The sequence below is a fragment of the Lygodium microphyllum genome, chromosome 14 (assembly GCF_053477565.2).
Source record: "Lygodium microphyllum isolate KBCC chromosome 14, Lygodium_microphyllum_v1.1.10, whole genome shotgun sequence".
In the NCBI taxonomy this organism is placed as follows: domain Eukaryota; kingdom Viridiplantae; phylum Streptophyta; class Polypodiopsida; order Schizaeales; family Lygodiaceae; genus Lygodium; species Lygodium microphyllum.
The window spans coordinates 77,470,364-77,614,542 of record NC_141148.1 but is presented as its reverse complement, the minus strand read 5'-3'; the positions used below and the strand labels follow the sequence as shown (position 1 = coordinate 77,614,542).

The 144,179-nt window shown below is 41.1% G+C and overlaps 2 protein-coding genes across 8 annotated transcripts; one reads left to right on the top strand and one right to left on the bottom strand.

Annotated features, from left to right (window-relative positions):
• Positions 1–34,748: 34,748 nt before the first annotated feature.
• Positions 34,749–92,148, top strand: LOC148025747 (uncharacterized). 7 transcript variants are annotated; one of them, XM_087692977.1, is made up of 20 exons: positions 34,755–35,633; positions 36,112–36,252; positions 36,477–36,551; positions 36,642–36,747; positions 36,857–36,927; positions 37,023–37,112; positions 37,747–37,812; positions 37,952–38,016; positions 38,108–38,195; positions 38,312–38,401; positions 38,494–38,578; positions 88,525–88,657; positions 88,775–88,847; positions 89,015–89,092; positions 89,209–89,342; positions 89,445–89,607; positions 89,773–89,831; positions 90,648–90,738; positions 90,818–90,926; positions 91,116–92,148. In XM_087692977.1, exons 1-20 carry the CDS (start codon positions 35,541–35,543, stop codon positions 91,355–91,357), a joined length of 2,052 nt encoding a protein of 683 aa, XP_087549103.1. In that variant the 5' UTR covers positions 34,755–35,540; the 3' UTR covers positions 91,358–92,148. The 7 variants fall into 7 exon arrangements, with proteins under 7 accessions (XP_087549108.1, XP_087549103.1, XP_087549102.1 ...); XM_087692976.1 differs by having other exon boundaries at positions 34,756–35,633; positions 36,471–36,551; XM_087692979.1 differs by having other exon boundaries at positions 34,758–35,633; positions 89,505–89,607; positions 91,116–92,145.
• A 24,171-nt stretch (positions 92,149–116,319) lies between these two features.
• Positions 116,320–119,050, bottom strand: LOC148025746 (RNA-binding (RRM/RBD/RNP motifs) family protein). The gene is made up of 4 exons (XM_087692974.1): positions 118,830–119,050; positions 117,977–118,188; positions 117,662–117,818; positions 116,320–117,562 (listed from the first exon to the last, which is right to left on the bottom strand). The coding sequence occupies exons 1-4, from the start codon at positions 118,861–118,863 to the stop codon at positions 117,408–117,410; spliced, it is 558 nt and encodes a 185-aa protein (XP_087549100.1). The 5' UTR covers positions 118,864–119,050; the 3' UTR covers positions 116,320–117,407.
• Between the last annotated feature and the right edge of the window lie 25,129 nt (positions 119,051–144,179).

Sequence of the window (144,179 nt, the reverse complement as noted above, 5' to 3'; positions counted from 1 at the left end):
ATTTGAAGATGTTCCAACATTCTTTCTAGATTTTGAATATGAAGCATTTCTAATACATATTGATTTAGAGAGATCTAGTACTTTCCTTTGTGTAAAAGACTGGAAAGATACTAATATTTTGTGAAAAATAATAATTGAAAAAAATATCAACTACACCGGCTTGATATAATATGAAAGAGAGACTCATTTTTTCATCATTGAGTAATGACAAGAAAGTCTATTTCATCTCACCTCTTCTTGTGGCTTGCATGGCTTCTCTCTCTCTCTCTCTCTCTCTCTCTCTCTCTCTCTCTCTCTCTCTCTCTCTCTCTCTCTCTCTCTCTCTCTCTCTCTCTCTCTCTCTCTCTCTCTCTCTCTCTCTCTCTCTCTCGTCTTTCTCTCTCATATTCTAGTCTTTCCCACTCATATGGACTCTCTTTCTCTCTCTTCTCTCCATTTCCTCTCTCCTCTCAATTCCTTCCCTGACAAGTGGTATCAAAGCCATAGGTCTTTGGTCCATTTTCAATCATATTTCAAATCTATTTAGTCTAGTTTTCACTCAGAAAATCCATGGCAACTCAAATACAACAGGTACAGACCTTACAGGGAGGATTGCAATGATCAATGAAACTTTGCACACTCCTTGTCTCAAAGCCCATGTAGGGAGCAAAGAATATTGTTTTATCCCTCACACAAGTACCACCACATGATGGAGGACTGAAGATTGAGTCATCATTGATGAATCAAGTGAATTATAGGTCCTATAGTGACCTACAAGGCATTTCTCCATTCACTACATATTTACACAGGTTATTACATGTGCTACAATAACAAAATATTAGTGAGTTTGGGAATCTCCCAATTCCCATTTTTTGAATACTAAAAATGTGGCACCCAAATAACATGCCCATAAGTTTCTCAAAACCATATGATGTGACCTATAATTGGAAAGCGCTTGAAAAATGGAATCTATTGAGCTACAGAGCACTCAATTTGGAGTTATAGTGTTCAAGTTATGACCAATCCAAAGATTTGATCACGCGTCCCAAACTTATGGGAAATTCCCATATTCCCCAATATGGTGTTCAATGGCATATACTAAGCTTCTTAGGGAGATAATCTTTGCCATAGGGTATGCCTTGCATATGAGTTGCATATTTTGCCTAGAGAGCCACAATTGCTCTAGGGCTTCTACAACCTTTAAGTGCTCCTGTTGCTATCTTTTAAGGTCAAACATCAAATTTGAAGTTGAGTTGAGCAACTAGGTTGAGAATCTTGCTAGGACCCTCCACTCTTCTTAGCCCTAGTCCTTTCTCTATGAAGTTCATCAATTTGAATAGCTTTATCTAGTACACTATTGATATTGAACCAATTCTACTCATCTCTAATTACCTTGATGAAAGCTTTGGTGATAGCTTTGGTAGTTAATGTTTCTATAGGTGGAATCCTTTTATAAAAACTTTTGACCTTGGAGACACAATCTCTCATGCTTTCCTCCTCCTATTGTTCTATGTTCATGAGCCAAACAATGAGATTTTCCTTGTACCCAACTTTTATGATGGTTAAATGAAGATATCATTGAGTGTGACGAGACATGACTTCTCAACTATATCAAGGCTTGCAAACTATATTCTTTCATTTTCACCCAAGCAAAGTCAAAAGGATTGTGCTTACCTCAATTCACCATTAAGGTTGTTGGCCTCACATATTGTTGAAATTGTTCTATGAAGCTATTAGGATGTCCCCTGCTCTATATTTGTCTATTTGTTTGGCAACAAGGGGGAAGGCTTGGTCTCTATTTCCCAAGTTGGCCCAGTGATTGCCAATCTAGGTCATTAGTTTCCTTTCAATCCATGGTACATCATATGCCAAAACATGGTCACCTCTCTCTCTCTCTCTCTCTCTCTCTCTCTCTCTCTCTCTCTCTCTCTCTCTCTCTCTCTCTCTCTCTCTCTCTCTCTCTCTCTCTCTCTCTCTCTCTCTCTCTCTCTCTCTCTCTCTCTCTCTCTCTCTCTCTCTCTCTCTCTCTCTCTCTCTCTCTCTCTCTCTCTCTCTCTCTCTCTCATGTGTGTATGTATGTACATACATATGTACATATGTAATATATGTAGATAAATAACCAAAAAGTAGTAGCCTTTGGTAAACCACGTTTTTATTTATAAATATTATTTGATAGCATTGACATCATAAGACCCATAATTTTATTGATAATTATTACTTGATAGCATTTTTGTAATGATTAGTAGGTTAAAATACAAATCCTAAAAGATCAACGGTTTCTATAGTGAAAATTAATTCCAATGCCTTAACTAAGGTTATATAGAATAATTACCTTTGGTAAACAATGGATAGCATAAAAGTGATGAAGTCAATTGATAAGTATTAAACCCATAGGGTTGTTTTGTAAGGATTGACATGTTAAAGTATTTTTCATAGTGAAAATCATTTACATGCCTTTAAAGCTCATTGTTTTTGACAATGAATCATAAGTTCAAAGCCTTAGAGACCTATTTTGATTATGCTTATACAAATGGTGACACTACTTCCTTAAGTACACTTTTGAATTCCATTTGACAAATTATAAGGCATGCTAACCCATTTTCTATAAACCCACAATATTTGGATTGTGCTAATGAGTTACATTTTGGCCGTTGAAAGTGTACCTTAACCTACCCAAATAAGTATAATAGATTAATAAGTATCTCAAACTCTCAACATTAATCTTAAGCCATCAGATGTACTTCACAATAGTGATGGATATGTCAATGTTTTAGGTGCACGGATTCATTATTACTTCTCAATGTAATTGGTAAGGTTGGATATATCATGAAAGTCTTATCTCAAATGTAATCCATAAATCATATATTTCCATGATAGAGAAGTGATAAAGACCTCTTACATAAAAATTCACTTCTAATTGGTAGACATTCTACACTTTTTAACTAGGTGCTTCTTATTAGCTCATTCTTTTCATTAAGGAGGTTACAAAAAAGCTAAGTAATAAATTATTACACCCTCTTGCTTGTAAATAAAGCTAACAGAAAGGCTTTTACATTCTTAATCATTCTTGGTGTCAAATGCATGACGTCTCTTGATGGTTGTTTCAAATAGATTAGTACTCTTTTGACCATTTCTATGATGACATTATAACAAATCTATAGACTGCCACTTGTTTATCTATGTGTGATCATGTGTCCATTGTGTTTATTTGTGCTCGAAACATGGAAAAAATATATATCAAGGCATTGACAAAGTAGTAGATCAATGTGGAAAGTGCATCAAGCTACAACATGTGTAGTATTAGTTTGAACTTGATACGGTTAGAGATAGCTCTATTGATTAATAATGACTTCTAAAAAGAAGAGTACCAAGTTGTTTTCATGCTCTACAAAACACTTGACGGTTGCTATGTGTCATGACATTTTGAACACAGTGGCTATTTAATGTCCTTTAAAAGAAGTGATATCGTACAAATATCAGTGCCCCTATCAATGCTTACCATTTCAAACTATTAAATTATCTTACATCATGCTGGATACATCTAAGCTTCCCTTGGTATAGTATGGCCTCATTCTTAGATTTAATAAGCTTGTCCAAGGAGAGAATGAGTGTCATTTTCCTTGTAGATTCAATGTTTCTTAAGGTAGTACTATTTTCTTCATATCTCTACCCAAGGCTCTCATTCAACTCAACAAGGTTTTTGTGTATAGCTCTAAACATTATATTAGCTAGGCATCACTTATGATAACTAGTTTCTTAGCTTTTAATCACTTGTCCAAAGTGAAAGGACATCACTTTCCATAGCTAGTTTCATAGCTTTTAATGACTTATCCAAAGTCAAATCCATGACGAATGTATTTCAAATCAACATTCAATTATCCAAAAACTAACTCAAAACGGGTAATATACTATGCCTTGGACTTTAGGGAACTTCCCACACCTTTATGTGACTCCTTATTTTTTCTTTTAGCTTGACTTAACAAGTCTAACTCAATCTTTTTTCTCGTAGCCTTTACTTTCTTACTCTATCCAAATGAAATTTATAGGCAACAACACTAGGTCTCAAATGGTGATGTGCAAAATACCTTAGAGCAGAATTTTTAGTAAGTTTCTAAATAGCAATTCTAAGAGGTAGCACTCAAAACCCACATGCCCTTTGCTTAGCCAAAGTCATTAAGGCTAATACAATTGTTGGGTTTGTTATGCTTAATTTTGTGAATTTGGATTCCATGTTACATGCGTTGATTGGCTATATTGAGAAATGTTAACTTGTGCTCCTCATGCTTTTTTGCATCTAATTCTAGATACCTAAATCTTTCCCATCACAACCTCATTAGTAAAGCATAAGATCTCATTCCACATGATTGTAAAGCATAAGATCTCATTCCCATCACAACCTCATTAGTAAAGCATAAGATCTCATTCGACATGATTGTAGATAGCTCAAATATCAACACTTAGTGAAATGAAAGTGTACTATCCAAGCATGGAGAACTGTTTAGCAACCAAATCAAGTAGCTTTTAGCTCCTACACATGACAGTGGCACATAATGTTACATCATTAACCTTGTGAAAGTAAATGCATCAAGCCAAATTATAAACCAAATTGAAAACTCGAATCACAATCGTTCTTGGCTCTAAAACACCAATGCACCATGAAGGCCAACCTTTACCTTGATATCATTAAGGATTACTTTGAATAAACCCTTGCCCAAATGGTGGATAGGTTGTGGAAACACTCCACAATAAGTGTTGCTAAAAATGAGTTCCTTGTTAGCCTTAATGACTATACCTATGGAACAAAGCAACACAAGAGCACAAAGGAAACATCTTTAGCTATGCATAGATGGGTTCTTTGAACTCAAAATCATATTGGGGTTCAATCATATTATTCATGGAGTTCTTTGAATGAGAGCCCACATTATAGGAAAATGTGCAATATTAAAGTAAAATGATAGAACTATCACACTCTACCCTACCACAACTATCACCTCTCCTCCTTGACTGTCTACTATCTTAATACAATCATCGTGAAAGTGCCCCCCACCCCCAAAACTACAACCATCACTTCTCCTCCATGACTCTCCAATTTGTTCATAATGCTATAGTGAAAGCCTACCTACCACAACCATCCTCTCATACTTAACTCTCCATTTTATTGCTATTAACATATTTCTCTTCACCTTTCTCTTTAATCATGCTTTTCAATATTTTACCCCCTTTATAAGTTATTTCTCACTTTATTCTTTTAAGTGAATGATAGCTCTTGCTCATTTGACACATCTCTCTCTCTCTCTCTCTCTCTCTCTCTCTCTCTCTCTCTCTCTCTCTCTCTCTCTCTCTCTCTCTCTCTCTCTCTCTCTCTCTCTCTCTCTCTCTCTCTCTCTCTCTCTCTCTCTCTCTCTCTCTCTCTCTCTCTCTCTCTCTCTCTCTCTCTCTCTCTCTCTCTCTCTGCCTTATAAACAAATATGTTGAACTTTCTTAATCAAATTTCCTTTATTGAGCTAAAGTCATTATTTGAGAAAATAAGATAAGGTGCAAGTTCTTTTGATAACTTTTGGCTAGATTAGGATAGAATGTTAAGAATTTCGAAATTATCTTACCCCTTCTTTTGGGCTTAATTTGAGGGAACTTTTTATTTTTCCTTTTACTAACAATCTAGTAAAATAGGCCAAATCATTGCTCTCCCACCATTTCATAGTATGGATTTAGTCATTTGTTTATGTGGTAGCTTTCATCCTCTTACATGTACATGTCTTAGCTTGTCTACTTATTCACCTCTTTGGTCATTCAATGCTTGTTTCTAGTTCTCTTTCTTTTACTTATACTTTGATATACAACTTCTTACTCTCCACATCCTTAAAGGTTCATCTCTTGTTCACATGACAACCTACTAATAGCATAAGCACTTTTTATTGAGTTAAATTGTGGCCTACTTTAGAGACCAACTTGGGAATTAGCATCCTTATTAAACAAGCCCAAAGCAAGTTTAAGACATCCACAACATAAATAGAAAAGAGAAGATAGGAGGTGTCTAAATAAAAGGACAATTTCCACTAACCATTTTCACATTTTTATGGGCATAGAATGGTTAGCAGAAGAATTTCCAAATTTTCAAGTTTGAGTCCACTAGTATTCAAGTCTTTAATATGTGGGATATGACTTTAAGGCATCTTGGGGTTGTTCCTACGTTAAAACTACTCGTTAAAAACCCTCCCCCTCCCCCCCCCCACCCCCTCTCTCTCTCTCTCTCTCTCTCTCTCTCTCTCTCTCTCTCTCTCTCTCTCTCTCTCTCTCTCTCTCTCTCTCTCTCTCTCTCTCTCTCTCTCTCTCTCTCTCTCTCTCTCTCTCTCTCTCTCTCTCTCTCTCTCTCTCCCCATAATTGAGCCTAAACACAATCTACCACATTGATAAGTCCATTGCATTCCTTGGAGATTCACTACCAAGAGATCCTCCATAACACATGTTTGCAAGAGGTATTTTAAAATCCCATTATCTTTACATATTGTCATGAATTGAACTAACCCTTTTCCTCACAAACTTACAGGTTTTTTGTAAATTGACATTCAATCCCCCCTCCTACAAATGTAATTCTAAACATTTTTCTCAAAATTATGGATTTAAAAACCATCCGAATGAAATCACTTTGAGATGGCTAAGGACCTCATGCATAACCAAGACTAGAACAATCCTCATGTAACTCACATTCTTGTCTATGCTCGAACACAACTCCTTGACTAGATGCAATACCAACTTCATCAAAGCTGGTCTAACTAGAATTTTTTCTATCAAACCAAAAACCTACTATGGTACTCTTAGTCATAGCTCTCGAATTCCTACAATATATCATGCAATTCCTTATACCCATCATTGATTATGAACAGAATGTTCCAAGCCACAAGTTTCTTTTTTTCATGGATTGAAACAAATACTCAAGTTCACTCATCTAAAAAGATTCAAATGTGATGATATTCAAGTAAAGCTTTTTTTTTCGAATTGAAGACTTCTTCATAGGGCTACCATAGTCAAAGAACTAGCAATAGACTTTACTAAATTCTCTTATCCTATTATGTCCTTAAAAAATTGAGCTTTCCATGGTTGCTCAACTCTAAAAAATGACACTCCAAATGCACTAAAAGAGCTCCGACACTTAATGAGATGACTATCATTCTATCAATGTGTCCACACATACATTTCACTGTTGATATCCTCCCTCATAGTAAGAATGATGGCTTCAAGTAAGCGGGATCCCTATCTTTAGAATTGTAATTATTTCGGTCTACAATCAACTTTAGCTTATGTAGAGCTCAACTCTAACATATTTCATGCACTCCTTGAAAGAAATAAGTGGTACACACATAACCAACAAAGAAATATCTATATAGCATGGATTGCAATAGAAAACTAGTAGAATTAACTGTCCAAGTCAATGCCTATAAATTTTGAGAATACCACAATTGATGTACCATATTCATCAAACCATAAAAAATGAATTTATCTAACTATGTACAAATATAACAATGATTTAGAGCACTTAGCCTTGCACACGTGATTCAAAGGTGAGAATCCTTTAGTTTAACTAGCAAAAGACAATTTACAAATCATATGGGTTGCAACTCTAGGAAATGATAATTGTATTTATCCTGGATCTCATGACAAAAGATTCCATCAAGCTAGGATTTTTGAAAGGAGAGAGAACTTTTGAGTTGTTTGAATAGGAGTTCATGTGTGAGAAGGGAGCTATCAATCAATATTGCCTTCAACATTAGTCCACTTTGCATAAGGTACTAGTGATCAAAGATGACTACATCCTCCAAGAGTCCAAAGATCTCAAACTAGAAATAAAAAACAATTCATAGAATTCTTACATTTCTAAGTTCTAAAAAGTTCAAGATCAAATATATGCTCTCAATGGATGAAATATAAATTCTTAGAAAATTACAAGACCCATAGCCATAAAGTCTCCCCCCGCCTACTGGAGCATATAAAAAACAATGCTCTCCCACAATCAAAACAAGATAGAGTCTCCTTCAACTGCAAATCCTCCTCATAGACAAAGATACCAAGTCTCGTCATAATTCAATATATGAAATCCATGCTACAAGTTTTCTCTCTTACACTTCTCAGGCAACCAGATCTTGTCCCTTATCATGCACAACTCTCCATCGCATGCATAGCTCCTATTCATTCCTTTAGTTTCTCGGTGCCATGCACCAAATATCTTCTTTGTTCTCTAGATACATAGCTTATATTGATTCTAATCTCCAAAAAAAATCCACATTGGCTAGAGTTTCTCTACCTACATACACTACTTGATATCCGATAGGGCTACCACCATTGAACATTTCAAGCTAGCCAACCCTTCAACCCCTTTATTCTCTTCCCTATCAACATTTTTGAATCTGATGGCTTCAAATTATGTGGTCAACTTCAAAATTCCATAATACCATCTCTTACATGCATCCTTCTTGACTTGCTAGATGCCTAAAAGCTACTAGACATCAGAGATGAACAATACACCCATAACCAACAAGGGATCCCTGTATAGCACTAATTACAATAAAATGATCAATGCAACTCCTTGACTTTTCACATTCCTAAATGAGACTAGGTCTCTTCTACTTATAGTAGTGGTTACATCAAAGGATCATATCTAGTAACCATGCTTATGACTAATGTTGTAAACACATTTAATGCTTGATCCCTAATGCTAAGCAATACAACTAATAAGAGAAAACTTGGTGATATTTATATGTATCCCTAAAGCAAGTGCAAAAAAGTCACATATCTCCATTACTTTATTAATATTATCTTTATTAGCTTCCTAGAGCATATACCATCAACCAAGGCTTGACCAATCAAATGTTGTGTTGAAGGAAGGGACAAGCCCACCACATCACCATTTGGAGCAAAACATGATAACATTGTCAAAACAAGATGTGTGGCAAGAGCAAAGAATAAAGGGCTCAAAGGGAAACCTTGTCTAACAAAACGGGACCCAAGAACCCATGCTAATAATGTAACTCAAATGAGACATTTGAGGGCCAAATCTCATCCTTTGCATAAGTTGGGAGAGAAGGGACCATTCTAGATAATTGAAGGCTTGTTTCTAAGTCTAGCTAAATCAAAACCATTTCTTGATTTGTGTATTATGCACAATCAATCCCCATTTGCACGTTCAAGTTATTATGCAAAATACTCCTCCCCTTAATAAACCCATATTGAGCACGTGGACAATATGAGGAAGGTCCTTATGTAATGTATTAGTCAACACCATTGTAAAGACTTTACACATTCTATTCATTAAAGAAATATGTTTGCAGTGCTTAAGAGAAAAAGGCAATGAGACCTTTGGAATCAATTTTAATACACCTCTTTCCAAGAAGTAGAAATACTCCCATTTGTGCAAACTTCTCAACACATAATGGTTATAGGTGTTGCCAACTAGGTTGCATATATTGCAAAACACTCCTTGGTAAGGCCATCCCAACTGGGGCTTTTATTCTTGGTTAAGTGTAGCAGAACTTCCATTATCTCATCCTTAGAAATGTCTACATCTAGACTCTCTACTGTATACCAAATCACAAAATGGAGAACTTTATGTTTGTCATTCTATTTGACAATTGTCATGTAAGCTCTTTGATTATGCATCAATTCGTAGCTCATTGATAATATTTTAGCTAAAACTCATTAATGAGTCTTGACAATTGCATAACTAGATAAACCAAGAGGTGATCATTTGGAAAATCCACTTAAAATGCTTCAATGCCAAAAGCTTTTCAACAACATCCAAACTCTATCTATGAAGTGTAGCATGATGGATATCATACTATCTAGCAACTCCTTGCATATTAGAGACCAACAAATCAAAGGAGGTAGCCCCCTTAATTGGACGATCAATTGAAAATTGATCTAACAATTATTGCATATAGCCATCAAATATTGCATGTCAAAGAAAAAAGAAAAACTAAAACACAATGATAGTTTGCTCAAATAATGCCTCAAAAGATTAATAAATTGTTAAGCATCTCAAACTGCATTTAAAAAAATGAAAAAACACATAATTGTGTAGCACATTTATTTCCAAAACCTTTGGTAGGAATGAATCAACATGCATGACATAGATGTGGTCTAAATGACTCCAAGTTCCCAAGTATTGTGTTGTGTAGAATGAAACATATAATCATAATCTAATGGAGACAACCAAGACTAAAGTTCCTGCTTCAAAATCATTGATGGAAAAGAATTCCAATCATGAATTTTGGGTGCATCCATCAAACCATATTGAGAGGTGGAGTGAGAGGGATCCATACACGTTAAAATCCCCCATTAGAAGGCCTAGCCTTCCAAGTGAAAGACATGCTTGTAGTTGTTGCCATAATTCACGATGATGTAAAGCATCATTTGGGGCATGGACACCAACTAGCCACAAAAATTCATAATCATATGCAATCTCAGCAATAAGAAATTGACATGACACATCTCATTCAATCACACAGGTTAAAATTACTCATGCACAATTAGCAATGCACATGAGAGCCAATAGGAAATCCCACATACAATAACTAAAAACCATGGTTGTGTACTATTTTGCTAGCTTATTTATAGCTTTTATGCTCAGTATCACATGCAACATCCCATCCATTAGAATGTGAAAATCTCCACACAACATGTTGTTTACTGTGGGAGCAAACACCATGGGCATTGTGTCCATTACTTTTTACATTTGAGGTAGATTTCTTTATGAATTCACATTCTTAATGCTCTAACTTTAATATATTCTATCCCAAGGAGTAATCACCTTGCCCTATTTATCAAAAGCAAGACATGTAGGTGTATCATGCAATCTCTCCCCTTGAGACCTCAAACTATAAGCTCCCTTAGAGATTGGCTGCACTTTATTGTTAAGGAATGATTGAGTGGGAGTTCTATCCTTACCACACACATAGGTACAAAAAGCATTAGCATCTTGAGTGCCAATCGAAGTCTCACCATGTAGCATGGTTTCATGTTTTTGCCCCTTTTACTGTGCATTGCTTTTATTGTGAACTTCTTCCCAACCATGGTCAATATCAGAAAATGACAAAGCTGATTGTTTTCTTTTATCCCTATCTCTTTCAATAGGCAATGCATCCATCTTGAAGCACAAAGTAGAACCATCTTGTAGTGCATACTTAATGCATCATTTAAATGAGCAATAACATCCTACTTGTCCAAACAATTAGCCATAATAAGACCCAATTTGCCACAAGAGAAACATTGGCCTACAAATTCTCCCCACTTCGATCTAAACCTCAATGGATGCATGCTAGGGGAATTGATGTGTAGCCAATTAAAATGCTTATTAAGAATTCCCAAAGTGTTAGAAAGCTATATACTATGGGTTGGCCTTCAATCTCCATCCAAATCACACATTCTTGCTTGAACAATTACTAAAAATTTTCCATGGGCCGCTAAGGAACAATATAGATCAATTTCCTATCGAAAAACAAGAGGAGCTTGCTCAAGAGTATAACTCATTGTCGTAGTGATTTAAGCATTACCTCACAGAACCCTCTAGGACTTGTAAGAATCTCATTGGCACATTCCTTGTACAAAATGGCAAAGTTATAGATGCACTCATAATTTGGGATTCGGAGGTTGCAAGAGAGATGGGACAACACAAAGTTTATGATTCTTTTTTGTGTCATATTGTTAAGCTAAAAGAGCAAGACTCTTTCGTTTGATCATGCTTTAGTCAATATACATGTGCATGTATTAAATAGAAAGAGAGAGAGAAAGTGTATTTCTCTCTTGAGTTCTCAACATAATTAACAATAGGCCTTCAATAAAAATGCAACAATAACCACATTAAGAATAATGATCTCAAATGCAACAGTTGTAGAGCAACAAACGATAAACATATCATCAATTGTACAATGGATGGTGTGTAGTGTTGAAATGCATGGATCTAGAGCATGGCTATGGCCGATGGAACACAAAGAGAATGTTCATGATGACATAGATTAGATAGACCAACTGTTAAGTGAATTAGGTTCCAAGATGGAAGCTTGGACTCATAAACACAATCTTGAATATGACACTGACTATGATTGAAAGGACAAAGTACAATTGTATTCCATCATTGAATGATAAGAAGGTACATCACTTTATAGGCTCATGATGGTTCCCTTTTTCTCCAGTGTACATATGTGAAGGGAGCTAGAAGCTCAACCCGAGACCTACGGACTGCTTATTGGTCAAGCATTTCAATCCGAGCGGCCATGGCTACCTCTCACATAGCCGACACACCCTCCCTACCTATGGGGTGTAGTGAGCTTACCTTGATGCCCGATCGAGTATCTTCCTCTCCCGTACACGCCAATAGCTCCATGATCCTTGAGGCAAGCTCAAGCAACCTCAATCCCTCTCCAACAAGCTCCATCCTCCATAGCCACGTGAGACAAGAGAAGAGTAGAGAAGAAAAGAAGATGAAGAGAGGAGATGGGGAGCTTCTTCTCCTCGATCCCTCACTCTCACACACTCACTCCCTCACACTCACTCACTCCCTCTCTCAAGCACAAGCAAGAAGGCAAGAAGAAGAGGAGAAGAAGAAGAAGCTTTTTGCCACACACAAGAATGAGCTTCTCATTCACTTTTCAAGTTTATATACATGCCCTACTTCCCAGGGCGGTCATCCTCAATTTTACATGGTCGGCCATGGCCTAGGCTCTTTTTCTCCATCCTTTCACTTCCTAGCTAGTCCTATCGCCCTTCTAAGTTTACAATTTACAATTTGCACAGGAGGGAGCTTGGCACTCTTTTACAAGGATTTGAGAGCCCCTTTGTATTTAAAGGTGTGCTTTCTTGCTTTTAACTCCTCCAGACTTCGGCGACTGTGCCTTGGACTTTTGGTGGTTGTTCCCATGCTTTTGGATTTTTTCGGACTTATTATTCTTCTGGGTGCCTTCTTTATACGTGCCCTATGCCTTTTCCTACTTCTTGGATTTTTCTATTTTCTCACTTTTTTCATGTTGCTAGTGTTGCAATAAGTTGCAGTAAACATTACCCCTCTCCTAGCCGAGTGAAAGTCCCATGTGACTGATGGGTGGTAGCTTGGAAGGTGGTAGTGTTGGTGGTCGAGTGGCCTTTTGAGTTTGTATACATGCCCTTTTCGAGGATGGTGTTGGAGGGATTCATCTTTGAAATTGAAAATGGTGTTGAATTGGGTCCCTTCGGAAAGGTATCTTGACAAAGATCTGCTTTGTCTTGACAAAGGTCTTCCCTTGAAATTGAAAATGGAGTTGGGGCGGATCCATTGGTTGATGTGCTTGTTCCTTGATATGGCCCGATCTTAACCTGCAAGGCAAAGTTGTGCACTTCCTAAGGGGTGTGTCTGCCTCTCCGTGGTGCGTGCAGTGCACGTGGCGGTGGAACTGGGAGCTGGGTCAGAACCTTGGGCAAGCCCAAGGTGTTGTCCCACGCTTGAGGACCTAGTTCATGCATCATCATGGGTGCAGTGCAGAGCTTAGGGTGACATGTTTGGTAGTCTTGCCCTTATGTGCCCTAAGGGTGAGATGGGGAAGGGGCTAGGTGGAAACCCTAGGTGCAATGAATGTGGCACTCAAGATGTTTCATGGGGAGCTCAAACCTTTGCTTTTCTCTTTCTTGCAGCTTTTTGTCCGCTAGTGCCCTCTTTCTTTTCATTCCTGGTACTGGCCTCTTTTCTTCTTCTTTTTCTCTTTCTTTCTCTCTCTCTCTCTCTCTTTCATTTTCTTTCTTTCTCTTTCTTTTTAAATGACTTATTGATCATGGCTACGACTAGAATACAAAAAGAGCTCTTATGCTATATTATTATCATCCTTGGATGGTCCACGAGTTGGCCTCAGGAACTTAGTCAAAAATGCGCGGCTTTGCAGATATTCTTTGATGCTAGCTCTTATTTTCAGAGGTGTTGATGACAAAAAGGGATGGTTACATCTCGTGAAGCAGGTATCACTCATGTCCTCGAGGATTTGCGTGCAGAAAGAGGGGAGTAAGGCCACCCTCATCATGAACCTAGCCATGGCACGACTATCGATGCCTAAGTTGATATAAAAAAAGAGTAGGGGAAGGTGGGCTTCCTCAGTTGCATGCTTTTGCTTAAGCAAGAACTTAATGAGCCTAAGATAATTATAGGTTACTACAAATGCGGTCTGGACATGAGGAGAAATCCTCGAGGAAGCAGTTGATGGATGGGAGGATATCCTCCAATCTAAAAACCAAGCATCCCTCGGGAGTTTGTGCTTTGACATTGTAGATTGTTGGAAAGTACAGGGGCCTATGCAGGTTCTGTCATGGTCGACTCCATGTTTGCGAGGGTAAGGCATGTAGATGGGGTCATTCCACTCTTTAGGCAATGAGCTGTAGAAAGCAATCCAGGCATTAGAGTTGGTATCCCAAATCCTCCTCCTCCACTTCGGCTGCGCCTCGTAGCCTTGATGGTCTTGGAAACCCGGTTCACCTTATCCTGCCAATAATCTATTGGTTCCTACCTCCTCTCCTCTATCCATTTATTGGCGAGGTCATTAGCCATTCTGTTGATTCTTGCCACCATCTCCAAGGGTAGAACACAATCCAAAGCTCATGGATAAGAAAAGGACAGCTCAAATGGTCGTGTCTGGAACTCTTGATGTCGCCATATAGTCAACTCCTGAGACTCGTTGATGGGATGGGGATCCTCGCGTATCGGCATGGGCTCTTCAGGGAGTTGCTATGGCCGTACTCTCGCTCTCTTTCGGGCTTGCTCCGCAAGCTCTTGCCTTCTCCTTTGGACTGCTACTAAGTGTTTAGGAATTTGTGCCCCTTCTGGCTCTTCCAGTGGCAATTCAGGCAAGGGCGGACTAGGCTCTCTGTGCTGTTCTTCCTCAAATTCTTGCTCAAAGTCCGACCCCTCTTCTATGGCTTGCTCTATAGCTGGCTGGTCTTCAGGTGGTGGCTATTGCACTTGTCCTTCAAACCCTAGTTCCCTAAGCTCGTCAAAGGAAAGGTCGGCTTGCCATAGGTAACTGTATTGTGGTGTCGCAGTAATACCTATGCCGGTTGGAAGGGTGTGTTCTTGAAGGCCATATCTCAAGGCACAAGATGTCAATTCTAACTTCCTCTTCATCCTTTCCATTGAGTCCTCACCTTCAACTTGGCTGACATTCAACACCGTGCTCAAGAAGGCTTGTCTCTGAGTGTCTAAGCACACTTCAGCAGCCTTTGCTCTTGATTCTGTGAACACTCTTTTGCATTCACTCGCCGCCAGGTGTTCTGTTAGTCCACACACTCTTTCGAAGTTGTGCTGCTCCCTTTCTTCCATCTTTTTCCTTCCCTCCTCCATTTCTCGAGATAATATCACTACCACCTATTGCTGCTCATTCACTAAGTCTAGCATCTACGTCTTCTCCTTATTGCGGCGGTTCAACTGCTCTTCTACTATTTTCCTTCCTTGTTTCATAATGATAAACTGCAATTGTGTCTTTGTGAATATGTCTAGCAATTCTTCTTGGATCTACTCACGACTTTCTAACTCTGCAAAATGCAGTCTTCTTTCTATTATTGCCATAGCCATGAGAGCTTCCACATCGATTTTTGTGTTTTCCAAGTCATCTTTTAGCTCATGTGTGCTTCTTCCTATGATGGCATCCTACCTTTCTTGCTCTAGGACTTGGATCTCTCTTTCTAGTCTTCCTTGCTCCTCTATTTCGTACCATAGCTGGAATGCTAGGGCTTCCTCTTGCTCTTGACGTTGCTCTTCCGACTCGTGGGTTCCTTCCTGCCAGTGCTTCTCCAAGCAAGTGGTCCATTCCATTAGCTCATCATATTGCTGAATTAACATTTTCTGACTCTTTAGAAGAGCTAGTGCATCCTGTTCATCCTCCTCCAATCTTCACCTCAAATGATCCTCACTCTCTTGAGCTTCCTTGGTCTTGGCATCCAACTACTCTTTTAGGGCCTTAAGCTCTTTTTGATGATCTGTAGCTTGCTTGGACACGTTGAGCCTCAAAGCTGCCAAGGTTTCCTTTTCAATGTCCAGCTCTGCCAAGGCCGCTTCTTTTCCTCTCTAGCCTTGCTCAACTGAGTGAGGAGTTCAACCACATATGCATCATAGTCTACTACTGATGACACTATGAGAGGGGCTGTAGTGGTTGATGCTTCCAGCTTCTGCCGCTTAGGGTCTCACCGTAATTCTGCATCTACTACGGCTGGCCTCTTTGTTCCTACTTCGGGGGCAATCTCTACCACTTTGTTAGCCAGGAGCTATATCATTGCCATTAATTGAGCCATGTCCACAGCTGGCATTGATTGTTGTGTTGTGGTGGGTGTGGTTTCAGTTGGGAGTGGCACAAAGGAACAGGGGAGGGGGTGCAGTGGGGCTTTGCCCTTTCCTACAACCACTGGGCATGTTTCTACACTGCCACTAACTCCAGCCTCATGACGCAGGCTCAATGGGCTCATCTCTCCCCCTTCATGGGTCTCTTCCACGGACTTGTGAGTTGCCTCTGCGAAATCCGCAGCTTCCTTCCTCCTCATTTCTTCAGCTTCATCTTCAGCTCTTCTCTTCCTCTCCTCCTCGGCTCTTCTTGACTCTTCTCTGATCCTTTCAAATTCTTCCTCTTCTTTTCTCCTTCGTTCCTCCTCCATTCTCTTGGACTCTTCTTGTGCTCTTTTCAACTCAGCTTTCTCTTCCTTGCTTTCCTTCTTCTGCTTTTGGATCTTGCCAGTCTTCGCCTTTCCTTGTGCCCTAGCTTTAGCTTGAGTGGATGGTGCTTCAAGCTCTTCTATGTCACTCATGGTGCATTCACTGGATCTGTCTTCCTCACGGTGCAGTAGCTGGGAGGGTGCTACTATCTCTTCAATTCCCCCTACTTTCTTGGTGGCCTCGTGAATAATGGCCATCAGTACACCACCGTATCTAATGGTAGAAGCCTTGGCAAAGGACTTCTTGCGGGCTGATCTCGCTATAGAGGATGGGGACTCTCCTCCAGTTGCTGCTGCACCCGTAGCAAGGGCCTTTGTTGTTGTCTTGATGGTCTTTATGACAAACCCATTCCAATCCACTTCCTCAGGGGACCCTGCCACTATGCTTTCCAACATCGGGACACTGATCCTATTGATCAAAGCATTGTATCTCTGTCCTAAGAAGAGGGGGGCGTGGACCATCTTTGCTTACATCTTTACTTCCTAGTTTGGGATGTCTGCCAAACTTACTCCATCCACTGTGCGCACCTCACTCCTGTTCATCCCTAGCATGGCATATATGTCTCTTCTATGATGCTTCATTGCCTTGGGGGCCAAGCCAAAGGCCTTCTCCACCGCTTCAGTGTTAAGCAGTACCTCCACCTGGTGGGCAACATCCCCTCTTCTTACTGCCACTATGCCACAGTTCCTACGAGCATCAAAACTCCTCATGAACTCTACGCAAGCATTGTAATCCACCGCTTGTCCCACTTTCTCCACATATTTCCGACCACATATTTCCGGAGAGCACACTTGTCCACCAGCTGCTTTACTGTTGGCTCCTCTAGGATGGCTTTGTCCAGGTTTAGAGTGTGCTTGAAGGTGAATTGATTAAATCCTCGTGTCTCCACACCTATCCCGTACTTGGCTTGTTCTTCTTCCCACGAACGGAAGCTTACCACCTTTTTCATGTCCTGCTATTGTGGGTACTTGCCATGCAACAGTACCCATAATTAGTATTGTAGGCAAGACTGAATTATGCCATTATGAAAGAATTGAACAATTAGAAAAGCTGCACGAGAACATGAATTTTGAGAAATAACAAACTGAAAGAAAAGACATGAATTTTCCAAGTGCGCTTTGCTCTTAAGTTTTTATGCGTAGTTCAACTCTTCATTATGTTTTTCCTTTGTGTTATGTTTTCCTGATCACCTTACCCCCTCCCCCTCGTGAAAAGATGAAAATCCTTCCTAGGATTGAATAGGATGAGGCAAGGGTGTTAAAGCATAGCGTGGTGTGTTTAATTTGACAACAACCACTGGTAGAAATTTGGGTCGTATTCCAATTGGGCATGACGGTCAAGTGCATGCAATCTAATGGATGTTTGCATGATATACATTAGGATATCGTGCAGCACATTGCCAGATTTGAGGCAGCTTGCAATGTGTAGCTCTTCTTCTGTAAGGACTTGGTCGATGTAAGGATGGACCAATACATGGTTGTCGAGCAGTTTGTTATGCAAGATGGCCATAATCCTAAAAGAAGTAGGAGCTACGTACGTGGGGTCATATTCTGCAGTGCGTCTCTGCTCTTCTTCTGTAAGGACTTGGTTGATGTAAGGATGGGCCAATACATGGTTATCGAGCAGTTTGTTATGCAAGATGGCCATAATCCTAAAAGAAGTAGGAGCTACGTACGTGGGGTCATATTTCGCAGCCTTGATTGTGCGTCTCTGCTCGACATTCGTCATAATTTGGTAACCTTTTTGCTCCCATTGGGGGCGTAAGGCGTACCATTGCTATAAGAATGAAGAGAAAGAGTTTGCAAGACTTAGGAGCTCTTCAAGCTCTTGGATTGGTGCAGAGCCGGGCGACAGGCTTTCGGTATGACGTCAGCATCCTGCCAATGATTGCTTGCTCCTTTGAGACTTCACCGCTAGCAATAAGCTCAGCTGCAACCTTGGGGAATTTGATGGTCATGAGCTCGTACTCTTCCCAAGTGCATGGTAAAGAACGGACTTCAGAAGCAAGTGGCTCATCAAGAAGGCCAAGGTCTAGGTGCTCATAACTTCGGGTGAAGGTCGTGAATGTGCTGTCTAGCATTTTAATGCAAGTAGCCAAGTCATCACCTGAATTGGCATCAAGGTTCTTGGCCATAGCAAGAAATGAGCATTGCTCATATGAAGGCCTAAGACTTGTTGGTCGCTGTGGTGGAACAAAACTAGATGGATGCATTAGCGATGATGTTCCCCTAGATTGTTCCTTGGGATGAGCATCCTCTTGGAAGGTTAGTTGTGTGTCCTATGGCTTGGAAGACGTGCAACATTCATCATGAGCTGCTTTGAGCATGCAAGAGTCAGTCGCATTAGATGATTGCGGGACATCTAGCTACTGTGAAAGTTGATGGGTTTGTGAGATCTCAAGAGACATAGTGGGTTCAGGCTGCACGGGACTGATTGGTCAAGTCTCTAGAGACTTTACTTTGGCATCAGTGGTGGCTGGTTTAGAGCTAGTGGGTTGCGGCTTTGGTCGATAGATGGGCTTCGGCTTTTGTGGTTGTCATAGATTTGACAGGTTGGGTCTATGTATGGCTTGGTTGTTTAGTGAACACGCTGCTTGAAGCAGGTGTGCCCGCAAGCTATGTAAGGGGTTTGTACTTAAGGATTGATGTCTTGGGCACCCAGATCCATCTGTTTCCCTCATAGTACCCTTAAGCACATAATAGGGTTATGGGGACCCATCGCGGCTTAAGGGTGCATTTACGGCTTTGGCATCTAGGCTGCTTTCTAGGCTTTGCATGAGAATTCCTAGGTCTACGGGGTCGCGTTTGCTTATTGTGGGAAGGCTTGCCTTGATGTTTAGGTACCCATTGAAATGTAGGTTGCTTAGCCTTAGGAGTGGGTTTGGTGGGGTGGTGTTTTGTGACTGAGTGGGGTGTGACACATCACAACCCCCCTCCTTAGCCTTAGGTATGGTCTTCTCTGTTGGTGGAGTGGCAGTTTTGGAGGGACTCGCACTGCCCTTGGCTGAAAGTTGTCACGATGCGCACATTTCCTATGGCAAGGTGGATACACTATAGGCCGTAATCGGCGTAACAATAGGTTTGTTTTTTGAAAGTGCACCCTAGCAAACGATGCCTTGCCTGCCCTGCCTCCTTTGTGTTGGGCAACACATAGAAGATGATTGGCAAACTTTCAAACTCAATAGAGACAATGACTTGGCACTTCCCAAGGAGTGCACAGGATTCGCTCCCAAATAGGCTAAGTTTAGTGTTAGCTTCTTGCAACTGGGGTTGACCAATGAGGGTCCAATGAGCATGGGTTAGGATATTGACATCAGCTCCCTCATCGATCAAAGCATCAAAAGAATGTGTCTTTTGGGTTGTGGCCGTGATTCGTAAATAAGCTGGAGCAACAGCTTCCTCATCATCCTCTATCTCGGTGATGGTTGCAATGCAGACATTGAGAGGGGCCTCTATCATAGGGGGCTCATGTAAAGGATGTGTGGGAGGGTGATACTTCTTCATGTGACTGCCATTGGAAAAGCCTATGCCCTCGCCTTCCAGTGTTTCAAGTTCGACATTGCCCATCCTACTGATGGCACACGCACTCTAAAAGGTCCTAACCCTCAGAACTTCATTTTCTGCTTATGGCCCTTCACAGAGTACAACAACGCAAGGTCGTCCTGGTCAAAATCACGTTGTTTGACATGCTTGTCAGACCACATCTTTCTTCACGCCTTTTCACAAATTAGAGCATGGGTGGCAATGAGTCTAGTTTCAGTGAGGCATTCCAACTCAATAAGACTATTAGTCCAAGCCTCTTTCCCTTCCCAATGCTCCTACACCGCTATCCTCAAGCTAGGGATAAAAAATTCTAAAGGCAAGATAGCCTCAGTTCCATATGTCAGCCTGAAAGGCATTTGTCCCACACCCGTTTTATAAGCTCTTCGATAGGCCCATAAAGCTTCCATGAGCTTATTATCCTAGTCACTCCGAGAAGTGGAAACCACCTTTGTGAGCACATTGACCAGGATCTTATTCGTTGATTCTGCTTAGCCATTGGCTTGGGGGTAGTACACTGAAGACTTCCTATGGATGATCAAGAAGGTTGAGAGCATGTGGGCAATCACCTCATTGATGAAGTGGGTACCTTGGTCGCTCACTATCTCAATAGGGCAACCAAATCTCAAGATGACCTACTCCCATAAGAACTTCGCTATGGTCCTTGCGTCATTCTTCCTTATGGCTCTTGCTTCAGCCCATTTCGTCAAATAGTCACTTGCTACGATAATATATTGAGCCTGTGAATACTGGGCCACATGATAATGGGTTCGATGAAGTCAATGCCCCATTTCTCAAAAGGTTGTCATGCTATTACAGGGGTCAATTCCATTTTGTCCTTCTACGCAAGGACCTTGGTCCTTTGGCACTCATCACAGTGCTTGACAAATCTAGCTGCATCACAGAATAGCATGGGCCACCACAATTGAGACTGTAGCACCTTGCAAGCTATTGTGTCTCCACTAAAATGTCCCCCCAGTGATTCCGATGTGTGTCTCTCTCAATGTGTCATGCATTTCATGTTCACACACACACTTGCGTAGCAACCCATCTTGCCCTAACCTATAGAGTTGGCCGGTAATCAGCTGATAGGTTTGGATCTTCACAATAAGCCTCCTAAACCTGGCCTTCTCGATAGGTCTCTCGGGTAGACCATGTTCGAGCACATGGATGACATCATCAACCCATTCCTTGTCACTGGATGGATCAAAGAGATGCACATCTAGAAGGTCGTATGTTATGCCTTGTCCAGCGGCTTTACCTATGGGTATGCGGGACATATGATCTGCCATGTAATGCTGTTTTCCTTTGCGTACAACCACAGAGAAGTCAAACTCTAGAAGAAGCAATAACGATCATGCAATGCATCATGTAGCGCAAGGCTTGTTCACTAGATAGAGCAATGCTTGATGATCAACAAGAAAGGTGAAGGGTATGGCCAAAAGATAATGTCTAAATTTCTTAATGGCAAACACCACGGCCAGCCCCTCCCTTTCCATAGTGGAATAGTTCATCTCCGTGTTAGTGAGCTACCTGCTAGCAAAGCTCACTGAGTAATCAAGGTTGTGTGTGCCAGATTGGCATAGAATAGCTCCAATGGCAAACTTAGATGCATCTATATGCACGTGGAACGTTCTGGTCTAATCTGGGGCTCGTAAGATGGGTGCGGTGGTAAGAGCCTTTTTCAATTCTTCATAAGCACGTTGGCATTCTTCGGTTCACTTGAATACAATTAGCAGCTTATGCAATGGTCTTGTGATTAGTGCATAATTCAATACAAAGCGTCGATAGTATCCTGTGTGACCTAAGAAGCACTAAACACCCTTATAATTGTTGGGTGGTGAAGTCCACAATAGCCCTAATCTTCGAGAAATCAGTGGCAATGCCGTTCTTGGACACCACGTGACCTAGGATGCATCCGTGTTTCACCCAAAATTGGCACTTCAGGGGGTTCAACGAGAGATTATAAAGTCGACACCGCTCAAAGACTGCCCATAGTTTATCTAAGTGTTCCGGCTAGAGTGTACACATAGATCATCCACAAACACCTCTAGCTCACATCTAAGCATGTCTTTGAAGATCGTACACATCAGGCATTGGAAGGTTGTGGGCGTTCATTAACCCAAAGGGCATAATAATGTAGGTGAATACCCCCCACTCTGTAGCGAAGGTATCGTCGGGTTGTACTTACACTTGATTGTAGCTCGAGAAGCCGTCCAGAAAATTATAGGCTTCTTTACTTGCCACCCTCTCAAGCATATGCTCGGTGTACAGCAATGGGCAGTTATCTCTCTTCGTAACAGCATTGACTTTCTTGTAGTCGATGCACACTCGGATCTTTCCGTTTTTCTTCATAACGATCACTATTGGTGATACCTAGTCCGTGTGCTCTATTTCATAGATGAATCCTGTTCTCATGAGTTTATCAATCTCCTCTTTTACTGCATGGGCATACTTTGGATTCATGTGATAAGGGCATTATTTTACAAGGATAACACCAGGGACCATAGGGATGTTGTGAGTCACAACCCTGGGGTCGACTCCCTTAAGTTCATCCAAAGACCAGGCAAACACATCCATGTACTCTCGTAGGAGAGCAACAAGGCTAGCCTCCTCATCCTTGGTCAGGTTGTCTGCTATGAATACAGGTTGAGGCTTCTCACCTTCCCCTGCCAGGTTGACTTCCTTGACCTTGGCGGGTCCTTCAATAGGCTCACTAGTCTGGCCCTGCCTCTTTACTCCTAGCAGGACCGCATCTCTGTCACCCTTCTTGAACTTAAAGAAGCATTTGGGTAGGTCCTGCGATTTCTTATGTTGTTCTGTGTCTGACTCTTTTGTTCGTTTCTTTCTTTCCTCCTTTAGCCGATTGCGCCTTTAGGTGGACCGGCAAGTCCCCCTTGGTGCGTTTGGTTTTGAATGCCATGGGTATTTCAGGGTTGCTCTCCATACTGACTTCAGACTCCTAGTTGAACTCATAGCTCTCACTGGAGGAAGGAGTCTCCATGGGTGGTCGTAGTTTAGTAGGTGTGTCTGTCCTAAACACAGGTACCACTGGTGGTTGGGAAATTCCAACCTACTCATAATCCACTGCCCCCATGCGTTCCAACCAAGAGCGGTTGCAATCCAATCTCATAACTCCTCTCTTGATTTCATATGCATTCCTTTCTCAGGGCCTGGAGTCTGCTCTTATCTGCTCTATCACCCTTCCATCAGTATCGTACTCCACGGTATCCATTTCCTCCTCGCTCTTCTCACTAATGGAGGAACAATCCTCATATTCATTGTCAGAACCATCACTCCCTGACTGCTCGTCGTCTCCTGGGTCCTCCTTTCTAGCCTCTTTCTTGTCGGTGACTAGAGCCCAATTGCATAGCAAGTTCAGGTCGTGAACTTTGGTCCACTTCCACTTATGCTCACCCAAGAGGTCTCTGAGGGGCAAGAGATTAGCGAAGGGATTGCCATCCAATCTGCCTGTCAAATGCTCTAGGGTTTCGTGGAGTTCTAGCTTATTATTTGGGACATGGAAAGTGACAGGTTTGATCGGACCACATGCACTCCTTGCCATCATGCAGAGTGGTACTGAGTGTTCCTCATCTGGCGTGACCATGGCTTGTGTGGCTTGCTTATACTCCTCCTCCTCGTCTAAGAATGGGAGATTGATGGTTGCAAGGGCATGCATCTAATCTCGCTCATCCTCAGGGCAAGGAATATACTTGGTCAGCGGTCCATACGATGTGGTTGGTTGTGTGTCACCCCTCAATGTGGCTGAGATGGCATCTAGATCAACAGGTGTTGTCTTCCGGGTATCCATCTCCACCCTTACTGCTTCCTTTCGATTCCCCAAGAAGATTAGATCGTTGCCCCAGTCCCCAATGACTCGTGCACTCCTCATCCAGGGTCGGCCTAACAGGATGTTGTAGTCCACTCCCTTCATAACAATGAAGTATACAGAGAACTCGACACTTGCAATCTTCACTAGCCAATTCTTTAAAACTTCGAATGGCCTTACCTTCATTCCATTTGCTAGTGTGACATTGAACCTAGCAGTCTCGACGGGAGGGTTTCCCTAGGCTTGCAAGACCGTATGACTCAAGACACTAACCCCTGCGCCTGTGTCTACGATTCCTTTCCACGTCATGTCTCCTAGGGCCAAGATAAGCAGCACATCGTGCATCTCGATGCCCTCCCAAAAAGCATTTACATGCAGAGATTTAGGCACTGAGTGCAGCGTCAAGCTCGATATTTGTGTGACCGCATCATGCTCATGCATACAAATAGCAATTTGCTCAGTTGGTTCCTCCACCTAGTGCTTCAGTTCCAGCCAAGGCGTCAAATGCTACCTAAGCAGGTCTCCTAGGCTTAGGGTTACTAGGGTGGTTACTAATGTTATGAGGAGGTCACTCATCATTCGTCTCTTCTCCATTCCTACACCTCTAGGCCATTGGCCTTGGGTGGTTTGCTGGCTCGTGGCTCCTAGCTTCTCTTGGGTGGTGCTGCTCGTGGCATAGGTGCATCTCTTGACCTTGGTCGAGAGGGTCAGACTGGGATGCTCACACTAGAGAAGTCCTCAGTTCCGTCTTCTATGATGGCCTCAGCATCCTTTAGGTTCTCTTGGGCTTCCTTTACCCACTACTTGACCTTTTCAATCGCTTTTAATTGACACTTCGGGCAGGGGTACTCCCCTACCTTAGCACTCTCCTTCTCTACTGTTTTCAAAGCTATGGTTTTAGCCTCAACATCAGTTACCTTCCTGCCACTCACTAGCGTTGTCTCTCTGTCAATTTTGAGAGTGAACTTAGTGTCGGTTTTCTTCTTTCTCCACCTACAACTCTTCTTCCCTATCGAGGCGGCGTCTAGGTTGCTAGGCCTAGGCAGTGATATGCCAGCCTGCTGCGTTTGTGCACGTGTCATGACATGCAGTAGAATGGGTGTATCCTTGTTGTCGAATGTCTCAACGCCAAACAACCCCAAAGGTACTGATGGTACATTGCCTAAGCTTGAGGACGGCTTTTGTCTAGGGCATTCCCTGAAGAGATAGGTGATGCCACACTCGGCACACCTAAGATCAACTCTCTCCCTATTAGCCTGCTCTTTTTCTGGGCATCATGTCAATATGTGACCAGGGTGACCACAAATCCAGCACGTGACTAGGTCTTGGGTTGGCTCTAAAAAACCTCTGTCTCTTCCCCTTCCTAATGCCATCATTGACACTGGTCAATAGTCCATGAGGACCGAATTACCTTCTTCATCATACGATATGTAAGGGTTCACATATGACTCCTTATCATTGGGCTCTTCCACGTAGTGGATGGGAGCATCACTCAGTGGATGTGTCACAAAGGGTCCAAGCGGTCTGGGTATGCCCATGGGATTGATCTATAATCTAGGAACGGCTGGTTTTGCATCATTAGGTTCTAGAAGGGCCAATGGGGCTCCTCTTCCAAAGAAGTTAGGCGGCCTATTCCCGTAGTATGGTGAGTTGTATTATTATGCGTAAGGAAACCTTCTTAGTAATCGACAATGCATTGCATCATGGCCAAACCTTCCACAATTTGCACAAGGCTTGGATCTTGGATCCTAGCACTCGGCAGGGATGTGGTTGCCTCCACACAGTGCACACATTGGACATGCGGTCTAGTGGGTCTCTTTACTAACTTGTGCAACCGTGCTAGCTCCATCCTGACTTCAGCTAGCTCTTGGTCTTGTGACGTGCTCTTGCCCTTATCCTGCATGTCAAGGGCTGATCTCTCGCTATAGGTTGTGGCTTTCTCTGTGGTTCTTTGGCTAGAGCCATCTCAATTTGAGCTTCTAGCGCTTCTCTATCTAAGCTGGTCATCTACCCTTATTGCCTCATCAAAAACCCTAGCGAGCACATCTCTCTACAAGCTCGAGTTGCTTGCTAGTGCCTTGTAAAGTTCCTCGCTGCGGATTTCGTTTATAAAAATGGTAGAGACTGCTCTCTCGTTTGGTCATTTATTTGTAGGGATTCTCTTAAATAGGCTACGTACATGAGTGACGTAGTCTCTAATGTCCTCTTTGTCCTTCTGACTGACATTCATCAGTCGGACTATGAGGTTGTCCGAATACCCTATCTCTGAAAACCTCTTGATGAAGAGATCCTTCAAGAAATTGAAAATCATTCGCTCTGTTGCATCTAGGCTAGTGTACCACATCCTTCCCTTATCACCTAAGCAAAGCCTGAAAGCTTGCGAGCATTGGGCGAGGTCTGTGAGACCATTGGCTTTGCAAACCTGCTCAAACTGTTCCACGAAGCTATAGGGGTCATTGCTAGGCTAGTACTTGTCCAGCTGCTTGGCCACTTCAGGGATCTTGTTGTGGCTCCTTGCCTCCTGCGTGACTCCTAAGCCTATGAGCAAAGAGGTGGCTAGCACAGTTGCACTCTATTCTGTAGCTGTGTTGTCTATGAGCCGCTTGGTGACAAGCTCGCTCAGCGTCAGGTCTGCCTCTAGCTCCCTCTCCCTCTCTGCATTCGGTCTTGTCATGGCCTTACCAGCTAAGGCTAGAATGCCTCGTGTCTCATGCACCTCTAAGTCTTGCCACAATTTTCTCGTCCTTTCCTCGTGGTTATACGCCGTGATGCTCTACAGCGCTTTCCTAACAGCCTTCCTCTCTTCCTCAAGGCTCGTAATTACTCCATCGATCGGTCTGCCATGGATTACAATCCTTATTAGCCGGTTGTATTGGTCGACCATACATTGCAATTCGATTGGGAACTCGCCCAAGTCCAGCTAGTCATCCTCTCGGTCCGCGTTTGCTCCTGACATTTTTGCAACCTCTCGCTCCACCAGATTGTCGATCAGTCCAATCAGCTCAGGTAGTGACTTGCCCTCAATCCTGTCATCTTCGAACTCTTTGAGGCCTTGAGGGTCCTATTAACGGGGTTCTGTGGCACCCAACTACGTCTCTGAGTCTGCTCGTACTGGTGGGTTCTTTGAATTATTATGATTCTATGTGAGTTCCTTGTTATTGAAAGTAGTTGTCAATTCTATTCACACTTGTGCTTAGTGCTTTCCAGTGCACAGTGCTAGATCAGGCTTTCTCCCTTTTAGTGCACTTTAAATGATGAAATCAGCGTGGGGTACGAATGCAAAATAAACAATTCAATTCCCGCTTTTTCCCCTTTTGTTCATAGTCTAATATGGCTCTAACTCCATTTTTCGACTATCCTCTCGTGTTGTCTAGGGTCTATGCTGCACACTCTACACTCCGTCAAGGCCGGATTGGAATCTGAGGGTCAGTTTCAGCTCTAAGTCTCGTATCTGTTCTATGGCCTGCTACTAGAGATTGACTCTAGTTTGCCCAAGTGTGGCTTCTCCAATTTCTGGCTTTTGAGAGCTGGGTTAGGTACTCAAGGATGTTTGGGGATGTGTTCGGAGTGGCCTTGGCCAGAGAAGGCGGCTCACTTACCAGTTTAAAATGTTCTGCCCTGGTGGTCTGATTCCCAGAATCAGACTAGTCCGACTGTCCAAGTCGGACTGTTCGATCGGACCAGGTGGTCCGAGTCTCAAAATGGGTCCTGCTGGCACGTGGCAGGGTCTGACTTGCAGAGTCAAACAATCCGATCGTGTAGTTGGTTTGATCCAACTAGTAGATGGTCTGACTCTAAGGTGGTCCGACTCTAAGGTGGTGCATCTAAGTCGGATGATCCAACTAGTAGATGGTCCGACTCTGAGTGTCGGACAGTCCGAGTGTCCAATTCTGGGACTCGGACACCTGCAACCTCGACTGCGAAAGCCGCAGCACAGTTGCGAGGGCGTGACTGACGAATGCCACGTGTGGGGATCCTGGTACAAGCTCCAACTTTCCAAATTAAACAAGCACAACTCAAAGAAGATCAAGGAATACCTGGAATGGCTGGGCGACAGCAAAACGACCGGAGCGAATCCCTTCTGTACCTGCACTCACACACACTCTCTTAAGCTCTCTCTCTCAATGTCTGACTGCAAAATGAGGCCTCCCCTGACCTTTTGAGCCTCTTATTGCCCTGCTCAAGTCTTCTTCAACCTTATGGTTGCCCCTCTTGCACCCATCTACTCAACATTTAGATTTTATGCCCCTTTCTCCCAGTTTTCAGCCTGTTTTCAGTAGCAGAAAATCCATCTGTTTTCCCTAGTTTCTTGGTCTAATCCTATCCTAGTGCAACAAAAATAAAAAACAGTGGCTGAGGTTGATTTACCTACTTGCATACTCAAAAACAAACCAAAATACTTACTAATTCCGAAGATCAAATCACCTAAATCTCATATCTATCTCAAGCACCGGTTCGGGTTGAAAACCCTACCTCTATGCTCGATTCGAAGCGCGCGGTGCTCAAGTCTTGAATATGTGTGTCCCGGCAACAAAACCAAAATGAAGGGAGCTACAAACTCAACCCCCAAGATCTATGGACCGCTTATTGGTCAAGCGTTTTAAGCCGAGTGGCCATGGCTACCTCTCACATAGCCAACATGCCCTTCCTACTTATGGGATATAGTGAGATTACCTTGATGTCCGATCGAGTACCCTCCTCTCCCGTGCACGCCAGTAGCTCCACGATCATTGAGGCAAGCTCAAGCAACCTCAATCCCTCTCCAACATGCTCCATCCTCCATAGCCACGTGAGACAAGAGAAGAGTAGAGAAGAGAAGAATATGAAGAGAGAAGATGGGGAGCTTCTTCTCCTCGATCCCTCGCTCTTACACACTCACTCCCTCACTCTCACACACTCACTCCCTCTCTCAAGCACAAGCAAGAAGGCAAGAAAAAGAGGAGAAAAAGAAGAAGCTTTTTGCTACACACAAGAATAAGCTTCTCATTCACTTTTCAAGTTTATATATATGCCCTACTTCCCACGGGCGGTCATCCTCAATTTTTACATGGCCGGCCATGGCCTAGGTCCTTTTTCTCCATCCTTTCACTTCCTAGCTAGTCCTACCGCTCTTCTAAGTTTACAATTTGCACAGGAGGGAGCTTGGCACTCTTTTACAAGGATTTGAGAGCGCCTTTGCATTTAAAGGTGCACTTTCTTGCTTTTAACTCCTCCAGACTTCGGCGGCTGCGCCTTGGACTTTTAGTAGTTGTTCCCATGCTTTTGGATTTTTTCCGGACTTATTATTCTTCTAGGTGCCTTCTCTATGATTGCCCTATGCCTTTTCGTGCTTCTTAGATTTTTCTATTTTCCCGCTTTTTTCCTGTTGTTGGTGTTGCAATAAGTTGCAATAAACAATATGGGATTCAGGACATCTCTTCTTGGAGCATACATCATTTGTCATTTCTCAACACCCCCCTCAAATGATGAGTTCCTACACTTGCTCGCTTTTGGCCCCCTTACATGATGACATGGCCCAAGAGACTAGGTCATAGGCAGCCTAGTCAAGTTAAAGCTTGAAACTTTAAATCTTTGGTAAGGGTTTTATTTTACAAAGAAAATCCACTATGGGAAAACATAAGATCCGCTATGGGAAAGATCATTTCTTTAAAACAATCTATCAGAGTTAATATTGATGGTGGAAGCATCTTCTTCTTCTTCTCTTTCATTCATGAACTGATTTTGGTGGTTACTATTTTGCACATGTTGTGCTCTTTTATAGTGAAAACATTCACTGGCTATATGGCCAGTCTTACCACAAATGACATGTCATCCGATCTTTGTTGTTGAAGTTGAATCCTCAGCCTCGGCCTTTTGCTCCAGCAACTCCTTTGGTGTATAAGAGATTTTCCTTAAATGATGGGACACCATCTTTTGCATTCTTGTTCTTCTGTTTATTCTCTTCATCAAGAAGAGAGTGCTCAATATCTTTCTGTGAGATAGATTAGGTACATTACTGAGAGTAAAGACAATATTTTCATAAGGATCCTAGTTTACACTAGCAAGGAGTACAGCAATGGCTTCATCTTCATCTATTGTTTTTTTCAAAGTAGCAAGTTGAGTTTTTAGACTTTTGAATTTGTTAATATATATAGTCATTGAAGTGTTGTTTTTTATGTCAAGCATATATAAATGCATTAACAACTTGACCTTAGAGTTTTTTGCTTGACTTCCAAAGATCCTGTCAAGCTCATCCCAAGCCTTTTTAGCATCTCTGATGCCAGATATATGGTGCAATACATCATTAGATAGTCCCCAAGCAATGATGCCTAGAGCCTTGTTGTTCATCTTTTTCCACTCATTTGTCTTGAGCTGGTCTTCTTCAATGAATCCGTCTTCATCATCTTCCTTCTTGTTATTTGCATCATCCTCAAACAGGTCCCACAAATCCTTCCGCATAAGGTGGTACATGATCTTCTCCTTCCAAGCATGAAAGCCTTCTCCATTGAACTTGGCTATTTGCTTGAGTTATGCCATGTTGATCAGCTTCAAATAGCTGAGATAATACCAAAAAGTGAGTTGCCCAAGAACACAAGTAGATTAGTGTTAACCAACACTAGCTAGTATCAAGAGATAATATGTAGTTGAAGCATTTGATGTTGAGCTTGAGTTTGATTTCTTGCTTCCCTTGCTAATGTCTTTGCTGGAAATTGAGTTCAGACTTAGATCAAAGTGGTTGACACTTGAGTGAGCTGAGAGGAGTGAGAAAATGAGGAGTTTTATGAGATCTAGTGTGAATGAGCTATGGCTTCCTTTAGGATTTCAACAGGTCAACTGGTTTTTTCCTCCCTGTAGCTCGTGGAGATGATCATTTGACAAAAAAATTGGTGAAGGAAGAAGCTTAGAGGGTAAGCTTCAAAATCCCTAAGGCAGCATGGTCAAATTTGACGCATGTAGATGGCAGGAGCTATATGACCAGTAGATGGCACACTCCGGACAGCGAGCTGGAAAATTCGTAATGCCGAGCAAGGAAGAGGCCAATGTTGTGATTTGATGTGCTAACCTAAGGTGTCCTGAGCAGGAGAAGATTTTCCCAGTTCAAGGCATGAGATAACTCCTCTTCTTTGGCTGGATCCAGGGCCTCCAAGCAGGCAGGGTGCTGTTGGTTATGGATGCCATAGAAGGTCAAGTGAAGATAGAGGTGAAAGATGAGATCTTCAGCTAAACTTGAGCTGAGCAATGATGAAGAGGAGTTGGCAGAGCAGAGAAGGGAGCTGAGCTGAGCTAAGCCATGATCACCATGGCTCTAATACCATGTTGAAATGCATGAATCTAGAGCATGGATATGGCGGATGGAACACACAGACAATGTTCATGATGACATAGATTAAATAGACCAATTGTAACTCAAGTGAATTAGGTTCCAAGATGGAAGCTTGGACTCATAAATATAATCTTGAGTATAACACTAACTATGATTGAAAGGACAAAGTACAGTTGTATTCCATCATTGAATGATAAGAAGGTACATCACTTTATAGGCTCATGATGGTTTCCTTTTTCTCCACTGTGCATATGGGACATAGGACATCTCTTCTTGGAGCATAAATCATTTATCATTTCTTAACATATAGGAGCTAGGGTTGATGTATGCCATGTAGGAGCCACTATCAATCTATGGATTGTCAATAACAAACAAATCAACACTAGGACCTCCAAATGGAATTGCTATAGCAATATTGATAGAAACAAGGAGGCAAAGAACAATGTGAGAATCCTACAAGGCATTGATGGTCATCATTTTGTATTTGGGCTTTAGGGGACGTCAAGCATGGGGCATGGCATTGTAATGAGGCAACAAGGCATGCATTAAAATGCCAAATGTCTTGCTAGGTAGGTCAATATTAGGGGTATCACATGGACACTAGAATACGAACAAAGTGGCATGATTCGAGAGGGGTGCATGAGGGAGGTAGGTATCATTTCATTGCAGGTGCAATGAGGGATGTCACTAGGCCCGTGCACTATGACAATACAATTGCATGATGATAGCCATAATGAAGCATGCATGTAATCGACTACAATAGTAGGTTGTCACCAGCCACATAAGGATTCTCTCTCTCTCTCTCTCTCTCTCTCTCTCTCTCTCTCTCTCTCTTTCTCAATCACTTTTTACTATGCACTCGATGTCTAAATTCTCCCCTTGCTTCACTCTAGTGTCTCTTGGTGCTTCACATCGGGCTCAAAGGGTTGTTTCATGTCGCGAGAGAGGGTTCATGGGTAGTTGGGTCACAGGGAAACCAACCATGAGATACCCCAAAGCTTTTGTGTGAGCTAAAGATTTGTTTGTATATAGCTAAGTCCATGCATCAACTCAACTACTAATCCTTTGTGAGATATTGCAGTGTGTAATTTGATTTGGGGCTCTTGTCACAAATACCACATACCCCTTCATGGTAGTAGGTCCATGGATGTTGAAACTAACAGACCTAAATATTGCAATACCACCAAAAGGTGAGCCTTTAACAACAAAGTAAGCTAATCTCTTGCTATATACACACGTGACAAACTGTATGTTCACAACTTCGCAGACCATGTTCATAGCTCCCCAAAGAGAGAGAGAGAGAGAGAGAGAGAGAGAGAGAGAGAGAGAGAGAGAGAGAGAGAGAGAGAGAGAGTGTGTGTGTGTGTGTGTGTGTGTGTGGAGGATAACTTATGGCCCATGATGGCTTATCCAAGGTGGACAATAGTCATTTGAGTGTCTCCTGATGGCACACTATAGTTTAAGGGTGCTTCAAATGTAGGCTAGTAAGCAATCAACTGCGTATGGCTTCTCATGCTCTCATATTAAAAACTTAGCATTGTTGCAAGTTGTATTTTCCATTAACAAAGATGGCATCAAGCTCCATGACAATTTAGCTTCATGTCTTGATAAGTCATTTGCTGATGCAGAAGGCAAAGGAGCTCAGGGTAGAAGCAAGGATGAGTAGGTCAACATCACCCTTTAGCGTTGTTAGCTCGAGAGGACAGTCTAAACTTCTTCATAGGCTGGATCCCTACAACTAGAAGCTTCCACTCAGAAGGAAGAAAGTGAACCATCAGAGCTACAACTACAGTACAAATGACATGTGCTGGACAATGTGTGCTTCAAGCGTAAGCACATGGTCTTGGGGAGGGGGGGTGGTTTCACACGATAGACAAGATTCAGCACGACAATGACCATATATTGAAAAACAACAAAGTCATGACCTGATTATTGTAGACTTAATGTGTCAGGACTTGATTTTATACTTAGTGCAAACCATGATTAGGCCAACATGACAAAAACAGATGATGAGTGGTTGTTGATTCGTCATGGAAGGTATGACCTTGCTGTGGTTAGAGAGAGAAAAGGCCCACTTCTTCTACCTACCCACACCTCAGCATGCCATTGGGTTCTTGCTAGTCATCGGTCTCTACCTACCATCACTCTTTGCCTATGGTGACTCTTTGCTTGCGGTCATGATCTTTGCCTTCCACCTGATGTAGCGAGGTTCTAGAAGGAAGGTAGAGGTGGCAGCTAAGGGAGGGCAATATTATATGGGCCTTGCACTTCGGCTAGAAAGCTACCTTCACCCTTTACAAATTGCCTTAGGTTTAGGTCAAGCCTTGTCTTTCTCAAGGCTAGTGGGTAGCCATTATGGGCTGTGATTGGGATGAAGGAGTATCTATGCATCACTACCTGCTTCATGAAGCTTTCCCATCTTTGTATCTTCCCAAAGTGTGGTTTGAGAGTGGAGCCCATAGACTTGATGGGAATGAACAAAGGTGCTTATTTGAGACCAACATGATAAGGTGTGTGTGTATATTAGGGATAACATACAAAGAGCAAAGCTAGAGAGCCATCCCACAACTCAATGGGCCCTTGCTTGAAATTAATCTCTCTTTGCTCTCTTAGTGTGCACGCACTCTCTCTCTCTCTCTCTCTCCCCCCTAACGCCCCAGAGAAAGGGAGAAGGAGAAAAGTGTTACGAAAAAGAGGAAGGTCCCTATTATTAGCACATTTCCAGATTTTAAATATATTGGAAAAGGGTGAGAGCTTCTTCATGCTTGGAAAGGGCTTTGGTTCTTTCGAAGAAGCTTTGGGAAACTTCCTTTTAATAGATAGAACATATGTGTACCATTTATTCTTTAATAGATAGAATAGATGTGTATCATTTATTCTATAATCTCACATTATTTTTCAAACATACCTTAAACATAATTTAAGTTTCTCTATATAGAATTGTTTAGGTAAATGTAATGCCTAACATTGTAAGATATTAGTTTAATCGAGAAGGATGTGCTACTAGTTTGTGCGAGTTCAGGTCGACTAAGGTATAAAGATAAATGTATCTTATGGATCTAACACCTTGCCCTCAATGAACACATTATCTCACCTAATCTAACATCAGATGAAAGGGATACATGTGTAAGATCTTTTGCACCGTGTGGGAGGAGCTATGATTGCACTCCGTTTAAGCAACGCCGCGCGAAGCACACGCTAACCTGTAGAGCTTGTAGCAACCTTTTACCTATCCCCACTTTTGTGCCATGCTCTAGGTCTCCATGATCCATCATTCGTCCACTCTCGTTACCTTCGTACAATTCTCTCTCTCTTTTTTTTTTTCGTAAATACAATTCTCTCTCTCGCTCTCTCTCTCTCTCTCTCTCTCTCTCATTCATATGTGTGTGTCTCCCTGTTTCCCCCCGCCCTCCCTTCCCTTTTTCTCCTCGTTCCTACAGAAAGCTTCCCATAATCCATTGAAACAGCACCTTTGCCCTGTCTTTGGAAATTGGATAGACATTGGGAGAGGTCCCTTTTCCTCTCTCTCTCTCTCTCTCTCTCTCTCTCTCTCTCTCTCTCACATATGTGTCTGTCTCCCTGTTTCCCCCCGCCCTAGGCCCTTTTTCTCCTCGTTCCAACAGAAAGCTTCCCATAATCCATTGAAACAGCACCTTTGCCTTGTCTTTGGAAATTGGATAGACATTGGGAGAGGTCCCTTACTATCCTGCCAACAAAAACATTCAAATAGTTGATCAGTCAATTGTCTTTTGTAGCAAAAGATTTGGCAGCCTTTTAACATGATCCCTCCCCTGAATGTTTTCCGAGCTCACATAGAGCTTTCAAGGGCCCATCAGAGCACAAACACTCGCACTCACTCTTTGGGGACCCATTTTCTCCTCCCCAATTATATAAATTTGTTGAGATGCTTCTTTCTTTGTGCTGGCATATGCTCTCTCTGCTTCTGTTTGCGAATCCTCTGGGCTGTGAGCTTGAAATGATGGTCCATTCCCTTGTGCTTTAAGCAAATCCAAGACAGGTTTTTAACTGTCAAGTGTGTGTTTGGCACATGCTCTCTTCCTGTGTGTTATGAGCTTGAAGTGAGGGTCCTTTTCAGCGAATCAAAAGCCAAATCTAGGACAGATTCTGAACTGTTTTCAATGCAGTAGCACTCCTCTTAGTGATTATCTTTCCTAATTAGTCAGGATGAAGAAACAGAGGCCCTCGGTATCAGCTGGGACTAGCAGCGGGCGGACCTTTGACCTCAATGCCATTGCATCTGGATCAAACGGAGCTCATGTATGGAGGCCTTTTACAAGCTTAAACCAGTATTATTAGAAACTTATCAGTAACAAATTTTGCTTGAAACATTACCCCATGTTGACCCCAGTCCTGAAAGGCCTTGTAAACGTGCTGTTTTCTACTATTGAAAAAAACAGGGAGATATTAGTTGCAGAATTGCAGCTCCATCCGCCTTTGTAAGGGTGCCGTTTTCAATCATTTTGCGCTCACGAATTGTTTGTGCTGCAAATGCTTGAAGATCGAATGTGCTTGGGCTCAATTGCACAGAAAAAAACTTGAAATTTTTTCTCTCTTTGATTTTTCGGACCTGCAATGCAACATTCGTGTTTCCTTCCATCTTTCATACTCAGTATAAGATAACCTAGCAGCCCTATCCCTGTTAAAAAATAGCAAACCAGCATTGGCTTATCCTTGCTTATCATTTGTTTAGGCAACGCGTGGGCTCTCTTCTATTAATCTTTTTGCATTATGCCAGGTTACAAACACAGACAGAGCATGTAGGCTTACGGTCACAATCTATGCAGTCCGAGAGATGCGAAGAAGAAGTTTGGGCCAACATTTGAAGGATCCGTTGTTCAGAGTGACAGTGGAGGGCATAACTAGGAAATCATCCGAGGTAACAGGTCTGATCCCCTTACTTTGATCGGTCCTGTAATTGAAATAACCACTCCTACAGATTTTTACTTGATCCGGCTTTGATTCACTCTAGCTATTATGTTGATAATTACACGCTAAATCCATTCACTGTAGATAAATTTATGAAAATTACACACTGAAACAAGGATGCGAAGGATGGGGCTAGGAGATTCTTTTGCTTATGGTTTTCCTGTATAGTCACAGATAAAGGGAAGGCCAGATGAACATGGAGTTTTGAAAGTCAATCAGAGCTTTACATTTGATATAAAGGATGTGCAGGTCTGGCAGAATTAAGAGATTTATCATATGTTTGTGTAGAACTTTAATTGAAAACATCGCCTTCCTTTCTTATCACTCGTTGTGGGACAGAATGCAGCCCTCCACGTCAAAGTTTATGGAAAACTCTTGTTAGGAATGGGGTCTTTTGGACAATGCAAAGCTATTGCAGTTGCAGATTTACTCAAACAACCCCAAGGTTTAAGAAAACATTCACTAACAAATGGTCCACATTTAACCTTTTGATGCTAACATTCTGAAGTTTTATTGTTCAATGACCAACTAAGATGTTTTCATTCTGCTTGCAGAGCTGGCTGATCTGAAATCAGAGTGGTATGAACTTTATGCCAAGGATGGAAGAAAACTTTTACCAGGAAAGGTAGGACTCTTTGTAGCAGTTGGTGAGTAGTCAAAATGGATTATTCCTAATCATTGATTCATGTGAGAGCTGTAATAATAATTTCTTCTTGCCAGTTGCTGATGCAAATCATAGCCGGGATTGCAAAGCCAGAGCAAACAATACAGGTCTTTGTTGGAACGTGGAACGTCGGGAATGCTCGACCTGTAAGTTAAAAAATCTATTCTGCTTCACATGAGTTTATTCAATTCCACTTGACATATAGATGACAAGGTGAATTGGTTCTTGGACACACTCAAATGCTGGTTTTTCTTAGAAATCTAATCTCAATTCTATTCATGGCAGTAGATGCCTCCATCACTGCATCTAATAGGAAAATTTTGAGTTTGTTAGATAAGCATCAGTGGCATACTTTGAGTGAACTTTGGGTATTGATGATTCAAATGCAATTGTACTGAGGGTGTACAGATTCTAGAACAAGGATAAAAGTGGGCCTGAAACTACTGAGCCAAGATTCCCCCTTTTTGGAAGGGGTCACCACCCTGCTGTGAGTGCTGTGTGTGTGCACACTTCCCAAGAAAAGATCTTGGCATTTCATCCTGTAACACTTGTCGGATGATCTGTTACATCTGTTGGATGATCTGTTTACAAATAACACCCAATAGAATTGACAACCTGAAGTGTTCTGGAAGCTAAACATTTGTGGATAAAAACATTGTTAAATGAGCTACTTAGCACATTGAAAGACTTTGACTAAGCAGCTTTTCCACGGTTCATGGTTATAGCTTGAGATATACTTTCGATATCTCAGTTACCAGGACTTATTGAAGATCTCTGCAGGCTGATAACCTGTCTTTATGGCTTCCGACGAGTTCTTCATATGATATTGTTGCAATTGGATCTCAAGTATTATTCTTTACCTCATGATACTCTCTCTCTTTTTACCGGGCTTTTTGGCAAACATTGAGTCAATTTCTTTAACGATTATCATATATAGTCACACAGTCTGAAAATACTGATGGAGACCTGCACTTTCAAATTCAAGGAATGTGACTATCAGGCTCGATCACCGCATGCTGATTGCTCAAAGGACTGGATGGCTGCTCTCAAGTATGGACTTGTGACTTGGGCGTTTTCAGAAGTATGTGAGTTATCCCAAACATCACTAAAGCAAAATTTCAACTTGTGTATTATTTTGTAGGTCAATACTTGGTTCTCATTACAAAGTGATTCACGGATTTTCAAGGGGTCAAATGCGGCTGGCTATTTTTGTTCGGCTTGATTCAGAGGCAAGAAACTTAAAAGACTGATTACGTCAGCTTGTAGATATTTCAAGGTATTCTTTACTTGGATAGTTTAGTTTTCAGAATTTAAATATACTAACAAATAAACATTGTTTTAGCAGGCGGCAATTTCTGACATCCACAGTGGGAGTGAGGCAACAGGTGTTGGACATGTGATAGCAAATAAGGGTGGACTTTGCATCTCTTTTAAGGTTTGTTTTTTAATATTTCTTAACATCCACCCTATTTGCTGCACGTTTAAAAAATGTGCTTACTACTGTGCCATTGTTGAGGTTATTTGCAGTTTTGGGACACAGAAATGTGCTTCGTAAACTGCCACCTGGCTGCACATGAGGGGCACTGTGAAACTCGAAATGAGAACTACCGAGGTAAATGTATGCACACTCTCAAACAATTTAGGTCACTTGTCTTTCACAAATGTTTTAGAAGCTTGGAAATCTCACAAAACCTCAGCTTGGGCAAGCATAGTGATTGTTATACTAGGGCCACTATATCAGAGCAACATTGTAGAAGAGAACATGATTTGATCTTTTTCATCTCAGAAGTACCTAAGTTCTTGTGCACTATGAGCCTGCAACACATTGCCAGTGGGCAGACCCCCAATAAGAAGCGTCTATATAAAAACTTTCCCTTGATAGGGAAGCTTAAGACTTCCATAAATGAAGTAGACGATCATGCCACATTGCCAGTGGGCAGACCCCCAATAAGAAGCGTCTATATAAAAACTTTCCTTTGATAGGGAAGCTTAGACTCCCATAAATGAAGTAGACGATCATGCCACATAGTTGTACTGTCACGAATACACCGCCCTTTATTAGCTTTCTCAATAATCCATATCTTATCCTCTACCATTTTGTGGTAGATCTGATTAGCTGACCGTTTCAGAAAATCCTCAAATTTCACAAATGCCCAATCCAGCTACGGTGATAAGGGTTGAGAAGCAGGCAATGGAGAGTGCCTCTGAAGCTGATCTTCTAGGGTCAACCAAATCAGCCTGTAACCTTGAGGTACTTAGAAGTAAAATCAAATTTGGTGGATAGAATAAACCTTCATGTGACTCGGAATAACAGCATCTTGAATTGTCTTCAAGCCTAGTCTCACCATCCTATTAAATTTATCCCTTTGCACGTGCTTATCAGGCCAATCAAGCAATGTAGATGTAGCCAAAACCGTGCTTGTAAGAAATTCACTTCCTTTCTAAAATCAAGAGGGCACCAAACAGTAAAGCGAAGAGTCTCTTGCCATGATGCAATCAAGTGGGCAAGAAGAAAAGACTTTGGAGTGTTGAATGGTTGAGTTGAATTCAGACTATTCCACCATGAGGTTTGGGAAGTAGTGTGTCTGCAAAATGTCAATATCCTCAGTAGAAAAACTTGGCAATATCTGTCCAAGGGTGATGTTGAACACATAAAGATTGCAAAATCGCAAGCTACAAGGCTGTCATATGAATTTTGATATCCAACAAGGCAGCACCACCCAACTGTTTTGGCATAGTAACATGTTGCTAGGATACCCACACTTGGCCCTGTTGATTCCCTTGCTTCTTCCAAAGCATAAAGTGGATAGGTTGTATTAGTTTTTGCAATGGTAGTATGGAAAGGCCATTGATCATGATGGTAGCACACATGATTAGGATTAAGCCCTCCACCCCACATCCCATTGTTAGAGCAGAGTTGTGGGTAGTGCCTATAGTCATGGAGGCACTCTTCAGGGCAGTGACTTTTCGCATAGATTATGGGAGCTCCCACGCCATAGATACTCTAGATCGGCACTGAGTTCATCTAGACAACCAGTAGCAAAAGGTGAGAAGAACTGTTGGTTTTCACAGATGACCATTTGGATGAGCCTACATGGTTTGGATATTGACCGCATTCCACCTATTCCACCTTTTGCCTACAGCCTTGACGGCCGTACACTTTCTCTTAGCTGGTCAAAGCTGAACTAGATGATCAGAGCTGATATCTTGAGAATTGAGACAATGAGGACATGGATCCACCCATCACTCCCTGTACTTTGAGGATGGAGTTCTATTGGAGTCACTTCTTGCATCTCTTTGATGATGGATTCTCTATTAGGCCACTCTACATGGACGCCCATCTCTCCCACAACGTATGGGCTGCTATTGGACAGATTTGCACCTCCTCTCACGGGCTATAGTTGGAGATAGGTAGATGAATGATACTCTAGTGGAGGATAGGACTTGCCAGCTTTGTGATCGAGAGCTTGAGATGGAGGAACACTAATATGTAGATGTATAGTATACTATGATGTACAAGGATGGTACCACTGCCTATTTTGTGATGTTTTTGGATCTCTTCATCATGTTATAGAGCACGAGGACCAGAGATGCATAGGCATCTTCCTCCTAGAGCTCCAGCTACAGCAAAAATGTCTTCTTTTGGGGATGCTAGAGTAGTTAGAAGTCTCATTTCTAGTCCTTTTCTTATTGTACATGATCTTGAATGTTTGAAATTGAAATTTATACACAAAACTTAGTTAAAATCACTCAAGAAAATACTATTTTCTCTCATATGTATTTTTAAGAGGCATTATGACCATGTGCTTACATTTAGAACATTACCCTAGTTCATTTTGGGGTTGTGTACTATCTTGTATATCTTCTTGTCTTTCATTATCTTGAATAGCCGAGCTATGAGCTTCTTCTCACCATTACTGCTTGCATTCCTGCTTTACCCTCTTGCCATTACTTCCAACAACTAGCATCAAAATCTCTGTTCCATCCCCCTGTTTAAAGACTCTCCCAGACGAGTTCCAAATTCATTAAATTGTTGCACCATTTGAGGTGGACTTAGATCTTGAGGAGGTGTGTAGTCTATGATGACAACTATGATTTGGTGGCCCTTTTGTAAAAAACACATGTTTCAGGTGTTGCAAGTAGTTTTCTAGCATTTTTTACATCTCCTACAAGGATTGCTATTTGCTGTTTTTGGCCATTTTGCTAAATTATGGTGATTGAGTCCTATAGCAAGCTCTGCCTATAGATTCCAACTTCAGTGAATTTTCTCTTATTGTTCTTGATATGGTGTTTTCTGTAACCTACATCAGTTTTTTCCACTTTGCAACAGCTAGACAATAGTCGCTCCTATGTTGGAAGCATACATACTGTTTCTACTATTGGGGATACTTTGCAATTGTGCCTTGAGCAATTTATTGCTGTGTTTGAGATATCAAATTATTTGGGAGCAATAATGTATCAACAATTTGTTATCTATTAATGAAAAGCTTGACAGGACCAACTATCCACTATGGCTCTATATGATGCAGTATATGTTGGTTGCTTAAGGGTTGTAGAGTGATACTATAGGTATTGAAAAGTGGCCTAAGTCTTCTATTATAGCTATTACTTCTGAAAGCACAGTACAAGTCCTGTTAGTATTGTGCCAAATGCACCACCTACTGAACAATAGTCTGAATAGGATGCAAAGGATGCACAAGATCATGCATCAATGGCTCTATCTATTAAAGAACTACTTGTAAAACTACCAAGCAGGCTCGGGATACACTTGCTAGACTTTATTAGATGTGTAATGAGACTCATGTTGCCTACCTGTGTAAGTAGTTGGATTTTGAGCATATGAATGAGGGTGACTCCACAGATGCACTTCTTATGAAAACCAAATGTGTAATGAAATTGCCTACTTGCATACGTAGTTCAAATGAGAGTGCCATGAGCTACTATCAAACCCATAGACTTAATGTTGTCTTCAGTGAAATAGATGGTTCGTTGGAGCTGCAAAGTTGACTAATTGAGAGGGGACTAACCCCGAGCTATGGGGCAAAGTAAACTTTGTCAACTATGGCTTGATTTGGGCCTTGTTCAGCCTTGGTTAGTATAAAAAATTACTTCAAATAGATCCACTCAAAGGTTTTTGTGAGATGAAAATGTTGTAGATGGGGGACATGCGGTGAGAAGGACCATTGTAAACAATCCACCAAACCAGATGGTCATAGGGGAGAGTGGAGTGGGCCTCAATTGGCTGCTCATTGTTAGAAAACATGGTTTGAGCAAGAGAAGAGAATGGACGATGGGGGAATGAAGAAGAACAAATAGAGAATCATGATTGTTAGAGATTGCATTCCCTGGATAGGCAGTTCCATTCGTGAGCAGTTTTCTGCAGTCGCACATCAGCTGTCCGCAGGTGTGTGCCACATCAGCAAGCACGAGTGCCATGTGGCTGCGCAGAGCTGATTGCCGTGCCAACTAGTCCAGTCGGACGGTTTCGTGCAGTCTGACATCATATTTTTCCTATTTTTTGGCAGGCTATTTATTGCCTATCTTCAGCACACACTTACCCAGTTTTTGATCTCAGGTTTCCAGATTGCTGATTGTGGAGACTGCCTTGGGGTTCATAGAGTGTGAGATCTTTGAGGTGGAGACATGCGCAGACATACACTCTGCGCCTGTTGTCGTGCCACTATGTGGATATAGTGTGAAAAACTCTGGAGTGCACCATCATCCGACTTTATTATTGATCTAGAGAGTCAATGTGATCGGAGTCGTTAGTGCTAGTGTCCGTGGCATGGATGGTCCAAAAATACTAGATTTTTGGACAATTTTAGCCTATTTTTGATATTTTGGATATTATTTATTGTAAGTATCCTAAAAAGCTAGGAAAACTTCTAGATTAGGGTGGCATGCAAAAAGCAAGTTGCTTTTTCAGCCTGTTTTGGATTTTTCATGAAAAAGAAAGCTGGGCAAAATCGCACATGTGGCGATCGTAGTTGATGGACAGCAAACAACACTTTGAACTAGGAGAAGAAGAAGAAGTGATCAGGGAGACTTCTAAGCGGGTGTCCTTGGGTTTTACCCCCGTTTCGGAGCCAATGGAGCCATCAGATTTGGGTTTCAAGCAGCAGAGAGAAAGCTGCTTTTTTAAATGCACGTTTTTGGTCTACGAGGGAGCTCCAGGAGATCTAATGCTTGGAGATTGTTTTTGAGTAGTGCCAGACAAGGGACTTTAGGTTCTGTCAATACATATTGATTCGATTCATTGTTCTTTGTCCTTATCGTGTTTACCTCTTGTCTATTCATTTTCTTCTCTTCCATCTCCTATCCTCTACTTCCTTCGATCTCTGATTCCCGATGGATATGACCTTTCGACAAAATTTCCTTCGACATTGGTGAAATCGATGTGAAAGGTCGTCAGAAGGAAAGACAAGATGGGAGAACCTTCGAGTACAATTTCCAGTGATGTTTTGTAGTAGTTAGTGCAGAATATGAACATGCTTATACAAGTGCAACAATAACAGGTGATGCAGGCTTCTGCTCAAACAAAAACTATTGTGATGAATGCTTTGCAAGTAGTTGAGCGTGAGATGAAGTTGTTCAATGGCAGGAATGTATCTGCATATGTACATACCTATGCTCGAAAGATGGAATTCTTTGGGGTGGCTCAACTTGCATGGAGCCAATATTTTGTTTGGATCACTGTACATGAACTAAAAGCCTGAGTTACTGAATTGTACATGCAGGATGCTGACTGGGTAGCTTTCAAGAAGACACTCAGGGAAGAATTTTACATTGAAGATATCGATTTGATTACGCGCAAGACTTTTCAGGAGTGGGCTTTACAACCCGATAAGGTTCTTGTGGCTACAGAATTGTTAAGAGAATTTGAGTAGTCAATTTGAGTGGACTTTTCATTGTTAGGGAAGATATATTAGATGAATTGGTCAAAGACATGAAGGTTGTAAAATTAAATGAAAAAGGATAAGAGGAAAGGGGACGGGTAGCAGCTCCTAAGCCAAGAAAAAGATGTATGTAGTGTGATAGTTAGCAGCATGAGAGTAAGGATTGTGTTGCTTATCAGGAGGCCTTGGTACAACAGCCCATCTTTTGGAAAGATGGCAAGATCCATGCACAAGAAACGAGATTGCCTTTTGCTTTGAATTTTGGAAAGGGAGGTATGCAAAAGTTGTTGGAAGACTTGGCTGTCCGAAATGCTTATGCAGCTGTATATGCTTTTACTTTTGGTCTACAGTTGGATAGAATGCATGACCAAGTGATGTTGGTCCAAAAGCTACAATATGGACACATGCTTTGCATGCAGCTGAAAAGAGAAAAGTTATTGATAGTGAAATGTCATGCAGGGCAAGACATTCGTAACATAATTGGTTGGGAATCACTGGTAGATGTATATTTAGTGTACGCATATTTACCAAAGGTGCAAAACACGGATGTATTTGTGAAAGAGAAACGAAAGAGAGATGAAGATAGTGTAGGGATATCTTAAAGAGTGAAAAGAAGAAGTGTGGATCAGCCTAAAGCTACAAATCAGCCACCTCCTGAGTAGGTTATGGAAGAGGTCAATCATGAGCAAAAACAGAATAGCCAACAAGAGGGCAAAAAGAAGGGCAAGCAACCAAGATATAAGTTGCAGTCTGACATTTAGATAGCCACAGATCTTAAGAAGGTTCTTGAAGAACAGATCTTAAACAGTCGGGTGGAATTCACCTTAGGAGAGGTGCTTGGCATCGCCAAGCGAGAATTTCATGATGAGATCATTGACATAATTAAGAGGAAGCATCAATTTCTTGATGATACCACTAGTACATTGCTGCAATTTGAAGAGGAAACTAGTTTGTTGGGTATTTGGGCTGAACATGAGCATGAAGTACTGGATTATCTATGCAGGATGCTACTAATCAATGGACAGCATGTGGAAAAGAGAAAAAAGTGGCTGAAAATGCATTGTCTTGTAGCAATATGCATGGTGGAGTAAGGCAGATGCAGCAGTATGGGGAAGAGACTCTAGGATTTATTCCTCGAAGTCATTACACAAGAAATCATTGGGCCAGGGCTACCATTGAAACGGTAGTGAAAATAGGGAAACGTGAAACTCCTTGTGTTGCTTTGCTTGACCATGGGTCTGAGATTAATGTCATTGAGTATGGATTGTATGAGAATGGTACATGGCCTGTGGACATTGATCATGGTTGGCGTATAAGGGCTGCAAATAATTCTTTGGGAGAGCTTTATACTGTATGTCTCAATGTAAAAGTGACGAATGGTGATGTACAAGAAGAGCAACACTTCTTTGTCCAAAATAGTTCCTCATATGTAGTGATTTTGGGACAGCCCTATATTATAGGAGTGCATATGGAAACAAAGGTGCTTGGTGATGATTCTGCTTATGCAAGAGTCAGAAGCAAGGATGGGAGGAAAGTAGTCCAATTTCTTATTGTTTGTGTTAATCATCCTAGAAAGCAGGATACTTTTTGAGAGTCTCCTTTACTTCCAAATGCAAGGGAATTCAAAGACTTGGATTTTCATTAAGCACTGTTGTAATGTGGGGCTACAGTAGTGTTGTTTAGAGGATGTACTTGCTTCTTGATGGAATGAAGCATGTATTTATTATTGGTTATTCTCAGTTTACAGCAAACAGTTCATGTTGTTTTAAGCCTATGGAAGCTATGTGCAAGGCTGAACGCATATCTATGAAACGGGCTACTAAGGAACTGAGAGCATTGGGGTTGTTAGCTGAAAATGAAGGTTTTTTAGGCATCTTTTATAGGCTGAATATTAATGACACTATGGCTGAAATTTCAGCAACTATACATGCAGAAAATGAGGTTGAAAACAGAGTGTTGTTAGTATGTTCTTTGGACATGTATGATGTTATAGCATTGTTTGCTCAGCAAGAAGGATTACAATGGGCTGAAGCACTTGTGGAGACAGTATAAAACGGTTGATAAAAAGGTGAAACCAATTGCTTTGCCGTTTCCACCAAAAAGTGAGGATTTGTATGAAAAAGTGTCAAGGCAACCAAGCTTATGGGATCCTAAAGATATAGGTCACCGGTTTACATCTGACACATTACATGAATTGAAAGTTGGTGCATAAGGGTTTCTTTTGCTTGCTGAAAGAGACCGTTTTATGCAGATATTGGTTAGGCATGGAAAAGCATTTGCATTTCAACCAACTGAAATAGGTTGTGTGGATCCGAATGTTGTCTCTCCTATGGTAATATTTATTGTGCCACATGTACTATGGAACTTGAGGTCTATTCCAGTACTTAAAGCTTACTCGCCAAAACTAATTGATTTGCTAAATGAAAAGATTCGCATGAAGATCTTGGAGCCCTCTTCAGCCCTGTACTCGAATCGTTGGTTTATTGTGCCCAAAAAGAATGGGGCTTTGAGATTTATTCAAGATATGCAACCGGTCAATAAAGTGACTATAAGAAATGTGGGTGCAGGTCTTGTGGTTGATGAATTTGCAAAGGCTTTTGTAGGTAGAGCGATCTATTCTTTGGGTGATCTTTACTTGGGGTATGATCAGTTTCAGCTTGCAGTTCAAAGCAGGGATATCACAACCATGAAGACTCCCTTGGGGTTAGTACGGATGTGTACTCTCCTGTAAGGTGTAACAAACTCAGTGGCACACATGACAAATGCTATGAATAGAGTACTCAGGGATTTTATACCATAACTGACAATGCCCTTCTTGGATGATGTTCCAATCAAAGGGTGTGCAGTGGATGAAAAGAATGAAGAGATGGATACTCATGGGTGCAAACAATTTGTTGCAGACCATATTGTGGATTGTGAGAGGATTTTGACGCGTCTAGAAGAGGTGCATTTAACGCTTTCTGGACAAAAGTTTGTCTTTGGAGTTGAAGAGGTTTTGATTGTTGGGCATATGTGTGGGCCCTATGGGTGAACACCATCACCAACAAAATAAATGGGATTGATAGAATGCAAGATGTATGCACGAATGTATCAGAGGTGCGTAGATTCTTGGGAGCATGTGTGTTCTATTTGATTTGAATCCCTCACTTTGCACATGTAGTTGATGCTCTATATCATCTCTTGAGGAAAGGTCAAAGGTTTCGTTGGGAAAGAAAGCATTAGAAAACAATGAAGAAATTGAAGCAGCTCTTGAAATTTGCTTCTACATTGAGAAAGGCTGATTATTCACATGGAAAGCCTATCATTATTACTGTTGATACAAGTCCAATTGGGATTGGATGGGCAATTGGGCAAGATGATGAGAAAGGGCAAAGATATGCAACTCGCTTTGGTGCTAAAGTATTGATTGAACGATAGAGAAGGTATCCACAGGTAAAAAGAAAACTATGGGAAATTGTGATAGCCCTTAAATGTGATAAGGATATTTTATAGGTGCTCATGTACTCATTGAGACCGATTGTTTGCCGATATTGGGTATGATTTCTAGTTGTGCTATCTCGGACATTGCTATGCTCTGGTGGATTGCATACATCAAATCTTTGAACCTTGAATTTCAGCATATTGCAGGAAGAGATAACCCGGTGGCAGACATGTTATCTCGGGCATGCTATGAGAATGAAGATGGGATGATGGATGAGGAGGAAGAAGATGACTGTCTTGCAGGTGAAAATAATATTGTAAGAGTAAATTTAGCAATGCAAGGAGTTGCTGCAGCACTAACAGAAGCTTGGACAGCAAAGAGAAAACACTTTAGATGTTTTGTATCTTATGTAGAAGTGTTTTGGAAGACAAATATGCAGGAGAATGGCTGAGAATTGGTCAATACCTCAGTACATTAATAAAGATAGATAAATGATAGATGATGGAGAGTCAGAAAACTCAAAAACGATGGAAAGCACGAGTGTCGTTCTCCTCCCAGCCACGCCTAGATAAGTGCTGGCTCCCCAAACTTGATCCCTTTGCCAGCCGTCAACTTCCTGGAGTCCTACTATTCCTGGACTCCCTTACTCTCTAGGCTCCCCTTAACCCCGTTCAGGCGCCCAAGAGCATGGACGGTCATTCTCGTGCATGTTCCCCTAAATTTACCTTAATGTGACATTAAATATCACTTTTAATGTCACATTCCACATTTATGACCTTAATGTGACATTAAATATCACTTTTAATGTCACATTAATGTCACATTTCCTTCCCCTTAAGAATCGGTTTTGTCCTCGAAAACGATACTTGGAAGGTCTAACTGTAAATCGGGAAACCTTTTCTTTAAAGTACTTACTCGCTCCCATGTTGAGCTTTCTTTTGAACAATCTTTCCACTTAACCAAACATTCTTGATAAATAGTATTCCTCGTTCGCCTATTACGAACATTTAATATTTTTTCTGGTTCATGTGGATCAGATTGGTCATAGAATAACTCCTCAATATGATCATTTAAGATTAGATTATCCAAATCACCCAGCTTCTTTCTTAATTTGCTTACATGAAAAACTGGATGTATTTTACTACCAGCAGGTAGTTGGAGCTTGTAAGCCAATTCTCCCACCCTTTTAAGTATTATGAAAGGACCACAATACCTTGGTGAAAGCTTTGGACAATGTCCCTTTTTCATAGTTTTAGTTTGTTCAGGCACCTTAAGATAGACCAATTCTCCTTCTTCAAAGGAGATGTCTCTTCGGTGAGGATCTGCATATGCTCAAGCTCGATTTTGAGCTTTTTTAATATTTTCTTGAGCAAATTTTAACATACTATTCATATCCTCCAAAAAGTCTTTAGCTGCCTGAACCTTTTCCTTATGCAGTCCTACTGCAAAAGGAGCTCTGGGCTGAAACCCATACATCAACATAAATGGACTATATCCAGTGGAAGAGTGCTTGGCACTGTTATATGCAAACTCTGCTATTGGTAAATACTCTTCCCAATTAGTTTGCCTTTTACTTACATATGCCCTAAGCATATCTTCAAGAATTTGGTTAACCCTTTCAGTTTGCCCATCTGTTTGCGGGTGATCCGCCGTACTCATGCTAAGTTTAGTATCCAATTTCCTAAATACCGCACGCCAAAAATGGCTATCAAATTTTCTATCCCGATTAGAAACTATATTTGCCGGAAGGCCATACAATCGGTATATGTTCTCTACGAACAATCTAGCCAATTCTGGTTTTTTAACATCAGTTGAAGTTGGAATAAACCTAGCCATTTTGGTTAACCTATCCACAAACACCCACACAGAGTCGTGTCCCCTCTGTGTTCTAGGTAGAGCAACAATAAAGTCCATGGAGATACTTTCCCATTTTCCCGAAGGAATTTCTAATGGATGGAGAAGTCCTCCCATTTTTAATTTTTCAGCTTTATTAACCTGGCATTTATTACATTTGACCACATAGTCAAGGACGTCCTTATTCATTCCAGGCCAATAGAACTGCCTTTTAATAAGACTATAAGTCTTATTAACTCCTGGATGTCCCGCACTAGGGGTATCATGACACTCAAAGAGTATCTGGCGCCTTATTTCTATATCTTTCGGGACACATACCCTACCCTTGTAGAGTAAATAACCATTATCAATGGTAAAATTCTTCCACTTGAATCCAGTTTGAGCAACCCCTGATGCTCCATTTTCTTGTTGAACATCCTCAGATATTCCTTCCTCAGTAGAAACACTTTCAGTTGGATCCCCATTTTTTATTGCTTCCCATATGTTGGAATATGCCGGATCAACCTGGCATTTCCCTTTTAAAGATTCAAGCAAGTTGGAAGTGAACTGAGTAAAACTTAATTCATTAATGATGGGCATTTTGCTGAGTGCATCAGCTACTATATTATACTTTCCTTTTCTATATCTTATCTCATAGTCGAACTCTTGGAGGAGTTCGGTCCATCTGGCTTTACGCCCGTGTAAATTTGGTTGATCATTAAGCCACTTAATGCTTTCATGATCCGATAAAATCAAAAGTTTGGCACCATACAAATAGTGCCTCCATTTCTTCATTGCATGTACTATTGCATACAGCTCCCTCTCATAAACAGAATAATTCTGTTTTGGATGATCTAATTTCTTGCTTTCAAAAGCAACTGGTCGACCTTCTTGTAATAAGACCGCGCCTATTGCCTTATCACTGGCATCAGCTTCAACCACAAATGGTTTATTGGGATCCACTATTAATAATACTGGAGCTGTAGCAATAGCTACCTTAAGTTTTTGAAAACTTTCATTTTGGTCTATTCCCCAATTAAAACTTTTCCCTTTCCCTTTAAGTTGGTCTGTCATTGGAACAACTATTTTGGCATAATCTCGAATGAATCTACGATAAAATCCAGATAAACCTAGGAAGATCTGCAGCTCTTCCAGGTTCCGTGGAGGTGGCCATTCAATAATTGCCCTTACTTTTTCTGGATCCATGTTGATTCCCTCTTTCGAGATAATATGCCCTAGATATTTGACCTCTTGTGCAAAGAATTCACATTTAGTTTTCTTCGTATAAAGGGAATGTGTTCTTAACAGTTGGAATACTAATTGTAAGTGTTCCAAATGTTCTTCTCTTGATTTACTAAAGATCAAGATATCATCCAGGAAGACTACTACAAAATGTCCTAGATAGGGCCGTAAAACACTATTCATCAGCTTCATAAAGGTAGCTGGTGCATTAGTGAGGCCAAAAGGCATCACCAAAAAATCATAATGCCCGTATCTAGTACGAAATGCCGTTTTGGAAACATCTTGTGCCTTAATTCTTATTTGGTGATAACCTGATCTTAAGTCTATCTTTGTGAAGAATTTTGCCCCTTGCAATTGATCAAAAAAATCTTCCATTCTGAGCATAGGAAATTTATTCTTCACCGTTATTTTATTAAGTGCTCTATAGTCAACACAAAGTCGCATAGAACCATCTTTTTTCTTTACCAATAAAATTGGTGAAGCCCAAGCTGAATTACTAGGTTGAATAAATCCTTTATCCAGGTAATCCTTAATTTGTCTTTCAACTTCTTGATGCTGTGTTTCACTTAACCTATACGGTGGTTTCGAAATTGGATGTGTATCCTTATTTATATCAATTGGGTGATTTATATCACCCCTATCAGGTGGAAGGCCACTTGGTAAATCAGAAGGAAACACATCTTTAAAATCATCTAACAAACTGTTCAATTCATTATTAACATTCAACTCACAAACATAAGAAAATTGTTGCTTAATATTACAGAAAGTAAAAGTATTCTGTACAGGAAGAGACCATAGCATATATACCTCACAAACTTTCTTCTTTATCAGCTTCTGAACTTCAGTAGAACACAACAAAGGATTATCAGATACTTCATGTTCACCTTGAATGACAAAAGTCTTACCATCCCTTTCAAATTCTAGTGTATTATGGTGATAGCTACGTTTTAAGGATGGTTCCAATCCCCATAGCCACTCCCTCCCTAGAGCAATATCAGCTCTTTCCATGTTCATTATTTGGAAATCAAGCTTATCTTTATATCCTTGAATCTCGATTTCCAAATTGGATACCATTGTATCCCATATTTTATTGTCTTGGCCTTGCATCATACGAACAACATATTGATGCTCACTGTTTTGTTGGGGAAGTTTCAATTTTTTGACAAGTGCATACTTTATAAAATTATGTGTGGCAGAGTCATCAATCATGACTCTAACCCGTTTTCCAGCTATCAATCCATGTACTCTAAGTAAATCATGTGGCCCAAAAGTAGGCTGCCACATAGAAGTTGACATACAACACTTATGTTGTACATCCATGTGCAAGACCTCTAAAGATTTATACTTTTCATGGCCCTTTAATTCTAAGGTCTGTACTACATGGATTTGTTTTTCTTTTCCCTTGCCCTTGTCCTTTCCTTTGTCTTCCCCCTTTTTCTTTTGAGGGCAATTCCAAGCAGCATGGTTAGGGGATAGGCAATTAAAACACAATTTTTCTTTTTTGGCCTTATCAAAGTCATTAGGACTTAACTTTGGCCTCATATATGGTTTCTTTTCAAAAGGTTGTTTTCTACCCTTGAAAAATGGTATTTTTCTTTTAAATTTGCCCACAAATTTTGAGGTTTCCAATTCCTTAGACTCGGGCTCCGTATCAGTGAGACTAGTGAGTGTACCGGGACGCATACTATCTTCATAGATTAATGCAAATTTAATTGCCTCTTCAAGCATCTTAGGTAAACTCCGTTTTACTTCTTTTTTACAGGCTTTATCCAGTCTCCTAATGAATCCTCTTGTTTTTTGGAATTCATCAATTCCTTCCAATTTGAGGATTATCTCACGATATTCCTCCAGATATGTCAGCAGGGGTCGTCCCTTTTGTCTGACATAATCCCAATCTTCCCAATTTCTTTCCATTTCATTTTCAGGAAGAAATTCTTTTAAAAAGACGGATTCAAATTGAGCCCAAGTTTCAGGTATTTTGTTCGCCTCCTTTAGAGTTCGCCACCACTTATATGCTTTAGGCCCCAAAGTTAAACTAGCCTCCAGTGCTTGGAGATGTGGTGGGGTATTTTTCAATTTATGTAAATCTTCCCATTTTGGGAGGAAATTAAAGATTGTATCTTTATTCCTATCTTTTTCCTCCCCGTAAAATTGAGGTGGTTTCATATCCTTTAAAACCGGATTATCCCTCAATTTATGGTAAGTTTGGGGTTCTTTAGGATCTCGCATAGTCACATCTAAATCTTTCGATGAAGATGGGACATCCGAGGTTTCTTTCTTATTTTTATCTCTTTCCAACAATAAAGTTAGTTGAGATTTTATTTCAGTAAGTGTTTGGGTTAAAAATTCCATTTGAACCCCCTGAGTTTGCACACGAGCAGTAAGATCATCGAATTGCTCTCGCGTGGCAAAAAATTCTTCCCATTGTTCTTCTTGTATGTCTGGTTCATGGGGATCTACCATAGGTTGATCCCTGGAACTAGAACTTTCCATTACCCTTTCTTTCCCTTTTTCTGCCATTAATACACTGGAATTGGAAAGCAAAAATAAGAAATTTGCATACAAGATAAAATACTTCCCTGATTTTAAATGGCAGGCTGTGGCTTCAGTCGTGTATGATATTTTTCTGTCTGTCTCACAGCAGTCGCAGTCCTATCCGTCTCAGGAGCAGTCGGATTTACCCGTCAGCAGTAATCATGACAGAATCACGTTTTTTTCATGACCCACGTCTGATGCTGGCGGCTCCACGCCTGATCTGGTCCTTGCCTGGTCTGGTCCTCGCGACCCTAGTCCTCGCGACCTACGTTTTTTTTTTCTCTACCCGTTACGTTTCTGCCCGTAACGAAACGGGTCACATTAATGTGACGTGACCTTCTCTACCCGTAACGAAACGGGTCACATTAATGTGATGTGACGTGGCGCTGCGCTTCTCTTTTGTTTTCTTTGACGGCCCGTCGCGTCTTCACGGCGCCTGGTTCCAGATGCTCACGCGATGTGACGTAGCACTTCTTCCGTCCGTTTTTTCTTCACGGCCCGTTGCCTGGTGCTCACGCAACTTCACAAGGACTGACGGCCTGACTGGCGACTGACAACTTGACGAATTTCTGACAGTTTGACGAACGATTATCGATCTGAGACATAGAACCATAGGCTCTGATACCAATGATAGATGACGGAGAGTCAGAAAACTCAAAAACGATGGAAAGCACGAGTGTCGTTCTCCTCCCAGCCACGCCTAGATAAGTGCTGGCTCCCCAAACCTGATCCCTTTGCGAGCCGTCAACTTCCTGGAGTCCTACTATTCCTGGACTCCCTTACTCTCTAGGCTCCCCTTAACCCCGTTCGGGCGCCCAAGAGCCCGGACGGTCATTCTCGTGCATGTTCCCCTAAATTTACCTTAATGTGACATTAAATATCACTTTTAATGTCACATTCCACATTTATGACCTTAATGTGACATTAAATATCACTTTTAATGTCACATTAATGTCACAATAAATGATCAGATGAGGAGTTTAAGAAGATCAATAGGAAAGCCTATGGGTCTTTCTTAAAAGATGGATACTTATGGAAACATTCTAAAAAGAAACAGGGTATGCCATTGCGAGTTTTGGGTGACAGAGCTCCAAAGTAAATGTTATGCAATAATTTCATGAAAGCTTGTGGGCTGGCCATAGAGGTGTTTGGGGCACTTTCACAAAGATAAAAAAAGATATTGGTGGCAAGGTATGTATAAGGATGTTGCTCACTTTGTGGAGACATGTACGACATGTCAAATGTATTCATTTGTGAGACATTGGGATGGATTTCAACCCACATATCCATTGTCTCTTTATTTTAAGTGGGTGGTGGATTTAGTCACGATGCCTACAAGTCTTTGGCAAATGAGATATCTTGTACTTGCTCGTGAAGACTTAACTAATCAAGTAAAAGGGAGAGCTCTACGTACTAAGACAACAAATGTAGTGTGTACTTTTCTCTTAGAAGAGATCTTTTGTCGGTATGGCTGTGTGGGAAAAATTACAGCAGATAGGGGTGAGTTAGATGTAGATGAAGCTCATAATTTCTTTGCACAGTTGGGGATAAAGCTTGCTTTAATTTCAACTTATAACCTTGAAGAAAATGGAAAAAGTGAAAGAGGTCATCCACCTATTGTGAAGGCATTGACAAAAGCATGTGGAGAGAAGGTAAAATAGTGGCTACGATTGCTCCCTTGTACTTTGTGGGCTAACAGAACAACTTATAGTGCCGTTACAAGATATATGCCTGTTGAATTTATGTATGGTCCAAAACCTATCATGCGGATAGAAGAGATGACACTCACATGAAGTGTGCTACCTTCGGAAGAGGAGTTGAATTGAGAGGAGTTGTTGGCCTTACGCATTAGACAGTTGGAAAGAAAGTCAGAAGACATAGATGCAGCAGTTGCAAAGTTAAGGGCAGCAAGGATACAAAACAAGAAACGGTTTGACAAAAGATAAAGATTGAGGCCAATAACCATACAAGATGGAGATTGGGTATTGGTTTATGATAGCAGTTTAGACAACCAGCATAGTGCCATGCGTAAAGTTTCCAAAAGATGGTTTGGACCCTATGTGGTAAGACAGGTGTTTGATGATGCTACTTATGCATTAAATGAGCTGGATGGAACAGCCATAAAACTTCTGGTAGCAGGGAAAAGAATCAAATTATTTAAGAGGCAGGAATCTACTGCCTATGAGTTGCCAGAATTGGAAGAAAATAGTGGCCATGATACAGGGGCTAGCCAGGAAGATATAGAAGATGAATAAGCAAAGGATATGGTTGTAGAGGATGAGGAGGACTCAGAATCTGGTGACAACTAGGATTTTGGTACATATTGGAGGATCTGCAGATTTAGAGGGGGTGGATGTCGTGCCACTATGCGGACACAGTGTGAAAAACTCTGGAGTGCACCATCATCCGCCTTTCTTATTGATCTAGAGAGTCAATGTGATCTGAGTCATTAGTGCTAGTGTTCGTGGCATGGATGGTCCAAAAATACTAGATTTTTGGACAATTTTAGCCTATTTTTGATATTTTGGATATTATTATTGTAAATATCCAAAAAAGCTAAGGAAACTTCTAGATTAGGGTGGCATGCAAAAAGCAAGTTGCTTTTTTAGCTAGTTTTGGATTTTTCATGAAAAAGAAAGATGGGCGAAATCGTGCGCATAGCGATCGCAGTTGACATGCATCAAACAACACTTTGAACTAGGAGAAGAAGAATGAGTAATCAGAGAGACTTCTGAGGAGGTGTCTTGAGGTTTTATCCCCCTTTCGGAGCCAACAGAGCCATCAGATTTGGGTTCCAAGTAGTAGAGAGGAAGCTGCTTTTTTTAATGCACGTTTTTGGTCTACGAGGAAGCTCCAGGAGATCTAATGCTTGGAGATTGTTTCTGAGTAGTGCCAGACAAGGGACTTTAGGTTCTGTCAATACATATTGATTCGATTCATTGTGCTTTGTCTTTATTGTGTTTACCTCTTCTCTATTCATTTTCTTTTCTTCCATCTCCTATCCTTTACTTCCTTCGATCTGTGATCCCCAGTGGATACGGCCTTTTGAAAAAAACCCCTCCAACACCGTATACATATCTGCTTCCCTATGCAGCATTCTTCATTGCAGGTTTTCTATGTTTCAATGTTTCTTTCTCTCTCTCTCTTCTCTCTCTATTCACTCTCTGTCTTGATCATACGCTTCCATACTGCTTCACTCTGACATGGTATCAAAGTATTGAAGGACTGGGTGGACTGGACCTACATGAATAGGAGATTTCACGCGACACAAGGTTGCGTTTTCAGCGTTCAAGGGCAAGCTGGAGGGCTGCGCATGAGAACAAGGCTGAGGCGAGCGTGGGCATGCGAGAAAGGAGCAAAGTTGCTGAAGCAACTGCTGATTTTTGCTGTTTGAGAAGGAAGAAGGTTGTGTTTTGGGCCTTCAAGTGCAGATTTTACATTTTCATTGTCTTCGGCGGGTGAAAAAGAGTGGGATGAGCGGTGAAGAGCCCTAGCAGACTGTATACACACTGGTAGAGGGGGTTGCTTTTTGTTTTGTGCAGGCATTGTAGGCAAAGATGTCTTCTGAGGCCAAGATAGAGTTTCAGGCGATCATGGACCGGGGGTGACCATGTTACCGGCTCTCCCATTAGATCAAAAGCTCAATGGCAAGAACTACCGTATCTTGTGGGTTATGATGCTTGCCATCTTGGAGTCCTATGATTTGGTGGAGCTTGTTACGAAGGCTATCCATCGTCCTTCTTCGCGAGACGAGTCTAGACTCTCTTCAAGTGATAAGTTGAAGTTGGTAAAGTTTGGCACATTGGGACAAACTAAATGCTCACATATGCTCATTTTTATTTCTCTCATGCACTATAACTATGATCTCTCATATAGAGCATTTGATGATGGCGCGGGAGATATGGATGGAGCTTGATCAGATGTATAATCACACGACTGTCATGAAACGAGTTTCTTTGGAAGTACATATGAGGACCATGAGTATCAACAAGTTATCTTCTATGTGCGAGGATATTAACAAGCTTAGCCAGCTTCAGATACAGGCCCAAAACGAAGGGAAGGTGATTAATTCTGAAGACATGGCGATAACTCTTCTTTCATAGTTACCGCGTTGTTTCAGTGGTTTTTATTCCGCCTTGATTGCCTCAAAGTGATCGGAGACTGTTCGTTGGGAGGAATTGGTTTCTATGATCTTGGACCAAGAGGAGCAGTTGAAAGGGACCAATGCTTCTAAATCTGAGGCATTGGTCGGTCAGTCCTCTCAAAAGAAGGGGAAGGACCAAACGAAGAAGGAGAACAAATCAAGGAAGGACAAGGAAAAGGAGTCCACTTATCATATTTGTGGCAAGACTGGTGACTGGAAGAAAGATTTCCCCAACAAGGAGAAGAAGGAGAAATCTTCAAAGGATTTCAGAGTGGTGGCTGCTCCCTCATTAGCTGCTTTCCTCCACTTGGAGGTGGTTGAGGCATCGACCCTGAAGGCCTTTGATGCTGCTTTGACAGCCCCATACACTCGGGAGTGGATTGTCGACAGTGGTGCCTCACGGCATATGACTCCTTCTTCAGCAGGTGTTGCTCATTTGCGGCCTTCACATGGCCAGATTCTCATTGGTGATAGCTCCTCTATCCCTATTTAGGGATGGGGTTATATGCATCTTATTCTAGATGGGCAAGGTGATGCCAATACATCCGAGATGCTTTATGTGCCGGCCTTGGGATGCCATCTACTTTCAATGCACAAGATTTGTGCCCTCGGTCTCTTGGTTGAGTTTGATGTGGATTCTTTTCGGATTCTTGATCGTGGATCTAGACAAGTTCTTGCTTTAGGTTATGAGGAGAATGGAGTCTACAAGTTGCGATCTTCTTCTGCCTTGACTTCTATTCTTCTTACCTCTCAAAAACAATCTGAGCTTTGGTATGCTTGGTTTGGCCGCCTCAACTATGATTTCCTCTGGAAGGCGTCTAAGGGACATCTTGTTCAAGGTTTGCTGGATATTGTGGTGAGCCAGTAGCCTTGTGTATCTTGCATCTATGGAAAGTAAACTCGTGAGGCTATTCCTAGCAAGGCTTTGAGGCGATCTTCAACACCCTTGGGGCTTGTTTCTACCGATCTTTGTGGACCAATGAGGACGGAGTCCCTTAAAGGGAGCTTGTATTTCATGCTAATTGTGAATGATTACAGTAGGACGACATGGGCTTATTTCTTGAAGTTGAAGCAATAGGCTTTCTCCAACTTCACAGATTGGTTGCAACTTGTTCTTTGAGGAGAACCAATTGGGTCGGAAACTGAAGACCTTAGGATCGGATAAGGGCGGCGGAGAATTTGTTTCTAATGAGCTTGCTTGTTTTTATGCAGATTGTGGTATCCACCTGGAGTTTGCCAACACAAACACTCCTCTGGAGAATGGCATATTGGAGTGGAAGATTTGTAGTGTGATCGAGATGGCCCGTACCACAATGGAGGATCGATGGACACCTCAACGTCTATGGGCTGAGGCTATGGCTACGGCAGTCCACATTTTTAATCAATCCCCTACTTCCTCTGTTGTTGGTATGACCCCTTTTGAGGCACACTTTGGGTCTAAGCCGGATGTTTCTTATTTTAAGATTTTTGAGTGTGATGCCTATGTTCACATCTTGAAAACATAGCATGCAAATTTGAAGCGGCTTCCAAAAGATAGGTGTTTATGGGTATAGCTCATAGTCTCAAGGTTACCAATTGTATGATCCCGTTAAGTGGGATGTCTACATGAGCCGTGATGTTAGGTTCGTGGAAGTTCTAGCCTCAGAGGGGATGAGAAACACCCCGTTCTTGTAGATCCCGGTGATAGCGCCAATGACTATCCCTTTGGAGCTTGTGCCTCTCGAGGATTCTTTTTCAGATGAGGAGCTTAGTTCTCAACCAGACTCACCGATTGAGCCCCAATAATCGGTGGAGACCTTCCAAAGACCTCAGTAGATGGAGAGCGACAGCCTCCTCCTCATTGGGCTCATGACACTCTTCATGATGCAAGGATTGAGGGGGTCCTTGAGGAGTGGTAGTTAGGATGGCCTGTGGTGTTCTCGGAGGAACTAGGCACACCATACCGAGCTTGTGTACACTAATTACTGTTTGATGACTTGTGCCATACAGCATCAAGAGCCCACCTCTGTAAAGAAGACTTTACAACATGATCATTGGCAGAGAGTGATGGAGCAGGAGTTGGAGTCAATTGAGAGGAATGGCACTTGGTACCTTGTGCCTAAGCCTTCTCATAAGAAGATTATTGGAGTCAAATGGGTCTTCAAGTCTAAGTACCGCAATGATGGCACGTTGGACAAGCACAAGGCCCGCCTTGTTGCTAAAGGTTTTGCACATCACCCAGGCGTTGATTTCCATGATACTTTTGCCCCTATAGCTCAGATGGCCACTATTTGTGCAGTTCTTGCCTTGGCTAGCCATAGGAGATGGCTGGTCTATCAGTTGGATGTGAAGTGTGCCTTCTTGAATGGGGAGTTGAAGGAGGAGATCTATGTTAAGTAGCTGTTAGGCTTTAGTCCTTTTGATGGTAAGGTGTAAAAATTGAGGAAGGCCCTCTATGGCCTTAAGCAGGCTCCTTGTGCTTGGAATGAGAAGATTGACTCGTTTCTCCAAGAGAGATTGGGGTATTGGTGTTTCAAGGCCGACCCCCAGCTTTATGTTCACACCTCAGGTGGAGGTTGTGTTGTTTGTTCTTTATGTGGACAACTTGATTGTGACAGGTGACCATGCCAAGATGGTCAAGCAGACTAAGGTAGCACTTCATGAGAAGTTTGAGATGACAGATATGGGACTTCTTCATTTCTTTCTAGGTCATGAGATCTATCAGACTTCGAGAGGGATCTTTATTTTCTAGCAGCGGTATGTGCAGGAGCTCTTGACTACATGTGAGATGGAGGGATGCAAGTCTATTATGACTCCTATGGATCTGAATTGGAAGGTTATAGGTCTTTCCAATTCTCCTTTGGGGGATTGCTACTCGTTATAGGCAGTTGGTTGACTCCTTGATTTGGCTTCTTAACAGCTCAAAGGATTTTGAGGTTCCTTCGGGGGACCCTTGATCTTGGGATCTATTATCCAACAGGTATAGGTGATGTAAACTTGGTATTTATAGGATGGAGTGATTCAGATTGGGCTGGTGATGTGGGTCATCGGAGGTCCACGATAGGTTATTGCTTTACCTTGGGTGTCGGTGCTGTTTCATGGAGCATCCAGAAGCAACCCATGGTTGCCCTATCCTCGACTGAGGTGGAGTATCGGGCGGTGTCTTCTACCACATGTGAGATGGTGTGGCTTCACAGGCTCTTGGAGGAGCTTGGCTGCGCATGGACAGAACCTATTGTTCTTTAGTGCGACAATGAGAGTTGCATTGCCTTGGTTTAGAACCCTGTGTTCCATGCTAGGATGAAGCACATTGAGATTCAATACCATTTCATTCAGGAGAAGATTCTGGATGAGACTATTGCCTTGGTCTACTGCAAGACAGAGGAGAATCTTGCACACTTGTTTACGAAGGCGCTTCCTTAGGCTTTACTTTGACAGCATTCCAGATCCCTTAGTCTTTTCCCCTATCCAGGATCTGAGAGGGGTTGTTAGAGATTGGCATTCCCTGGACATGCAGTTCCATTCGTGAGCAGTTTTCTACAGTTGCACGTCAGTTGTCTGCAGGTGTGCCATGTCAACAAGCAGGAGTGTCACGTGGCAGTGCCGAGCTGATCGCCACGTCAGCTGGTCCAGTCGGCTGCAGCCAACAGCATATTTTTCCTATTTTTTGGCAGGCTATTTATTGCCTGTCTTCAAAACACACTTACGCAGTTTCTGATCTCAAGTTTCCAGACCCTGGACATGCAGTTCCATTCGTGAGCAGTTTTCTACAGTTGCACGTCAGTTGTCCGCAGGTGTGCCATGTCAACAAGCAGGAGTGTCATGTGGCAGCGCAGAACTGGTCGCCACGTCAGCTGGTCCAGTCGGACAGTATAGTCGGCTGCAGCCAACAGCATATTTTTCCTATTTTTTGGTAGGCTATTTATTGCCTGTCTTCAACACACACTTACACAGTTTCTGATCTCAAGTTTCCAGACTGTTGATCGTGGAGACTGCCTCGGGGTTGACAGAGTGTGAGATCTTCGAGGTGGAGACATACGCAAACATACACTCTACACCCGTGTACATATCTGCTTCCTTATATAGCATTCTTCTTTGCAGATTTTTTTTGTTTCACTCTTTTTCTCTCTCTCTATTCACTCTCTATCTTGTTCATATGCTTCTGCACTGCTTCACTTTGACAATGATAACATGAAAGAGACATGCTTGATTGATAGTCGTGCCAAGTGCATTCTTGTATAGCTTTTCAGCGAGGACACACTTTCCTCGCTTTGCTTATGGTATTCTTAGAATTTGCCAATTCTGGGTAGTGCCCAATGTAATTTGTGTGGTGTGGATACTTATTAAAGTGTCAATGTAGGGTGTATACACCTAGTGTCTTCGAACATTAAAGTAGTGACACTAGGCTCTGGAGTAAATAAATCTAACTCTAGTTAGTTGGTGGAAGTGTGGATAGGTCAACCTTAAACCTAAACCCTAGTTGTACTTTCATCTATCTTTTCAGTATGGTAAGTGAGCGTACTCTCACATTCATCTCTCACACTATCTACTGTTCACTCTCTTGTTTCTCTCTCTTCCATAGCTGACTATTGTTTTCTACATTTGATATCAGAGCATTCGATCCTTGACACTGCTAGTTTTGATAGCCAAAGAGAGAGGAAGTGTTGCCATGTCCACCAGTGTGTCGCCTACCATTCAACAAGTCTACTAGTTGCCACCACACAATCACCCAACGCTGCCTGCATTGCCCAGCTGACTATGCCTGCCATTCTGCCTGTCCTGCCTGCTACTCAGAAGGCCACCACTACAGTGCTGATACTTCCGCTACCTCCACCTCTGTTGCCCGTAGCCACAACAAGCAGCACTGCTGCCTGCTCAGTTCTGCAGCACCGCTCAGCTGGTCACGTGCCAACAACACAGTCCTTGCCACCGCTTCGCCCACCATTCGATATGCTGCCACCTCCTCAGTCATGTGTGCACTGCCTCAGCTTTCCTCTGCTACCTCAGCAGCCTGTTGCTGACTCCATCGATTGCGTCACCACCATTGAAGCTCTTGGATCCATTGACATGCTTCCCGAGTACACGGAAATTTGGGGCTTTTGCTGATTTGAGCTCCTATGCATGAATCTCCACCGAAATTGCCAACACTATGCAATTTCTTCAACATTGGGGTGAGAAATTTGGGGCTTTTCCAAATTTTGGGTCTAGCACACATGTCGAGATGAAGTCCATTTCCTCATTGCTATCTGTGCACATCTTGAGGTGACATTACACCGAATTCTAAGGTTGTAAGTATAAAACCTGTTCTATTTCGTGAAATTTTGTTGAGAAAATTTGGGAATTTTGCTTGGCACACATCCCAAGGCAGCAAATAGGTGCAGCAATAGGATTCAATTGCTGTTTGGTTCAGATTTCACCGAAAATTTCTAGAAATTTGGGAATTTTCAACATTAAATTGCTGAAATTTGTATTTGGCATGCATTCCAAGGCAAGTGCAGTGGTACAGCAGTGAATTGCTGTGTATTGCAGATTTGGTATTGTTTTGTGCAGTCTTGGTACACTTTTTGAGGCACTTGCCTTTGGTCAGTTTTGGTAGTTGCATTCATATCCCGTATTGGGATCTTGGTACTCATGAGAGTACATTTCGCATTTCAGCTTGGAAGTGTTTGGTTGCAGTTTGTGTATTTATTGCAGCAATGACTCAGCAAGTTCACAATGACCACAATAACATTTTGGGTGTCCTTGCTGAGGAGGATAAACCTGATGGCACCAACTGCTCCTTGTAGAGTTTTATGGTGCACAATCTACTTGTTGCAAAGGGTCTTTGGGATTTTGTGACCGGCAACTTAGCCCGCTGACTAGGAGGGTTTGCACCTCAGACGCCTCAAAGAGGGGCTAGAGGACAGCAGGCTGCCCCTGTTGCTGCCCATGTTCCCCCTATTGAAGAACAAAAGAAATGGGATATTAAGGATGCACAGGCTTTATCTTTGATTGCTCTTTCAATCAAGAAGGAAACTATATTTCATATCCAGTCATGTCAGACCTCAAAGGCAGCTTGGGGTATCTTGGAACAAATGTTTGTAGCACGCAATGAGTCCTAAATTTCTTACTTGAGAAGAGAATTAGCCAATGCACACATGGATGAGGGTGATGGTATGATAGATCATCTCACCGATTTGAGAGAGTAGTTGCTAAATATTGATGAGGTGCTAACCGATGATGAGATGATCAACATCACCTTGAACACTCTTCCAGAGTCTTATCTTGGGTTTCGCACTTCGCTGAATTTCTTTGAGGGAGGCACAAGAGCCTCTCACATTTGTTGCAAGAGGAATAGACAAGGAAGAATGTTCCCATGCGATCAGGTGACGTAGCCATGCTCTTCAAATACAAAGGCAAAGGCAAAGCAAAGCAGCCGGTCAAAAATCAGCCAAGGGATGATGTGGGACAGTGATTTGGCAAGGCTGTCCATGATGCTGATGAAGGCAAGAAGAAAGGAAAATGCTACTACTGTGCGAAGCCTGGTCATTACATTGAAGAATGCCAAAAAAGATTGGCCAAGGAAAAGAAAAAAGACTCAGGTTTGGTTGTCTAGGAGATGTCAGCCACTTCTTTGGATGGGGATGCTACAATCAACTTTGTTGAGGAAGACTATGCATTTTCGACATGCAGTTATGACACCTCTATGGCTGATTCTGCATTTAATACTGGTAAAATGCAGCGTATATGGTACTTTGATAGTAGGGCATCCTAGCACATCACTTCATAGAAGTGTTTGTTTACATCTATGCATTCAGCCCTTGTGGGGAACATAGTTACATGTATAGATAACTCTAGCTATGATGTTGGTGGCATTGGTTTAGTGCTGATTACTGCTCCAAATGAATCAAACTTGATGCTTGTGGATGTATTGTTTGTGTATGGCATTACAAAAAATCTATTGTCAATTTCAATATTCAATAAGCAAGGCTTTTAGGTCATCTTTTAGGATGACAAGTGCATTGTCAAAGATAGAGAGCTTGATTATGCTCTTAGGTTGTCAAACACTTCGTGTAAGGGCCTTTTCTTGTTGGAGACATATGAGAGGGGATCTCATGATGCTTTGATAGTTAGCACACTCACATCTGCTAAGCATTGGCAATCTGATGACACTTCAACGTTGTTAGATGATGGATGCCTTACCACCTGTTGAGACTTGACCTCCCCATGCATGTGAAGGATGTATTTTTGGGAAAAAGAATGGTGCAAGGCATGCTATATGTAAGTTGCAGCTTATACACTCTGATATGTGTGGTTCCATGTGGACAAAAGCTCTTCGGGGTTATCTGCGTTTTGTCACCTTTATAGATGATTACTCTCAATACACATGGGTGTTGTTAAGAAGAGTGCTAGGGTTTGCACTGAGGACACACAGTGTACGACCACAATAGAAACACAAAGACACAGACACAGAGGGCAAAACTCAAACCCTAAATGCAAAACGCAAAACTCAAACCCTAAACGCAAAACTCAAAACTCAAACACAAAAACTCAAACACAAACAGAAGAAGGGAGAGAGAGAATACAACTCTGAAGTGAATGAATGCCATAAATGAATATAAGAGTGTACAATGTGCTCAAGGGCAGAGCAATGTCGGAGTGTGATGTCCACCGAAGACGGATCCCAAGTCTGTGACCACGAGTCAGAGTGTAGGAGTGCTGAATAGTGAATGGCAGCAGGCTGGTCACCAAAACGCAGCAGTTTGGAGACTGGAAACCGGTAAACGCAACAGTGTACCACTGATCGGGGGCTGGAAATTGTGCACAATCTGCTGTAAACAGCGGGCTGAAACAGTGTCTGAGAGTGTCAGGGCCTGCAATGCTGAAAACGCAGGTTGGCTGACCCTGGAGATGATGGACAGCAGGCTGAACAGCAGTCTGGGACAGTTTGGAGCAGTCGCCAGCAGCTGAGAGCTGTCGCCTACAGCGATGGATAGGCTGAAGATGATGTGGCTGCAGTCGATGATGGCTGGATAGCAGATGGAGGCAGGTTGTAGGCTGGAAACTGGGCACCAACAACAACAGAGGGTGTGTGGGCTGGTGTAACCTGCAAAACAAGGATGATTGCTGAATTGGGGCAGCCTGTCTATTTATAGATGTGGAAGGGCACCCCAAAAATTAGGGTTTTCACTAAACTTTCTCGAACCGCTCCCTGTTTTAGGGTTTCCACTGAACTCTCTCAAACCGCTCCCCGTTTTAGGGTTTTACTCAGTAGTGAGATGCTACAAAAACAAAACAAAACAAAATTAGGGTTTCCACTGAACTCTCTCAAATTAGAGCTCAGTAGTGAGATGCTACAAAAACAAAACAAAACAAAAATGAAAAGCTAAATGAAGGAACAAGTGCAAAGATGCAAATGTGTATGTGTGTGTGAGTAAATGCAGTGGAAGACTTAAAATGTAGAGACAAAAATCCTATGGGCCCGACTCTAAGAGTGCGAAAAATGAATGCTAGACTGACCTAGGGTATCCGAAAGGATCTAGAGACATGCTAGTCTAAGAAGGTGGCCATCATCGCGTATGTCCAGTAGTAGGGCTCTGCCAAGGGAACGGCTGATGAGGTGGAGAGGAAGGTGAGATAGATGCATGAAGTGCAACGGGATCGGAACGTGCAGACCAATCAACCAATCCTTCAGGAGTAGAGAAGGATGGCCGCTGAGGCTGTTCGGGTGCCACATGTCCAGCAGTTGCTGTGGGGGCTGGAGGAGCAGATGGGGCAGCGGCGGAAGGCGTAGCCCCACTAGACTTGTGAAGTCGCAGCGGTCTGCTGAGGCTTTTTAGATGGAAGACCTTGGGCCTTGGAGTGACACTCCTCATTCACATGGCCTGCTCTCTGGCAGTGTGTGCAAAACCGGTTTTTCTTAGGGAGTTGCTGCCAGATAGGTCTTGATTCTTTGGTTCCATCTGAGGATGATTGGCTTGCCTTCGCATCTAGCGAGTTCTTGCCACTAGTGGTTTTCCCTCCCGAAGAAGAGGCAACCAACCCCCTCTACTCTGAATAAGGCTGTGATGAGGATTTCTTGTGGACTTGATCATGCAGCCTTGCATAACTAAGAATTTGCACTCAAACTCGTAGAAGGTTGGCAATCGAGGTTGGGAAATGATGTGTTGAATGAAATCGAAGTATTTTACGGGCAACTTATTCAAGAAGAATGTAACCTGATCATCATCTAACTTTGGAGAGCCAGTAGTGGCGAACTCGGCAAGTGACCGCCTATAGTCAGCCAGCTTCACTTTCAGATCATCCCCTTTCTTAAGAGAGAACTATTGAAGCTCAAAGTCGAGTTGCTACAAAAACAAAACAAAACAAAATTAGGGTTTCCACTGAACTCTCTCAAATTAGAGCTCAGTAGTGAGATGCTACAAAAACAAAACAAAACAAAAATGAAAAGCTAAATGAAAGAACAAGTGCAAAGATGCAAATGTGTATGTGTGTGTGAGTAAATGCAATGGAAGACTTAAAATTTAGAGATAAAAATCCTATACGCCTTCCGCTGCAACACAAAAGAATTGTCTAAACCTGACATTGGACCTGGTGGAGATGATGAAGATGGATCGCCAGACGTTCCGAATGCCGTATGTCCTCCATGATTGGAGAGGTGGCCAGCCTCACCAACCGGTCCGAATGTGGTAGCAAAATTGGTAGGAGGGGTGTAAACATCACCGTACTTGTTGCGATAGTACTCCTCAAAGTCCTCCTCTATCATGTTAGTGAAATCTAGTGAAGGTGGAGTGTCGTCCTCCTCATGGAGTCCATAATAGTGTCTCAGGGTCTCCAATGATGGAGAAGCTTGATAAGATATCATAGGAACTGGAGAAGGTGTCTGGGACATTGTGATTCGGTTACGAGTCGTATTGTGTGCCTTGCACAAAGACTAGGTCTCAACAATATCCGCAGGATACTCTTTACAAGAGCACCGGCTTTGATACCATGTTAAGAAGAGTGCTAGGGTTTGCACTGAGGACACACAGAGTGTACGACCACAATAGAAACACAAAGACACAGACATAGAGGGCAAAACTCAAACCCTAAACGCAAAACTCAAAACTCAAAACTCAAACACAAACAGAAGAAGGGAGAGAGAGAACACAGCTCTGAAGTGAATGAATGCTGTAAATGAATGTAAGAGTATACAATGTGCTCAAGGGCAGAGCAATGTCGGAGTGTGACGTCCACCGAAGACGGATCCCAAGTCTATGACCACGAGTTGAGTGTAGGAGTGCTGAATAGTGAATGGCAGCATGCTGATCACCAAAACGCAGCAGTCTGGAGGCTGGAAATTGGTAAACGCAGCAGTGTACCACCGATCGGGGGCTGGAAACTGTGCACAGTCTGTTGTAAACAGCAGGCTGAAATAGTGTCTGAGAGTGTTAGGGCCTGCAATGCTGAAAACGCAGGCTGGCTGACCCTGGAGATGATGGACAGCAGGTTGAACAGCAGTTTGGGACAGTCTGGAGCAGTTGCCAGCAGCTGAGAGCTGTCGCCTACAGCAATGGACAGGCTGAAGATGATGTGGCTGTAGTTGATGATGGCTGGACAGCAGATGGAGGCGGTTGCAGGCTGGAAACTGGGCGCCAACAATAGCAAAGGGTGTGTGGGCTGGTGTAACCTGCAAAACAAGTATGATTGTTGAATGGGGGCAGCCTGTCCATTTATAGATGTGGAAGGGCGCCCCAAAAATTAGGGTTTCCACTAAACTTTCTCGAACCGCTCCCCGTTTTAGGGTTTCCACTGAACCCTCTCGAACCGCTCCCCGTTTTAGGGTTTTACTCTAAAAAAGCATTTTTAGTGTGTTTTGGGGCTGTTTAAGAGGCTAATCAGCAAGTAATGCATATTTTAGCTCAATAGTTGTATGGCCTTAAGGCAAAATCTAATGTATTCACACACTTTAAACACTTGTTTGCAAAGCTAGAGGCTGAAACAAGTTTAAAAGTGTAGACACTTTGTATGGATCGAGAGGGTAATACGTGTCTCATGCAATTGAAACATTGTTGCTTGAGAATGGTATCATACATCAAGTCACTGTGAGCATGATATCTCAAAAGAATGGCGCGGCTGAAAGAAAGAATTAGACACTCATGGAGATGACTAGATGTATGTTGAAATCTAAGGGGTTGCCACATAAATTTTGGCTTGAGGACCTTCAATGTGCTAATCATACTTTGAATCATGCTCCAATAAATGCACTTACAAACTATCATTCTTTTGAGACTTGGCATGAGAGGAAACCAAAGGTTGACTTCTTTTATGTGTTTGGATACATAGTCTATGCTCTTGTATCAAGAGCTTTGTGGAAAGCTCGATGATAAAGCTACAGTTCAGAAAGCAAAGGCTATTGATTGTATGATCCATGTACTCGCAAAGTTTTTGTCAATAGGGATGTTATCTTTGTTAGCAGTCATATTTGTCATGCATTGTCACCTCCTCCCTGTGAGCCTCAGTTTGAGTTAGATGAGGACATTAGGAGCTCTAACATGTTTGTCATGTGAAACCAGGCTTTCTTCTCGGAGTGGGTGGTAAAACCTAATCAAGCACTTAATTATAGCAATTAATAAGTGAGCATAAACGAGAATGGACACATTACCTTATGAATCTTGGACAATAGACTCAAAATTGGCTCCCCTTTTGGTATTTCTTTAACTTCAATTGCCAATGGATCGATTACAAATTGAGATTCTTTGATCTCCTTGGCTAGTCCTAAAGCCCCTTGCAGTACAAACAAGCAACAAGCAATTTGGGCCAATTGCCCCTTGATTTTCTTCCAAGACTTGCACAAATGGAATCACCAATTGGCCAAATGTTGCCCCAATTTACAATGGATGGCTTGGCATATGAAATCCTTGTCAACACAAGAAGTTGTAGGTGCTGATTTCAATGTACTATGCCTTGTTTTGTTGGCATGGGTCCTGAGGTGGCTAGTAAACCCTAATTTTTACAGAAATTTAGGGTTTACCACAATAGAATTCTCCCTACTGTTTACCAAATTTGGTTGAGTTTTGTCGAGAATGGTTCGGAAATGTTGAGATCTCGTGAGAGCAGGTGAGAGAAAATTCCTTGATTTGCCACACGAGAAAGAGCTTAGAACTGATTGCTACATGTATCGGATTGCATCTAATGCAATCACCTTTTGCTAGGAGGGCAATAAATGTTGTTGCCAGCCCTTGGCTGATGTCTCCTGCATTTGGGAGGGTTGGAACTATTGTCGCTTGCTCCTTGCTGTCCCAAAAAGTCCTCCAATGACTACAGATTAGACCAACAGTATCTCCTTTCTCTTTCTTGCAGGCTAATTGCCTTGAATGGCTCAAACCATGCCCAAAAACGTTTTCTCAATTTGCATGGGCATTTTTGCCATTTGGTAGCCTTCTAAACCCATTTTCTAGCATTATCGGGCCATTAAATAAATTTTCAAAATTAAATAGTTCTGAAAATTAATTTTGGTCATTTTGACCCTGCCCAAAATTAAATGTGTCCATCCATAATTAAATTGGCTCGGTCATTTTCAACATGGAGTGGTCCCCAACCTTTGTTGACCCTTAGATTGGAATTAATCAATTAATTAATGCGAGTTTTTAGTGTCACCACTAACACTTATTGGCTAAACACTTGTCCAGGATCAAAATTGACAACTGACCACCAAAACCTAGTTGACATAACTTAATACAACTTTTGCCTTTGACACCCACTGCATGCTCAGGATGCTTAGCTTGTTACCATGAAATAATTGCCATATGTAACATGTGCTAAACAACCTTACACATTCGATTATTAACTTAATCAAATGTTATTGATAAGATTAAAGCATCTCAAATTTTCACGTCCCCGTGATAGCCCTTTGAAATGGCTGCAATTGTCCTCGATTGCATTGCATTGTGCCAAAGGAAAAGCATATTGCATTGGAATTTCCGTAAGGCATCACGGTCACAACATTGGCCACTATTGTCTAACCATGCCACATGCCCCAAACCTTGTTGAAATTTTCTAGCTAGCATACATTACATAAATCTGAATAGTAGTCCAGAATTGTTACTAGAAACCCATTGAATGCATCCCTAACTCATGTTCTCAACCGTTTTGACTTCACAAACATAGTAAAGCATATTCTCAGCATAAACCATGGCTGAAACTTTCAATGGCATTTACTAACATGTTGCTGTCCATGGAACCAGCTGTAAACCATTGAAAACTGAGCATAAACTGACCATTTGCTGAACTGAGAACTGATCACAAAATGTTACAAATGTGATCCCAAACTGATCACAAATGGATTGCAAAAATTGATCGGTAGCTAATGTAAAGACTAGTGCAAAACTGATCCCAAAAGTGACCATAAACGGTTCTCAAACTAATAAAAAATTGAGTTGAAACTGATTAAAATTTGATCTCAAAACTGTCGCAAAAACTCAAACCAAACTGATCATGAACTGATTCCAAACTGATGCAAAAGTATAGTCTCAAAGCCACAGTAACAACCATACGTATCTGCATACATCTTACAGTGACCAGAACATCGAGTAGCGACCCCATGGTAGACATACTGTCAGCCTAGTACCTTGGATGCATGTTGAGTACATTTGAGATCCACTACATATGAGAACTATCCACAACTGGGAGAATGGAAGTGCTACCTCCCCCTTGAGCATCAGGTAATACTCCGGATCCTTGCTTTGTTAAACTTGACTTAGCCCGAATTGAAGGCGGCTCTAACTGAAAGGCATCTAGGTAAAGCTGCAACAACTGAGGATGGTCTGCCAAGCCATCCTCTTCCATCCATTTTACATCCGTTGGTTAATAATTCTGAAACTTTACCAAGTATCTCCTAGAAACTTTACCTCTAACCTTTCTTTCCTTATGTGCCAAGATTTTCTTAGATACCAAGATCTCATCCAGCTCTTCAATCTCAATCTGAATTTCAGTAAATATATCCACTGGCACATCACTATGAAAAGGCCTCAACAGACTGACATGAAAGGCATTGTGTATCTGCTAATGTGAAGGTAATTTTAGCTAATATACCACATCGCTGATCTTTTCCAACACTTAGAAGGGCCCATAGTATCTCACACTTAAACTTTGAATACAATCTCTCTCTTTCTTTCATCTTTTTCAGCCTTGCCTTTTCAAAATGCAGCAATACATAATCGCCCTCTACAAACTGCAAAGCACGTCTATGGCGATCAGTTGCCTTCTTTTGCTTTTCCTGTGATCTCTGAAGTGTATACTTTATCTTTGCATGGGATGTATCCAAGTTTTCCACATAACGATTATCCTCAAAGATCCTATCCCTAGTGTGCAAGATAGATGATACCTTCTTGCTACCCTCAACCACCTTAAATAGAGCTTTGCCAGTGGAACTATGCACTATGTTGTTGTAAGCAAACTCAACCAATAGTAAATAATGCTCCCACTGTATCATGTGGTTTGATACATAGCACCTCAAAAGATCCAACACAATGGAATTTGCTTCCTCAGACTAACCATTTATTTGCAAATGAAAGGATGATGAGAATTTCAGCGTGATACCCATATTCTCAAACAATCATTTCCAAAATAAACTAGTCATTTGAGGGTCTCAATCATTGACGATCGACTCTGGCATGTCTTGATACTTAAATATGTGGTGTAAGAACAATCATGCCATATGATCAGCCTTTGTTTTCTTCCTCACCGAAATGAAATGGGCATGTTTGCTAAACCTGCAAATAATAGTCCGTATCTCATCATTCCTTGTAGGTATCCTAGAAAGCTCAAAAATAAAATCCATCGCAATGCTCTGCCAAGGCTTATCTAGAATAGGCAAGGCCTGCAACAAGCCCGATATCTTTTTCCTATCATGCTTTACCTTCTAACATACGATGCATGTTGGCTAATAAAAGAAATGCTCCAAGGCCTTGATTGTGGTATCAAGACCTCCGTGTCGTGCATATGCAGGAGCATGACTTTCAATGATAACTCTAGGCCTCAACTGCTTTGTGACATATAGTCGTCAATGCATTATCAAAAATCCATCTCTAAGTACAAAAACTGCTCATGCCTATGGTCATTGCAAAGCTGATCATAAACATTAGCAAAGTTTGAATGTTGGGAATAATGGGCCATCGTGCCTTTTATATGTGCACGAGTGTGAACACACCCTTAGCACATTTGTACTTTCATTCATATATATATATATATATCTAAAAACCTAAAGAGGTACACTCGTCATTGTACCCACAAGTCGTGCTCACTCTCCTCTCTACTCTGCACTCTCTCTCTCTCTGTCTCTTTGCTACTGTGAGAAACCAATATGTGTTTCAATCCTCATGCCATAGGGTGCAACAAACTGGTATCAGAGCAAGTTACAGGTGTGAGGTAACTAGCAGTAGGTACCAGATAGTTGAGGCCATAGCAGCTAAGAAACACGTTTCTTTGAATTTAAAACTTACGAAACATTTCTTAAAGTACGAAACGTTTTTGAGAGTAAAAAACGTGGGCGTTTTTATTTTATTTTATTTTTTTGGTGAGTTGGAACCCAAAACATGGTTTTTTTGACAAAAACTATTGGCCAATGTTAAACATGATGATGATGATGTGTAATGACTTGTGAGGGTTCAAGATTTTAAACGAGAGATTGATTTTTTTGTGATTTTTTGTTTAGTTATTAGACTTCGTCAATCTAGTATCTATTCTTGTCTTGAGATTTGAATATTATACGACTTTAGTCTCATTTATGAGTTATTTATGATATATTACGATTCATTCTCGATTTTGACATTTTGTCAATTTGTTTTGAAATGAGAATCATGATGTTGCAACTTGACTCGGTCCATATTATAGATAGGCTATTTACATGTTAATTTCAATTTTCTTTGTGCTATATGTATGAATCATAATGTTTGAGTTCTAAACCATAGTATAGCTTGTCCAAAGACTAACTTTGACATAAGTGACAAGTCAATAATGGATCATGGATATATAACGTATAATGTATTATTCTCAGTTGACTCTATTATCACTCAAGCTCAATTAGCCATTCTTTGTTTAAGAGAGAGTTCCATAGAAGTTTAGAACCTCTTTTCTCAGTCAAAACTATTAAAAATCCCTATATAAAAAAACCCGCGTTTCTTATTTTACCCCCTCTTCAAAGAAACTTACGAAACATGTTTCTGATGTTTCGTTTCTAAACGTTTCTGATGTTTCTGGCTGCTATGGTTAAGGCGACCAATCTCAAGTCACACATTGCAGATGAAACAAGTTGCAGGTGATTGACAGGCAGGCAGGCGTCAGGAGATGGTGGTCAGCTAGATGAGGCGATGGTCAGCTGGATGAAGGCCAGGTGGCACACGACAGGTTGTGGATGTTGGAGAGTAGGCGACAGTTTCTGCAGGCATCACGGGTGCAACAAACGAAGTCAGACGGGTAGAAACTGTGTTAGGCGAAGTTAGATGAGTTGATGACACGCAACCAGGCGGAGGGACAGCAGGCACATTAACAGGAGCCACGCGACGGGCTGGAGAGGCCAGCCCGACCCAGGCCGGTGGGTCAACGCACCCCCCTCCCCATCACATTTTTTCAAAAGTCAGGTTTTTTTGCCTTTAAAAATCTCTTTTATCACCTTTTCCCTTTGACGGGGTTTCACGCGTGAAAGCATAGAGTGCAGATTTGTGCAATCTTGGCCCGGAAAATCAGGGTTTTTCCCGGATGTGGGGATTGTGATGCAGAGCAAGACCATTTGTCTCAGAAATTGCAGAAATTTGTGACATTTTGCCTCCGACATTTGGGGCTTTTCATGTAGATGCAAAAATTGGGCTGAAATTTACCCAATTTCTCAACATTGATGCACATTGGACCCCATGCAATTTGGGACTTTTGCTGTTTGGGCAAAATTTGTGCGCCATTTGGTCATTTTATGTACATGCGGGTTTAATTCCATGCAATTTGGACATCTAGCACTTGGAAAAATTTGGGGGTTTTGCTGAAATTGCTCTATTTTGGTAAAATTGGTCTATTCTATGCATGTCAGAAACAGTGCAGATGTATGGTTGATGCTTTGAGCACAAAAATTTTGGGGCTTTTGACCTTGTGTGTCAAATTTTGTGCCCGTGGGTGCATGTACAACAGAAATTGCAGCTAAAATTTGGGGCTTCTCATGCAATGTGATGTATTTGCCCCTGAAACAGCTGTAATCAGTTGTGGAGTGCTATATCACAAGTTTTAGTGCTTCTGAAAATTTATTTGCAGACCTGAAATTTCTGCATTTATGTGGTTATTTATTGCTGGTTGGTACTTGTTTGTACCTTGATCACTTGTGTGACAGTTTGGACCTGCATTTGCTGAATTTTTTGGTCACATTTGAGCTAAAAATCATGGCTGGCAGCAGTGACAGTAGTAATCTCATGCACATTAAGAAGCTTGAAGGAGCACATAACTTTGCAGTTTGGCAAAAACAGTGCTACAATACCTTGTTGCAGAAGAAGCAGGCAAAGCCGATTAAGACCAAAGGGGCAAAGCCTGCAGATATGGAACAAGAAGATTGGGATGAGTTAAACGAGCTTGCACACTCAACCATCGAGCTATTGATTTCTGATGCCTTGCTATTTAACATTGAAGGTTTGGATTCTGCATATGCTATTTGGACTCGACTGGAAGAATTGTATGCACAGAAGAGTGCCGCAAGCAAAGTGTATTGGCTGAAAAAGCTTATGGATTTGCGTATGAAAGAGGGTACAGCAATGTCTACTCGCTTGAGTGAGTTTAACTCCATTTTCAGCCAGCTGGTTGCCTTGAAGTTCTTGATTGATGAAGAATTTAAGGCTACGTTCTTGCTTTGCACTCTGCCAGAGAGTTGGGATACATTCAAGACTTCTATAAGCAATTCTAATGCGATTCTTTTGTATGCTGATGTAGAGAGTGCTCTACTCATGGAAGAAATGAATCGGCCGAACAATGCTTTCAGTAAGTCTTCCAGTGCTTTGCATACTAGGGGCAGATCATAGCAGAAAGGCAAATCTGATAGCAAGTGATGTAGTAAATCATGTGGCAAGGATGTTGAATGCCATCATTGTGGCAAGAAGGGTCACTTTAAAAGTGATTGCTACAAATGGAAGAAAGAAAAAGGAAAGGGCAAGAAGACAAATGATAGTAAGGAAGAGAAGAAGGAGAGTCAGCCTAAGAAGAGTAGTGTCAAAATTGAAAAAGTGAATGTAGTCACTCATGACAATGACAGTAGGAATGACGTATTCTTTGTCTCTTTACCCTTTAGTGCACATGCTTTACTTGCAAATACGGATGATGACATGCATACTTGGATTTGCCAGGGTTATCTTTAGGGGGAAAGAAATACTTTGTCACCTTTGTCGATGATGCTACACGGAAGGTATGGGTTTACCCTATTTGTAGCAAGGATAAAGTGCTTGAGAAGTTTAAAAAATTCTTGGTATTGGTTGAGAATCAGATTGATAAGACACTTAAGTATCTTTGCTCTGACAATGGTGGGGAATATGTGTCCAAGGTCTTTTAGGCATTTTGTGACAGCAAAGGGATAAAGAGGGAGCTCACTATCCCTCATAATCCACCCCAAAATGGAGTTGTAGAGCGTATGAATCGAACCATACAGGATAAGGTCCGTATGATGCTGTCTCATGCTGCTTTACCTCATGATTTTTGGGCAAAGGCTGTTATGACAGCCGTATACTTGATTAATTGGTCACGAAATAAGTCTTTGGGAGGGGGGGGGGGGGGGGTTTCCAAGAAGTGTGGTCGGGCAAGCCACCTTCGTATGCACACTTGAAAGTGTTTGGCTGCGAAGCATTTGTGCACATATGTAAGGAAAAATGCAGCAAACTTGAGTCAAAGTCCAGTAAATGTATTTTCCTAGGATATGGTGATGAAGGAGAAATGGGGTATAGATTATGGGATCTCGAGAAAAGGAAAGTAGTATGCAACAATGATGTTATCTTTTGGGAAGATCGCATGCATAAACAGCCCAAAAAGACTGAGGAGGTCCGTAGGGTTGTATTCCGAGTAGAAATACCTTTTGGACAGCAAAATGTGCACGCTGTACAGCAGCAAACACGTGCTGTAAATGAACTTGCTAATGCAGAAAATAATGTTGGAAATGATCAGCCAGCTATTGCCCATAATAATGAGCCACTGGATGTGCACGAATAGCTAGGACAACAAGCTGTTAATGTTGATTTGCAGGCTGAAATGCCAGGACAGCAAGCTGAAAATGGAAATGTGCAAAAACAGCGAGCAAACAATGATCATTGGGTTAGGAGATCATCTAGGGCTACTAGACAACCTGATAGATTTGTTCTTGGTGCAAACAATGTAGTTGATTATGTCATGTTGACAGACTGTGGTGAACTATCTTGCTTCAAGGAAGCAATGGATAGACAGGACAACAAGAAATGGTATAAAGCCATGTTGTCAGAGATAGAATCTCTTCAGAAAAATGGCACTTGGGACTTGGTGTAGTTGCCTAAAGGGCAGAAAACCCTTCCATGCAAATGGGTTTATAAGATGAAGGTCACTTTTGGTTCCTCGTCAAAGTGCAAAGTAAGATTGGTTGAGAAGGGGTACAAGCAGGAACATGGAGTTGAGTTTGATGAGATTTTCTCTCCTGTAGTCAAGATGCCCCAAGCTGAGGGACATGATATACATTGTCCAGCGAAGCCAGATCCGGACCCTTGTCAGTGGCAAAACTGAAGCAACCTTAAGCCTGAATCTTAACTAAGGAGTTGTTTCCTACATGGACCCACCCGGCTGCAGGGGCTCGGGTATGGAAAATGTCCTCTATAGGAGTCATGTGATGTGTAGCTCCATTGTCCACAATCCAAACTAGAGCTGAAATGCTCGGATGTGACGAGTGGGCCTCTGTAGTAACCTCGTCAGGAGGCAACTCACAGATGTGAACGAGACTCTCATCGGATGCCTCTATGGAGACGATATGGATCTCTACAGACCAATCAGACAAGCCCTCTGGAGTTGAAAACGTTGTCAACTGAGATGGCTGTGCGATGGCAGTGTGAGTTTGACCTTCAAACTGCCCCTTGCCATCATCTTGCCTCTCCTGCTGGGGGTTGCCCGACTGAGGGGTGGGGGTCTGAGACTTAGATTTTGGTGTTGTGCCTCGTACCTTTAATCGACACTCGTCATCAAAATGGCCAGCCTTTTGACAATGTTGACAATATCTATTCTTTTTAGGTACATTTTACCACCCAGGTTTAAGTTATGATTAGGAGTATCCCCAGATTGATTTAGCTTTTGAGTTTGATTTTGATTTTGAGAGGAGGGTTGGTTTTGTTTGCCCTTCCCTTATTGCCCTTTCTGAGAATGAGCAAGAAGAGTCCCCTCTGAAGAGGAATTCATATGAAACTGATCGAACAACCATGCGTAACGCAACAATGGACACTCAAATTCATAGAATGTAGGCATGGTAGGCTTTGAAACTATTTCTTCCACAAAATTGAAGTGTTTCTTGGGGAGTTTATTTAGGAACAATGTGACCTGATCGTCAGAGGACTTGGGAGTCCCTGTAGTGGAGAATTCAGCGAGGAGACGCCGATACTCAGCCAACTTAACTTTCAAGTCATCCCGGTCAGTGATTTTGAAAAGCTGAAGCTCATGGTCAAGATTAATACGATGGATCCTATCCCGAGCCGCATAGCGGTCAGTCAAGTGTGCCAATCGCTCTGACGCTAAGTCAAAATGCTGAAGCTGAGAATGAAACTCAGGCAATAAGCCTTGCATCAGCTCGACAATAGCGGAGACATTCCTAGCCTTCCATGAGCGGATGACCTTGTATGGAACAAATGCGAGATCGGGTTGGGGTTCCAACCCCTGCACAAGATCCCATAGGTTCTGTGAGTCAAGGACATGTATCATCAAATTCAACCAAGTAGTAAAGTTTGACCCGTTAAAACGAGTCTTGTCATTAAATGCATTCTTGGTAGAAGATGAGCTAGAACCATGAGGTGTCGGATAGGTGGTGTAAGATGATGGTGGGAAAGATGATGGAGGTGGGTATGTCTGATAAAAGAAAGAGGGAGGGGGAAGAGGTGGGTAGGCAGAAGATTGATACGGAGGTAGTGGAACATGAATGTTTCCATAAGTTGCTGGTGTAGGTGGAGACACTGGGACACAATAGCCTTGTCCAAAGTGAGGTTGGGACGTAGCAGGATGATCAAAAGATCCACTAGGCAATGCCATGGAGGCAAGCTATGGAGGCAACTGATCCATACTCGGGAGAGACTGAGTGGGATACCCAGGCTGCAATGATCTCGAAAGTGCGTATGAGGTAGGTGGAACACCACCTGGCTGAGGGAAGGATGAGGTCCTAAAGGATGTGCCTATGCTTCCATAACCCCCCAGTGTAATGTGCGGTGCGACATGAGGTGTCTGAAATGGAAATGTAAATGATGTAAATGGAAGTGGTGAAGCAGCGGAAGAATGTGGTAGGATGGGTGGGTTTTGAAAGTGAGGTGTATGAGGTGCAGATTCTTTTTGTTCATTTTTATCATTTAAAGACTGAAAATGAAACTGTAAAGATGATGATGCACCATGTAATAAAGCGAAAGGAACACCAAATTCATTCTGATTATGTGAAGTAGACGGAAAAGGAAGGGCAGAAGAAGAGATACCTGACTTTTTCTTATAATCCTCACGACGTGTGTTAACATACAAGAATTGGTTCTCAAGAGGATCTTTTCTGTAGTCAACAGAGTGGACTCTTTCTTCCACATGAGCTCTACCAGTATATTGCAAAACAGAAGAGGTAAAAGAAGAAGGCACAAAAGATGAATCAAAAGTACCTTGCACCGGAGAGGACGGAAGAGTCTGAAAAAATGAAAAATACTCGGGATCTTGCTCTCCAAGAGGGGGGCCCATCTTTGATGGAGGTCTCGACGGCCTTGCAACATCATCAGACTTACGTGCAACATCCGAAGAGTGAAAATCACGCATACCTTCATTTAAAAGCTTTTCTTGAAGGGCAATCCTTCGGTCGAGCTCCTCAATCTTCTTTCGTCGATAGGCTATGATCAATTTATATTCTTTAGAGGTCAACTTGTCTATCTTTTCTTACATGTACTTAGATGTGTCTTCCACCATGTCAGAACTTTGTGGAGCAAGCTGATCTGCCCATTCTCACTTGTTTCTCGGCATAGGCTGTTATGGAGATAGAATCAGTGTTGATGTGTTCAAAGTCATTTGAACCTACTGTTGTTCTTGCTTCTTGCGAAGAGCTCTCAGATCAAAGGCCTAGGTTTCTCATAGAGTACCAGGCTCTAATACCATGCAAAGAAAATACCCTAACACAAAAGCATAAGCAGAAACCGTATGACAAAGCACAGACGGATAAAAGAATATAGTTAGGGTTAGGTTTAGGGCAATGAACACAATTAATAAATGAAATGATATGACTACTAATAATAAGATGCTCATGCAGCAAACACACTATACAGTGAATGAATATTGTACCTCAAACTCTTGTATCTCAAGGATTAGGGCAAGGGTAATGAGCTGAAGAGTGTGTCATACTCCAAACGGATCCCGAATTGCAGCAAGGCAGCCTCCGGATGTCGAACACCAGCAAACATAACAGTGAGAAGCTAGATCTAATGCAGACAGCAGTGAGGAGAGAGAAAGACTAAAAACGCAGGCAGCAGGTGAGAGAAAGACTAAAAAGTAAGCAAGACAGCCTGCAAGAGAGAGAAAAACTGCAGCGACTGCAGCAGGAGAGAGAAAACCGTCAAGGCGGCAGCTGGGGCCTGCAAACGCAGCAGTTTGCTGACGTGGCAGGCTGTACGACAGCAGCGCAGATAATTAGTAGTCAATCGCGAGGTAGAAACAATAGCAATCAGTGTGTGGAGGGCTGGAAACAGACGCCAGACTGTAGGGAACAGTGATGGATAGCAAGGGTTGAGATGTCCTCCGCGAACGGGGTGTGGGCAGCAAGCTGATAACACCTGAAACCTGCAAAAACGAGATTGGGGGAAGAGTGGAGAGTAGGGCTGGCTGCCAATTTATAGAAAATTAGGGTTCTAGATCCTCTCCCACTTAACTCTCTCGATCCGCTCCCCGTTTTAGGGTTTTGGCTAAAATAAGCCTAAAATAAGCATGTTTTGGGGCTGTTTAAGTGGCTAAGAGCAATTCTTAGCACAATAAACATAACTGGGAAAAGTATGAAAAAACCAATCCCTATGAGTGTGTGATTGATAGTCTCAATAAGGTATCCCATGATAACAGGATGGGAGGGAGGGATAGGAAGACGAGTGTACACGTGTGCAAAAGCAGTTTTGGGTGATAAATGAGATGCATCATTCAACAAAGAATCACTGGAGGTAGTAAATTGCAAATCAAGAGAAGTACCTATTAGGCATCCCCCCTATTGTAGTTCACATAGTTTTGTGTGTCAAAAATTTTGTAGTAACTTATGTGTGGCTGCATATCAATTGAACTGAGGTCAAAGAGACGATCTATAGAAGAAACATGCAAACGTAACTAGACTGGGGTGGCCATAGGATGTCCTTTGTCCATGGTGGTGTGTGTTGAGAAACCCTTCACCCTTCACCCGTAGTTTGTGTCTTTGCGTGTTTACATTTTGTATTTAGGGTTTGCAGCCCCAAAAAGGGGGCGCCATCCTAGATTGACTGCGCCTATTTATAGGCCACTTTCTCATTCATTCCTCACGGCTGATTCATTCAGTCCATCACCTCTTCTCTCAAGCCTCTCCACTACCCTCACACCCCTTTAAGAGGACATTCCGGTTCGTGGTTCGTGGTTCGTGGTTGTCTTCATCATCTTCCTTGTGCTACGACACCCTTGTTCCCTTGTATCACATTCACTCCATGATTTAGGTCTTTGTCATTCCATTTATCAGGGTTTCTTCTCTCTTCTCTTCTCTTCTCCATGTTTGCCGAGTTCACTCCGTGTTCCTCCTCGCCATCCCTACTATCTCGTTGGTACGTCATCTTTTGAAAATGTGTTCTCTCATAGAAGAAGACTCTAGATTTTCTTTAACCACCTGTTCCGATTGTATGCTACTTCCAAACAACATGTTAAAGTCAAAACTCAGACTGTGAGTTCATTTACTGAAGATGAATAGAACTCCCTCATAGCCTAAGCCGATGGACTCAGAAGAGAGGGATCTGGGGAAAATTTCAAAGTATCAAACTGAGACATTGGAAGTTAGTGAAGTTTGATCATGCAACCCCAAGTTTCATAATAGCACTAATACCATGTGAGGAGAATACCTATGGTTTGTAGAGAAAACACAAAGTGTGTACGAACTCAACTAAGATAACTAAACTTGGAGAGAACTCATGAAAACTCAAAATACAAAAGTGTAGAGTGAAGAATAACTCAATGAGCTGAATAAAATAATGTGTGTCCAAAGAGTGAAAAAAAACTCAAACAATTGTCTCTCTAGGAGCGGGCTGAGCAGAGGAGTCCATGGAGACAGCCTCTAGATGATCATGAAGAAGCACACCACCAAAGCTCAAATGTCGAAAGATATCACCACAATTGGAGAAGAAGAAAGTGTTGGAAATAAAGGCTTACCGTGCCTTTTACAGTGTTCGTTTGTGAACGCACCCTTACACTCTTATACTTTATATATTATCTAAACCTAAAAAGTGGTACACTCATCATTGTACCAAATACTCATTGTGTTGTGCTCACACTCTTGATGCTCACTCTTTTTATGCTTCTCTCTACACTCAATCTGCAATCTCGATCCTAGCTCACTCAGTCTCGATCCTGGTAGTACCATCAAACTAGTATCAGAACAGGTGATTGGCGCAAGAAGATAGACGAGCAGTTGACAATTTGACAAGTGGCGTACAAAGCCTCTACAAGTAGACCCTCAGGACAGTGGATGCCCAAAACTACGACCCCATGGTGAGCAAGCTGCCAGGGTGCTTGCCGTATCTACAAGCGGGGGCTCCACATTGTCACAACTTGTCGGCAGGCAGGCTCGGCAAACGACATGCTTGACGGGTTCGACAAGTTTGACAGGCGGACAACAGGTCGCAAGCTTATCGGCAAGTAGCAGGACAGACCGGGCGACAATTCGCAGGTCAGGCGGCAGATTCGACGGGCCTTGTTCAATGCCAGGATCCTTTTTTTTCCCTCAATTTTCCCTAATTTCCGCCATTTTTTGTCTTCCCTTTGTCGGGCATTCACACGCACAAGCACAACGTGCAATTTTGCCCAAGAAAATTGGGGCTTTTCTCCAATTTGGGGACTTCAACGCAGGACAAGACAATCTGACTCAGAAATTTCACATTTGGTACACATTTGGCCGAGAAAATTTGGGGCTTTTCACATTTTAGTGGAATTTCTTCAATTTCACTAAAATTTGTGCACTCTGAAGCCAAGAAAATTGGGGCTTTTGTAAAATCCCTTCAATTTGTGCAACAAATGTTTGATATATGCACTTGGCTACATGTATTGATGCAATTTGGATGGATTACCCTTTAAAAATTTGGGGCTTTTGATTAAAATTGTCAAATTTGTGCCTGGGAATGCTTTTGGAGCAGAAATTGCAGTGAAATTTTGGGGATTTCACATGTAATTGGTGGCTTGGTCTCTAAATGTGTGAGTAATTGCTTGAGTGCAGCAACATACATTTTTTAATTCTGAAAATCTATTTGCAGATCTGAAATCTCTGCAATCTTGGGATTTTCATTGCTAGTTGGTACTTGCAGTATACCTAGTTACTTGTGTGACATTTGGGCTTGCCTTTGGTGATTGCTTAGTTAATTTGGTATTGCAAGTTAAGGTTGGAAACAGTGACAGCAGCAATCTTTTGCACATTAAGAAGCTTAAGGGTGCACATAATTTTGCAATATGGCAAAAACAGTGCCACAATGTCTTGGTGTAGAAGAAACATGTGAAGCCCATCAAAACAAAGGGAATAAAACCAGCAGACATGAAACAAGACAAGTGGGCTGACTTGGATGAGCTTGCCCGCTCTACCATTGAGCTCTTAGTGTCAGACAACTTGCTTTTTAACATTGAGAAGCTGAATTCAGCATATGCAATGTGGTAGAGGCTTGAAGAATTGTATTCTCAGAAAAGTGCAGCTAGCAAGGCTTTGTTGATGGAAGAACTCAATAGGCAAAATAACTCAGCAAACAAGTCTTCTAATGCATTGCACACTAGAGGCAGATTTCAGCAAAAGGGTAGTTCTGAAAATAGAGCACACAACAAGTCTTGTAGCAAAAATGTGGAGTGCTATCATTGTGGCAAAAAAGGGCACTACAAACGGGATTGTTTTCAATTGAAGAAAGAGAAAGGCAAAAACAAAAACATTAAAGACAACAAGGTTGAGAAAAAGAACAACCAGCTTGCAAAGAAGAGCAATGTGAAAATAAAAGAGATTAATGTAGTCACTCATGAGAATGACAGTGATGGTGATGTACTTCTTACTTCTTCTTTGAGTGCACATGCATTGATTGCAAATTCTGAGAATGATATGCACACTTGGATACTTGATTCAGGTGTGTCTTTTCATGTCACACCACATCATGAGTGGTTTTCTAACTACAATGGTGGTATACGTGGTGTTGTCCACTTGGGGAATAACTATGCATGTAAAATTGCAAGGATTGGCAATGTGAAATTGGAATTTCAGCATGGCTCCGTGTTTGTTTTGCATAATGTGAGATATGTACCTCAGCTCAAGAAGAGCTTAATAAGCACAGGGCAGCTAGATGATGAAGGCTATCATACCACCTTTGGGGATAGCAAATTGAAAATTTATAAGAGCTCTCGTATTATTGCCAAGGGCTTCAAAAGTGATACTTTGTATCCTTTGCATATATCTAGCGTTCGTGACCATGCAGTCGCCATAACCAAGTAGCCAAGTGTTTCTTTGTGACATAGCCGGTTGGGACACATGAGTCAAATTAGAATGAAAGTGCTTTCTCGCTTGGGTTATTTGTCCTCTTCGAGGTATGCTAATTTTGAAGTGTGATAAGTGTATTTATGGTAAACATGCTCAAACGTCACATAAAAAATCTCTTTCTCTAAGAAGGTCTTTACCCTTAGAGTTGGTACATTCAGATGTATGTCAAATGCCAGGATTATCTCTAGGGGAGAAAAAGTATTTTATTACCTTTGTTGATGATACTACACGCAAAGTATGGGTTTATCCAATCCGTCGCGCAAAGATAAGGCCTTGGGTAAATTTAAAAATTTATTGGCACTTGCTGATAATCAAACCAACAAGACATTAAAGTGTCTTCGCTCTGACAATGGTAGGGAATATGTGTCCAAATCCTTTCAAGACTTTTGTGACAGCAAAGGGATTAAAAGAGAACTCACCACTCCTCATAATCCACCCCAAAATGGTGTTGCAAAGCGTATGAACAGGACCATTCAAGACAAGGCCTATATAATGATGTCACATGTTTCTTTACCTCATGGATTTTGGGCAGAGGCTATTATGACAGCCGTACACTTGATTAATCGATCACCAAATAGGTCTTTTGGGGGGGAGGGGAGGTCCCTCAAGAAGTGTGGTCGGGCAAGCCACCTTTGTATGCTTACTTGAGAGTGTTTGGCTACAAGGCATTTGTGCACATTCGCAAGGAAGAACGCAGCAAACTTGAGCCAAAGTTCTATAAATGTATTTTTCTAGGATATGGTGATGAAGGTGAGATGGGGTATCGACTATGGGATCCCAAGAAAAGAATAGTATGCAGCAATGATCTTATCTTCCGGAAAGATTGCATGTACAAACAGCCCGAAAGACAGAGGAGGTCAGAAGGGTCGTATTTCGGGAGGATGTACCATCAGGATAACAAAGAATGCCCGTTAGACAGCAACAAATACATGTTGTAAATGTTCCTAAAAATGCAGAGAGTGATACTGAAAATGATCAGCAAGATCTTGCCTATGATGTACCACAAATTCAACAAGAACATGTGCCTTTGAAACAACCAGAACCTGCTGTACAGCACGTTAAACCTGCAGAACAACAAGCTGTTACTGCAGATTTGAAGGCTGAACAACCAACAAATCATAGTAACAAGGAATGGTCGGAACGGCCCCATGGGATGCCGAAATGCTGTTTCAGACCAAAATCCGTTCCAAATCACATCCTTGTAGGGTGGGACGTTCCGTGTCACGTTCCTGACAAAAAATGGAGCAGGAAATGCATTCCCTATCATGTTCCTGATAGGGAACGCCACGTGGCACAAAACTTACTTGCAAAGTGAGCAGTTGATTGCCTCAGTTAACCGCCTACTGAATCACGCACCTGTCTTCCACCAACTTTGCCTGTAGCTTACTTGTCTCTCACTCACGTGCCTGTCTTGGCTCTGCCCACGGTACCACGTAAATTGAATGAAATATTAATTTGTCATTGTGGATTATAGACCTTGGCTTTAGTACTCCCCCGTGAATTATGAATGAAAATATTATTGTTTTTAAATCATTTTAAAAGTTTTTTTTTGCGTCGTTTCCGTTCCCACATCCCCATTCCCTAAGTTTGGTGTCCACGTCCCCATTCCCCATTTCATGTTTCTATGCGACAAATCTTGACCATTGGGTTTGTAGGTCGACCAGAGTACGAAGACAGCCAAATAGGTTCGTTCCTGGTGTTAACTTTGTGGCTGATTATGTCATGTTGACAGATTGTGGTGAGCCGTCATGCTTCTAGGAAGCAATGGACAAAAAAGATAGTAAGAAATGCCAAAAAGCAATGCTGTCAGAGATGGAATCTCTCATGAAAAATGGCACTTGGGATCTGGTGCATTTGCCTAAAGGGCGGTCTTCCAACATAGCGGTTTGCTCATTGCCGCCAAATGATAGGGGTTGGATAGTATATGTGTATTTTAGCTTTGTACATACATAGACTTAGTTGATTCTTTTCTCTACCTTCAGGCACGTTACCTTTAGGTGGGAGGTTGTTGGGAATAAAGGCTCACCGTGCCTTTTACAGTGTTTGGGTGTGAACACACCCTTACACTCTTGTACTTTATATATTATCTAAACCTAAAAAGTGGTACACCCGTCATTGTACCAAATACTGATTGTGTCGTGCTCACACTCTTGCTGCTCACTCTTTTCATGCTTCTCTTTGCACTCAATCTGCAGTCTCGATCCTATCTCACTCAATCTCGATCCTAGCAGTACCATCAGAAAGCACAGCTGAGGCAATCCCAGAGAAGCTAGCAGCAGCAAATGCAGTATTTGGAGGAGAAAACGCAGCTTCCTGGATGATCCTAGCAGCAAGCAGCAGCATAAAGAGGTGAGAATGCAGGAAGCAGACTGTCCTGATGATGACGTCATCCACATCAATCAAAACAGCAGGAAAATGCAGCTGTTCCAATGCTGGAATCAACTCCAAACAGGTCGTCAACAGCCTCCACAAGTTGAAGTAGCAGGGCAGCAAATGGCCAGCCTACTGGACAGCAAATGGAGCTGTTTGGGGGGTGGCAGCTGGAAGCTGATGGTTGTGGGGATGTGCCAGCACTTGAGCCAACCAACTATCTAGGGTGGCACCTAGGCACTCTTAGGTGGTGCCTGGACACTTCTGGGGCATTTAATATTTGAGTTTGGGAATGTAATTAATGAGCTGAAAAAGGGGATTAGAGTTAATTAACCTTTTGTAACTTAGCAGACTCCATGTCAGAAACGATAAAGGCTCTCTCTTTTTTGGTCTTCGATTTGTATGTGGATGATTTGCTGCTCACTTGTCCAAATGAGGGTGCAATTTCATCCTTCAAAGCTAATTTACACTTTGCTTTTGAGATGTCAGATTTGGGATTGTTGCAATACTACTCGAATATTCAGTATACATTGCAGCAAGATGGCATTATTATGCAACAATGAAACAAATTGAGGCTGTTGGGCACGTTCTTTATGTCTACCAGACTAGGTCCGATGTGCTGTTTGCAATATCACAAAGAACAATACAAAGCTTAAAAATCTAATCATCATCCCTACAACTAATCTTCAATCAAAGTCTCAAACAACCCTTCAATCAAAGTCTCAAAACGTGCATCTAACAAATAATCTTGATAAAAGGAAAATATCATAACCATTAATCAATCCTCAAAAAGATAAAAACTTTGAAAAACAAACTCTTAAAGGATGTAAGAAGTTTCTTTTGCCCATTGCAAATCTTCAAAACGTCAAACATAAGAATTCAATAATCTCAATTATGTATCTCCTAGATTCAAAGCATTGGCGAGCTATGAAGCGGATCTTTCCCTACTTGAAGAGGACATAGGATTATGCTTTATTCTATTAATGTGGTGGTGATCCACAGCTACATGCTTTTTGTGAATTTGACTAGGTAGGTTATTATGACACTAGATGTGCACTAGCTAGTTTTGTTTTTGTCTTGGTACTTCATGTATATCATGGCTAAGCAAAAAGCAGCCTACAATGGCCAGTCTACTTGCAAAGCACACTGCAACCTTCACAGCTACAATTGCGTGTGCATGGCCCATTTTAGCTCTTACTGACTTGGGTGTTGATTAGTCATCCTAGCCAGTATCCACACGAAAGACAAAGTGCTTTGGGAGTTGCGAAGAATCTAGTGAATCCATGCTTGCACAAATCACACGAGGTACATTACCATCATGTATGGGAGAGACTCTTCGCAGGTTAGATCAGCTTGGTATGTGCCTATAGAGGATAACTTGGCAGATCTATTCACAAAGGCTCATCATGTATGGGAGAGACTCTTAGCAGGTTAGATCAGCTTGGTATGTGCCTACAGAGGATAACTTGGCAGATCTATTCACAAAGGCTCTAACTCATAAGATGTTTGAAGCTTCCCACAAAGCTTTAAACATCTTACCCTTCCCACCATGATCTTCCATCTTGTACTTATTCAATCATCACTCTTAGTGGGAATCCATAGCATATGCATGGCAGTGATACGTGAATATTTATGTAAGTACCACCCACTTTTACTCCCTCCTTAAGAGATTTTTTCCCTCAGGATAGTATATACCTTACCTTTGTCCATTTTTGGGGTTGTGTACTTATCTCTTGTATCTTCTCTTTGATTATTGTGATAGTAGAGTTGTGAGCTTCTTCTCGCTCCTTCATTGCTTCTCCATCATTGGTTGCATTCTTGCTCCTCTTGCCATTGTTCCCAATAGACACATCTCTGTTTCCTTAAATAACTAGAGAAAGGATTAGAATTTCATGCCCCAATAAAATTCCATAGCATGGTATGATTTGGCAGTGCTGAATTTTCCTTGGATTGGTTTTTAAGTGGATATGGTTTCCAGCTACTCCTGTACATGTGTTGTCATCTTTTCACCTCATCTTTAATTTTTCCTCTAACGTCTTACAAAGGCAGACTGAAAAGAACAGTTTTTTCTCTTATAATAATTACGTAGTTAAAGCTCTCAAGTGGATTGATAGGAGAGTCATACCAACACATTTATTTGAATCAAGTTATAATAGTGATTTTGGTGACAGCAGAATGTCTGATATGAAAGTTAGTTTCTTGCTTACAGAAATTGTTGGAAAGGTACGGGTGAGTGATCGAAATATGGATATTTTGAATCAATTCCACCATGTATTTTGGATGGGTGATTTGAATTACAGACTTGATTTTGGGACTGCAGAAACGAAGGAGTTAACTCCAGAGTAATTTTCTTGATTTAAAGCAACCAGATATTAATTTTTTTAAAGAAAATGTAGTGTTGTCTTGAGCATTCTTACATGCTTTCACTCAATTTGCTGAAATAAATGCTTATTGAGCAGGGCATATTCTTGGAAGGCAGTTGTGGAACAGATTCAAGAGAACCGTTATCAGAGCTTGCTTCAATATGATGAGGTGGAAAAAACATGCAGATAAAAAATAAGTTTCACGTGATATCTGATCTGACAACAGCTTCAAAAGAGCTGTTATTGGAGCTTTGCATCAATGTGATCAGGTGGAAATAATGTGAAGATAAAACTCAAAGTCACAACTCTCAATGAATATCTTATGTTTTCTTGCAGCTCCATAAAGAACAAGCAGCAGGGAAGGTTCTTTTCAAGTTTAAAGAGGGAGAAATAACATTCCCACCAACATTCAAAGTAAGGCTTGATATATCCACACATTTAATTTTCATGCTGGGCTTTCAATATCAGAATGCTGGCACTTTTATCATCAATGAGGTGAACTAATATTTCAGTGAACTTTAAATGGCAAGATGAAGAGAAATCATGAAGACATGTACGATCAAAAGCGAAGGCCAGCATGGTGTGATAGAATCCTTTGGTCATCACTTCCTGGGTGCAATATAGAGTTGAATTCTTATACATCGGTCCCCAAGATTTCAACCAGGTGCAGTGCAAAGAAACATTTGGTGCTTTTATAAAGCCACTTGAAAGAACGTTGTAGGATAGGGACCTCTTACCTATGGCAAGATACCCTTCTTGATGACAGTGGCCACAAACCTGTGACAGCAACATTCAGACTGACTGCATATGCCCTTCCTGATGACAGTGATCATAAACCTGTAGCAGCAACATTCACACTGACTGCGTATGCTCTACCATGCAACTCCTTGGACTACGTAGATGAGGATGACAAAAGATGGCATATCAGAGTAAGAAAATCTAATATAGGGGCAGTACTACTCATTATGCAATCATCCTAAGTAGAGTTTTCCGGAATGCTTTGTAGCTGAGTATGTCTCACTTGTTGCAACACCTCTATATTACTGTTAATTCGGTATGCTCACTTTTGTCATATTTTGTTGGTGTTGGATCAGTTCACATCTTTACGAGCCAAAAATTTGCATGCTTCAGATATGAGTGGATACTCTGATCCGTAAGTTCTCACTGTTCTCATCTTATTTCTAGCTGTCAAACATAGAGTACATGAAGCTTGCAAACTCCTTGCATTTTGCTGGTAAATGTCATGTTGTGGCTTCATCACCATCCTGAGGCTCCTCACACATGCAGAAGTAAACATGAGAAGCTTACTGCAACTATGAACTTTGGCAAGTGGCTTATTGTTGTGTGTGTTGAAGCAACAAGCTTGCAAAGGTTTAGAACAGGTTTTCATCATTGATCTAGTCCTCTATCCACCATCCCCTTTACCTTTCCTTCTCTCTCTCTCTCCCAGGTGACTGCTGGTATAATCAGCACATTAATGATTGAAAATGCATTTTGTACAGGCTTCTCTCGAGTCCTTGATCCATTATTATTTTGTGAACCCAAAGTGGCTGTAGAATGTTTTGCCCCAAACATGGTTTATTCTGCTAACAAACCAACAGCTGTCAGCTCTCATTTTGTGAGAGAAACGACAGATAGGAAAACCACAGCTGAAGCTAGACAACTCCCAATGATATCATCCACTATTTGAGCCATGACTATACAGCCTAGAGCTGCCGTTGGCTGAATATGTGTGAATATCTCCGTTGCATTCAAACAAACTTTGAGAACCCTGACATATCTCTGAGGCTCACAGATGAGCTAGTAGAGGATGTTACCATTGTGCGACTGTTATGGTTTGGTCTAGGCTAAATATAGCCACAAGGCATTATATGTAATTCCACTCACCAAATAGACCCTATTAGTACTCCTTGTCTACTCTAGCATATCATTTTATTACAAAACCACTCTTGATTTTTTCTTGTGCCAGATACGTTTCGTTCATTGGCCCGAACTTGTTTCAGGAAGTTCACACCAAAGTGAAATTCCAAACTCTGCAACCGGTCTGGCATCCATTGAAGGTGAGGGATATTTATTCTGATCTTAAGTTCTCACGCGAAGAGGTTGTATGCAAGGCCATGACAGAGTGTTCACTTGCAGGATCTTCCAACAATAGTCTTGAACACATTTGCAATACAACGTTTAGAAAGGGAATACATCATGATTCGTGTTGTGGACTATGATTACACGTCGACAGATGACACACTTGGTGAGTTGATGATTATATAATTTCTCATGTGTGTATAACAGTAGTTCTTTTTTCCAGGAGTATTAAACATCTGAAGGATTTATGATTACACAATCTTTTATGTGGGTGTAGAACACTCTATCCAACTGCTCATTATACATTCGTTTGTCTCCATATACAAAAACCTTTTTCCTCTTCCTGTTTGTGCAGGATATGGCGTGATCCCATTAGGAGGTGCAGTGGCTGCTTTCAAAAGAAAAGAGAATGCAGATTTCACCGTGGAGCTGTCGCATCATGGCTGCCCGGCTGGGACATTGGAGGGACAAATGAAGCTTACATGGGAGAGAAATGTGGCAAAGAGACGGTTCCAATTCACCAGAGAACTGGTGGAGAGAACCCTAAGTATGCGGCAGAGCCTGAAACGCAGAATGGTATCCAACCGCATGTTCTAGAGAAGCCCCGTAAGTCTTCAACTTTACTCTCACATCCAATTTAATCACACAGTATTCAACCTTGCAATTATCTCATGAAACTCTTATTGCACTGCTGAAATCTCTGCACATCCCTGACCTGATGCAATGTTTGAGAGGATCAGCTCTCTATGGTTGCCTTCTAATTCTATATACATATTGTACCACCACCATGCAAGCTCATAACCAGAATGAGCCACAGTAGGAATCCTGTACGACTACCTCACATACCAGTTTTCCTAGCTTATGTCTGTGTACACCTGCAACCTCACATGAGCTTGCCCTCACTACAAAAGAGGAATTTGACAGTTTCCTGACACAATCAATCTGCAAACACCTCATCAAGGCCCTCCCTGATGATGGCATGCCACTGAGTAAAAACTGTCATGTTAATGGGAAGATTTGGTATTTCAACTTCCATTGGAGCACCCTTCTGATATCCAAAACCATTAGGGCAGAGATTTTATTTCTTTGTACTGGGGTAGCCCCAACACCATTCTAGAGTTCCTAGATGACTTGTTACTATATGCTTGGCAAAGCCTATGTAACCGGCGTGTAATTAACAAGGGCAATTAACTCGAGCTCATGGGCGTGCGTGAGCATCGCACTTGTACATGCTGACAAGTTTTAGTGTTGAAGGATGTTGGGTTTGGAGGTGCAATTGTATCCAATTGCTCTCAATATGAAATTAAATCAATTATAGACTAGCTCTCAATACATTCATTTCAATTCCATTGAATACCTATCGATATAAAACAAGTTGCATCTAAAACCTGATCAACATACTCTCATTTGATTATTATATCCAATATCAATCTTTTGAGATCATCAAGTGATTAACTTACCTATCGAAACATTATTTTATGCTACATGATCTTTTTTTACAACTTCACAAGTATTTATTAGTCACAAATTAGCTAACTAGCAATGCATATAGAAGTTAAACTAATTACATTAATACAAAAGTTAAACTAATTGCATTAAATGACTGTTGACCTCTAATTAGTTATTAGAATATTTTCAACACAACTTGATTATGTTTATGGAATAGCTTCCATTAGAACTAGCAATTAGTAATATTAACATTTAATCAATTAAGAACCATTGCATGCTTATTGGTAAATTCTTGTTTGCTCTTATATGTTTGGAAGACAATGTTCTCTAAACTTTCTTTGAATTACAAAATATGCAATTGTTATATTTTTTAAATGGTGCTATGATTGTTAACGATTTCAAGAATCGACAAATGCTTTCATTGAAATTTTTGGAAATAAAAATGAGATCTCTCTCTCTCAATACTTGCACTGCCTCTCTCCTTGTTTCCCCACACACACACACACACACACACACACACACACTCTCTCTCTCTCTCTCTCTCTCTCTCTCTCTGTGTCACCCACTTGCCCCCCCCCCCCCCCAAACCCCAAAAATAGCTTTATCTATTAGCAAGCTCCTATTAGAGCAAGAAATAACACAAAAGTCTAGAGCCATAGAGATAAAGAACCAAAAGAAAGCATAAAAGCAACAAAGAGAAAAAAGTGAGGATTGTGCAATGGTAGAAATTTAAGACCCACCACCTCAAATAGGAGGCTTGTAATTGAGAAAATAAAAGTTTACTCTCTTTCTCACTTTTAAGTTCAACCAGTAAAAGGCAACATAAGGCATGCAAGCAAACATGACCACAAAACTATATACTTGAGTATTAACCTTGAAATTTTACCCTTGGAATGCACCTTCCACTAAGCATTAGCTTTTGAACAATACTAACAAGCGACAACATAACTTTGCAATTTTCTTAAATAATTAAGGTGCTCACGTGCTATCAATACCGATGAGGTAGATGAGAGCTTTGTCCAAGAAGAGAGCTTGATTTTCAAATATGTTTTTGGAAACAACACGCCAAAATAGATTTTAGATCTCAAACATCTAAGAATCATCATAATGGTTGTTGCATGTCAAGTGGAATACAATGTAGAAGGATATGGTTGCCATGTTTAACTTAGAGTAACTAGCCTAAGAGTCACACATGCAAGTGTAGAGAGCATGTGTATCAAGCAAAACTTTGAAGTATTTGGTAAAGTAAAAATAGTACCATGTTTTAAGGGTATTGTGTGATGTCTTATGGAGCAAATAGCCATATTATCATCCATGGATTGCTTTCAATCACCTTCATTGTAGTAAGTTTGATTGACTCATGTATGGGAGGTTTTGAGCCATGCCATAAACCGTAAAGGCATCCCATTGGTCCACTTGGTTAGCTCATAACTATATTTTTTCATGGGGTTGTATATAATATTTAGTAGTTTGTGTATTTAGCTTGTGCATGTCATAAATATGTTCTTTTGAGTTTGGCTAGACCTTTTATTTGCAACAAAAGAGGTGGATCAACCAAGTATGGAACTTTCACCTTTCATGGATACATCACAAGTATATCAATGCAATAGCTTTCTTTGGTCTAGTAAATAAAGAAAACTCATGAAGTGCTTTCATTTGTTGTTGCCTACTTTGTGTTGATGTGGTGTAATGTGTAATGTGTTCAAATGTTTTAAAGCATAGAATCTAAGTTGGGTATTGATTAGCATTTTGAGACTTATACCATGTAGTTACCAGGAAGATTAAGAGGGCTGACACAATTCATGATGCAGATTTACTAAGTATGATAGAACCTAGCTATATGGCATCTATCCTTATACTATGCAACACTAAACCTTAATAAGTTGGATAAAACTTATGATCCTTTGACTTTACATTAAGATAGGTACATGTTTGCAAGAATTCACTAACAATCTAGTGATGGTCACGTCACAATAACATCCAACCACCAAGTGATTGGGAGGTGCCATAATTTTACAAGCCATGGATTGCATACTTGCTAGTTGCATTTTAATCACTCCCCAAAAGAATTGAAAGGGAGGAGAGCTGCCTAGATAGTAGATTCAACCTTCAATGAGAGGATCTCATAAATAAAAAAAAATTATGTGAAAAATATGAACTTTTTAAGATAATATAGACCTCTTATATTTGAGAAAATGATTGCTCATGTGGGGAATGGCTCTCTGAGTAGGTGATTGGAGTTGCTTCACATCAACTATAATAAGGGTGATCTAACCCAACCTTGCCTCTACCCTTACCTTCCCATTCTCACACTTCTAAATCCCATAAAGCAACTAAAAAATGGGATTCACTCTACGTAATGGCCATGGAGATTATTGGATTCTCAAGGAATGACAATGAATTTTCTCATGGTATTCCTACATTCTTAAGGCACATCCATTCTCTTATTACCATCACTTTAATCTTTGTTGTGTAAAATGTATCATGCTTTGCTACATCGTGGAGGTATTAAGGTACATTGAGAATACCCTAGGCTATGAGAATAGAGCCTACATCACATGATGTGGAATTAACATTCATTAAGATATGGGAAGAAAGAGAAGCGCATTAATGTCCTCACAATCTATGGGAGAATGTGCATGACACATCAATATCTTTATTACAATCAATGTTGAGTGTGCATGTAGAGTAATAACTAAAAGCATGAAAAACCACATGCTTCAAGAGTAGCCGATTATTTAGGCCTATGCAATTTCAACATCATTGTTTTGCTAATTGCCAATTTCCTCTTCTACCTACTTTTATTTTTGACAATTTCATTTGGCATTTCCTTATTTGAAAGGCTTTGTAGAATGGAAGATTGTCTTATAATTACTTGCTTGATTGTTGAAAGAACGTGAGCTATTGCACATTATTTCTCTTCCTCATTACTAGGTTTCCTCCTAAACTTCCTAGTGGACCTTTATTAAAATTAATTAAGTCCAATCAATTTTATACATTGATGTTGTTGTAAGCTTCAACATTTCTATCAAGTTCAATCAAGTGTGTTGCAATCTAGTGAGGGATTTTCATTAAGTTACTATCGCTATGACATTCCTAAAGGTTTGTTGCGATAATGGCTCATGTGCTTAAGACTTGATGTTTGGATGGTGGGATCAAGCTTAAGCTTTACCCACTCTCTAGTGTTGCCTCGGTATACTAGTGATTGGTAAACCATAAGAAGAAGAAGAAGAAAGAAAGAAAGAAAGAGAGTCATAATAACATCTATAAAGACCAAAAACAATGAGATAGTAGATTCATGGTGTATCTCACATTCAATCAACAAAAGTAACAATGAGTTAGTAGAATCATATGCATATACAAGGGCTTTTAGCTCTTCTACAATTGAGATGATCAAACATGGGGTTGTCTTGGATGGATGCCAATAGTATCTATGACAGTGAAGTGCTTCAAGAATGTCCAAAATGCTAGAATATAACATAATTATCTTGTAATTTTTGCGCTTCTTGGGATCTTTTGTTTATAAGTAAATATTATGATGTTGATGGCTCAACTGGCAAGAAACCCCTCATAAAGGGCATGTGTGCTACAAGGGGACAAGTAGGTTCCTTGCATGTGAGAAACACTTTGGTAACCAATCCATTATAATCACACAAACCAACAAATGGATTAAAAGTAATATGAAACATATCATGGAAAACATGAATGAAGATGGATTGTACATAAATGATAAGTATATTGTTTATGGATGGGAATCAATGGAATGGCTAATTACAATGGCATCACTTTAATCATTCCTTGGTGTATCGCAAGATGGATTGTGCATAAATGATAAATATCTTGTTTATGGATGGGAATCAATGGAATGACTAATTACAATGGCATCACCTTAGCGTTCCTTGTTGTGTCGCAAGAAAATCATGTTTGGATGAGAAGTAGATCACCATAATTTATCAATTGTCAAGAGACGAGGTGCTTCGACATTGGTTGGCAAATCACATTGTCACCTTATCACAATGATCTTCAATACGTGGACATGAGTGATCTTGTTTTAGGGGATTCCCTATATATTTAATAATATGAAAGTTGTTTGTGTTTAAATATCTTTGTATAATGTGTTAGAGTCTTTGAATGCCATATAGAGCCTTGTCAAGCATTGATGCATTTTTCCATTCAAAAAAATTTTTAGTTATAAAAAATGTTTGTTGCTCGATCTCTCTCTATCTCTGTTTCTCTCTTGTGTGTATTCCATTTATTAAAAAAAGAAAACGGAGAATACGTTATGTGTATCAAGAAAATGAGATTTTCGGGGAAAACCCCTCTTGAGACATCACCATGAAGTTGGTTAGGATGACAATGAACAGTTGACCATCCATCACTAACTATGATGGATACAGTTAGTTCCAAGTTTTTAAAGATGTGTTGTCCCTTTTCACGCACTTCATCATGACATTTGTCTAACATTAGGTTCTCGATACTTGGATAAGGTGGGGGAGTGAAACCTAGGCCCTTATGCACTTCAACATTACATTTGACTAACACCAGGTTCTCGATACTTGGATAAGGTGGGGGAGTGAAACCTAGGCCCTAATCTCCAATATTTTGTGGGGCCTTGTACTCCATGAGAGATCGATCGAGTAGGTAGCTTGATATCCAATGCATCCTATGATATCATTAAGGCATCACACCATCCCTCTCAAGTTACTCCACTAGTTTTGTGCAATTACTTACATAAACTACCAAAAAAAAAAAAACTAAAAATCTCCTTCCATCATTGATGTAGCATCATGTAGCAATTGACTAATGACACTCGAATTGTATCCAATTTTATCCCATGCTCTTGTCCTACACCAGCCATTGAGCATTGCCATTATAAAAAATAACAAAAGACTACAATAAGGAGCTCTCATTTCTTCTTCTTTGACTTGGATTAGCAAGGGAATCGAGATCAATTGGTTTATCTATGTGATGGATCTAACATAGCTTAATAGCTCTAGCTATTATTAGCCAAATAAAATGATAGTTTAGGTTGTAAACAATCAAAACCCATATGGAATAAATGATGAGCTACAAAACTCATAAAATTCAAAATCAAGTGTCTTATGAGATATTTACCACCTTGAAGCTTTATTGATCCAACATCAATTTTATAAAATATATATTTTCCTAGTCTTAGAACAAGGAGAAAAATATGTACTATAAATATACATGGAATGTAGTTCACTAAAAAGAAAGCATATCAAAATATACTGAGAAAAATAATTTGAGAAACTTTTCACAATATGGAATATTCCAGTGGGGTAACATGTTGAAACTTTACACAATATATCCAAGAAAACAACTAAACCACTCTAAAATTGTGTTTGAAGGCATCATAGAACATATCCATGCACCATAGAGACAAGCACCCTCAATTTGCTAGAATCATTATATTTGTCTTGTCATTGTGCCCAAAGGTGTTCTCATTAAAAAGTAGTCATGACACTCCTCAAAAAATTGATCAAAACTACTTCTAAATAAGTGACCATAAGAATCAACAACTTTCTAGCAACAAGGGCATGTGTCCAACATAAATGCAAGCACTCCAACATACCTACAATGAATTGCAAGTAAATAAGTTGTGTGCACACGTGCTAGTGTGCGTGTGCCAAGTCCGCATGCAAGCAAGAATGCATGCACATATAAGAGAAAGAAAGGGAAAAGACTAGAATATATCATTTGCTATACTGATTTTCAAAAGACTATCCAGAGTAGGGTTGTCATGGACAAAACTTATAAACCAAGCACAAATCTAAGTGATCACTATATATGTAAAGGTACTCTGTATGTAAGTTAGTTGGAAATATAATTTTAGTTTATGTGACTTTAAAAAATGTGTAGCTCACATCTATACATAGGCCTTTGAAATAACGGATTTGTTTATAGGGGCTTGAATGCATGATGGGGGTAGTTTCTTAATGATGGTTGCCCCAAGAGCACAAAGTAGCTAAAAAGAAAAAGGTCTCAAAAGAGTGTTTAAGTGTGTCAACTTGAAAATTTCAACTTAGTAATGGTTAGCTTTATGACATTGAGTATGTTTGCAAAATACCATGTGACAAAAAATGTGTTCAAAAGTGCCAAATATCAGTCAGCTCACTTGTGCAAGTTGATATATTGCATCGTACTACTTTTTTAATTAAGGTGCAAAAGTCTTTTGGTCAAAAGCTAGCACCTTACCCTTTCAATACTTCAAGAGTGTCTCTATGCAACAAGATTTAGCTTTGAAAGCCCCCATTTGTAAGTGCATGCATGTGCACCTAAAAAGAACAATCACGAGTGTTATTGATCCAATTTTGTTCCTCACTCTACCTATTGTAGTGGACCAACTAAAGAGTGAAAGAAAGGGTTTTTGTGCATGTACCCATACCCATAAGACAAATAAATACAAAATATAATCATATTTATCATTACAAAATTCCTCAATACGCCATAAGCCTAGCAATATAGACTTAATGTAGAGGAGTGCTTTTATCTTTCCAACATCCTAAATATTAATAATATTGAATTCATGTACAAGTAAGTTTGACCCTTCATAATTGGGTGCATGTGCACCCAAAATAAACAATGCACACAAAGAAGAAATGAGTATAATCAATTTCCAATACAATAATCTCTCAAAGCAAAAAAGGCTACCACTATAGAGATTTGCAATAATGAGTAGTAAACTTGAGTTTACCTTTGAACACCTACATATCTAAAACAAGATATTTCACACATTAATTCATTGAACACATTTACCACTTACCACTACAAAGACATGGAGTTACAAGATATACCTTTAAAATCATATACTTGAATATAAGCATAAAGCTATTAATTACAATAAGCACATACATGGGAAATATTATAGTGTAGTGGAATTTCCAAAACATATAATTCTCTCTAAGGAGTAGCACAAGAGAGGGAGGTAAGGAGAATAGTGTAATCCTTCAGTTTTTGGGAAAAACTTAATTAGGGAGTTAGGGAAAGGGAAATTTTAAAAACTACAAGAATGGAGAAAATAGAGGGGAATGCTCAAAGCTTGATTCAAGATTTTCTTTAGTGTTAAGTATTCAGGAGTACTTAAGTGGCTAGAGAGCAAGAAATATGTGATACATTTGGTCTATATCCATCTAATTATTCTGATTCTTGGGATACACTAACCAATTATGGGTTCGAGGGCCATTCATACAAGCTCCTTTATCTTTCTAATAACCACTAATCTTGGGGAGGAACCTATTTCAAAAGGATCAGAGCTCTGATATGACCAATTAAGCTTTCGTCGAGGTGGGAATCTCACATATGGTTATGTATAATGACATCAGAACTAGCTATCTATCGACCATTCCACAACTACACCATGTACCTTTCTTTAGGGTAGACTTTTGTGTATTCCCTTATGATGAAAAGAAATGAGCCATTAAAAAAAGAAAAATATTAGCACGTGATGGTGTGCCTTCACTCTGAAGAAATGATGGAATCAAGAACAATATAGTAATAAAGCATTCATTTTTTGCAAGCTTCAAAAGATGTCAATCTATTCCATCAAGTATGCTACATGCAAAAGACATATTTGTGTTTATCTTATAGGACATGGTCTATTTGGGTTGACATTAGCCAATCAAGGTTCCTACCGAGCTTTGACATGATTTCATCTATTTGGGTTTATCTGACAAGACATGGTCGATTTAGGTTGACATTAGCCAATCAAGGTTCCTACTGAATTTTGTTTTTATCTACTTCGTTAGTGTTACACATGAAGGTAAAGATTAGGTTGATATAGAAGACATAATAAATTATTACCTCCTACCTTTGAGTCCAATATCGAAATATATGAGTGAGGTCTCCCTTCACTAGACGGATAATCTATCCCTAACAAGGATTTTGGCCTATTTAAAATTTGCTAAACCCTCACTTTTTTACTAGTCAGTAGGGCCATGTGCAAATGCAAATTTGCCCGTGGAGTGGACAACACATAGGTCAAAAGCACAATAATTCAACCCACACACCCACCCCTGCTTGTCCCACAAAAACATTGTCGTGCATTACAAATGCCATAGAATTAAACTAGAACAAAGTCAAAAGTTATGGTTTGCATTTGTTTTGCTTACATCTTTGTGCATTACAAGAATTCCATAGAATGGAGATTAGATCTCTAGAACTAGTTTTGATTTTCCTATAACTTTGTGCATTATGACTTCCATATTAGACGAATTTTTTCTTACTTCTTTGAAGGACAAGTGATAATAAAAAATGGGAAGCATAGATTGAAAGGCCTTTTTCTTTCTACATCTTTGTGCACAATAATCCAAAGAATGAGATTAGATAGTCTTCACACTCACCTCTTTGAAGGCCCCATAACACTCAAAAAATGGAATTATTAAAAGGATAGATTGAATGGTCTTAATATCTGTAAAGTGCAAAGAAAAAAATTCTGTAAAATATCCTTATCTCTTTAAAGGGCCCCAAAAATGGAAATGCTACAGGACAATGAAATTCTTATCAATAAGAAACATGTGAGTATTCCCAATTCCAAAGATGTTGGGGGTAAAGGCGCCTCCGCCTAGCCGCCCGTGTATTACTACACTGACAGTACCTACCACTGCACACTACAGGTGGCGAGCACCCGTCACAGTCACTTATTCTTTATTCTTTTAGTGACAATTTGAATAAAGGAAGGCCCGACCACACATTGTGGTTGTTGGAGTTCCCACTTTTGAGTCTCTCTCTCTCTTGGCTCTTGCTCTCCATCCGCCATAGCTCTCACCGCCAAGCTTCTTCCTCCTAGGTTCTACTTACCTTTCAAGTGGTATCAGAGCAGAGGCATTGGAGCTTGGTATTCTCTTCACCCTGGATTTGAAGAGCTTCATCCCAAGCTTCAATGGCAGCCATGGCACCTTCATTTGCAAGTATGTTTTAATCTCTCGCCTCCTCCCCGAGCTTCTGGACCTTCAACAGCTTCTTCCCGGGCTGCATCGGAGCCCCCTCGTCATTGCCAAGTGCCCCGAGGGCTACAGGAGATCCTCTAGGCCCCTAGGAGCAGCCAGCACAAAATGTGGCGCATTTTTAGGGGACTAGGATGATCCCCTCTTGGCATTTCTAGCTCCTCCCCCAGCTTTCCAGCATTGTTTACAACCTTTCCAACATTCTTCGAACTCCCTGGCATTGGATCTTGGCTCCCAGTGATTGATTCGAGTGCTTCCTTCTTCAACCCTTTGATGTATACACAGTCCCAAGACTGTCAAAACAAGGCAGCACTTGACATTTACTGTTTAATACTTCTTGGCATTGCCCATTTGATGCCTATTGATACCCGGTGATGCCCGGATGTTATGGGATGCTATGTCTATGCTTTGAGACTAATTTGGAGCAGATTTGAGCATTGTTTGAGCTTCATATAATAGTAAATTGCTTGTTGTAATACAGTGGACTGAAGCTCATTTACTTGGTGTATGCATTGGTTCATGGATACAGGGTGCTCACTGGAGGTTTGAATGATCATACCGATATATTTGGAGGTTGTCAAATGCTTCTTCTTAATTCCGGAATGCTTTTGAGCTTGTATTAAGCTCCGACTTGGTTGTTCTTCCCTCGCATTTGGCTTTAGTTGGCATGCTTTGGACCGATCTATGCCTATTGTCACTGCTTGACATTTAGGCTTTCTACATTTACGCTTTGGTCAGATATGGATGCCACTTGGTTTGCCCATGCTTGACAGTTACTTGGAGCTTCATCTTCCGATGTATTTGAGCATTTTGGATCTACTGGGAGTTACATTTGGTTGTCGGTTACATACTCTTTGAATGCTTTTAGGCTTATGCTTTACGGGTCTGAGATAGCTTGGGATTTATGCTACTGATGTACCCTACTAGGATTTGGCATGTCTGAGCTATGTGTTTGATGTATTAGAGCGTTGCTTGCTCTCTTTGCATCTAACTTCACTTCCAGTGGGAGCCTGTTGGTATATTCGGATGTACATAGACTCTTATTTACAGATGAGCTTCAACTTATGGGACAGTTATATGCATTTACTCTCTTGAGAGCTTTATGTCTACAATCTGTCTATAGTAGGCTGACTTGATATGACTATTGGGGCAAGCACCTATCTCTGTCACAGGTTTGTCAGTTTTCTATGCATCTTGGATGGTTATGTATTGAGCTTCTTGCTCTATCAGTTGTGCTTGTGCTCAGTCTCTTCTCTTACCCCGAGACCCATTACATGCATAACTTCTAGACCTATGAGATGTCTCTTGCCTGACAAGTTATTGGTTTGACAGTTTTTTGTGCCTTCTTGCCCCTGGAAACTCACTCTTGGATGTATCTTGTTATCTAGCAGTTGTCGTAACATATGTATCAGTGATTGCTTCATTTTGGGACAATTTTACATACTGTTGTCATTTATTACAAGCTGAAATCTACAAATTTTGAGCACTTCTATGAGGGTAATGCTTTCTATTTGATGTTATCTTGGTCATATTTGGTGGACAGGTGCTTCTCTTGGTGATATCCACTCTTTCAACCAGTTTTAGCAATGGTTTTAGTACATTTTGTGCTAATTACAGCAACCTACAATTTTTCTTTTTTGCATTGATTTGGGACAGCATGACTAGTCATCTGAAAGACACATCTCTCTTTAACATTAACAAGTTGGATGGTACCGACTATGGGTATTGGAAGTCCCAAATATGACAGGTTTTGGTGCAGAAGTTGTAGATTAAACCCTTGCATTTCAAGGGTGTCAAACCTGAGGATATGGATGATAATGTTTGGATGGAAGTTGATGAGCTATACAAGTCTACCATTATTTTTTCACTCTCAGAAGAGATCCATCATTAAGTTGTTGAAGATGAAAATCAGAGTGCATGGGATTTATGGGAGAAGATTCATAAGCTCTATGCGCAATAGAGTCCTGCATCACAGATGTATTGGTTGAAGCAATTAATGGACGTTCGCATGAAGGAGGGGACCTTCCTTTCATCTCATTTCAGACTGTTTCATGCTATCATGAAGAGTATGTTGTCACAGGGTATTTAGTTCAAAGACAACTTGCACCTCTTGTTTCTGCTTGGCACTTTGCCTGAATCATGGGATGTCTTTTGTACTGCCATATGCACAAACAAGCTTGATGGGCTGAAAATCAAAGATGTTGAGAGTGCTTTATTGATTGAGAAAATCAACAAGAGAAACAATGATGCTTCCCACTCTTCACATGCATTGACCGTTGAGGTAGTAGGCATGGCAGGCATGATAATGATCATAAGGGTAGGGACTCTCAGAGATGCAAGTCACGTGGTCGTAGTAAGTCCCGTGGATGGAAGTCTGATCTTACATGTCATTATTGTGGGAAGTATGACATATTAGGCTGCAGTGCCATAAAATGCGCGATAATAAGCGTAAGGAAAAGGAAAAAGAAAAAGTGCAGGAAAAGTCTTCTAAGCGCAGTATTGTACCTGCAAAGTCCAATGTAAAGATAAAAGAGATTAATGTCATGCAGGCCACTGATTCAGATGATGATTACATACTTGCAGTTTCTTCATGCGATGCCTTATAGGCTTCTGAGATACATTCTATGTATGTGTAGTGCTGGCTCTTGGATTCACGTGCATCCTTTCATGTGACACCCTGTAGAGATTGGTCTCATACCTATCGTACCATGTCTGGTTCTATGCGTCTTGGTGATGACAGGTCTCTTGACATTGTGGGCATTAGAGATATTAGGTTGCAGTTTCCTTCTGGCAGTTCTTTTGTTTTGCATGATGTACGCCATATCCCTATGTTGACTCGCAGCCTTATGTTAGCTAGACAGCTTAATGATGCAGGATATTTTGTGTCTTTTGGAGACTCTGCATGGAATATTACTCGTGGGCATACTTGTGCTTGCAAGAGGTGTCAAGTCTGGCAACCTCTATCCCTGACTTGTATCTGGAGCTACATTGAATCATGTCTTGTTTGTGGGTTCTATTCCCCATGTATCCTTTTGGCATGCTCGTTTGGGGCATGTCTCTTAAAGGAACGAAAATGTTCCGTGCTTTGCAATATCTTCCGTCTTTTAACACTTCACATTTTGATTCTTGTGATCTTTGTTTGTATGGCAAGCAGACTAGAAATACACATAAAAAGTCTGGTAAGAAACGCATGGGTGAGCCCTTGGCTCTTGTGCACTCAGATGTATGTGGGCCCATGCCCTATCAGTCCCTTGGTGGGGCAAAGTACTTTGTTACTTTCATAGCAAAGTACTTTGTTGCTTTCATAGATAATTACTCGTGTAAGGTTTGGGCTTATCCCATAAAGAGAAAATCCGATGTCTTAGATACATTTTAGCATTGACTTGCATTGGCAGAGAACCAGTCTGGGAAAAGGCTAAAATACCTAAGGTCAGATAATGGGGGTGAATTTGTATCACGTGCTTTTGAGCAGTTTTGTGATGAGTGGGGTATTAAGCGTCAGTTGACCGTCCCTTACACCCCACCCCAAAATGGTCTGGCTGAGCACATGAACATGATCATTCAAGAAAGGGTCCGTAGCATGCTTAGCCAAGCTGGCTTACCACAACACTTTTGGGCTAAGGCAGTTACTACTGTAGTGCATCTCATTAACTGATCACCTAGCAGTGCCATTGACTTTCAGGTTGCAGAGGAGGCATGGGCAGGCAAGCCCCCCTCTTGTGATCATTTGTGTGTCTCTGGATATGAGGTATTCTGCCATGTGTCCAAGGACAAACGCAATAAGCTGAATCCTAAAAGTGTCAAATGCATTTTCATTTGCTATGGAGATGCAGGAGAGGTGGGCTACTGTCTATGGGATCCGCATGTGCGAAAAGTAATCCGCAACCATGATGTCATCTTTCATCAGGACAAAATGCATATGCAGCTTGAGAAAGTGATTGAGGTACACAGAGTTATCTTTCAGGAGGAGCCACCTGCTCCCGTTCAGCACGCTCCACGGCCAGCTAGACATCGCGCAACATCACCTAATGCTCATGGCCCAAATGTTAAACATGTTGATATTAGACAGAATGTCGATCAGGCATCAGATCCTGGATTGAGGTGTTCTACTAGAGATAGACGACCTCCTATCCGTTTTGCGCCCTCTATGGATGATGTCCTAGTTACAGATGCAGGAGAGTCTCTCACTTATGATGAGGCTATGCACAGTGGTGATTGTCACTCTTGGGAGAGAACTATGCAGTCTGAGCTTGACTTATTGCATAAGAATCACACTTGGAATTTGGTTTCCTTGCCTCAAGGTAAGAAGGCTTTTCCATGCAAGTGGGTGTACAAGCTGAAAAGTACGCCTAGACACCCCAAGCCAACATACAAGGCTCGATTGGTTGCTAAGGGTTTTAAGCATGAGCATGGTGTTGACTTTGATTTAAGTCTTTTCTCATGTGGTCAAGATAACCACCTTACGCTTAGTCTTAGCCTTGGTTGCACAGCTTGACATGGACTTATACCAGATGGATGTTAAGACGGCTTTTTTACATTGGAACTTGCATGATGAGATTTACATGGAGCAACCTAAGGGCTTTGCAGACCCTGGCAGGGAACATCTAGTGTGCAAACTAAAGAAGAGTCTATATGGCTTGAAGCACGTACCTAGGGAATGGTACCATAAGTTTGATGCATTCGTATAGTCACGTGGCTACAGCCGTAGAGCTATGGATATGTGCTTGTACACAAAGAAAGCTCGTGACGGCTCTTTACTGATTTTGGTACTCTATGTGGATGACATGCTTCTAGCAAGGACCGCTCATGTGGAGCTAGATGCTCTTAAGGCTCAGCTCAAGAAGATGCAGAATATTAAGGATGTCCATTACCTTCTCATGTAAAGGTTTCACGTGCCGATTGTCCTCAAACAGATGAGCAAAGGGCCGAAATGGCTAAGACTCCCTATGCATCAACGATGGGCAATCTTATGTATTCCATGATAGCCACTCGTCAAAATATTGCCTTTACAGTTAGGATTGTGGCACGTTATATGACTACACCTCGCAAAAAACATGTTCGCTTATGTTGGAGGGGCTATCTCTTGGATGTCCAAGGTGCTGAAGTGTACAGCTCTTTCTACTACAGAGACCGAGTATATTGCAACCACAGAGGCTTGCAAGGAGGCTATCTGGTTAGGCCATTTGATTGCAGGCCTTGGTATGACAGATGTTGTGCCTACACTGCATTCGGATTCTATGAGTGCCATTCAGTTGGCCAAGAATCCAATCTTCCATGCAAAGACGAAACATATTGAGGTGAGGTATCACTTCATTTGCGAGGTCATTGAGGATAGGTTTGTTGACCTTGTCAAGATTCCGACTGAGCAAAATCTTGCAAACTTGCTGACTTTTTAGCCTCACTACCGAGCATTTTGCCTTCCTCGAGATTGATGGGCATTGAATAAAATATCTTTTTTCTCATCCTGTTGTACATGTATACATGTTGTACTGTCTTTTTTTTTTTCACTGGGACAGATTCGTCTTTAAGTTGGAGGTTGTGAGGGATAAATGCTCCTTCGTCTAACCGCCCATGTATTACTACACTGATAGTACCCGCCACTGCACACTGCAGGTGACGGACGCCCATCACAGTCACTTATTCTTTATTATTTTAGTAACAATTTGAATAAAAAAAGACCTGACCACACATTGTGGTTGTTGAAATTTCCACTTTTAAGTCTCTCTCTTGGCTTTTGCTCTCCATTTGCCATAACTCTCACCACCAAGCTTCTTTCTCCTGGGTTCTACTTACCTTTCAAAAGAAAATTTGCACGAAGTTAAAAAATGCTCTAGAAGTCAATATAAAAAATGATATAATAACCACAAGACAAATGCATAATTTAAAAAAATCATATTTATGTAAATGATAGAACGAACCACTAATGCAAATAACATTAAGAAAGTAGTATTCAATACGACGCACTCATTACTTTTAAATGCTACAAGTCTTGAAGCAAATTAATATGTACTCTTAACATACGTACATAATAAAAATACATGAATATAATAGTGAGATGATTGAACATCAAAACAAGATGATTAAGACTAACTAATAATATCATGAATGTATAGGCAATTAAAGCATTGAACTATCGATAGATCATTGTATTAAACAAAGACAAAAATCAATTAATACCCCAATATATTTAGCTCACAAACAAGCCACACTCTTATCATCTAATAGTTGCATTACCCAATTTGTTTTAACACCACCTATAGCTACAAAGACTGTCAAGCAATAAGGGTTCAAAATAACCTCCGAGAGAGAGAGAGAGAGAGAGAGAGAGAGAGAGAGAGAGAGAGAGAGAGAGAGAGATCTCCAAACAAAAGACCCAAAATTAAAACAAACTCCATACTAGTGGATCTATGGAAAGTTGAAAAACCACACAATACAAACTCCTATTCTAAAGTTGAATCTAACTTCACATTTATAAATCTATAAAGATTGTAACCCCACACAAGTCTCTTAATTAATAGACCTGTAGGGAGTTGAACCCCACATCATCACCATGACTCCACCAAGAAGGTCCACCAACAAGCATTGAGCTACTCTACCAACGAGGTCTACCAATGTTCATTTCGAGACTACACTTCTTATACAATACCCACTTTTGGAACCTAACTTGAGCTAGAAAAGGGCATTCATCACAAAGACCAAATTCGTACCATTGCAATTGTCAAAAAGCACAACCATTTATTTTTTAACCTTAAAAAATACCACTTTGCTATAACATTAGATTAAACAAAAAAAATGTTATTTGGAGACTTAACTAAACAATGAAGAGAATACAAGGCGAAATTGCTAATACATCAAAGACAAACAAAGAATTATAACAATGCCATAATTAAAACCAAATAAGAATAAATCAAATCCAATTAAAAGTCATCTAAAATAGAGCTTTGGCTAGTTGCTTAATGGTGACCATTCTAAATTTTATACCCTTACAAGCATTATAAATACCTCCAACTTCCATTAATATTAGCACTAGTGCTTGATATTTACTTCTTCCAAGGTTAATTATCACCTCTTCATTGTACATGTGATTATTTGAGCAAAGGCCAAACGAGAAAGCCCACTTTAAATATAACCATTCAAGTTTATCTACTACCTTATTATCCAATTTTTCATGAGAAAGCAATCAAAAAAATTTAAAGAAAATACAAATATCTTATTAATGAAAGCATACTAAATGAAAATAATAAGACTACCTTATTTTCCAAAGAGACAGAGTAAAAATGAATGAGAGAAAATATCACGATAAGATATATTAATAAATCCATAAAAATAAATATTGAATACATCAATAGTCCAAGAAGAAATTTTTTTTAAAAGTTTGATATGTCAAATGTGCATAGCATAAATTATTTTGATAATAAAAAGCAATCCGAACTATAGTAAAGAAAGTCAAATGCAAAAGGCCAATTAAAAGTTATCTAAAATAGAGCTTTTGCTAGTTGCTTAATGGTGACCATTCTAAATTTTATACCCTTAAAAGCATTATAAGTACCTCCAACTTCCATTAATATTAGCACTAGTGCTTGATATTTACTTCTTCCAAGGTTAATTATTACCTCTTCATTGTATATGTGATAATTTGAGCAAAGGCCAAACGAGAAAGCCCACTTTAAATATAACCATTCAAGTTTATCTACTACCTTATTATCCAATTTTTCATGTAAAAGCAATCAAAAAATTTAAAGAAAATATAAATATCTTATTAATGAAAGCATACTAAATGAAAATAATAAGAGTACCTTATTTTCCAAAGAGACAGAGTAAAAATGAAAGAGAGAGAATATCACTATAAGATATATTAATAAATCCATAAAAATAAATATTAAATACATCAATAGTCCAAGAAGAAATTTTTTTAAAAAGTTTGATATGTCAAATGTGCATAGCATAAATTATTTTGATAATAAAAAGCAATCCGAACTATAGTAAAGAAAGTCAAATGCAAAAGGCACACAATGATCAATTAGGGGGAAAATTACATAATATTAAATCATGATGCGAATAAAAAGCAATCCCACCAAGAATAAAGAAAGTCAAATACAAAGACACATAATAATCAATTAAGAAAAATAGATGATATTACATGCTATTACAATAAGTTCCAACTCAGAGGGAACAAGGTGAAATGGAGAATTAACATACTTCAAAGAAAAGGAATACCAATGAGAGAGAGAGAGAGAGAGAGAGAGAGAGATAGAGAGAAACAAAGAATTAGGCACACAATGTACATAACCTTCAAAGTAAACTATGATACTTGCCTAAACAAAAATTTAGATGCAAATGGATATGCAAGACATGATAAGCTTACTATATCACATTATATTTTAATCAAAACAAAAGTATATGGCATACTACAACAATGAGGTGAAATTAGATATTGTAACAATTGATGAAAAGGTAGCAATGGCTAAAAGAAATTAATGAGAATGGACATACAAGAGGGTAACGAAAAAAAAGATCTAATAAGCTTCCTATATCACATAATGCAACTATCATCAAAACAAACATTAATGGTATCCCAAAAAATTAAGGTTAAAGTTATAAAAAGAAGCAATTGATGAAAAACCAACAAGACAGTAAGGTTTGCAAGGAGGAACACGAAGTGAACTCGACAAACATGGAAAAGAGAAGAGAAGAGAAAAGAAACTTTGATGAATGGAATGATGAAGTTCTGATTCATGTTGTACATGTGATACGAGGAAACAAGGGTACCTTAGCACAAGGAAGGTTATGAAGACTGCCACGAACCACGAACCGCAATGTCCTCCTGAAGGAGTGTGAGGATAGTGGAGAGGCTTGTGAGAAAAGGTGACAGACTAAATGAATCAATAGTAAGAAATGAATGATTAGCTAAGTACAGTTAGTCTAGGATGGCGCCCCTTTTTGGGGCTACAAACCCTTAATGTAGAATGCAGAAACGCAAACTATGAGTGAAGGGTGAAGGGTTTCTTAACACTGGAGGAGGTAACGAACTGAATGAATCAACCGTGAAGAATGATTGTGACCTATAAATAGGCACAACCAATCAAGGGTAGCACCCCCCTCTTGAGGCTGCAAACCCTAAACGCAAACCCCCGTCACAAAAATACAAACTGCGGGTGAAGGGTTTCTCAACACCCCCTTTGAGGCCTTAAAAGGAGAAGAGTGAGGTGGAGGTGCAATGCTACATGCTGAAGAATACTCATGCAACAGGTGTCACTTGGACAATGTCCCTTGTGGGAAAATTGTTCACTTGCTCAATCACCCTTGTACCAAAAAGATGAAAACATGCAATGCATAAGAGGAATGTCCGATTGTGTATGGTGCCAAGAACCATAAGGATATGCTTATACTCGATCTTGAGAGGTGACTCCATGCTAACCAAGGGACAAAGAAAATCCACCTTATAATCTAAGAACACCGCCTAAAAGGAGACCTTTGAAGATAGCCAGGAGACTGGATGAGCTGTAGGACCCGAAACTCAACCTCGAAAAACAAGCCACTAGCTTCGTGACTCCATGCTGGAAAGAATATGAAGGCCTAGCCACCAAGTCACTACTGAAAACCCAAGGGACCTGATCTAGGTGGATCCTCTAGATCCTAGGTATGAATAGAGTAAATGATTGCTCAAAGAAGAGCCACTCCTTTGAAAGTGAAAGGTAGTGGCGTGTGAAGAACTTAACGGCACATAAGGTCCCTCTCTTGATTGAAAGAAGTAGAAGTAGAAGTCCCTCTCTAAAGCCAAGGAATAACTAAAAGCCCCCTCTATGGGCACAGTAAGAAAATCCCCCCTTGAATCCCAATCTGAGAGAGAGAGGAAATCCAACCACTCATGACTCATGGATTGCGAAGCATCTGATGGCGAACAAAGCACTACCAAACATGCTGAAGAATATATCTTGGGCTCTAAAGAAGAAGCCAAAAAGCACCCAAAAGTGGCCTCTCGAACTTGAGTAGAAGAGGGTGGGAAAGGAGGCTTAAGATGAGCCAAGGGTGGTCACCAACTCTCAGGAGAGTGGATTGTAGAGGAGATTTGGTTCGTAACAGCCATTGTACCTAAAAGTTGGAAGGGGGAACCTCTACGCAATGGGGCGTTCTCCAAGAGGACTTATCACCACGTAAGGTCATAGGGCCTCCATGTGCTTGAAAGGACTTAGTATGCGTCAAGCGCCACATATTGCCTTGAGCATAATACTCTGATAGCTGATGCAGCACGATCTTTGTGGCCCAAAAAGGAGGGGTGGCACAAGGAGTGCCTGAAAAAAGATGCATATTCTCCAAGGGGTGGGAAGCAATGGTCAAAATCGACAGACTTCTATAAGCTTACCATTCATGCTGCAATAGTAGCACCTAGTAGAAGGGCAATCTATTGATGGAGACACCATGGTATCAATGTGGCAAACTAGAGAAGAAAGAGGCCAATCACAAACCACAAGCCACAATGTTCGCCTCAAGGGATGGGAGGGCAAGGAAAGGGTTGGAAGTAGACTGCCGAGTGCAAACGCTGGAAGGGCTGAATCACCTATGATCACAAAGCAACACCAACGATTTAGGTGCAATTGTCGAATGGAAAAAAAACCATCAACTGAGAAAAAAAAGTATTGGTTGTGTCACCAATTAATAGGCTAAGCCGCCAGCAGCAACCTATATAAACGCAAGGAGATAGAAAAAAACCACGAACTATAAACACGGGTCAGCAAAACGAAAAACCGCTAGCTGGCTAAGCAAAACCACCAATCTGTAGCTAGCACCACCAACAATAGCTACCTAAAAATTGCACGCAAATAGAGTGTAACCATTGGTAGTAGGAGCTGAGCCATTGGCTGACAATAAAAAAAACCGCTAGCTGGCTAAGCAAAACCACCAATCTGTAGCTAGCGCCACCAACAATAGCTACCTAAAAATTGCACGCAAATAGAGTGCAATTTGGAGCTGAGCCATTGGTTGACAATAAACAACTGCCAAGATGTAGAACGGAGCAAGCCCACAACCCTTTACCTTCATTGAAGTGGAGAATATTCACTACTAGTGAGCAAATCCAACTCTGATACCATGTCAAAAGATGTCGTACCAATGAAACAATAAGGTTTGCGAAAAGAAACACGAAGTAAACTCCACAAACATGGAAAAGAGAGAAAAAACTCTGATGAATGGCATGAAGTTTTGGATCATGAAGTGAATGTGTTGCAAAGGAACAATGATGCCATAGCACAAGGAAGATGATGAAGACAACCACGAACCACAGACTGCAATGTCCTCCTTAAGGGATGTGAGGATACTTGAGGGACATGAGAAAACAAGTAATGGACTGAATGAATCAATCGTGAGGAATGGACGAGGGAGTAACATACAAATAAGCACAATCAATCTAAGATGCCACCCCTTTTTAGGATTCCAAATCCTAAACGCAAATCACAAAAATGCAAACTGCAGATGAAGGGCAAAGGGTTTCTCCACAATGGAAAGACTAGAGAAAAGAGGTAATGGATTAAATGAGTCATCCGTGAAGAATGAGAGTGTCCTTTAAATAGGCACAACTTGTCTAGGGTGCCATCTTCTTTTTGGGACTGCAAACCCTAAATGTAAACCTTAAACACAAAAAGTAAAAACACAAACTACAAGTGAAGGGTAAGGGTTCCTTAACAGGTGGTTATGTCCATAGGGATTGATTGTAAAAAAGTCAAGTATTAATATATATACTTTGATTATGAGGTACACACTCCTTTAGCACCTTCAAACATTTGAGGTAAATTTTGACCACCACCAGGTCTCAAACATTAGAATACTAGTTTGCCAAAAAATAACAATTGAATATACAATACAAATATAACCTTATCACTATTTGTATTTACAAATATACAATACAAATATAACCACAAGAATGGATTTGACCTAAAACCCACAACCTTGTAACCACTAAGCATAAAAACAAGAGTTTACCTTCAACCTTACTACTACTCATCAAAGTTGCATTACATTGAAAATACATTTCACTTACGACCTTACCATTACTAATTGGTAATAAAAATACTTAAGGTGCCTTTGGAGGATGAGAATATATACCCATATCCAAATCTCAAAAATGTTAAGATACATTTTAACTCTTATATAAATATACAATTTACCTCTAACCTATCCACCACCATGCATCTAACCTAAAAATGCATTCCACCCTTCACCACTACACACAAAAGATAAAAATTTTCTCATCACCTCAAGACTCATGGGAAAACCTTAGAAATGAATTCAACCCTAAAACACACAACATAGAAAAAGACAATCTCAAGTCTCAAACATAAGAATACTAATTTGCCACAAATAACAACTAAAAATACAATACAAATATGACCCGATCACTATTTGTAGATACAAATATACAATACAATTATGACAAGAACAGATTTGACCTGAAACCCACAACCCTGTAACCATTAAGCATAAAAACAAGAGCCTACCTACAACCTAACTACTCTCATCAAAGTTGCTTTGCATTGAAGATGCAATCCACTTATGACCTTTCCATTACTAATTAGAAATAAGAATGCTTTAATTGCCTTTGGAGGATGAGAATATATACCAATATTCATGACTCAAAAATGTTGAAGACACAATTTGTCTCACAAATAAATATATGATCTACCCCTAACCTATCCACCACCATGCGTCTAGCCTAAAAATGCATTCAACCCTTGACCACTACACATAGGAAAATTTTTATTAATATCATGGGAAAACCTTAAAAGTAAATTCAACCCTAGAACACACAACATAGAAGGCGATCTACCTATGCCCTTACTGCACTCCCCCATTTGAAGACAATTTTTATCTATAAGCTTGCAACCAATGAACCACAACACTTGTTTGTAGTCCTTTAAATCATATGAGCCTACACAACACTAACAAGCGATATATCATTAAATGCCAAAAAGACCTCATTTGTGGTGTGAGCCATTAAAGCTTTTGACAATAGTATTTTCCTTCACAAATTATGGATACACATAGAATTGTGCCATAAACCATGCAAAAGCACCTTTCTACTTACTATCATGAACTATATACCATGATCATGAATTGTGTCAATCCTTAGACTGGCAAGAAAGCCTATAATTCATATGACACATTTAGCTTTTGACAATCATATTTTGCTTTGCAAAAAGATGGATTGTAGACATGCCACAATCCATGCAAAGGGCACCTCCTTTCACTTGACAAAGACCAAGCATATATCCATATGAATCTTACTAAATGTCAATATTCCTTCCCACATTGAACACATTAATACAAAGGATATAATTTCACTTCACCATTCACCATGAGGTGGACTAGAAGGTAGTCAAAGTAGAAATTTTGTTTTGCCAATTATATCATTGATCAATCGGTACGATGCACTTAAATGAATAGCATACTTAAACTTGCATAAAACTTAATGGAGGAAGATATTAACTTGTCCAAAGAATATAGTGAATAGCGATCAATACACTAAAGATCATTGGGTGAGTGAGAGAGAAAAGGAGGGTCTTGCATATGAGAGAAATTGAGGAAGCTATTTATTTAGTGTCCAAAGAATGTAGTGAATCATGATTGATACACAATCACACTAAAGATCATTGGGTGAGGGTGTGAAAAGGAAGGATCTAGGTCCCATTGATCCTATCCTAGTCACAAGTGGACCCAATTAGTTGATCAACTTTCTATACCCCAACAAGAGTTAAAACCAAAGCTCACATTGCTTTAGAGGACTGAGTGAGCAACCATGCTATGGAGAGGTTGACAATTACCCCCCTTTTGTTTCACTCGTTGAAACAAGTCCAATGTTAGCTCAAAACTCCCAAATCTTTCATTGGTTGCCAAGTAATAGTGAACAAGGATAATGTGTAGGCAGATACTGAATGCTTCTAAATCTTGTGACAGCCCACAAAATAAATCAACACCAGATACAGGCCTCAATAGAGGCATCACTTACCACATTAATATTGTTGTGACAGTCGAACTGTGACATCAGCTTGTGATTACATGTACTTGGTTGTGGATCACAAACAATAGCGTGAGTCAAGGCTTCATAATGTCCATGTGAAAGGATAGAACAAGGAGGGAGTGTAAGCAGATATTGAATGCTTCTAAATCTGGTGACAGCCCACAAAATAAATCAATGCCAGATTCCGGCCTCAATAGAGCCATCACTTAGCACATTAATATAGCTGTGGCCCACCAACTTAGTGACATCAGCTTAGGATTACATGGACTTGGTTGTGGATCACAAACAATCTGAGCATATATTGGAATACAGACACACAACTAGCCATTGCAACGTTCATTGGGAGACATTTTACTGTAGGCTGCCAAAAACACTACTTGTCAAGCACTACCAGGTGCCTTGCATCCTATTGCCAAAGTGAGGCCTAAGCAACTAGCACATCAACATAAATGACTCTTGAAGAATATTTTCCTCACCATCTCCATGTTGAAACTATTCAAGTGTTTACTGCACCAGAAAATAGAACAAAGAACTGATGCCCTGCATCAGGCATCCAAGGTAGAAAACTCTCTAATTTATGCGGTTTAATACAGTTAATGAACATTTCCATAAACTATAAACAGTAGTGTCCAATCATTCAAGGTTACTTACCATAAGCAGATGAACAAAGATAGCAAACCATCAAGATTTAAATTACACAGGTGTGAAAGAGAGAATCCACTTCAACCTGGTGTGGTTATAGAAAATATATGTCATGGGTGAACTAAATCTTTGTGGATAAGACTTGCGTGTACAAGAAACACTAACTCCTGTTGTAATATAGAAGGCTTGGTGTTGCAAAATTCAAAATCTGTTCTCCAACGTGAACTACATAACACCTCCTGCAGGCTCCAACTTTGAGACTAGAATCCAACTGGACATTTTTATGTAGATTACTGTGAAGTACTCTGCTCTCTAGCAACTGTTACTGCATTTTTTCTATGTTATTACTAGCACCATGTAAACTGCAATGGGTATCAGCAGACCGAATTACTCAAAATCTAGACAAGCTGAAAATTCTATGTTATTACTAGCACCATGTGAACTGCAATGGGTATCAGCACACGGAATTGCTCAAAATCTAGACAAGCTGAACATTTTCAGACCAAAAACCTGATGGGAATTTCAATGATAAACAGCAAAATGGCACAACAGCAGATCTTTCAGTAAGTACCAAACAAGGCCTTAACAAGAGACCCTCCAAGACAACACTCAAAAAGGTGCAAACAAAGGAATAACACCACCTCAGGCACTCCACTGCCAAAACTAAAAGCTTCTGCTTCTCACATCCACTGCAGTAAAATACATCTCAGGCACTTTGCACTGGAGGTCAGTACCTCTGCTAAGGCACGGATCTTCTCCCAGACTTCACTGCTGAAAAAAAGAACTCTTTTCTTCTCACCTCCACAAGCACTGCAGTAAAATACATCTCCCACATCCACCACAGTTTAAGTACACATCAGGAACATCTGACTGCCCCAATAAAGAATTCCTGGACCATCCACATCCCACTGCATTTGTGTGTTCACATGCAAGCACCTGACTGGCCCAAGAAAGCACTCTTGGATTGGCTTCATCCACTACAGTTCAAATTCATTTACAACATTGTAAGCTCTCATGGTTCTGGAAGAGAACTCTTAACTTGCAGCAATGCAGTGAGTTCTGCCTCTAGACTTGTAGATCTAATGCATTGTAAGGTCTCATTGTACCTCAAGAGAACTCCCAGTGTCTCTGGACTAGTAGAACCGATGTCTTACGCTCACCACAACTAAACGTTCCCTACAGACAGTAGTTTACAGTTGGAAGTCCAAAAGACCAGAAAGTAGGATAGAAGATAGGAAACCACTTGAAAATAGGAATGGTTTGGTGCCCTGTTAGTTTATAAAGCAATTACAAGATATTCGCATCCACTGAGGAGTTTTGGCAAGAGAAGCATTCAGCTTCCTAAAAGATACAAGTAAAGGCCCAGTGTGCAAAAGTTGTACTACTATCTTCAGCTGAAACCCTACCTAACAGAGGCATGAGGACGAACACTGCACGTGACTAAAATTACCTATAGATTACAAGGTGTGCATGTCATCCAAGACTTCTGTTAAGCTGGATTCTGTGTCATGGCCTACAAGAACCACGAGTCAAGATCAACTTACTGTGCAAGGCCTGACACACTAGCTAAATTACTTGGCAGCTAGTATGATCGGTATGCATAAGCATAATCCGGACTTGGAATTTGAGATCTGAGACCAGCTTGTCCCAAAGCAACTAGACGAGCATTATAACTCTGGGTATGGGCCAAAGGAGAAAAGTCTAGCTTTTGCCCTTGACCAACAAAACCGTTATCCACTGCAAGATGATTCAGAATGTCTTAGGAAGAAGCTCGTAACACAAACTGGGTTTTGAGTGGTATGTAATTTTTTGATACAGCATTGTACGAAAATTCACCTGTTCGAATGGCGAAGTTATTAGAGCTGTGCAAGGAAGTGTGATTCCGTTGCATATATTTGAGACTTTCTGGAGGACTGGTACTCAGGTAGTCTTTTCCCTCCAAAGGAGGGCGAGACTTATCCTGGCTAGAAACTAGCTTATCTTGACCAGACATCTGCATATTTATGGAGATAGTTAGCAATTTTAAGTTATTGACCAAATCGGTGCTAACTAAGTTATTAATCAAATCACCGAAGATGTAACTAGAGGCTCCTAGGCATTGGTGTATGTAACAAGAAAAGACAACGTAAAAAGAACATTTGAGAACCCTACCGAAAACCTCAATTGCTTTTTGTGAAGTGAAACCAGCCCAGAAAACAGACTAATAGCATACTGTGCACTCTCCTCTGTCGTAAACTCGGCAAATCCATAGCCCTTATGACGCTTGGTTTCCTTATCTCTTGGGAGATACACATCCACCACAGGTCCAGCTTGGACCATTATCTCGTACAACACCCTTTCATCCACCTTATCATCCAAGTTACCTAATATAATAAAATTGTTACATAATGCATATTAGAAGGCATGCACAGGCATGCTGTACAGGAAAGATGGCACGAGTAATGACGGCACAAGAGGAATTAGCATGAATCAGCGCAGGTATCACTGTAAAAACAAAACACATGCTTTCCTATTCTGTGCATGAACTTAACAGAGAGGGCATAATAGAAAATCAAATACAAATATATACAGAGAGACGGAAGACATTGACTAGATATTCCCCGTAAACCGTATTAGATAAGGAGGGCTTCTTCATGTCTCTCGGTTAAGAGAACTCCAAATTGCATGTGCAAACTTGCAGGACCTCTTTAGATCGAGAACGCAGGAACAGTCATATCCAGAGCAGCGCATATTCATGCCAATTAGGGCAAGTAAGAGTGCAAAGGCCCTTTGTGGAAATAGTAAGACTGCAAAGGACCTTGTGGAAATTCGCAGGGCCTTGTTGGTCGAACAAGCCGGGTAAATAAACAGAATAGACATTTCTAGCAACGCGGCCCGCAGAATTCATAGCACATCGCCCCAACGCACAGAAGATCCGCAGAAAGAGTCGCGTGTAGAAACCGAAATAGAACAGGTACACGATCTCTGAGAATAGGAACGAAACTACCGGAGCAAAGCAGCTTACCTATGTAAACGGTGGTCTGAGGGTTCCCTGGCATGGTCGAAGATGAAGATGCGGACGGACAGGAAGGCGATGACCACGAAAACTGATGCAGATATGGCTTCTCTCTCTCTCTCTCTCTCTCTCTCTCTCTCTCTCTCTCTCTCTGTGTCTCAAGGGCAAAAGTTAGGGTTTCGCATGCAGAACTGACAACTTGCAAGGCCCTTTATTGGGAATTATCGTTGGAGAGGCGTTTAAAGTCGGTTATCTAGTAAGTAGATAGAGAACGGGACGTTGTGCGGGTTTTTTAAAAATCTTTCTTTTTTTTCTTTTTTCTTTTTTTGCGGTCGTCTTTTGTTGCATGCGCAATCATCTACAGAGAGTAAGAGCAAGATCTAGTATCTACCTTGGGGATCAAATTTTCATTTAGATCTACCTTCCGGATCTTTTTTTTCTAAGGTCTACCTTAGGCATCAAATTAATTTATAGGATGAACATGGTCTCCCTTGGGGTTCACAAGGAATTGTATTTTGTTATATTCTCAAGCACACGTATTGACATGAAGCTCTTACACATTTATCAAGTTACCTGCTTCTAGAATAGGGTGAAAGGGCAAAACACACCCCACCCAAATTGAGTGCACTTTTACGTAAACGATGCATCTGTTTTAGCCATTTAAAGTTATGACAGTGTATTGTATATAAGCTTAATGTGAGCCAAACAATTAAGTCATGTAAGATATTTTATATTTTGGATTTTGTAAAACCTTAAAACAATGCATCATTTAGTGTCACTCTACTAGCCCCCCATTGCCATTCTATTATGGACCTTTCACTTATAAAGTGTACTTGATAAAAATATCAAAGTGCCCCAATTTTTTAATTTGAGTGCCATATTGTCATGTCCCACTAATCCAAACATGTGGCATAGCGCAACTGGGCAAAGACCCAATAGAGATCCAAACACCTAACAATACAAAATTAGACAGAGACCCAAGCCTTGGATGGATGACATGTCAAATCGATTTCAATGGAATACTGCCTTCTTGAGAGGTGCATAAAATGGGAGAAAGAAGTAGAAAAGGGGTGAGCCAATCTTCTTTTTTGTCTACTTGCACAATGTTAAATCATCAACACTTTCTCTCTAGTCAATCTTCTTCAACCAAACTTCTTCTCTGGTTGTTTGTGCAAAACAATCCCAAAACACCATCTCATAGTATGGAAAAGATGAGCCAAGCAATATCATCTCATTCCCACCCAAATATGAGGATGCAAACGTACACCAAAAATTCACACAAGATTTGCACCAAACAATCATAGAGCAAACCCCTTTTCTTTCCACTTATTTTTCTTCTCTCTCTCTCTCTCTCTCTCTCTCTCTCTCTCTCTCTCTCTCTCTCTCTCTCTCTCTCTCTCTCTCTCTCTCTCTCTCTCTCTCTCTCTCTCTCTCTCTCTCTCTCTCTCTCTCTCTCTCTCTCTCTCTCTTTGAATTAAAAGGGAGCACATTAAGTGGCATCCCGTTCATGAGCAAGAGTTGCATGGAGGCCTAAGGGATTTGCTTAGGAAGGCCTTGCTATGCATATACCCCTTCAAGTTAGCTCTTACATTGAGTGGTGTAGATGACAAAAATGGGTGGTTGCACCCAATGAATCTTCTATCGCTCGTATCCTTTAATAGGCTCACACAAAATGCCGGCAAGAGGGTAGCTCTCATCATGGGATGAACCATTGCACAACTATCTATTCCTACATTGATATCAAAAAAGAGGGGTGGTAATCACTCTTTCTCTACAATACGTTTTCATTTTAATAGTATTTGCAACAAGTGGAGATAGTTACAAGTGGTATGAGGAGAAATCTTTGAGAAAGCTTGTTATTAATGGATGAATATTCCTTTAAGTGAAGATCGGGCATTCTTCAAGGGTACACCCCGATGCATTTACATTGTAGATCAGAGGGAAGTCATACCTACCATATACCTCTCGATTGAAGTCAACTCCGACCCTCTACTGGTAGGGCATGTAAGTAGGATCATTCCTTTTGTGTAGTGAGGTGCTACAGAAAGCCATCCAAGATTCTAAGTTAGAGTCCTAGATGTTTCTGTGCCACTTAAGCTGAGCCTCATATCCTTCCACTCTCCGGGGTATCTCCACTGCCTTGTCTTCCCAGTGATCTACAAGCTCCTACTGCCACCTCATGGGGTGTCTTATTCTTTCCTCTAGCCATCTCCTTTCCAATCTCGCTGAGAGCTTTATAACGTCCCCTACTATCCTTGGATATAGTACCCTGCCTAGCATACGAGGAAAGGTGAAGGAAAATTCAAATGGGCGGCCACTGTTTTTTCACTGCTCCTACACTACAAGTTCCTAGCCCCAGTTTATATGGTCACACTCCTCTCCTTGAGGGATGGCCACATGTGGGACTTGTAGCGGCTTGGCTTGGAGCTTCTTGCAGGCTAGTTCCACCTACTCTCTTCATTTGTGCCTCATCTTCACCATCCCTTTGGGTGGTATGACTTCCTCCCCTTGATCTTTTGGCTAGGCCTGTGGTTGCAAAGGGGGCTCGATTCATGTAGTTGTTCTTCCTCTTCCTACTCAAGCTCAAAATCGGGCCCTACTTCATGGATCAACTCTATCAGCTCTTGTGGAAGCAGTTGCACTTACTGCTCTGACTCCACAAACCCTAGCAAGTCGAGTTCTTGCATGGTTAATCTAGTTGAGATCAAATGGGCTCGTTGCTCCTCCACTCCTAAGTTGGTGCTAGGTTTGGGTGTTGTGGCATGGAGTCCATGTTGGAGTGCTCTCCTTGCCAACTCCAATTTTCTTTTTACTTCCTCGAGTATTTCTTCTTTTCTTGGATGTGTGACTTTCAAAACTATGCTTCAAAAAGCTCATTGTTGCTCCAACATTCATGTCTCCATAGTTATGGCTTTACTCTTTGCCATGATGCATTCATTCTCTGAATGGGTCAGCCTGTAAGCTAAGTCTTTGATTCTACCCTCATTCTTGGTTGCCCATTCCTCTGCTTTCTCTTTCATCAGCTCTAGCCCTTGATTTTGGTACTAGGCCAAAGTGGTGATTACCTACTCCTAATCCTACTCCCACCACAATATATGCATTTGTTCTTTTTCCTGGTTTCAATGCTCTACTTACTCCCTTGGTATTGCCTATTTGTGGAGAGTTGCTTGAAGTTGGTTGTGTAGCTCTACCAGCTTCTTTGTGGCCTCTTCATCTTTTTGTGTCTTTGTTGCCACATGCAACACTTTCCTTGCCTCCTCTCTTTGCCTCTTCAACTCCTCATTTTCCACCTCTAGCCGCCTATTTTTCCTAGAGTTGAAGGCGCACATGTTTTCTTGGGCTATACTGTTGTCTCTTTCTTCATCGTACAGATCCTTCAAGCTCTCTTCTCCTTGCCTTGCCTTTAAGGCCTCTTTCAATGCAATTGTCTCCCTATTTAATATGGTTATTACCCTCATTCTTTCTACCTTGTAAGGCTACAAAGGCATTCTTCTCTTCTTCTAGCTCTACAGCCTTTTTCTCCTCAATCATTTTGTTGAGTTGGCTTTGAAGTTATTTTACCAACTCATCGTATTCTTTAGTGTTGTCCATGGCTGAAGGCACCGATGTAGCTAACACTTCCAAATGGGGTACCTTTTGCCCTTTGCACAATTTGGCATTGACTTTTCCCTACTGGTCTTTTTGTTCTTGCAAGGGGGCTCCTTCGCTAGGGGCAAGCACAATTTCTTGCACTTTGCTCACTAAATAGTGCACCCAAGCCATGATGTTGCTTTCATTGACCATCCCTTCAATGGTTTCTTATGTCAGGGTGATTGTTGAGCGGCCATGACTAGTGGGATTGTGTGTAGAGGGCTTTACCTTTGCCTTCCACCCATCAGTCTTGGTCATGCCTCTTCTACTATTGCACTTGTGCTTGGCATGTTTTCTTGTACTAGGCTCATCATCATTGTGAAATCCTAAGATCAGGAGGGTTGCTCCATTGATCTCCTAATATCCAAAGCTATATGTTCCTCCTCTCGTTGCCTTAGTCACTCTTCCTTCTCTTCTTATTTCTTCTTGCACTCCTCTTCAAGCCTCTTAGATTCCTCTTCCACCCTCTATATCTCTCTATTTTCTTTTGAGTTGGAATGGATTCTCCTAATGGGGATTTTTAGTGTGATGTTCCTTCTCCCTCCTTGGCTTGACAACTTTGAGCCTTGTTGCTTGTCACTCACTGATTGTCCTTTTAGTCGAGGTTCCTTGCTATTACTGAGTGGGTCATCAACCTCCTTCTTATTAGTAGCTCATTCTATTTTGTCCTGCTGATCCTTGTTGAATTCGTCCTCCCCTTGCTCTTTAACAGAGAATGAAATAGGCGGGCTCACTAGAGTGGGGGAGCGATGCTCCTCTTGCATCGGTGACGGTTGTGAGGTTTCCTCCACTACTTCTTCCCTTTTCACCTCCCCTAAGGCCTCCTGGATTATGGCCATTAGTACTCCTCAAAACCCTATGGTTGATGCCTTGGAAGCTAGTTTTTTCCTTTTTGCCTCCACTATGGTAGCTGGAGACTCTCCCTATTGCCCTTAGCACTATTGTTAGCACCTTTGCTGATGCCTGGATTGTTTTCTAGATGTAGGCATTCCAGTTTACCTCATTCAATGCATTTGCTACAAGGCTCTCAAGCAATGACACTCCTATTTTGTTCATGAGGGCATTGTATCTTTGGCTTGAGAAGAGGATATGGACCATTTTTGCTTGCATTCGGAGGGTGAGTTCGGGAGTGTCGACCAAGCTAATTCCATCATTTGTGTAGAGTTTCTTTTTGTCCATCCCCAACATCCCATAGATGTCCCTCTTCTTCGGCCTCTTCTCTAGCTTGTCCACTAGTCCCAAGGCCTTCTCCATAATTTCTAGACTAAGAGAAACTTCCACCCCCCTGGTGGTATCTCCTTGCCTAATTGTTACTATGTCATAGTTCCTCTGGGCATCAAAGGTCCTCAAGAACTCTGTGCATTTACTGTGGTCGATGTCCTACCCCACCTTCTCCAAGTACTTGTCAAGATTGCATCATTATATCATTACCTAACGGCCTCTTCAGATGTCACCAACCCCCCCCAAGTTGTGGATGCTGCAGTATTTTAGTTGGTTGAAAGTGCACATCTCCATGGCTAAGCCGTATCTTCTATGTTTCTCCTCTAAGAAGGGGAGCATGCTGACTTTATCCTATTTCCTTGCAAATTGGGTTCTTGTTGCCATACAATAACCCACAATTAGTTCTCTTTAAAGGAAATTTCTTGCTTGGAAGGTAAAGTGACTAGAAAGATTAGTGTCCGATGTGATGAAGGGTAGAAACCACAAAATGAGAATTCTCACATCAATCAATCCATACACTTTTACACAAGAACTTCATGGAGTATATCTTCTAGGAAAAGAAGAAGCATTCGTTCTTCCCTTTAAAAGTCCTATTTCGATTTTTCATTCATCTTCCACTTTTACCCCCTCCCCCTTGAAAAGGATGAAAATCCTTCCTAGGATTTTGGAAATCAAGGTAGGCCTTTAGTGCATTCTAGGTGCACCTTACTAGTTCAAGAGCCTGTCATAAAATGTCAGGTTATACTCTAGTATCACATGAAAGTCCATATCTTGTGGACGAATGCCCACCTGTGTGATGTAAGTCAATACGTCGGTCAAGAGAGGTCGCTTGAGTTGATTTGGCTTGCAAAGTGGAGTTCCTCCTTGATTAGGATTCTATCCAAGTATGGATGTAGTATGATATTGTCATCTAGTGGTCGATTTCTTGTCATGGCTACTAATATCCTAAATGAGGTTGGTGTTTAAAGATGAGAGAGAGAGACAGGGAAAACTCCATATCCATGAGCCTTCTGACCCTCGTTGTGTTTTCTTCATTATGCAAAATAACACTAAACCACACAATACAATGTAAAGTAAACTAGACTGACTAACTCTAGTCAAGTCACTGACTAACTACTAACCCGACTTATTTAATGTAGTCACATGGAGACAGCTGTACACAGTAGCTGTCACAGATGTCGGTTACACACCAAGACAAACTGACGGGTGGAGCTTGATTTCTAACACTCCCCCTCAAGCTCAAACCAAAAACTCAAACCACCTGCATCACTCCAAGTAGTTGTCTAAAGCGAATGAACTTATCTTTACCAAGTGATTTGGTAAAGATGTCTGCTACCTAGTCTTCAGTCTTCACATGCTCCAAGTCAATCTGATCTGCTAAAACCATTTCCCTGATGAAATGGTAGTGAACCTCAATGTGTTTCGATCTTGCATGATAAACAGGATTACTTGCTAACATGACACTACTTAAATGATCACAATACAGCCTTACTTTGCTATCCAAGTGTATTCCCAAGTCATTCAGCAACTTCTAACCACATAGCTTCACAGGCCGCTAAGGCCGCACCACGATACTCTGCTTCCGTACTGGACAGTGCAACTGTAAGCTGTTTCTTACTCTACCAAACTGATCATGCTACTACCCAATCCAAATGCACAGCTGCTGGTTTGTTTCCTGTCATAAGTGCAACCAACCCCCAGTCAGCATCAGTATACCCCATCAAGTCAAGGGATTTCCCATATGCATAAAACAACCCATGATTTGTGGTACTCTTTACATATCTCAGAATTCTCCTGACTGCATCCAAGTGTGGTTTGCAAGGCTTCTGCATGAACTGATTGATCAGCCCCACAACATAACTCAAGTCAGGTCTAGTGATTGTGAGATAGATCAAGCTACCTACCATCTGTCTGTACATGGTAACATTCTCAATCTCTGTCCCAACATCAAACTGCAGCTTGACATTCTGCTCTAAAGGCGTATCCATAGGCTTGCAATCAGCCATACCATATTTTTGTAACATGTCTTGAGCATACTGCTTCTATAGCAGCCATATGCCTTGAGGTGTAGAGACAACATCAATCCCCAAAAAATATTTCAGCTCTCCTAGGTCCTTGACCTTAAACTCAGCCTGTAAACATATCTTTACTTCAGCAATCCCGCTTTCATCATCTCCTGTAATGATTAAGTCATCAACATAGACAACTAGGAATACATAACCACGATCTGTCTTCTTTACAAACAAACTGTGATCAGCATCACCCAATCGGAAACCATGTTGTTGCAAATAACTACTGATGCGAGCATTCCATGCTCTGGGTGCCTGTTTCAGCCCATATAATGCCTTTTTCAGCCGGCATACATGTGCTGGAAATTCTGGATGTACATAGCCTTCAAGCTGTTCCATGTAAACTTCTTCCTATAACTCTCCATTCAGAAAGGCATTCTTTGCGTCCATCTACCATAGTTTCGAGCCTCTAGCTGCTGCCAAAGCAATCATAGTTCTAACTATAGCCATCTTTGCTACAGGGCTGAAAGTCTCCTCATAATCAAGACCATATTGCTGCACATACCCTTTTGCAACTAGCCTGGCCTTGTATCTTTCCAATGATCCATCTGATTTACATTTTACCTTATACACCCACTTGCAGCCAATAGGTGTTTTGCCCTCAGACAATTGTACCAATTCCATGTGCCATTTTCAGCCAAAGCTGAATATTCCTCATCCATACCAGCACGCCAATCCTCATCTGCAACTGCCTCATCAAACTTACTTGGTTCTCTAAAACCTGTTACTTTCGTTATATAAGCATAATGACGGGCTGAATATCCAGTGTAAGTGTATCTATCAACAGGTCGTCTGACCCTCTCTGATCTCCTGAGCTGTGGCTCACTATGAATTTGCCTCTCATGAGGCGACACATAACGACTCTGCCTAGCACATGGTGTCATAACATATGGAATCCCTTATCTGTTCTCCCCCTCACTGACATATCCATGTCAGTGGATGCAGTAGTGTGACTACGCAATCGTCCTGTCCAAGGACTCACTGTAGATGATACATCACCTGTTGGATCACTCATGGAAGTACTCTCTGCAGGAGTATTTTCAGCACGACTCATACTGGGTGAGCCATCAATAGGCACTACAACAGGATTCCCATACCAGGATGCTAACTCATCAAATACCACATCTCTGCTTATGAGTGTCTCATGCGTTGTCGTAGAGTTCGTGCCAAGGCTGCAGAACACGGGGTTCAAGGTACAGCAAGAAATAAAGACTATCAAGAAGATCATGATAACACAAAGTTTGATGCCAAGTTCATTATATTGTTTGTCAAATATTTTACAAAAGAAGAGTCAAAAATAAATGACAAAGCATGTCAATCTGTCCTCTGTTTTTCAATAAGTGTATGAACTTGGTTTCACATAAACTCTCAATGGCTATGAGAGTAAAATAGCCCCACAGTACAGAAATGGGATCTTCTTCAGAATAGGCATAACAGCAATGCATGCAGCCCCACCAACAAAGACTGTAGGAAACTGCTTTCACGTTGCTCTTTCACCATCACAGGGATTAGTTCATCGATGTGTTTCTCTGGGTCAAACAATGTCGCATTCACTAAAGCACCTAGTATGTCAATGCCTGAAGTCAACTGAATTATGCAACTCTTAAACTCTTTTAGGACCAACAGTGAAGGCTGTGAATGATCAACAGAAGTCTGCAATGTTGTCCAGCTCACTGAAGTGTGCGTATTGTAGGACTTTCACCTTTGAGATGGAGAATCCCTAAACAACTCCAGAATTTCCAAATACACCCGTGCATTAGACTGCATCACCAACACCGGATCACTCTTGTAAGCCACCCTGAGGCACCCTTCGCCAAGTTCTCCCTAAATAGTGACAGATGAAAGCCTGAGCCAGAAGCATTTGTCCTCTTCTAAGCAGGCACCCCCAGCCAACATCTGTGGTTAGCTTCGATGGCCCTATTGCTTCAAAACCTTTTCGGTACGAGAACCAAACTCGAGACCGAAGATCCAGAAGAAAATCTTGCTTCAGGCTTTCATTTTCTCCATTCTTGGAGACCGGATATCGTACTCCTAATAACCAAATCTCATGCTTGGTTAAAGAAGAGGGCCACTGAGAACCACAAAGTCGCTCCTGTAGGCGACGCATGGGAAGAGCCGCAAGTGTGCGTGCGCGCCTGACTGCAGTGCGGCACCACCGAGATTGCTTTCTCTTGTGATTCACCAAGAAAGACCACAGAGAACGGGAACAAGCACCATGTTTTCTTTAATCCTGAGATGGAGCGTCCAAATTTGAGGCGTCTGAGGTGACAGCAGAGTGCCATGAAAGATAGTCCTCCTGGATCAGGTGCTCGAACAGTCTTGGATTACAAATCAGAAGCCAAGGAAAATGTGGAAACCCGAAGCCAAGTGCATTGCAGCCCCTTTTGCAACATCATCATCTCTCATCATTCCACCGTCTTGTCGTCCTCTCTTCTGTTGTTGTAGTAGCGTCTTCAACTTTACATCCTTCTCTTCTGCTGCCGTCGTCGACTTCGTCTTCAGCGTCATCATCGACTTCGGCTCTCTTCTTTGATCTTCCCGTTCAATCTGTCTCTTCGACCCGTCTTCATCTGTAGGTCACCTTCTGTGTGCCTCTCTGAACTCGTCGATGCCATCGACTGGTTCCTTCCTCTTCGCCACCGGGAGAGCTCTTTTACCTTTCATTCCTTTGTGGCTTCATTGATTCCCCCCCTATTCGAATTCTTCCCCAATTTGAACTCCACTTCCCCCTCATGACCACAGGCGGCCTGTTCTGGTCTCGCCGTCTTCAACAATTGCCACCATCTCGGAAAAGCCCAGAGGCCGAAAATGCAGACCTGCCGTACACAGGTAGACCCACCACAGACACAAACAGACCGAGAGATCCCAAAATGACAGAAAAAGCTTTTTCATTCAAATTCTTTCCCCCCTCTTTCCGTTCGTGACCTCCCCTGCTTTTTCTCACCTTTCTTCCCCAATTAGCATTGCCCCTTCCCTCCTTTTCGTCACACTCTCCTCTTTTCCCTCCCTTCTTAGCATTTAAAATCCCTCTTTAGCAACATTGTCATCAAGTCTCTTTACCAATAATGGCATGAAAATCTCTCACCAGCATTGGATAAGAGTGAGATCCAGTTACGGACCTTAAAATATAGTGTGCAGTCTCTTCATTTGTAACCAAGTATCTTATTGCTTCTGATGCCACATCTTTCAACGTACCTGTACCAAACTGGACAGCACGTACCTCAACTCCAAAAAGTCTCATTCTGAATACTTTAAGAGCCTGTCGTTCCATATCTTTGGCGCCCATGTAAACAACACATTGTAACCCAAAACAAGCACACACTGTAACAGTGATAACTCCATGCTTCTCATAGGACATTTCAATGCTTAGCCTCCTTCTTTCCAACTCCTGGATGTGGTTATCATTAAGTATTTTTGATGTAGCTGGAGAAGGAGAAGACAAAGTCCTAACATGTTTACCAGCATCAGTTGTGCTTTCCACTCAACCTTGCTCAACATAGGCTGAAAGCATCTCATCATATTCGCCACTTTTGTCTCCAACTCCTCCCCACTATACTTATACGCATAAAATAAATGTTATCACAACAACTAAGTATGTACAAAGTACCAAATCCCATGCACAACTTCCCATGCACAACTTTTGGGTGGTTTACACACTTCGAATGCGCAGCAATACGACAGCGTAGAAGGTACATAACACTTATAAGCTTTCCGTTCCTGTTCATATCCCACAAACACACTCTTCACTGCCTTAGGATCCAATTTCTTCCTCTTTTCATCAAGTATATGCACATATGCAATGCTGCCAAATACCTTCAAGTGCAAAATATCAGGTTTATGACCATACAGCCTCTCATATGGAGTGACATCATGAATCCCTACTGTAGGGGTTCGATTCAGTACATAGACAGTAGTCATCACTCCTTCAGCCCAATAACCATTTGGTAGACATTTCTCATTCAACGTAGCTCTAGCTGATTCCATCAGGACCCTGTTTTTCCTCTCTGCAACACTGTTTTACTGCGGTGTATAGCTGCAAGTAAGCTGTCTTCTGATCCCATATTTAGCAAGATACCTGTCAAAGTAATTAGAGACATATTCACCTCCTCCATCTGATCTCAAACAGGATATGTAGTAGCCCAACTCATTTTCTGCATGCTTCTTGAAGTCTTTGAATGCATCAAACACATCATCTTTATGCTTCAAAACATAAAGCCAAGTGTACCTACTGAAATCATCAATAAATGAGATATAATATCGTGCACCTCCAAACGAAGCATTATGTGAAGAACCCCAGACATAAGAGTGCACCAACTGTAAAGGACTAGTGTTATTTTTTACATGTCTCATGAAAGGAAACCGTGCCTGCTTCCCAAATTGACATGCAGGGCATACATGACCAAAGTCATTATACTTGAATTTAGGCAATCCAAGTACTACTTCCTTCTGCTGCATAGATTTCAGCTTTTGTACATTGACATGTCGAATCCGCTTGTGCCAAATCTCTACATCCCGAATGGCACTCTCATCATGAGCAAACATGGCTGCCTTAAGTCCCGGAATAGTCGCATCCAATGTAAACATCCTGCCATCCCTTTTGCCCTTGGCAATTAACTTGCAGCCATTTCCATACTCCTCGATGAAACATCCATCTTTGTTAAATCTCACTTGCAGATTATGTTCTGCCATTTGACCCACAGACAAAAGATTCTTTGTTATGGTCGGTACATGTAATACATCATGCACGCCTTTCTTCTTTCCATCAGGCAGCATCATGAGAGGAACAATCCCTTTATGCTTTATGTCATGTCGGGTGTCATCCCCAGTACATACATGACCATGTGTACCTGCAACCATCTCATCAAACCACTCTCCATGCGGTGTCATGTGGTTTGACGCTCCAGAGTCAATGTACCATCTATCATCTCTATTATGTCTCGATGCATTTTTGGATACATGATGCATGGCAAAGAGTCTATCAACTTGCTCATCATGAGCACCACTGGAAGATGCATAGTGCCCATGATGTCTGCCCTTTGCCTTCATATCTCCCTGCTTCTTGTAGCAATCCTTTGCAATGTGCCCATACCTGCCACAATAATGGCAATCCTTGTCCTTGTGGGACTGATCAGATGACTGCCATGAACCAGATCCACCACCTCTACCTTGGGGTGATCTCCCCCTGATTCTAAACCTGCTAGATCCACGCTGGCCTTGTGTATTTGCACCATGCCAATTACCCTGCTGCTGCTGTTGTCCATAAGCATTACGAGTGTCACCACAACCTTGAAATGAACCACGACCTCTAAATCCTCTGCCATGCTGGCTAGAGTATAACACAGTGTCTCTACTCTGAGATACACTGGAACCTGTATTCAAACCAAGTTTGACCTCCTCATGCAGCAACAAAGCAACTAACTCTTCCCAGGTAGGGGGCTCTTCTCTAACAGAAATGGTTGTGTCAAAAGCTGTGTAATCTTTCCCTAATCCATTCAAGGCAACATCAATCATATCATCTTTTGATACACTTGAGCCAATGGTAGCAAGTTGATCAGCTATGGTCTTAATCTCCGTGGTATACACTTGGATGCTCCTGCCATTCCTAGACATGTTGTTGAACTGTTGTTTCAATTGGATCTTTCGTGCATGTGTCATGGTTCCATAATTTTTCATCAGTATGTCCCAAGCATCCTTCGGAGTCTCACATCCAGTGATTTGAATTACCATAGCATCAGATATACATAGAGAAAGCCAATGCAGCACCTTGCATGCTCTCTCATTCCATAGCCTATGAGCTCTTTTCTGTTCATTAGTTGGATTCGTTGCAGGCAACTCAGGAGCAGCCTCATCTCCTGTACATAAATCCCAATAACCCCTGCCAACTAGAAAGTTCTTCATTCTGAATTTCCATAATGCAAAGTTCTTGTTGTCTAACTTCTCTCCAACTATATGAGTGATATTATCAATCCCATGTGCATTAGCCATGATGCAATAGACTGTGTGTCAGATGTTTAACTACCTGCAAACCAATAAGTATGACTCACCAAGTTCAGTCCACAACAGTTTATGACAGTTTTCTGCAACTAATTGCAGTAAAAAACCAAGGTATTTTAGCCCACTAATAACCCAAAAAAGTCCCAAAACAAATGGCCTAACTCGTAGGTAAAACTGTCAATACATATGCTATGTATTTGCTTCAGTTTAAACTCCTGCAACCTCACTGCCAAGGACCAAAGATGTAGTCTGAAAACTGTAGACTGTGTATAACCAACAACAATTGCAAGTCCAAAAACAACATGCATACATGTCATACATGTCCCAGAGCTTCCTAGATAACTGCTAGTACATGTGTCAAGCCATACATAGGCATAGAAGCACAAAACAGTGCATAACCAGCAAGTACAAGTGTCATCTAATTTGGTTGCAGGTTGCAGTCAACCAAAAATCAGCATAACAAGCTTTAAGCAGCTCCAAAATGTCTTCAAATCATGTCATACATTTGTTCCAGTGTGATAGAGTCAATACATGACCATGCGGGTAACTCTAGGCTTCTTGCCTTCAATGAGCCAAGTCATACAACCAAGAAGATGAACTTGCATTTGCTTCAGCTCCAAAACTTCCGCATTCAGTAATATCCAAAGCTCTCTTTGATCCTCTAAGAACTCAGCATACATATGTCACCTCATGTAGATGACGGGTGCCCAAGGTAGCATGTAACGCTTCAGTGGAAAGTGATGCTTGTTGTCCACTATTTAATGACAGTTTCCAGCCTGTCAATGGCTTTCAAATCTAAGTATTTTGAGTAAAAAATCTCAGCTCCAAGACAGTAGATCCAATGTATACATGCTTTGACACATTCTTGTGATTTAATGATGCCTTCAGAGTGTAACACAAAGCTCCTGTATGTCAATAATGACCGAATGCATGCTGTCCATTCATTTTCACAGCAGTTCAGAAGTGATTACAAGTCCATGTCTGATTACTCCAGCTCATAATAGAGCTCCCACACAAGCATTTGCTTCTTGTACTCTTCAAGTACATTCAAGAGTGAGCATTCATGCTTTATGGGTCTTGTTCATGTGCCCCATTTGATGTTTCACACGTTGCAGTCCATTCTGCCCTACAAGCGCAATTCACGCAGAATGAGCAGGGGTTGCTGTTGTACACAATGACTAATATGAGTCTATACAAGGCTTGCATAGGCTCAATAAGGCCTTTCAAATGCTCTACTAGGGTCACCAACAACCTCTTGATCAATGGCTAGTCTCCTTCAACAATGCATACCTCTGTGTGACCAAATGGTAAAAATGACAATCAGTCCTCTTCTTTTTCCAGCCCTTCAGGTCAAACTTGAAGTCATCTTCTGCAATGCTCTACTCCACAGAGCCCAATCTTATGGGTGCTCTGATACCATGTTTAAATATGAGAGAGAGAGACAAGGAAAACTCCATATCCATGAGCCTTCTAGCCCTCATTGTGTTTTCTTCATTATGCAGAATAACACTAAACCACACAATACAATGTAAAGTAAACTAGACTGACTAACTCTAGTCAAGTCACTGACTAACTACTAACCCGACTTATTTAATGTAGTCACATGGAGACAGTTGTACACAGTAGCTGTCAAAGATGTCGGTTACACACCAAGACAAACTGACAGGTGGAGCTTGATTTCTAACAGTTGGGTCTACATATGTCAGGTCATAGTTAGAAATCTTGATGGCACGTCCTTGCTCCCTATTGGTCGTGATTTGATAACCCTCTCAAGCCCATTGAATGGGTAGAGAATACCACTTGCGTAAGAAATTGGACTCGAACTCAATTAATTGTTGGAGTTTAGCAAGTTCCTATGGTGGCATGAAAATTTTACTCTTCTTGTAGGAGGTGATTAACCATTGGCTTATGGCCTTTTCTCGTGAGATTTCATTGGCAATCATCTCTTTGGCAATGGTGGAGTTCTTAATGAATATGAATTTGTATTCTTCCCAAGAACACGGCAAGGAACGTACCTCGCTTGCTATAGATTTGTCAAGTAGGCTGAGATCCAAACGTTCGTAACTTATTGCAGACAAAGTGAAAGTTGCATCCAATTGTCGGATGCACATTACCAAGTCATCCCACGTGTTGGAAGCCAGTTCAAGAATGGATCATTGTTGCTGTGATGGTCTAAGGCTTAGTGGTGTCTTTGGTTTAGTTGGATTGGACAAGTTAATATGTGATACTTCCACTTTGGGATTCTCATTGGGTGTGGTAAGCTTAGATTGAGAAGTTTGGAGCTCAATTGACACTTTATCATTGGGTTTTGTAGTGGTGATCACCTTAGAGTCATAAGGCAGGAGCTCATTCATGGTTGAGCTTTGGGTCAATAGACCATTGGAGCACTCATGGATTGAGCACCCTTTTTTTTGGGTTTTCTCCTCCCTTGTTTTGTTTAATTTTTCTGGGCCTTGGTTTTTGGAGCATGAGATTGAAGGTCATACATGGCTCTTGAGAGTTTAGGCAGCCACATCATGGTGTTACCTTCATAATAGCCTTGGGCTCGCAATAGGGATTTTGGGACCCAGTGCTGCCTAGTCACCTATAAACTATAGGAGCACCAACACCGCTATTTAGGCCTAGAGTGTGAGGTATTGGAATCTATGAGTGTAGAATGATTGACCTTTGTGAGGCTAAAGTCTATGCTTAGGGACCCACTAGAGCATTTGGTCTGTAGCTTTGGGTGTTGTTTCTTGATGCTAGTGTGACTTTACTATGGAAGTACATTGTGGTGCACTACTCCCCTCCTTAGGGTTGATACTAGGATTAGCTATTGGTGGCACTACATACGCTTTTGGATAGCCATGGTGCCCTTGCTGAAAGTTGTTACTATTCTAACATTGTCAAAGGCAAGGTGGATGTGCTGCAAGTCATAGTTGACATTACAATGAACTTGTTTTTTGAACATGCATCCCAATAGTGATCCCTTACCAAAGCTTTGATTGTTAGGTAGCACATAAAAGACAATGGGTAGGCTCTCAATATTGACAAAAACCATTAGTTTGCATTTTTTCAAAAGTGGATAGGAGTGTCCCCCAAACGAGCTAAGTTTCGCATTGGTTGGTTGCAATTGGGGTTGACCCATGGTGTTCCAATGTTCATGCATTAAGACATTTGAGTCAGCTCCCTCATCAATTAGCACATCAAGGGTGTCCTCTAGTTCAGTGATGGTTGCAACTCTCACATTCTGTGGTGGTCCTATCATCGGAGGTTCATGAAGTGGATGTGAAGGAGGGTAATACTTTTTTATGTAACTTCCGTTGAAAAAGTTTATGCCCTTTCCCTCTAGGGATTAGAATTCCACATTGCCCGTTCTATTGATATTGTGAACCTTGAAGAGTCCAATCCCCTGAATTTCATTTTTTGCTTATGTCCCTTGACAAAGTATAGCAAGACTAGGTCTCCTTGACCAAAGTTTCATTTTTTGACATGTTTGTCAAACCAACTCTTGCATCGTGCCTTTTCACAAATCAAAGCATGGGTTGCGATGAGACAAGTCTCAAATAGGTGTTTTAGCTCTACTAACCGATATGTCCATGCTACTCTCAAGCTTGGAACAAAGAACTCTACTAGTGGAATAGCTTTGGTTCTGTAGGTCAATCTGAATGGAGTGTGTCCTATGTCTATTTTGTAGGCCATCCTATATGCCCACAAAGCTGCCATGAGCTTGTTGTCCTAATCAATGCGTGAAACAGAGACTAGTTTTGTTAGGACATTCACTAGGATCTTGTTCGTGGACTCTGCTTGACCATTGGCTACTTCATTGATGAAGTGTGTTCCTTGGTCACTAGCCAATTCTCTATGGCGCAACCGAATTGTGGGATTACTTGTTCCCAAAGGAACTTGGCCATGGTCCTAACATCATTTTTGCGAGTTGCTCGAGCTTCTACACACTTGGCAAGATAGTCTATGATAACAATGATATACTTCGCTTGAGAGTACTATGCTACAGGGCTGATTGGACCAATGAAGTCAATTTTCCATTTCTCGAATGGTTGGTGTGCAATCACTGAGGTCAACTCCATTTTGTCCCTACGAATAGGGACCTTGGTCCATTGGCACTCATCATAGTGCTTCACAAACTTAGCTACATCACAGAATAGCATTGGCCACTACAATTGAGACTAGAGCACCTTGTGTGATGTGGTGTCTTCGTTGAAATGTCCTTTAGCAATCCCGCCATGTGCTTCCTTGATACAATTGACCTACAATCAACTAATAGGATTGGATTTTCAAGATCAATCTCCTTAACCTAGCTTTTTCTATGGGTCATTTTGGCAATCTATTCTCTAGGATGTGGATTATGTTATCCACCTAGTATGGTGTGAGTTCTGCTCTAAATAAATCTCATTCGCTAGACATTCTAAAAAGATGTGCATTTGATAGGTCATCACTAATACCCTGTCCAGTGACTTCTCCTATGGATATGCAAGACATATGATCTGCCATATAGTGTTGTTTGCCCTTGCGTACTACCAACAAGAAGTCAAATTCCAAAAGCAGAAGTAGCCATCAAGCAATGTAACATGTTGCGCAGGGTTTGTTTACAAGATAAAGCAATGCTTGATGATCCATAAAGAAAGTAAAGGGTGTCACTAGAAGATAGTGTCAAAACTTCTTTATGGCAAACACCATGGCTAACCCTTCCCTCTCTACTCTATAGAGTAGTTCATTTCAGTATCAATGAGTTGTCTGCTAGCAAAACTCACTAGATAGTCAAGGTTATACTCACCAGGTTGGCACAACATGGCCCCTAAGGCAAAATTTGAGGCATCAATGTGCACATGGAAGGTAATTGACCAATCTGGAGCTCTTAAGATAGGGGCTGAGGTTAGAGCCTGTTTAAGCCTTTCATAGGCTTGTTGATATTTCTTGGTCCGCTCGAATACTATCAATAGCTTGTACAAAGGTCTTGCGATCAATGCATAGTTTAGCACGAACGGCTTGTATTACCCCATGTGGCCTAAGAAGCATTGAACTCCCTTGAAGTTGGTCGGAGGGGGAAGGTCTATAATCACCCTAACTTTCAGGGAGTTTGTGGCTATCCCATTCCTAACGCAATGTACCCTAAAATACTATCGTGCTTTACCCAAAAATGGCACTTTAAGGGGTTCAGTAATGATAGACCGTATTGCTGACACTATTCAAAGACTACTAGCAGCTTTTTTAAGTGCTCTTCCCAATTGGTGTGGATGCATAGGTCATTGACAAGGATTTTCAACCATTTTCTGAGCATGTCCCTGAAGATGGCACACATGAGGCATTGGAAAGTAGCAGGGGCATTGGTTAGCCCAAATGGCATGACTATGTAGGCAAACACCCACATTCGGTGTGGCGAATGTTATCTTGTGCCTATCGTCCAAATGGACTTGCACTTGGTTATAGCAGTCTAAGAAGCCATCCAAAAAATTGTAGGGTTTCTTTCCTGCCACTCTCTCTAGCATGTGCTTAGTTTATGGTAACAGGCAGTTGTCTCTCTTTGTAGTTGTGTTGACCTTCTTATAGTTTATGCACACTCGAATCTTTCCATTCTTTTGCATGACTATGACTATGGGTGATACCCATTCCATGTGTTCTATCTCGTAAATGAATCTTGCCTTCAATAGCTTATCAATATCTTCCTTCACTGTGTGTGTATGCGTAGGATTCATCGTGTATTGTCATTGCTTGACTAGTACTGTATCAGGGATTATAGAGATGTTATGAGTCCCAATACTTGGATCTATTCCTTTTAGCTCGTCTAAGGACCATACAAACACTTTGGCAAATTCCCTTAAGAGATTGATGAGATCATTCTCCTCCTCTTTAGTTAGGTCGTTTGCTATGTACACAGCTTGAGGCTTGTTCTTTCTCCTTTTCAAGGCAGTGAGATGAGATATGCCCTGGATGGCCACACATCCAACATGCTACGGGCTCATGGTTCTGAACTCCTCCTAGGCCTCTTCCTCTTTCTCTTCCTCTACCTAAGGCCATGATCAACATAGGCCTATAGTCCATCAATATGGGATTACTCCCGTCATCATAAGAGACATAATGGTTCATGTATGAGTCTTCCACCAATGGTTCCTCCACAAACTGCACTAGAGCATTGCTTGGTAGATGGTTCATGAGAGGTCATGGTAATCTAGGGATTCGTGTTGGGTTGATATCTATCATGAGAGTGGTTGGCTTTTAATCATTAGGTGAGGGTAGAGCCAAAGATGCTCCCCTTCTAAAGTGTGGCTACCTAATTCTTGGGTAGTATGGTTGAGTGTAAGGTTGCTGGTGTAAGGCAACCATCTTGGCACTCAATAGTACATGGTGTCATGCCCAAATCTTCTACAATTGGGACAAGACCATGATCTGGGATCAAGACATTTAGGTGGCAGGTGTGGTTCCCTCAACAATACACACACTACAAGTGAGGTCATACTAGCCTTTGTATGAAATCTTGTAGCCTAGTTAGTTCTCACTTCAGATCATGGGTCTAGTTAACACTCTTTTCTTTATCTTGTTTGCTGGAGTCTACTCGTTCACTAAGTGTAGTAGTTCTCTCTCGGCATTTCTAAATATGTTGCACTCGTGTTGCATAGCCCTAGAGCTTCTCTCCCTGAGTAGGTCATCCACTCCTATGGCCTCCTCAAAGACTCTTGCAAGCATATCCCTTTGCATGCAGTTGAGGGGTGCTCCATGTGTATGTGCTACGAGAGGTGCTAGACACCGATCTATTTGGATACTCCATGTAAGGAGTTGGGAAGGGATCGGTTGGACTATAAATAGTACGAATGCATGTTTAAGTTAAATCAGTGTGTGCAGCCTCCAGACGCTCCTGGCCGCGAGGCCATGATGTGTTTTGGTTGAGCATAAAGACCCACAACTTTAGAGCCTTAGAGCTAGTGTTGGACCCATTTTTTATCTTGATAGTAGGTGGTGCATTTTTTGGGAGCCACTAATAAGTGGCAGTGTCCTTGAGGGTGCATCTTGAGTCGTGGAGCTATCGGCGATGGATTCGTGGGAGGAGGCACTCGATCAAATTCAAAGGTAAGCTCACTATATTTGTGTGTGGAAGAGTGTGCAAGCACGACTATGTGAGAGGTAGCCATAGCTCTTGGCTTGAAACGCTTGAAGCAATAAGTGGTCCATGGGTCTTGGTGGTTTGCTCGTAAGAGCGGCTACATTTGCATATACCAAGTTAGATAGTGTCTGTGATGCATGCCAATTCGTAGGTAAGAAATCTTGATTTCCACTTGTGAAACATGTATAAAATAGCTCTAGGCCACTACAGTTGATAGACTCTGATGTATGGGGACCATCCCATAATGCATCTCTTGGAGATTTCAAGTATTATGTGATGTTTATAGATTATTTCAATAGGTATATATGGGTGTATATCCTAAAGCATAAAGATGAGATATTTGCTATTTTTAAGGACTTCAAGTGGCAGGTTGAAAATGAATTTGATTGCTTTATCTCATGTCTAGCAATGAATATATATCTAATGAGTTTGATAGATACTTAATAAAGAAGAATTTTGGTAATAATAGAGAGTGCTCGCATTGTGGTAAAGAAGCCCATATTTCTAAAAATTGCTTAAAAAAGAAGACTGAAATTAGAAACAAGAAAAATCAATAAGGTAATTATGCATCTAGTAGTAGAAACAATGATGACTAAAGTGAGTAGTTGTTTGTTATGCAGTACTTTATGAATACTATGATTAACACCATATTGGGGAATATGGGAATTTTCCATAAGTTTGGGACACGTGGTAAAATCTTTAGATTTGTCATAACTTGAACACTATAACTCCAAATCGAGCACTCTATAGCTCAATAAATTCCATTTTTCAAGCACTTTCCAATGACAGGTCACATTTGTTGGGGGTAAAGGCACCTCCGCCTAGTCGTCCGTTGTCGTAGATTTCGTGTAAGGGCTGCTGAACACGGAGTTTAAGTTGCAACAAGTGAAGAGACTAACAAGAAGAAATCGAATTTTTGATGCCAAAGTTCACTATATTCCTTGTCAAGTGAGTTACATGAGGTTCATGTTTAGAAAAATTTGAAGTATCTCATAAACTATTTTGCATTTAGGTGTATGATGACAGTTACATTAAACAGAATAATGGGCATTATCTAATAATCCAGTCAAGCATGTCCCTTAGTGCACTAACAATGAGAGAACCAGCTGTTGTACAACACATCTGATTTCTGATGCTCTCAGAGTTTTCTTTCATATGCGTGTATCATCCATACAAACTTCTTCAACTTTCAGAGCTCCAAATTCATCTGTGCAACGTCTTGCAGCCTTTCTACCCCTTGAAGTAAATTTTGGCTCCTGTACATTCAAATTCCGACATCATTTTCCACGTGCTGAGCTTGACTTGTGAGTTTCATATGCATGCAAATGAGCTTCATATATTTTACATAGTGCTGACTGCAAAGAGTTTGTCTGAGCTGCTGGAGTGTATGAAGGATCCAAAATCTGTAAGACTTCTCCCCACTTATTTTCCTTCTTCACTTTCTGATAACCTCCATGTCGCTTCACCGCTCCAAATAGCTTGCACAAATCCAATTCCTTGCCCAAAAAAACTTGGCCAACTTGCTGGTTTAAGCCCCTCTTTCTCAAGAAACCTGCAATGCTCCAGTCTGAATGTCTCAGCATCCCGAGCAGCAGGTCGCATCTGTAGTTGATGGATTTCCTGCAGCTTTGTGGGAAAAGCAAAAAACTTTTGGTCTATAGTAAAAGGTGGGTTCCATGATTTTGGAGGTACTATCCGATAGATCCCATATGGCTCTGCCTCTGGTCTGATTTGTTCAATATAATTTAATGGATCTGCAAACTTTGCTTCTGATGGGTAAAATACAGGAGCTTCTGGCAAAGCTAAAAATCCAACTTAGCCATGGTTATCATTGAGTTTCTGATGTCCAGCATCTTCATCTCGTCCCATTGGGCAAGGAAGTAGAAAACCTGTATCTGTCAAAACACCTTGCTTCCTTCTTCACAATCAGAGACCATGTCTTTTGCCTGTCAAACTGGTTATGTTGATAATCCACAATCAGAGAGTATGTGAGCATGTATTTAGACGCTAAAATTGGGTATCCTGATATGCCAAAACCATCAAAACACATGCTATGTGCCATCCATGTTGCTTCTAACCCGTACATGGGGAATGTGACCCGAAGATAAGGAAACTCATTCCAATAAGATTAGGGCATCGTCAACATACATAGCAAAATCTGCAAAAGCCGGGCAACAAAACTGAATTGTGCTGTGAACCAGGAATCGTCCCAAACAGGATGCAGATATTGTAGAAACCGTGGTTTCGATGGGATTCCCAACTTCTTAAAGGCAGGCAAAACTATTAGCTACTCTGGAAGTAGCGATAGTTACAGAGGAGGTCCTGGATGACGGAGCTAATCAATCGGCCTTGTTTTACAAGAAGGAGTAGAGGTTCAAGATCGACAACGGGCTTAGCTCTTTGAAATTCCTTCCAGCCAATGTCACTGGTGTGCTCCATGAATTTCAAATCCCTGGGGTCTACAACAAATCATGCCGTCAATCCCCAAACAGTTTTAATCCTTGAGGTACAGGACACTGCTGAGTTTCCCCCCAAAAACGGTTCAGACCAAATTAGTCTCCCCTTCTCCTCTTTTAGCTAAGAGAAAAAAAACTCCTCTTTGACAAGAATAACTCTAGTTTCTTTACACCCATAGGAGATCTATGCACCAACTTTGATTTTGACCTTGAGGACTAACGTAGGGTATCTTTGGAGTCATGAATTGACCCATTAACAGTCAGCTTTATGATGGGTGATCTGCGCACAAACTTCGACTTCGGCCTTGAGGACTGGGTGGCAAAATGCTCCCTCAGTGCTTCACTAGTGCTGTCAATAGCCCCGTTGAAGGATTCCTTTACTCGCTTAAGCAGCTTTTGAGAGACTTCCTTCAACTCTATTTCATTAGATGATCGGCTTGCACAAAGCTTCCTTTGATTCCACAATTCCCTGCACTTTTCTTAGAGATCATCATTGAAATTATCAGCTTGATAATGTCCTTTGGCATCAGTTTTTCATATTTTTCTAACACACACACATCATGCATCCAAACAGAATCACACACACACACACACTAACGGAATATATACATTGGATGTGGGTTATCGTAATGCATCTCACACACAATGAATCACACGCGGAAAAATAACACAAATGCACAACAAAAAAAATGGAGGTGTATACGGCTCGGATGCGCAGCAGCACGACACCGTGTATTACTACACTGACAGTACCCGCCACTACATACGACAGGTGGCGGGTGCCCATCACAGTCACTTATTCTTTATTCTTTTAGTGACAGTTTGAATAAAGGAAGGCCCGGCCACACATTGTGGTTGCTGGAGTTCCCATTTCTTGTCTCTCTCTTTCTTGCTCTTGCTCTCTCGCCATAGCTCTCGCGTGAAGCTTCAATCCTTCTCACCTTTCAACTGGTATTAGAATAGGTCCTTCGTGAGCGCTTCCCGGCCTTCCCTAGCATCTACACAAGGTATGAGACCTTGCTTCTCACTTAGTTCTCAGCCATTCTTTGACATGAAGAGCAGGGTTTCATGAAGAGGCAGCCATATCTTCCATCATTGAAGCTTGTTCGCTTCACCTCTTACTTGGACTTATCCTAGGCTTGTGTAGGCCTATTGTAGGCATTCATTGGGCTCTTGCTTATCCCCTACCCACCCTGATTTGGCCCCTCAAGTACAGCAGCATGCTCACGTTTTTTTGTGCCTGTTTGCAAAAATGACTCAAAAATCACTCTTTTTGTCATATCTCGAGCATTCGAAACTCGATTCAAGCAAGGTTAGAGTCTAAGTTGGGGTTTTAACACGCTCCAGACGAAATGATGATGTTGGATTTGCCAAATTCTGATGACAAAATATTTTGCAACAGATTTCAGGTCTGAGACAACATGTATTTATATGCCTATGGCTTATGTGATGCTTCTACTGATGTCTATTGATACCGGATCACTTGTGGATGTTATGCCTCTTATGTGAGATGCATATGGAGCTGATTTAGCTCAGCCATTGATTGTTTTGAACAGTGCCAGATCTGGACAAAACAGGGCAGCACTTATCTCTTGAAGTCTATGCTTACCGAGATTGATCACTTGATGCATATTGATGCCCGGATGATGTCTACGTGTATGGAGATGCTATGTTAATGGATTACCATCATTTTGGTACTGATTTGAGGCCTGAAATACTCAGTTTGGAGCAGTGAATGTCTGTTGAAAATAGTTGGGTTGAAGCTATTCTACTCACGTATGCTTATGCCTATGCTATTCGGGTCATATCTTGGAGATGTACATTGATGTATTGATCATCGGGGATTGGAAAAGAGTTTGACATTGCTTCTTAATCATTGGTTGAGCTTGAACTCCACTTTCCATAGCATTTGGATATTTATCTTGGATGTATCTTGGCACTTATTGGTCTATGCTTGACCGCTTTGGACATGCACTTATGCTCATGTCACCTACCTATGTCAGTTACATTGTTTGAGCTTGGATGCTATTGAATCTTTGCTTGGGCTTGACATTCGATTGTCTGGAGCATATTTTGGAGATTTATTGGCTTTCCAGAGTTTATTTTGGGATATACTTGATGTCTATGGATGCTACATATGGATATCACATCACCTTCATGTTTGGGATGTCTCATTGATGCTTGATCTTGGACACTTGTCACTGGTGCTTGTATATGCTTTGTTCGAGCTTTGTTCCTTGATATTTGCGACCTTTGTGCCATTGGGAGCATCTTTGGATGCTTGACAGACATTGAGCAGGCGGTCTATGCTATTTGAGCTTTTGAGACTATTTGGGATTTCTTACCCTTTGGGATGATGCATGGTTCATATGTCTTGGTTCCTTTTGATGCTTATGAGCTGACTCTTTGACTTGGGTCCCTTCCCTTGTGAGCTGACACCTATTTGTGTCAAGTCTTGGTAGTGGGAGGCACACTTTGCTCCGTTGACTGGGGGGTGTGCCTACTCACTAGCAGATATTTCATGACATGTTTGGGTGTTGGATTCATGCTTATCGACTGTCATATGCCTATGTTATGCATGCATGATGCTAGTTATGGTCTTGGCAGTATATGATTGACTTGGGATCTGCTTCTGGCATAGCTAGCTCTCATTTATTGAAATTTGTCATTTATTATAGCAAGCTGAAATCTACAGATTTTGAGCACTTCTCTGAGGGTAATGCTTACTATTTGATGTTATCTTGGTCATATTTGGTGGACAAGTGCTTCTCATGGTAAGATCCACTCTTTCAACCAGTTTAGCAGTGGTTTTAGTGCATTTTCTACTAATAACAGCAACATGTAATTTTTCATTTTTGCATTGATTTTGGATAGTATGGCTGGTCATCTGAAA

What these genes read in the sequence shown, in the direction of transcription:
- LOC148025747 (XM_087692976.1), top strand. Translation starts at nt 35,541, where the DNA reads ATGAAGAAACAGAGGCCCTCGGTATCAGCTGGGACTAGCAGCGGGCGG. An exon ending in ACGTCGGGAATGCTCGACCT is followed by an intron (nt 37,113 to 37,746) that starts GTAAGTTAAAAA and finishes AGATCTCTGCAG; the next exon opens with GCTGATAACCTGTCTTTATG. An exon ending in GTCCCCAAGATTTCAACCAG is followed by an intron (nt 89,343 to 89,444) that starts GTGCAGTGCAAA and finishes TCTTGATGACAG; the next exon opens with TGGCCACAAACCTGTGACAG.
- LOC148025746 (XM_087692974.1), bottom strand. Translation starts at nt 118,863, where the DNA reads ATGCCAGGGAACCCTCAGACCACCGTTTACATAG. An exon ending in TCAGACCACCGTTTACATAG is followed by an intron (nt 118,189 to 118,829) that starts GTAAGCTGCTTT and finishes TTATTATATTAG; the next exon opens with GTAACTTGGATGATAAGGTG. An exon ending in AAAAGCAATTGAGGTTTTCG is followed by an intron (nt 117,819 to 117,976) that starts GTAGGGTTCTCA and finishes ATAAATATGCAG; the next exon opens with ATGTCTGGTCAAGATAAGCT.